This window comes from Ceratotherium simum, chromosome 11, assembly GCF_057802395.1.
Source record: "Ceratotherium simum simum isolate JZ-2026a chromosome 11, ASM5780239v1, whole genome shotgun sequence".
NCBI lineage: Eukaryota > Metazoa > Chordata > Mammalia > Perissodactyla > Rhinocerotidae > Ceratotherium > Ceratotherium simum.
In genome coordinates this window covers 20,775,682-20,910,952 of record NC_141910.1, presented here as the reverse complement: position 1 = coordinate 20,910,952, position 135,271 = coordinate 20,775,682, and the positions used below count along the sequence as shown (strand labels likewise).

The 135,271-nt window shown below is 41.6% G+C and overlaps 1 protein-coding gene across 5 annotated transcripts; it reads right to left on the bottom strand.

Moving 5' to 3' along the window:
• Window positions 1-17,315: 17,315 nt before the first annotated feature.
• SERTAD2 (SERTA domain containing 2) lies at window positions 17,316-132,063 on the bottom strand. Of its 5 annotated transcripts, none has more exons than XM_087436656.1 (3): window positions 131,410-132,063; window positions 120,168-120,275; window positions 17,316-22,574 (listed from the first exon to the last, which is right to left on the bottom strand). In XM_087436656.1, the coding sequence occupies exons 2-3, from the start codon at window positions 120,236-120,238 to the stop codon at window positions 21,626-21,628; spliced, it is 1,020 nt and encodes a 339-aa protein (XP_087292782.1). In that variant the 5' UTR covers window positions 120,239-120,275; window positions 131,410-132,063; the 3' UTR covers window positions 17,316-21,625. The 5 variants fall into 5 exon arrangements, with proteins under 5 accessions (XP_087292782.1, XP_087292784.1, XP_087292785.1 ...); XM_087436658.1 differs by lacking the exon at window positions 120,168-120,275 and adding an exon at window positions 104,028-104,232; XM_087436659.1 differs by lacking the exon at window positions 131,410-132,063 and adding an exon at window positions 104,028-104,232 and having other exon boundaries at window positions 120,168-120,252.
• Window positions 132,064-135,271: the final 3,208 nt, after the last annotated feature.

Here is a 135,271-nt window from a genome sequence, read left to right as displayed (position 1 = left end):
GGTCAGTGCTGGAGGCCGGGAGACCATGTAGGCAGAGGCTGTCTCCTCTGCCCCTGAGCAATGGAATAAATGAGGCACGTGGGGATGAAAAAGAAGATGGAGATTCCGGAGCTGGACCCGGAGCCCCCAGCTCTGACTGGCGAGGGTAAGGAAAGGGCATGAAGGGGCACACACAGAGCACCCCTGGCATTTACTGAGAGGTGTGCTGTATGCACATTTACTGTATGTGCTAAAAAAGCACATACAGCTTTTTTAGTCCTCTCCGCAACCCTGAACATCAGCATTACAATCTCCATCTTACAGATGAAGAAACTGAGGCTCAGGATCACACACTGGCACCAAGTGGATTAAGATTCAAGCCATCGAATACATTCTCTCACCTCTGGGCACAGCAGCACCTGGAAGACCCGCGTCCCTGTCCTCCACAAGGCCTCAGGTGTGCCTGATGTGGAGCGGCACCGAGCCAGCCTGGGAGTTCCCAGGGACCTTCCTGACTGAATCACCAGAAACACCCTTTCATCCCATGACCCGCTCGGCTGCACTAGGCTGGAGCAGAGGTGGTTAGAGTTGGGGGGGGGGGCGGGATCGGGGGGTGGGCTGGTTAGATTTGGGGGGTGCAGAACTTTTGGGTTTTATTGGAGTTCAAATAAGTTTGTTTTGAGAATATCATAAACCCCTTGAGAGGACTAGAGGTGGTGGAGGCAGCCCCTGCACCACCCGGGCTCCCCTGACCCTCCCCAACCCAACCCCATCCCCTGCCTCCTGGGCAGGCCTGTGAGCCAGAGGGGTGGTTCCCTCCCGAAGGACCCATGCTGACATCTGAAAGGAGATGAAATGCCTCAGATAAGACCTTGATTCTAAACCTTGAAGCCCCAGAGATGGCAAGATTGCTGTGCATCTGAAGGGGGGTGCAACAGAGAAACAAACATATTCTGTAGAATCCCAGCTTTATCCCCCTCCACTTAGAGCTCAGGCTGTCTTTAGGGAAAGTCTAATTGCCTGAGCAAGCATTTTTAATTTTTTCCAATCCACCTGGCAGAAAGCCTGACCACAGCGTCTGTCTCACCCTCTTTCCTGAAACTCTGGCCTTCTCAATGGGATTTATAGAATTTGGTAGGGGGTCTGTGTTGCTTCCCAGTTCTGCTGCCCATTTTTTCACAAAAGAAAACTGGGTGTCAAAGAAATGAAATCGATTCTGCAGTGAAAGCATTTGGAGCCAGACAGTGAGAAAAATCTAATTTATAACAAGGGTTCTCAACCATGGCTGCAAATTAGAAACACAAGGACACTTTAAAAAATTCTGATACCCATGTTCCACCAAATATTTACTCTAGGATGGGGCCTTTTTCCCTCCCTCCCTCCCTCCCTCCCTTCTTCCCTTCCTTCCCTCTTCCCTTCCTCCCTCTCTCCTAACACCTCCCTCCCTCCCTCCCTTAGTTCCTTCCTTCCTTCCTTTTTCTCTGTCTCTCTCTTCTTTTCTTTCTCTCTTTCTCTTTTTCTTTCATTCATTTAAAAAGTCTTCCAGGTGATTCTAACATGCCAGGGTTGAGAACTACTCACATAAATAAGAGAACTGTGTTAAAAAGAAGACTATCCAATAGAAAAATGGACAAAGGATATGAATGGTAATTCACAGAGAAGAAATAAAAATGGCTAACAGGTACATGAAAAACTGTTGACCCCAATTAATTATTAAAGAAATGCTAAATAAAACAATAATGAGATAGCATTTCATGTATCAAATTGTCAACCTGTCTTTTTTTTTTTTTTTTTTTAATGAAAGAATATTCCCAGGAATAGCAACAGTGTGTCTGTGTGTGTGTTGGGGTGGGCAGGGAGGGTCTAAACTCTGTTTATGAGAATACATGGCTACAACATTTCCCTAGGGCATCTTCTAAAAGTAAAAGATACTTTTAATGTATCTTTTAAAATGGGCAACAGACACACCTTTTGAACCCTCCATTTCACCTCAAGATTCCAGATAAGGATGTACTGAGATTTTAACTAGAGTTGTTAATCACAGCAGGAACAAAATATCAGAAATTCCTAAATATTTAACATTAGGAGATTAGTTCAATGAATTATGGTGCAGCTGTAGAAGAGAACGCTAGCTACGCAGCCATTTAATATGATACAATAGATGAATAAATATGTCCCCACTTGGGAAGATGTTCAGATAAATTATTGAGTGAAAAAAAGCAGTTTCTAAACAATAATGATAACATGTTTGCTTTGTTAGAAAAATAGAGTATGAAAAAGTGTATGTGTGTGTTTGTGTCTGCACTTAGAAAGGAATGTACACAAATATATGCAAGGTTTTAGCAGTCATCACCTCTGAGTAATACAAAGGTGAGTATTTTACATTTTTATTTTTGCTTCTCTGTATTTTCTAGTTTTGCCCTACAAAAGATGTACTTGTTTTTGTCGATTTTAAAAATTTACTTTCCAGAGCAAAATTTTCTAATCTGTTTTCTTTTGGGAGGGGAGGGGTCAACATCTTGGAGCAATGAAATCTCCAGATAACCCCCTAACCACTCATCCTCCTCTCTGCATCTCACCTTTGACCAAGAAGCCAAAATAGAGGCTCCAACTGGATTTTTCTTCTTCTTCTAGGCCTTTTCCACATTGTTGGGCTGAAGGAGGTGAAGTCTTCAATGAAGACATTGAAATGGCTGAGGGAAGTGGACTTGGGGAAGGAGAAAAGGATCCAGAGGTCTGAGGGATCCCGGTCAGAGTAGAGAAGAGCCCAGGCTTTGAAGTCCTGGCTCCACCTCTGTTTAGCTATGTGATCTTGGGTCAGGCCCTTACCTTCTCTAAGCACAGCTATAAAATGAGAATAATAATAGTGCTGACCTCATGGGTGGTTATGAGGCTTTACTGAGATAATGCAATGTAAAGGGCTTAGCATGCCACCGGGCATGTAGCACTCAATGAACGGCACTTCTGATAGTTTCTGACTTGGGAAGCCAGACTCTTCCCTGCCCAAGGGGTGGGCAGATGCCCACAGGGAGCCTCTGGTGGTCCTGACCCTCACTGAGGCCCTTGTGACCATCTTGGGAGGGAAACTATAGAAAGAAACCAAGCCCCAGAGCCACAGACTCCAAAAGCACCTTCCTAGACTCTGTGCCTGGACCTATTACCTGGGAGGCCACGCTTGGTAAGGGCTCCACACCTAGCCCCTTCCCCCTGTGCCCTGTCACTCCATCCATAAATGCCCTCAGAGACTGGTGCCTGGTCTTGATCCTTCCCCCAACAGTAACTCCATTTATCACAGTCCACTTGGTGATGTGTCAGAGCCCCCAAAAGGCCTGGGAACTCATCTTGTACTGTTCATCCCCCCTCTCCCCCCTCCCTACAATGTAGGACAGAGAGATTAAAAACCACCTCCACTCATCCATCCTCTCAACCCCCATGGCCACCTCTGTGCCTCCAAGCCCCTCACTGTCGACCCAGGGGAAAGTTCCCACTGAGGTGACCCAGCTTTTCAGTGCAGAGCAAGACGTCTACCGGGCACGGAGTTCCCGGTCAGTGCAGTGGCCGGGGCCTGTCACCAGGCTTGGGGAGGCTCCTCAGCAACAGTGCAGATGCCCTCTGACAAAATCGGGAACAGAGTGGCTTTATGGTCTTCTAGAAGGTTCCATCTGGGAGTTGGAGGAGTTGTGCTTGCTCCCTGACCCAGAGGAGGCTGTAGTCCCTGGAGGCAGCAACAGGCCCCACCTGTTCTCCACCTACCTCCAGAGCAGGGCTGCCTGGGACCGGGTGCTCAGAAACAGTGTAGGTAGGAGATAGCCTTTACAGCAGCAGGTGGAGCACCTGTGAAATCTCTTCCCCAAAGACCAGGAAAGAGCTGGGAGGACATTTGGGGTTTTTTGTATAAAGGACCTGGTGGGCCAGCCTGACTTCACCCCTCCTGAATGAGTGAGGGGAGAAATGAATGAATGATTTGAGTTTACTCTGTTATTTCTAGAGTTAATTAAGGTACAATAAAACATCCGTGGATGTGCTAAAAGCCATTAGAAAATAGTTAAATTAGCCTGGAAGCTTAGCTGAGCACTCACGTGTCAGGAGGCAGCCACGTTTTGCATTACTGCCCGGAAGCTAAACCGGAACTTGGCCCGCAGTGTGGCAGTTCAACCATCGAACGGAACGGATGAATGAATGATGTTACCAGACGTCTCAGACGAGGTGGGGAGAGGGAAGGAACCTCTGGGTGTGTCTCCACTTGTCGTTGCTGGTATGACCTGACAACTTGGTGAGCCGTGGAGTCAAGCGCCCACAGGTGGGAAGCTCATTTGTAAAGTGAAATTAACAAAGCAAGAGGGGCACAGGCAGCTCAGGAGGGTTCAGTTCACACCCCAGGCTGCTCTCCTAGCGATCTAGTCAAATAACACTTGCCCGGGCTGCAGGTCTTCTCTCTCTCTCTCTCTCTCTCTCTCACACACACACACACACACACACACAAACACACACACACACACGCATGGACCCTGTCCTGGGCTATCCTGAGTGTTTGATGCTTGAGCCATCGCTAGGGCTTGTGTGGACTAGATTTCCTGGAGGTCGGGCTTCTGGCTGGGACTGGGTGCCCCAGAACTTCTCCGGAGAGCCCAATGAGGCCACCAGGTGGCCTGTAGCCTCAAGCCCTCTGGCCACATTGCTGTGTGTTCACTCCACTGGGGACTCCTGGTGGCTTTGAGCCTCTCCCTGATCTGGATCAGTCCCTGAGCTCCAGCCTTCTGCCTGGTCCCTGTCTCCCACCTTTGGACTCCTCTGGGCAACGGGCTGTCCCAGTCTGAAAGGGGCAGCGCCCAGGCCCTGCCACGTTGGGTCCACGGCCCCAGGAAGCATCTGGAGTGGAAGGTAGGCCTGCAAAGCTTGTGTTTTTCTCCTGGGGAGTGGCCCCTTTTTGTGACTCAGATCCTGGGAATTTGGGAGCCCTGCTGGGCTCTGGACAAAGTTGGGCTCCCAGGAGCCCTCACCAGGCTCAGAGTGAATGCACTTGGGTTTCTCAGCTTCTCTGGCCCCCTCCCATTCCCCTCAGTGGGTTCCTTTTGTTGTCACTAAATCCCTTCCAATCTCCCCTTCCAAAAGCCCGCAGATCCAAGTGGAATTCAACACCCAAACACTTACACAAAAGCTAGGATTAATAGCTGGCTTTGTCTGGGCACAGATGTGCAGCAGCTTGGGGCGGGGGGGGCATTTTTCCTGCCACTTGAGTCAACCCGGCTGGCTCCACACTGGGGGAGGGAGAAGAAGGGGAGAGAGATTGCTGCCTGGATCCCCTCAAGGGCACCATGCCCCACCTCTCAGAGCTGGTGTGCTTTTGCGGGTCTGGCCTCAACAAGGAGGAAACAAATGTCCTTTCCCGCTAGGAGGCCCCTCAGCCTCCCCTCTTCCCCTTCCAATAAGTCACTCTCAGCGGCTGGCTAGTGCTCACAGTCCCTGGACTCAGTCCCTGTTCTTCTGGAGCCTGAGCTGTGAAACAGGCCCCAGCAATCCTCAGAGAACCCCTGTGAGCTGAGCGAATTAATAGGGCACTGACAGGAGGCCCCCAGGAGCCTATATGTGCAGGCAACAGGGAAGGTTCCTGGAGGAGGTGTGGCTGAGCTCCAGAGGGTTGGCAGGGTCTGGTAGGCGGGGACGGGATGAGGCGGTCCTAGGCAGGGAATTCCAGGAAGAGTCTGTGGGCAGGAGAGAGCAGGGCCTCAAAAGCCTGGAAAAGGGTTCATATATTTCCTCACGGCACTAGGGAGCCACTCAAGGTTGTGGATCAGAATAGGAGCTGGATGAACAAGGTGGGGTGTAAGGAAAGCTATTCTGCTGTTGAGTAGGGGACAAGGTGGAGGAAGTGGTAGCTGAGGAAATAAATGGGTGTTGCTGGGGCAGAGCCGGTTCTCACCCAGTCCTCTCTGCCTCCAATAGAATCCCTTTTCTGAACAGTCCCTGCTCCTGTTCAGCCACACAGTCTTGGAACTTACGAATTTGGTCCTCAACACTTAGGGGGAAAATATCATGTTTCCCTATTATTCTATGTCAGGTAAATCAGGCTCCATGCCCAACAGGAGAGCTGGTGGAAATATGATGTCAGTCAAGTTTTGGGGGTGGGGGGTGGTTTCCCCTCCCTAGGGTGGTACAAGTATCTGGAGTCCCCAGCCCGTCTGGTCTCTGAGGAGCTTGTTGACCAAGACAAGGTCCCTACTGTCAGGAGGATATGCTACAGGAAAGAAAACAGGTAAGAAACAAAGAAGCAAACGAATAAATGAGATGACTTCACATGGTGAGAAATTCTATGGAGGGGATAAGACAGCGATGTGCCTGGCTGGGGGGCGGTGGTCAGGGAAGGCTACTCTGAGGAGGTGGCATCTGAGCTGAGATTTAGAGGATGAGGAGGAGTGGGATGTTGGGATGTATTAGGAGAACCCTATGTGATCACTGATATTTAACCTTTTTTTGGTCCATAAAAATAGTAATTTCACAGGGTTCAATGAAATACAAAAATAGAGGGGGAAGGGAACAGCAAATGCAAAGAAGCGAGTATGGAGTGGTGGTCCGAGATCAGAAGGGCTGGTAGAGTGCAGTCCCCAGCAAGAGAGCGCTTAGGAAGATGAGGTTGGAGGGGAGGACTGGCAGGGAAGGAGGTGGGAGTTCAAGTTCACTGGGAAGATGCTGAAGGGCCAGGATGTGGCCTGATTCGTGTCTGGAATGTTGAACATTTTGGAATTTGAAATTAAAAACATAACACCGTTTACATTAGCACTTTATACTTATGTGTAAATATAACAAAATATGTACAAAATCTATAGGGGAAAAACTACAAAATGCTGATGAAAGAAACCAAAGAAGATTGAAATAAATGGAGAGATGTTCCATGTTCATGGAGAGGAAGACTCAATATTGTTCAGATGTTAGTTCTTCCCAACTTGACCTACAGGATCAACACAATTCCAATCAAAATCCCAACAAGTTAGTTTGTGGATATTGACAATCTGATGTTAAAGTTTATAAATACCCAGAACAGCAAACACAATATTGAACGAGAAAAACAAAGTTGGAGGATTGACTACCAGACTTCCAGACTCACTATAAAGCCACAGTGATCAAGACAACATAGTATAGGAAAAAGAATAAACAAAAACATGAATGGAAGAGAATAGAGTGCCCGGAAATAGACCCACAAATAGATTCAACTAATTTTTGACAAAAGAGCAAAGGCAATTCAATGGAGAAAGGATAGTCTTTTCAAAAAATGGTGCTGGAATAACAGAACAGACAGGTACAAAAAAAATGAATCTAAACACAGACCTTACAGTCTTTACAAAAATTAACTCAAGACAGATCATAGACTTAAACGTAAAATGCAAAACTATTTAAAACTTCTACAAGATAACATTGGAGAAAATCTAGGTGACCTTGGGTTTGGTGATGACTTTTTATTTTATTTATTTTTTAAAAATAATTTTATTTATTTATTTTTCCCCCAAAGCCCCAGTAGATAGTGGTATGTCATAGTTGCACATCCTTCTAGTTGCTGTATGTGGGACGCGGCCCCAGCATGGCCAGACAAGCGATGAGTTGGTGCGCGGCCGGGATCTGAACCCGGGCCGCCAGCAGCGGAGCGCGCGCACTTAACCGCTAAGCCACGGGGCTGGCCCGGTGATGACTTTTTAGATAAAACGCCAAAAGCATGATCCATGAAAGAAAAAATTAATAAGTTGGACTTTGTAAAACTTAACATTTCTGCTCTGCAAGAGACCCTATTAAGAGAATGAAAAGAAGACACAGACTGGGCCGGCCCTGTGGCTTGGTGGTTAAGTGCGCGCGCTGCAATGCTGGTGGCCCGGGTTCGGATCCCGGGTGCGCATCGAGGCACCACTTCTCCGTCCATCCTGAGGCCGAGTCCCACATACAGCAACTAGAAGGATGTGCAGCTATGACATACAACTATCTACTGGGGCTTTGGGGGGAAAAAATAAAAAAAAAAAAAAAAAAAAAAAAAAAAAAAAGAAGACACAGACTGGAGGAAAATCTTAGCAAAACACATATCTGATAAAGGTCTGGTATCCAAAATATACAAAGAACTGTTCAACAATAAGAAAACAAACAACCCAAGTAAAAATGGGCAAAAGATATGAACAGACACCTCACCAAAGAAGACATACAGATGACAGATAAGCATATGACAAGATGGTCAATATGATATGTCATCGGGGAAATGTAAATTAAAACAACAATGAGATACTACTACACACCTATTAGAATGGCTAAAATCCAAAACACTGACAATACCAAATGCTGGTGAGGATGTGGAGCAACAGGGACTCTCATTCATTGCTGGTGGGAACGCAAAATGGTACAGCCACTTTGGAAGAGAGTTTGGCAGTTTCTTTCAAAGAAGCCTCTTACCATATGATCCAGCAATTATGCTCATAGGTATTTATCCAAAGAAGTTGAAATCTTATGTCCACACAAAAACCTGCATACAAATGTTTATAGTAGCTTTATCCATAACTGCCAAAAATTTGGAAGCAACCAAGATGTCCTTCAACAGGTGAATGGATAAACAACGATTGTACATCCAGATGGTGGAATATTACAATAAAAAGAAATGAGCTATCAAGCCGTGAAAAGATATGGAGGAACCTTAAATATGTATCGCTAAGTGAAAGAAGCCAGTCTTTCAGGCTACACACTGTATGGTTCCAATTATATGACATTCTGGAAAACACAAAACTATGGATACAGTAAAAAGATTAGGGGGAGGGATGAATAGGTGGAGCACAGGGGATTTTAGGGTGATGAAACTATTCTGTGATACTGTAATGGTGGACACGTGACATTACATCAAAACCCGTAGAACTGTACAACACACAGAGTGAGCCCTAATGCAAACTGTGGACTTTAGGTAACAGTGTATTGATATTGGCTCACCAATTGTAACAAACCTAACATGCTAATGCAAAATATCAATAATACAGGAAACTGTGGGTGGTGGCAGAGAGACGCGATATATGGGAACTCTCTGTACTTTTTTCACAGTTTTTCTATAAAACTAAAAATGATCTAAAAAATAAAGTTTATTAATAAAAAAATCTTTAAAAGTAATTTTAAAAAGATTTCTGCTGCCCACTCCTCTCTCCTTCAGGGCAGGGCCGGGAAGCCTCTCTCCCTCAGCCCTAGCTGCCAACAGGTGCTATCCCTTCCCCACCCAAAGCCCTACAGAGCACATCATGAAGCCCAAAGCACCACCAAGAGGGGGTGGGCAAGCTAAAAGCATGACACTTCCTCCACTGGGAAAAGGAAATATCTCTCACCTGCAGCAAGACCAGCATGCACATCGTTATCTCAATCAATTATCTGGCCTGGGATGATGACTTTGGGCCTCCTCCCTCTAGGCTGGAGCCAACCTCACCCCCCGGCCCTTCTCACACCTCCCACCCCTCACCAGTGTTGGGGGGTGCGTTCAAATGCCAGGAGCGAGGTGTGGGCCCCCAGCCCGAGGGAAGGAGAGAGTGAGGAGGGTGCAGGGCCCCCACTCCCCACCCCTCACCCCCGCAGGGGGAGGATAGGGTAACCCAGGGGAGAGAAAGCAGATCCCTAAAGAGCAGCAAGCAGAAGGCCACCCTCAAATGAGATGTAGGCGGTAATGACAGCACCTACTTTGCTGGGCTGTAGCGGGACTAAATGAGACAGTTCACAGAGACACTTGGCCCAGGGCAGACACTGGAAGAGGTCAGGAAATACGGACCATGACTGTTCGGTTGCTCACCCCATGCCCATCCTCCCGCTGGGAACAGGGCTGTGGACTGCTTGAGGGCAGGCGCCAAGCTGCTTTGCTCAGTGCTGGAGCCCCAGCACCTAGCAGCGTCTAGTCCATCTGCTCCTCCAGCAAGTAGTTACCGGGGGTCGGACCCCATGCCAGGCACTGGGGATACGGCCACAAAAACACATATTCCAGCCCTCATGGACTCTACAGTTCAGTGAGGGAGACATGAGCATCAAATCCATGTAGGAGGTTTATAAACTATTAGGAAGCAACGCCTGGTGGAAGGACAAGAAGGCTGGTGGGACTGGAGCAAAGTGCGTGGGGAGAGGGGAGATGCAGGGCAGAGAAGCAGCAGGGGCCACAGAGGCCAGGACAAGAAGTGTGGATTTTATTCCAAGAAAGCACCAGAGCGCTTGGAGCACAGGAGTGACGTGGTCTCACATTTGGCTGCTCGATGTGCGATGTGCTCCATGGACCAGCGTCTCCTAGAAGCTTGTTAGAGATGCAGGCGCTCAGCCCCAGCCCAGACCTGCGGATTAGAAGCTGCGTTGTCACAAGTCCCCCAGGTGAGTCATGTGCACATTCTGGGAGCACAGGACTAACTTATATTTCTAAAGGATCCCTCTGGCTGTTCTGCTGAGGACGGAAGATCCCGACAAGGGTGGGAGCGGGGAGCAGCGCTGGGAGGCTGTGTGGTAATCCAGTAGAGATGACAGTGCCAGGCGGTGGTGAGATGCCAGGGGACCCTGTGTACATCTGGGAGGCAGAATAAACAGGGTCCGCTGTTGGAGTGGGTGTGGTGGGAGAGAGGAGGGTCAAGATTGACTCCGAGATTTTGGCCACATCAGTTAGGTAAGTGGTGGTGCCATCTACTTTGATGGGGATGCTGGGGATGAGCCAAGAAAGGCTAACAGAATGAAAGAACAAATGGCCCACAGGGCTCCCTAACCTGCAGCTGCCCCGGCCATAGTCTTCCTGCCGCTACGGCCATCAGACAAGCTCACAGGCCCTTTCTAGCTGGGAAGCGTTCCAGCCTCTGTTTGTTATGACCCACAAGAATCAATCTCAATGAGGGGAGTCCTCCTGGCCTCCAAAGGTCCTCTCTTGCCCATCCCACTCTTCCCCGTAGCCAAGCTGAAGGGTCTGGCAGGCCAAGGATGCAGACTGCTAGAATTTGAGGACCAGAACCTATTCCTGGCCCCTCGTTCCCCCGTGAGCCAGCCCCATCTGAGACAGCTAGGGATCACATCCAAGCTTCCTGCATGGCACCGTCTCCACAATGACCCACAGGGTGACCTGGGCCCCCTGGACAGCAGTGTGATATATCCTTGCCATGCAGAACAGAGTCCCACAGGCACATGCAGACCCCCTTCATTCCCCAGCAACCAGCTATGCCACCTTGGACAACCTGCCTCACTTTTCTGGGCTGCAGTTCCCCTGTCTGGATTAGTGAGAGGGTGACCAGAGAGGGCCCAGCCCAGTGTCCAGCAGAGAGAAGGTGCTTTACAGAAAGTGGTCTCCCCCCTCCCACCTCCCTGAGGGCACAGCCCTTAGCCCCAACCTGTCAGCCCTCTTCAAGGTCCCAAGCAGCCCCTACCCCAACTGCATGGTCTTAGGACCACTTAGAACAGAATGACCCAAGACTCACGCTGCCCACTACCTGCCAGCACCACTGGCTCCTGTCCCCATACTTGGCGGATGCCTCTCCTCAGACCCCACCTCCCCCAGAGCCTGGCACCCAACCAGCTCAGCCGGCCCAGGCAGTGCAACCTGGGAGCCCCTCCTCTCTGCCCGGAATCTCCCTCCATGCCCACAGGCCAATTGTACTTAGTCCCTGAGCTGCTCCGGCCAACCTGGAAAACAGCTAGAAATTCTCTTATCCCAGCTGACCCCTAGCCCAGGTGGCCCCAGATGGGGAAGCCAGGTGCTTAGGGGGTAGCACCAAGACTCCCCACCCCCGCCCACCACACCAGCAGTTGAGCGCCCCTCAGGAGGTCTGGGAGCCCTCACCTGGTGACTCAGAGGTCCCCAGACGTCCATGAACCCGAGCCCTGGAACCTCCCAGTCCCACCAGGCCTGTCTCAAAGCCCAGGGAATGTACCCCAGCTCCTTGGACCCAGAAAACTCATACCATGGACAGGGGGGAAGACCCGAGGGCAGAGAGGCCTGGGTCCTCGGCTTCTAAGGTCAGACTCAGTGCCCTGTGGCAGCAAAGCTGGCTCTTGAGTAGTAATGCAGGAGACAGACCAAGACAGAGACTGACAGAGACCAGAGGGAGGATAGGCAAAGAGACTGAGAGTCAGAGACTGAAGGAGGGGGGCGAGACAGAGAGAAGGTGGGAGGGATGGGATTGGGACAGAGAGAGAGAGAGAGGAAGCGAGCGTCAGCCAGCACACTGGCAGGGTGGCCGCAGACGTTCTACACGGGCAAGGCTTAGGGGCAGCAATTTGGCTGCAGGGGGTCTCAGGATTTGTCTCAAAGCCTGGTTGACAGCAAGTGCCTGACTTTCTTTAAGGCTGAACGTTTGGGATGGTGCTGTGGGTCACACGTTGGCCTGGGCCTAACGACCTGGAACCAGGGAAGGGCACTGGCTCCCCCCGAGCTCAGCCCCTCAGGTTTGGGCCAGGGGGAGGGAGGCTTTCAGGGACAGAAAGGGCAGAACGGAAGCTCCGAATGGCTTCCATTCTCCCTAAGTCTGTTACAAAGATCCAAGAGGATATGCAACTTCTGGCTCCAAAGCTCACCGCTCACCCTTATTTTTTCGTAACTAAGTTTCTGGCCAGTTTCTCTAAGCTCAGAAGCAGCACAAGGTAAGACAGGAGGAGTCCAGAGCTCGGACTGCATCCTCGCCCGGCTCCTGCACCTGGCAGCCTTGGGCCTCTCTGTGTACCCCAGTTTCTCCATGCCTGCTCAGCCTCCCCCCGTTGCTCCCCTCCCCCCCAGTCATCAGGAGACTCAGACAAAGAGAAGGTATGTGAAAGGCTTCCTGCACCGTGAAGCTGCACGGAGAGGAGAGTCGAGGATGCTTCTCGCCATCACCGGACCCTCTCCGGGCCCGGGAAGCGGCCTTCCCCACGAGTGTGTGGACCGAGTGGACTCTGAACAACACCATTTCAGAAGCACCAGCCACCTGGCCCTGTTCTCAGGCACTCAGCCAGGAGATAAGTGACCATAAATCCTTTGCTAGAGGTGGCCTGACTCCGCTCACGAACACACGGCAACAGTGACACGCACGTCCGCTGAGACTCTCCTCCCGAGAAGACACGGGAGAAAGAAGTCTGCTGGCATGTGTGCCTGCGGAGCCCGTGTGGGAGACACGGCCCCGCTCGCCCACCCCGCCCCCGCCCGTCTCCAGCCTTTCCCGGGCCTGCACTCCCGCAGCCATTTCTTGTCACTGCTGAACAATAGGCCTCGCTGGCAGCTGGCAGCCTGGCGGCCCTGCCCGGGGAGAGGAGCAGGGAGGGAGGCCGCCGGCGAGGGGCTGCCAGCTCCGGGGACACTGCCAGCGTGTGTGCCTCCCTGGCAGCACAGGGCCGGCCATCCCAGGGCCCTGAAGGCTGGCACCGGAGACCGTAGTGCCCCGGCACTCCTCCCATCCGAGAGCTTCTGTAAAAGCCCTGAGGCCTGGGCCTCCCGCCAGAGACGCCCGGCGGAACCCCCAGGATTCTAACTTGCAGCCAGGAGAGCCAGGGCCTGAAGCCTGTGGCATGTATGTAGTCCTGCCTCTTCCCTTTGCCACTGAGCCAACTGAGTCCTTGAGAGGGGATGTGACAGGCCCAAGGTCACACAGAGCCAGGATGAGAGAACCTGGGGGGCACTCAGCTCTGTAGAGCAGTCCCCACTCCTGGTTCACCGCTGGCCCCACTGGGCCATCTTCCTCCTCTTGTCCCTCAGGGTAATGCCCTGGTGTGCCAGGAGGGCTCCACCCCCCTAGAAGAAGAGGAGAGGTGAAGGGCTGTCCAAGGTCAGGCAAGTGAAAGAGGGATTGGGATTGGGATGCTATCTCCTGACTCCCTCACCCTGTTCAGCCTGCAGGCGTTAGTCTGCCTGTGGACACCAGGACTCCAGGAGCAATGACGGGCAGGCGACGAGAGAGTGTGCTGAAGGGGTTATAAGAGTCAGAGAGGCCCCACCTGCAATCCCAGCTCTGCCTCTTGCCAGCTGTGTGACCTTCGGAAAGTTGCTTAACCTCTCTGAGCCTGGACTCCCTCCTCTGTAAAGTGGGGGTGGTAAAATAAACCTCGAAGGGCCGGGGTGAAGAGTCCGTGAGATCATGCACGCCAGCACTTAGCGGTGTCTGGCACGTGTGAGTGCTCAGTTAAGTGGTAACCCTGGGGACTATTACTCCTGCTTCAGTCAAAGATTCCTTTCCAAGAGGAGCAGAAGGACCTTAAAAGCAGAGATGGAAGAGGCAATAGGCACTCTGGGACCCCAGACTGCCACACAAGCTTGGAACACAGTGTCCTCCATAAACAAAAAGCTGACCACCATGATGACAAGCACGGTGTTAGGAAATGGCGCTGCCCCCACAAAACGCGTCTTTAGCGTGACGATCCCCCAGCTTTGCTTTATGGCCCAACCTAGAACACCACCCTGAGAAGAGACCTGGATTTTAGCCTTGTCTCTCATGTTAGCTATGGCTAACATTTGTGGACTTATTTTTTTAATGTCCTAGAGCTGTTCTAAGTGCTTTACGTGTATGGACTCATTTAATCCCCACCACTGTGTGAGATGAGCTCAGTTATTACTCTCATCTTACGGATGAGGAATCTGAGGACAGAGAGGTTCGGGAACTTGCCCCAAGTCATAGGCTACAAATGAGGAGCCAGGATTCAAACCCAGGTGGGCTGGTTGCAGAGCCAAACTCTGCACCCCGATGCTGTAAACTGTGTCTTGCCTTAGACAGCAATCACTTCCCCTCTCTCTGTCTCAGCTTTGACATCTGTAAGATGGGGCCCTTTGACCAGAAGATCCACGTCTAAGGCTCCTCACAGGTCTTAAGCTCTCTGAAGATGTCCACTTTCGTGTGACTTTCCTGACTGCTCTGCCTTTTCGCCCTCGCACCCCCACCTCCAGCACTCTGTGCCCTTGGGACCCCTGCCCCTGCCCCTGTACTGATCCGCTTTCCTGGGGTGTACGTCCCGGTCTGTGCAAACCCCTGAGCCCAGGGAGCGTGGCCTGGCCCAGCTATGGACGGACGCTGTCCTAAGCATTGTGTGGTTTGCAAAGACTAGGGTTTGGCCACGTTTTTCTATTAAGTGCCAAAGAGCAAATATTTTAGACTTTGAGGGCCATATGGTCTCTGTGCCATTGTAGCAGGACAGTAGCCATAGACACACAAGTAAACGAACATGGCCGTGTTCCAATAAAACTTTACTGACAAAAACAGGCAGTGGGCAGGATTTGGCCTAAGGGCCGTCGTTTGCTGACCTCTGGCAAAGGTGAGCATCGCAGGATTGCTGCTCCTCAGAACAGCAGAGGGAAGCGGAGGAAACAACGGTGCCTGGCTAACCTGAGATGTAGTGGGACTTGCTAAGAGCGTTTGCAGAGGCACAGAGCCCACCAGAAGGAGAGGCTGTTTCTGACTGCGGGGAAGGCTTCATGGACAAGCACTTGAGCTCGGCCTTGGAGTGAGGGGTAGAACTTCTACAGGCAAAGGTGGGGGCACACGCAAGGGTGTGCAGTGTGCTGGGGATGCGGGCGTCCAGAGGGCCAGGATGGGAGTGGGCCTGGGACCCGACAAGGAGTCCTGGCTTCCCTCATTCCAAGAGAAGGGTGAACTCCAGGGAGTTTTCCTCTTTTAATTCAGCAAATGTTTTGCTGCCTACTACGTGCTGGGCACAGTGGTAGGCATGAGAGGACAGATGTCCGTAACTCACATTTTTGTTGCACTGTCAACATTTCCCAAGAGATTTAGGAGCTATGACTTTATCCTGTCCTCACAAACACAGAGAGATTGAACGATTTGCCAAAGTTTTATCTCTAATTAACAGCAGATGCTCATAATTCTAGAGACAAACCACTCTACTGAGCAACACTCTTATTTCTAGCTGCCTTGTGAGTCTCTCCACCGGGACATCTGGAAAGAGCGCGTCCTGTCCTTCTCCCGTTAGCTTGCTAGGGCTGCCGTAACAAAGTACCACAAACTTAACAACAGAGTGGCTTAAACGCAGAAATTTATTGTTTTGGAGAGTAGAAGTCAGAGATCGAGGTGTCAGCAGGGTTGGTTCCTTCTGAGGGCTGTGAGGAAGAATCTTTTCCATGCCTCTCCCTCACCCTCACTTCTAGTGATTTCCTGGCAATCTTAGGTGTTCTTGGCTTGTAGACATATTACCCTGATCTCTGCCTTCATCTTCACATGGTGTTCTCCCTGTGCGCTTGTCTGTGTTGAAATCTCCCCTTTTTATAAGGACACTAGTCATATTGGACTAGGGCCCACCCTAATAATCTCATTTTAACTTATCTCCGTCAAGACCTTATTTCCAAACGAAGGTCACATTCTGAGGAACAGTTGTTTAGGACTTCAACATACCTTTTTTGGTGGACACAGTTTAACCTGTGACACCTCCCCAATACTCCTCCCTCATGTTCCATTGCTGATTGATTGGAACCCTCATTTCCCAGGTCTCTCACACCCAGCCCCATTCCCTCATCAGCTGGTATTGGTGGCCCAGAACTGCCTGGACCAGGCAAGGCTGGATCCCACGACTCCATCAAAGATGGGCCAGCTGCCAAGCAGGTTGCAAAGGATCTCCTCCATTCACCTCTGGAAGATGGTGGAGGGCCAGATTGTATAAATCAGAGGGGGCTGCTGGAAGATGTGCAACAAATGCGTGCACCACTGGTGCTTTGAATGTCAACTCTGACACCAAGGATGTTAGAGACACAACCGTGGCAGTTAGAGGAGTTAGGAAGCAGGTGCAGTAATCGGAGGCAGCAAAGGAAGTGGACCTGAGCTGGGGAAGCTGTGGTAGGGACAGAAAGGAAGTGGTGGGGGAGCAGTGAACATCCGGGAACAGAGTGGCTTGGAGAACTCTCGAGTGGACTGGAGGACAGCCTGGGTGGCAGCAGCAGAACCACACCTGGGAGGAGGGTGATGAGGCCGAAGAGGGACCCAAAGGGGAAGGATCAGCCCCGTGGGGAAACAAGGCTGTTTTAGACGCGCTCAGTGTGAGATGGCAAAGCTTGGTAGATGCTTAAGCCCAGAGCTCAGGAGAGAGGCAGGAGCTGGAAAGAATTTTCAGAGTCCTGGGTAGATTAGATCCCTCGACACAGCGAGCTGTAGGAGCAGAGCCTCGGCAAAGAGCTGGTCGCCGACCAAACCCCCGAAAAAAACGTTTCGAGAGAGTTGGGGGAGAAAAGTGAGAACAAGGAGGAGACGGACCCAAGAGGCGGGGGGAACCAGGAGAGAAAGGTGCTCCTGAGACCAAGAGGCGTGAGGTCAAAGGCACCAACTCCAGCAAAGGCTGCGAGGGGGACTGTTCCTTAACACGAGCAGATGGTGACATCTGAACTGGTCGTGCTCCGGTCAGAAGAAAACTGCACACGCCTCTCTCGTCTTTTAACTGTTTATTGTATAATATAAAACTACAAAAGTAAGACTGCTCATTTCCATGTACATTTAATCTGTCCAATTGTTTAGATTACAGCCCAAACCTACATGTGAATACAGCCATCTGGGTTCCGATGTAATGTCTGTAATATTGCATAGAAAAGGCACAGCTCTCAGGTCTGTGGGGGAAAGGTTACACCTCCTTTTTTGACAGAAGCCCTCCTCAAAAACCATGCACCAAACATGTCACTATGTACATCTTTTCCAAAATCTTGGTTGTTTGCTTGTATGGACTGCACTTCTCTTCCAAACTTGTTATCCCCAAAAGACGTCCACAATTTTTACTGGCTTTGTCTGCAATAGCATTTGATCCTGGCTAATTTTCCAGAACCCTTTAGACTCATTCTTACAAGCGCTGAAAACAACTGTACACAAGCAGGATGCACACACCTCGCTGCTGACGGGAGGTAACGGGAAGTTAACCATTTACAGCCAGCACAGGTTAAATATGCTCTTTTCAAGATTTTCAGAAAATGTATAAAGGTCCAATTTGTAACAGCACGGTATTGAAATTAAGACAATTCATATGGAGAATAACAATAGCTGCACAAAGTAGAGCCTTATTTTTTTTTTTCACGTCTGTCATTTAAGAAGGCTGCCCTGCGGTATTCATAATTCATTGTTTACCACAAAGGTGGCTAATAAATTTAAGCTTTAAAAACGATCCGTAAGTTGATACTTTGGCTCTTTGGAGCTTATTTATTCAAGAAATTTTCCTTGATTGACCTCAGGGCAGTTGGGACACTCCACAGGGCTACGGCAATCAAAAGCTTAATTGATAAAGACACTCGAGGTGGAGCAGAGGCTGTGGCTCGTTCTCAGCCTTTGGTGTGAACGAGGATGTCAGTGTGGTTGCCCCTTCTGTCATAAAGAGAAAGTGCTACTAAAAAAAGTTTAAAAATATCAACCCTTTGATGCTTGATTTTCTTAAAAATTTGGAGGTATTAAAACATTCCTCATCCATACCTTTTGCATATTTCAAATAGACCCATATTAGAGAAGAGAGTAAAAGTGAATGTGGACTATGCATACAATGAGAAGACCCGGGGGTCTGGCTCGGACCCCCTTTTAATACAGATTGACATTCCTACAAGAGAATACATTCCTACCATACATTCTGCACATGTTACGATCCAGATGTTGTTAGAGCTCCATAGTAAAATAAATATATTTACACAGAAAAAAGGAATAAATAACTTATGAAAAAAAATCACTTCAAATTCAAAGCTCTTATTATTCTGCTCTCATCTTGTCACTTCATTGCACATCACTGTCAATAATTGTCCTCTCCCAGCCCCACCCAGCTCCTCTTTCTCATGAAGGCACCTCAAACCGCCTGCCCGACTCTGAATGCTGCGTGGTATCCTCTAGGATGGGGAAGGCACTGCTGCCAGGCAGCATCTGGAAGCATGTCCCACACTCAGACGGGGACTCGGAGATACACACAGGCTTATGGTCTTCCCTGTTGGGACATCACTTTGTAAAAATAAGACACAAAGATAACTTGAACACTTGATGGTTTTGTTCTTTTTAAAATGGGCCACTAATTTCCCCCATCTTCCTCATTAGCCCTTGAATATCAACAATTTATGGCAAGGGTGTCCAGAGTTAAAAAGCATCTGCCTGCTGTCGTTGGGGGTTTTGTTTTGATTCTGAAGCCCAGCCTTACGCATACGGGAGAGTCAGAGAACTACGTCTGGGCAACACTTTGCTTGCTTATTTGAACTGTTGCCCAACATATGGGATTTGTTTAAACACACGATTTGCTAATCCAACCAGAGTACAGTTGTTCTAAGTTACTGTAAATCAGTTTTTAACAATGGCAAATCAACCGCCTTACCCTGTTATTATTTGGAATAATCAGCACTATTGTGTGTGTATAAGTACGTGTATGTGTGCAGCATGGGGTGAGTTTGCTACGTCCTCCAGTTATCAAAAGCATGGTGTCTGGACTGACTTGTTCTCTACAGGAAAAGGAAGCTCTGAAAACGGACAGGCACAGGGATGCCGGAAGCATCTACAACAACCCTCACCTTCACTATCTGGTCCCTGGTCCTATCAAAGGAAACAACACACCTGCAGCAGTGAGAGGCATCCGGATGGAGGTTGCTTGTAGGAGAACAAGCGCAATTTGATCCCTCTCTCACTGTTCTAGAGTTGATAATCAGCCTTTAAAGACACATTCAAGTGGGGGGAAAAAAGTAAATTAGAATGTAGCAACATTTAATCATATCATACATGAATCTTTTGCTTAGATGAGCAGTTCCTTCATCACAAATGTATTTGCTTCGCCATGTGCATTATAAAAATAAAACTATCTATGGCTTGTTTAAAGTGCCATTTTATAAAGCTGTCTTTTTTAATTGGCCAGAAAGACTCAATTTTATCCATGGCAAGAAGTGAGCAGAATTGGTGACTGAATATTGACAAATGACCAACAACAAAGACAACAACAACACAAATCCCATAATTTAAAAATTCTTAAATAAATATAAAAGTTATTCCTAAAGAAGCCATCTGCATTTCAATAATATAGGTTGTAACCAGCTAAAGTACCATTGGAAAAAAGAAAAAAAATGAAACGAAAAGGCCATAAACAATTTCAGCAACAGGCATGATACATTGCAAACGTTTTAAAATTAAATGTACACCACTAGGAATAAAAAGCTACTTCTCAAGTGTCCTGGGGCGGGGCGGGGGGGGGCGGTGGGGGCGCGGCGCAAAGAGGGAGGAGGAGAAACATGCATAGAAAGTCCTGTCTGTGTATTTGGGTAAAACAGCCTTGCAAAGTGTAGTTAAAGCAGTTGATTCAAGAAAGTAACCAGATTGGAAGCCATGACATAACAGGACCGACCCCAGGTTCAAGAGCCACGGATGTTACAAGAGTGCATCCCAGGCTAGGCCGAGGTGAGCGAGCTCACTGTGGTGATCCTGAAGATGCCATTTTCAGCACTTAGCAACAGAGGGAAGGAAAGCTCTAGGGAAGCTGGAAAAGGCAACTGAGCAACATGATGGAAGCCTTCTGGGGGAGATTTTCTTCTTTACCAGCCTTAAGCATTGCAATAAGGTTTACTTCCGTGAAGAGGTTGGTTGCTTTTCATAAAAGTTTGTTCACATGTAAAATTTCAGGTCATCATAAAAATTACGCCAAAAAAGGAAAGATTTGGGTTTTCATTTAAAAAAATAAAAACAATTAAAAGCGCAAACTGGCATAAATAGAGTATTCGGTAGCCTTCCCCTCAAAAGAGGGCGCTAAAGAGAACCATCACTTACACCCGCGAGCTCGACAGCCACCTCCCGCCAACTGCTGAATGCAAGTTTGATGAGCAAACACGGCTCTGGCTTTGGAAGTCACAGTGCTGGCGGGTGTTCATGCCAGGGGGTCAGTGCTCATGAAATTTGGGTGTGATATCGCCCGGCCCTTTCTTAAAGCGCTGTGTGTGTGTGTGTGTGTGTGTGTGTGTGTGTTTGTATGCGTGTTTGCATTTGGGACATCAACTGCGGACTGATTTGATCCAATTTTCTCTTTGCACCAAACACATATAAAACATTACAACTCTATAAAAGTACAAGTGCAACTTGTACATCTGAAGTTTGCAGGAACTAGGTGAGCAAATCCTATCAAAATAGCTATCTCATATGTATAAACAGCATTTGTTTTTAGAAAAACAATATCATAAACTGCAGAATCTGTACAAAAATATAAAATAAATTTGGGCAGCAGTTTCTAAACAGCCATGTAAATGCAACACTTATGAGGAGTAGTTAATGCCTCTAAAAAGGCTGAATTGCCAAGTCAACCTATACAGGGCGAAAATGCCAGAAAAGGTACTGAGATTATCTAAATAATATATATATATTTTTTCTTTTTTTACCTCTTGCAATAAAACTTATAGAAAAAATAGACAAATATGCACATGCAATTTACAGCTTTTCCAACTTATTCCTTGTGCTTCACTTGAACTGTTTATTTTTTGTCATTCAACATAGCAACATTGTCTTCAAATGTATTCTCTCCTATTCCAGGGTAGTAGGTCTCTGAGGAACCACTCAAAAAAGCATGTTAAAAGTGGTTGGACTGGGATGAAGGCACTCCAACTCTGCTCAAAGCAAAAACTAGTGTGATCCTTTTGTAAAACGTTCGTTTTCTCTGAAAAAGGCAAGCAAGGGTGCATGCACAGTGCGGAGAGCTGTCAGGGTGCGGGACACTCGCGGGGTCTGGGTGGGCAGAGTCACAGGGTCCCCAGGTCTTAGGATCCGACGAGCACCTCCATGATGTGGTCCAGCTCTGTGAGGTCCATTTTGAAAGGCTGACTCGGGGCAACGGGCTGACTGCTGTAAGGAGCCAGAGTCTTGAGGAGGTCGTCGGCTGACACTGGGGCCATTTTTGAGGCTGTCCCCGACGTGGACGTGCAGGGGTCAAAATCATACATCGACGTGTCGATGTCGGCAAACAGGATGTCGTCCAGGGTCAAGTCTGTCAGGAACCCCGTGGACGTTGTGATCTCAAAGTTCCCAGGCAGTGAGTCCATCAGTTTCGAGTCCTCGGGCCGGCCCTCCTGGAGCCCCTCGGGTTTCTGGAGGCTGGACTCGCTGGAACCCCCCTTCGGGCTGTCAGTCGCTGCCACGGTGGCGGCCTCTGTGGAGGTAGATGTGGGACAGAGCTCCTCGATCTCATCCAAGGCCGAGGAGAAGCTGTCCTTCTCCGGCAGGAGGGCTGGAGGGGACAGTCTGGTGGGAGCCGCGGGCGGCACGGCCGGGGAAGTGCAAAAAGTGTCATCGTCCTCGAGCAGCGAGGCCGGGGTGAGGCAGGCCTCCAGGGGCGTAGTGCTTCCGAGGTCGCAGGGGTGTGCGGGTGGGGATGCGGGGTGGCCGAGGGCGGGCGGGGCCTCTCGGTAGCTGTCGCTCAGCGAGTCGGCCGGCTGGGAGGAGGCAGTGAACACAGGCCTCAGGCTGCCTTCCTGTTTGAGCTCGTCCTGGATGCGCCTCAACATGTTGTTGATGAGCACGGTCTTTTGCAAGCTGGGCTCTGTGAGGGGCCTGTGGTTGTAGAGTTTCATAAGGGAAATGTTGAAGATAGTCTGGCGCTGTAAGGTGTAAGACACCTTGGATGGACCGTCGGAGGGAGACACGATTTTGCCTTCCAGCCCATCTTCATGCTCGTCAAACTTCCGTTTTCCTCCTTTACCCAACATATATCTGCAAAGGAGAAAGGAAGGAAATGGAATTAATCACCCGAAAACTAACTCCTGCCATAAAAAAGACGCTGATTCAGAGGCCGGGACCTGGACTTCAGTTCCTCATCCGGGGTTAGTTAGAACAGATTGATTAATTGGGGGAAGACTTTTTAGAATAAGAGAAAACTGAGAAATCTACCTTTGTATGCCGGTGGAGCAATTTTTATCACTAGGTGGTCTGGTGAATATATTTCTTGAGAAATGTGTACGACACAGACAAGGTACATGTTACCATGGAAACCGCGATTTTGACTTTCTCAGCTCCTGCACATGCTTTCCTTCGCATGCCTGACATTACTATGCAGGTTCAATTTCCCTCCCCCAAACTGATTTATTTTTAAAGCCCAAGAAAACACTTACAATGCTATGACCTAAACAGATAAAGGTGCCATAGATTACAGCTTGAACACATCTTGAACGATTAAAAGAACCAAGCTGGAGAAGGAGGAACATGGACAATTTTGGTAGAACTGTGTGTGCTTTCAAAATGCCCTTTCCTTTCTCATTATGCAGAGAGCCTTTCCGCCTGTTTGGTGACACGTGGTGAAGCACTTGGCCTGTGTTAAATGACCACAGTGATGGAGCTGCCACCACTTTCAGTCTAGAATCAAGTGGAGGAATGTGGATTTCCCAGCCCAAGTTTTTCCATGGCTCAATTTCATTGCATGCAGTTATGACTGAATGCAACTGGACTAATGTAAAAGTAATTTGCTCTGATTATAGGCATTGCTGTTTGGGTACCTGAGACATTTCATAACAAAAGACCTACTGTGATTCCAGAAATACATATGTATTTCAAAGAAACAACGACCTCAGACCTCAGACCTTGAGCATTTGGGAATGGGTTGCATTTTAACTCCTGCCCGACCTCACCTGAGGCTCACAGCCTAGGCTGCCTCCTTGCTTGCTCTGCCCTTAGTGAAGACACCCTCAGCTGGCTGCACCTTCTGGAAAGTGGTCCTTCCTCTCAGAACTTCTACCAACTAAACGCAACAATCTCAAGTCCATTGCCTTTTGCCTCAAAGACCTCACTTTCTAGCCATTTAATCAGGAAAGCTATCCTTATGTCGTCCAGATCAAGAGATGTGGTTCAAATTAAGCCAAGCTCCTGCTTGCTCCCTCACCTCCTCTCTGTGACTTACCCAGAGACGCGTGTTAATCCTCTCCACAGTGCCCCTCACTCATTCTCGTATCTTCATACAAGTGAGTGCTTTGCAGTCATCCAACTTTTCTTCTAAAAGCGACTTGTCTTTTACTGAATTGTTTCAGCTGATTTTGATGGCGCCTCATTCAATCCTTTACTAACTCATTCCGCATCTACGCTGTCTTGGGCACTCGGCCAGAAAGTGGGGAGTCTGGCAGATGAATAAAGCCTGGTCTTCAAGAGGCTGAATATCTTCTCCCACACCTTGGTATCATTTTGAAGGAATAAGGCTAACTTATAATAAACGTCACAGAACTTCCTTCCAACACTTTGTTAAAGAAGGCCAAGCTGCCCCTCAACGGGCACAGACAGGCAGGTGGTCACAGAGCCTGGCACACAAGTGCCGCTTGGGTGACTGCCTTCCTGTGCCTCAGTCTCCAGGAGAGAAAGAAGACAGCTGCAAGCCATCAACATCAGACTCAGCTTGAGAATTTGTCAATGCTCATAGAGAATGTGGAATTACTTGTGTGAAACACTTTCTCTCATTTTGTAAACATTAAGAAAATGGCTGTCAATCACTAGGACCAAAGACCAGTCCCATAATTAACTGTTCTCTGAGGCAAGGAAGGCTGATAAGAACAACTTGCTTATCGAATACTTCAGATGAAAGAAACATTTCCTAAGGCTCGGTGCTCATACTTTGCACAGAACATTTCCTATCTCAAGTGTCTGTGCCCGTGTAAACTTGTGTGAATCAGAGAGGAGGTGATTTCATTTCACATTACAAAATACTTCCTACTTTATGGATTAGAAGTGTTACTGGACAACTGTGCTTTGAAACAGAGAATTGTATTCACAATTATACTATTTGTATTTGCTTACAATTTAAGCATTTAAATACTTGCTTCCAGAAAAATTTCACTTTTGCCAAAGAGCTCACTAAATACACTTAATTCTCATATAAAGCTGTTATATGATCTGCGTTCTATGTAATAATGTGATCATATCCAATACATTTAAATGTGCGTGTGAGAATACACAAATGCATACACACACACTCTACAACAGTGTTTCTCAAAGTGTGGTCTATAGATGGAGCCAGTCTGTGAACTGTTACTGGTCCGTGATGAGGTAAGTAGAGATACTGTATTAACTAGAAACTTTCATAGCAAATTTATAGAGTAACTGTATGTCTGTAAATCTAATTTTAAAAATGAGGCTCCTATTTTTACATTTGTCCTTTTACTTCATTTTCTAGTAATTATTTTTGTGTTTCACTAAAGTATTAGTCTATGAAGGAGGAAAAAAACAAACAAAATGGTCCTTCATCACAGAAGGTTTGAGAAGCACTGTCCCAAAATGTAAACCAAATAGACAACTAAAAGGAAATTCGTAAGCTCATCACCACTTTGAATTTTTATTGGTTTTCTGGAGGAGAAGTAACATTTGGGTGAGACTTTTTCTTTTAGTCATCGATATAGAACTGTCTTTTAAAGACTTGTTGCCAGAATAAACAACAGGACTTTGTCAATAACTCACATTTCTCTAGAAATAATCACTGAATCTACAGAACTGAAATATTTACTAGGCATTTAGCAGAATTCCCATAGCTGCAAGAGATCTGTGGAGACACTTTTCAGACAGATGTCAATGTGGGGAGAACTTGATTTCCAATTAGAATGATCCAGCTGGTCATAGCTGTGTGATAATCCTAATGATTTGGGAAAAGCCTGATAAGACTTGGTAATGCTGTCTGGAAGGGGAAGGAGGAGGGCCCTTGTAAGCAAAACCTGTGAGCAGGAATAGAAGACGAATTGAATCTTGGATGCTTTTCAAATGTGTAAATAGGACCCCTGATAGAGTATGTCTCAAAGCAAGTTTGCCCTCATTTCTCTGGTTCATTTTATGAGGCAAAACTGGCTCCACACACCCAGCAAGACTGCAAAATGCACACAGTCTTGATTTGTAATCCTAACTCTAACTACATTTTTATAGAAAGGAATAACACGCAACATGAAATCTAGTCCACATTTTTGCCTAAAAATTTAAAAAGTTAAAGTTTTCCCATAGTTTGCTTAAAACACTGTTGAGAGTCAAGTCCTCTCAAGGACCATGTTCCAAAGAGGCCTCCAAATCCTATAAGCGGGAGGGTCGTGAGAAGAGCTCCCACTCTCAGGGCTGTGGTAACACCCGCCTCCTGGAGCAGAGCACAATTCAGAGAAAGGACAAGGCTCTCAAGAACCTGAGGGCAAGAAGCCAAACAGCATCTCTGGGCCTGGCACTCAGGCTGGCCACAGCCAGGGCCTGCTGGCTCCTCAGAAGCCTCGTCCCTCAGGCACTCTAGGGAAATAACAATAGCTCTTTAAGCGTGCTGTTGGAGAGGCACGTGACCTTTTAGAAGGCCTCGCCGGGCTGCAGTCTGAAGATGAAGCAATAGCCGAAGCTCTTTAAGGGCTTCAAGGTAACACCAGGGAAGAGGGTGTCTGCTGTTTCAGCCTGAAAGGCCCCTCGGCTGGGGAACATGGACTCCGGACGGCAGGCCTGAAGTTCACTGAAAGGAGAGGCTTGTGATGTCTGGTTTCTAGGCCACCCCGAGGCTTCACACCCCACTTTGTCTCCTCTCTCGGCTTGTGAAGACCGCAGCCCAAAGCCCATGCCTTCTACCCAATCTTGCAGTCAAAGCCCCAAAAGGGACCCTGAGTTTCAGGGCTGGTTAGAGACCCCCACAGGGAGGAGTGAGGGGGGGTGCTCCCTCTCTTTTCTGCCCACCCAAAGGGGCCGAAAACTAACCACACACACTCTTCACTGGCTCTTAACATAAGGTTCGAGATAAAACACCCTCCTCAATGAACTTGTTAGAAACACACTCCTAGCATTCTGATTTTCTTAACATAAATTTTAGCAACTATGGCTGCAGCAAACTAAGTTTTGAAAATAAAAGAACAAAACTCATGGGTAGCAATATAAATGAAAACTTCTCTTCTGGAGTTTTCCAGCAAGTTTAATACTGCATAAAACTCTCTATATACCAAATCTGGCTTTCAACTGTGCAGCTTTCATTAGGAAGGACCCTGCCCTGAAAAGCTACAATCTGCTTGGGCAAATGATCAAAAGTAACAAATGTCACTAGGAGATTCCTCAGAAGTACCAGAGGAAGAGCTGACGATCGTACCTGTTTGGAGATTTGCAATGTCAGAGTCTGAGTGACTCCCACAGTAAGGAATCTGTGAGATTATTACCAATTAGGGGGATCGGGGAGACTTCTAGAGGTAGGATTTGAGATTGATATTTAAGGTGGGATTGTCTCTTAATGTCTGTTCCCCACCCCAGACAGTAAGGCCATGAGGGCACCGAGTGTTCTGTTCATCTCTGCATCCTCAGGATAGGGCAGTCCCTGACACACAGAAGATGCTCCGTATATAGTCCCTGAATAAATGAATGGTAAATGGAAAGAAGGAGAAAAGACATGGAGGGACAGCCAGAGAAGAACGGTAAAACAAAGACAGAGGTATGTGTGTCTTTGGCCCTGTGCACGGGGAGGAGGGTATGAGACAGGGGAGAGTTGAACGGACCTCAGAGGTGACGGGTGTACAGAGCAGGCCTGGGTAAGGAAATGCGCCAGGACCTGAGGACTGGAAGGTGGCAGGGAACTCAAGCTCAGAGAGCTCTTGTGAATGCCTCTGTCTCACTCTTCAGGTCTTGAACTCGGGCAAGCACCAGACCCACCCGGAGGGCTTGTTAACACAGAATGCTGCCCTCCCAACCCCCTAAGATTCTCAGTCAGCAGGTCTGGCGTGGGGCCTAAGAATCTGCATTTCCAACAAGTTTGCAGGTGATATTGGTCTGGGGACCTCACTTAGAGAACCACGACTTCCTCTTTTCCCCATCTGGCCATTTCATGTTTAAGCCTGAGAATGTCTTTCTTTACTCAATTAATCTCGGGTCCAAAGGTCTTCCCTATTTGTGTCTACGCAAGTAAGGAAAAAAGGAATGAACAGCGTTTTTCTGATGGCAACTGACAACTGACCTTAAAAAAAAGACTACATGCAGAATTAAGATGTCTTCAGCTCAATTTTAACGATAACGTTTAGCTTCTCAGACTGATCATCAGACCCCACTGGCTCAGTGGGGCCCCGACTCCTCTTGCTGTGACCTTAGAGGGAACAGCAGTGAGGTCTTATGCCCCAAGTCCAAAAAGGAACTGAGATAGTACCTACGTCTTAAAACGGTAACATTTCACAGCTTTTATATTTTTAAGGCATTAAGGAAAAAAATGCAAACATTAAAAAAGAAACAAGTGACCAAAAACTTCTTTTTAACTCAATGTTTTTCAACTATCTAAAAGCTATGCCTTTAAATTTTTTTGAAAAACCACTCTCCTGGGGCCGGCCTGGTGACACAAGCAGTTAAGTGCGTGCGCTCCGCTGCGGCGGCCCGGGGTTCACCGGTTCGGATCCCGGGTGCACACCGACGCACTGCTTGGCAAGCCATGCTGTGGCGGCCTCCAATATAAAGTGGAGGAGGATGGGCACAAATGTTAGCCCAGGGCCAGTTTTTCTCAGCAAAAAAAGAGGAGGATTGGCAGATGTTAGCTCAGGGCCGATCTTCCTCACAGAAAAAAAAGACAAAAAAAAACCCCCACTCTCCTTTAATGTTATTTGACTGTCAAAATGGTATGATTTTAAAATTAAGACTACTAAACCTACTTTTGCAAACTACCACTTCTGTAATCCCTACTGACAACGACAATAAAACCTATTGCTTTTTTTTTTTAATTCAAGTGACATTGGTTTATAACATTACATAAGTTTCAGGTGTACAACATTATAATTCAGCATCTGTATACACTACAGCCTGCTCACCACCAAAAGTCTAGTTTCCATCTATCACCATACAATTGACTCCCTTTACCCATTTCGCCCACCCCTCAACTCCCTTTCTCTCTGGTAACCACCAATCTGTTGTCTGTATCTATGAGTTTGTTTTTGCAAAACCCATTGCTTTAAGCTGCAGGGTCACCACAGCCTTCTGTGGCCACTGGTGCTTCCTAGAGGCCCAGAGCCTGCTGGCTGCTGACTGACAGGCCCTCAGAGGGGCTGTGCTGCCCCTCTGGGCAGCATCACTGCTGGCGCTTGTGAGAGGCCTGAACAAGGAGCCCTAGCCCTCCTCGGCCCACCACAAGGGTCAGCTTTCTGGCTTTCTGACTCTGTGCTGGTCAAAAAAAGATGTGAAAGACTGCATTATGCTTTAACTCGATCCATCCCAAACAACAGTCACTACCTCAGACAGAAGGAAAACCCTCCTACTCAGTATCCAGGGAATTAATGCCACAAAAGGTCTTTAAAAAGGGGTCAAAATTGACCCCTTTCTTAGTCCCAATTTCTGAAGGGAGGAAATGACTGGGGAAGGTGTGATTGACCACATGATCCAAAAGGCAGTGAAGAGGGGAGGCAGCTGATCCTGCACACCTGGGAGGCCGTGGGAACGGCTCCCAGCTCAGCACCAGACAGGGGAGGGGTGCTTGTCAGCACAGAGACTGGGGTGGATGGGGGATCCCAGAAGCCATTACTTGGAAACACCTAAAAAAGCCCAAATGGGTTGTGCCTTGTGTACATTTTCAAGAGCTTGTTCCAATTTCCTTTTGGACTAGTAAATAACAACTAGAAGTCTGGTGTTTTCCCTTCTCAGGAGTGCAGCAGGCTTCACGATTAAGGACCATGTTTTAAAAGTCAGTTAACAAGGCAGAACTGAGCAATGGCGTCTGCAGTCGGGGAAGCCAGTTACTCTGGGGACAAATGGCTTCTGGGGAGCTGGTCACATTCTACTTCTTCACCTGGGTGGCAAAGACACTGCTGTTTGCTTGGGGATAAGTCACTGGCCTGTACACTTAGGACCTGTGCACATTTCTGTATGCACGCTGTACTTTAATAGAAACGTTTTTAAAACACTAGTTAACGGCTCTCAAGAAAAAGGCTCTTAATTCAAAGGAGAGCTTTAAGAAGCCACATCCCTAATCTCTTCAACTACACCATCCAGTGTGACCACTGTTTGCTGAAGAGTCCAGAAGTGCTGATGCTGACACCAAAAATCATAAAAATGAGGTATTTACAGTAATGCCAACAGTTCAGAACAATGATTTGTCCTCATGGATCTACCTCATTTGAAGAAAAAAGCTAAGAGAAGATGTGAGAAGAGTGTCTTCAAAGAGGCTGGCAGAGGCTACTTCCTCACTCTGACATCCTGTGCCGCCAAACCCAAAGCCCCTTAAGTGGAAACACACACGTTCTCTCCCTTCCTTTGGGGGCAGTGGGAGAAGAAAGAAGCGCCCCTGGCAAAATCACTGTGTGTGTGACAGACTTCCAAGACCAAAGGAGAGGCCGCCAGAAGTGGTTTTGAGAGGACTTCTGAGACACAGAACGTTCTCCTTCCTCTCCTCACCCCATCCACTGCCGTCAGAACCGCTTTGGATCCTGCTTTTGACGTGGTCCAAGTGGAGAGCCTCTGTTCCTAACAAAGGCTCCCTCCCGCCAGCCTCAGGGCGGAACTCTGAGAAACGGTTCTTCTACTGTCAGACTGTCACACAGCAACGCCCGCAGGAAGGAAAAGCCTGATCCTGCTTCAGTGGGGGGAAGCCACACTTGCTGAGACAACTTTCTACACCAATCAAGTACTACACCTTAAGAGACACACGGGAGTCAGAAATCTGATAACGTCTACACTTTTAACACTCTCCCTCCCCCAAGTAACAACAAAACACACCAGGCGAACAAAAAGGCCACCCTGAAGAGGGCAGGGGTAGGTGGAGGGGTTGGCAGGATCAGAGCTAACAGAAGCAGGCCAGTCCTCCAAGGGCGTGCTGTGCTCTGTGGCCGGTGTAGGAGTGACAGCCCCCAAGCGCCAGGGCCACTATTTGGTGAGCCTCCAGGAGGGTGGGGAGAGGGGGATCAGCACTCGCAAAGGCTGCCTCCAGACCCCAAAGTGCTGCCTCGGGCCCAGGGGAATGGCAGACACGGGTAAAATTCCAATGGGGAGAAAGCCTCTCGCCTTATTTACAGCCAGTGGAAGGGCTCCCAGAAGACAAGGGAGAGTGTTAGTAACAGAACCCCTAAAGCTGCCCGGATCAGAGGAGCTTTTTTTTTTTTTTTTTTAAACCAAAGCTCATCTAGGATGAGGTCCCTGCAGTAACATCCATGCTAATTGGTAAGTAAGACAAAGCCTTCCCTAACAAATCAGCAATGTAATTACGAAGCCAGTCACTCGACCGAGCCAGTTCGGCGCGCTCGGGCGCGATTCTGGAGCTGTAACCCGACACCACTGTTTGCTGCCGGCGCCTCCTCCCGGCTCTCCCCGCCGCGCAGGGCTGGGGCCGCAGGGCACCGCACCGCCTGTTTATTAATGATCAGACACTGCATTTCGACGGAGACCGAGGGGAACAATCGTCTTGGCTTTTCTGACAGCATCTTAAAGCCTGGAGATAAACCGAAATTCGGCCAGGAAGTCAACCTCTAAGTAAATTAAAAAAACAACTTTCACTGTTTGGGAAGTTTTCTCATGTCCACATTTTAAGAAACTAGAGCTTTCCCTCTCGGGATTTTTACATATTTCTATTAAATTGAAGACTTTCTGATACTGTTGGTTTGTCAAATATAATCTCTTCTCCTGGAGAAAGAAAAATTTTAAAATGTCGACAACTAACTGCAATTAATAGGCAAAATAGAGCCAAATTCTGGGAGAGAATGTTTCAAATAAATATTTCTTTGGAATAAATTATGGCCTCGTTAATAAACATCTGGAAAGAAAAACAGGCTTTTAAGAATGTAACTGTTAAGTAGTATAAAATGTTTCTAATATCCTGTCTTATTGGTTCCTCTGCCAGCTGGAAATTTTAGGTTTTAAACCTAACTCTTAAATGAAGCTAGGGACACCAGTCACCTTCTTCCAGACAATGGAAATGCTAACAATTCTTTTATTTTACCTAAGAATTCTGGCTAAAAGCACTGCACACTTAAAGTAAAAGACTGAGTAGAATTATATGGTTTCTAAACTTATGTTTAACAAAAAACATACAATATGATACGATGCCTGGAATTTGCTTTAAAATACTCCAGAAAAAAACTGGCCATGTAGGTGAAACAAGATGGATAAAATGTTGATAACTGTTGAAGCTTCGTGTTAAGTACAAGGGGGTGCATTGTACTCTTCCCTTAACTTTTGAGTATGTTTGGAATTTTCCATAATAAAAAGGTAAAAAAAACACAACACACCAATACATATTTTTAAAATTCTACAAATTAAGAAAAATCGAATAAACACAATAAATTATTTATACCCTTAGCGAGAACTATTATATTAACTTGATAGGTTATTTTACACAGAAGAAAGCTATTAATGCTCTATGTAAACAAGCATGCCCCGGACAAGTGGGAACTCCTTTCAAGCTCTGAACGACAGCACATCATATCCAGCCACAAGGGGGCGCAGCAGAGCAACAAGGCACTCCTGAAGTCTGATTATTCACTGCAATTTCTACCTACAGATCTCTCAAAGCATACACATTTCCAAGATTGTTCCCAAATTCAGGTCTCCACAGGACAGTGCTAAGCAAGCCAAAGGCCTTGCCAAGACCAAACTAAATTATATTATGCTATAGTTCAAACTCTGGAAATACTTTATGTAGAAAAGGTTGTCGCCTGTATATAAGTCACACTGATGTTTCGAAAACCATGGTTAAAATCCCTAAAGGATTCCTGAAGCGAGAACAAACACACAACAACAAACACACAACTTGAGTCATAGATGTGGACTTGAAGAAGCCCATAGTTCAGAATTTCCAGTGGAAGCCCTAAAGCAGACTCCCATACACACAATGGTCTCAAGGTTAGTACTAAGAATTTTACTAGTATAGAAAAGCCTTCAATAATCTTATTGCTTCTCAACGACAGGAAATTACCTCCACACTGAACAGATATGGCTTCAGGCAGTTATTTGGGAAAACTTCATAAAGACTATTGGGGAGGAGCCATTTAATTGTAAAATGTAACATGGTTAACCTTAGATAATAAGCAAGTTACTGTATAACTACTTGCTGGAATTCTTTCTATTCAAATTACAAGTTGAGGTTTTATGATGTTGTATGTTCAATTACAATGTTCATAAGAGATGAACTATTATCACCAACCTTTCCATTTGAAACTTGGTAAATATGAACATATTATAATATTATTTTTATAAATAATATATTATAATCATTTAAATTAAGATGCTACTTGATACTAATTTGGTGTCACGAACATATCTTTAACATGCTGAATCTAAAGCCTCATCATCATTAAGGGAAGGAATTCTTAGATTTGAATTTCTTTCCCGTAAGATTACGTGCCTGTAAAGGCTAGCCAGCCTCGCCCCACCCCCATTCCCGTGCATAATGAAAATATTTTTTTCTCCTGTATTTCTAATTGCTTGGATGGGATTCTGGTTTCAACTCTCTTGTAGCATCTTTTCCCCAAAGATACCTTGTTTTTCCCCTCACACTAGAGACCCTTAATAAACAATGTCAGGGGGAAAAAAGGCTTAGGGTAGAAACCAAATGCTTTGCCAAGACTATGTGACTGTTTTTTTTTTTTTTGAAGAGGGCCATCAGATAGATAAAACAGTCACACTAAAACACACAAATGTAATTTGTTAGACAAATCTGTGAAAAATAAAATTGCATCTTGAATTTGAATTGCATCTTAAAATAAAATGTTGCCTTCTAGATTTTGTTAGCCAACTACTTGCCACTGAATAAAACTAACAAAAACTTAGTATGCTACATCAGGAAGTGTTTTTATGGAAGTGTTTCTTAAGGGTTATAATTAGTTTTTAATCTTCTTTGCTTTCAAATTTGGAATGTTAAATCTGCGAAAAATCACTTAAAAGAAGACATGCTATAAAATATTCCTCACAAACACAGAATGTATTTCATCTTTTAACTTCCACATGCAGTCTAAAGAGGAAAACCAGAGAAACGTTATTTATTTACTTATTTACTTAGTGAGAAAATTAGGAAATGTGCTGTATGGTCTAAATCCGGATTCTTTAAAAGAAAAATTTCAAATTTCCACAATATGACACGAGTATAAAAATTTAAGGTATAGGATAATAGAAACATACTTAAAAGAAATGTAAACGGGAGGAAACAACTATTCTACTACGTAAATATTTGTCCCATGTAAGCAACATATATATTTGGAATGTTTATTTTAGTTGATTCTTAGAATTAGGCAGGCTAGTGATAAGGTTTCATAAAGACAATTTAAACTTTATATCATATACTTGAATAATTCGCAAAGTAGAAAAAGGAAATGAGAAAACAAAGTAAACTTGAGGGCAGTGAATGATACTTTGTAAATACGGTAGACATTTATTTTTTAAAATAATTACTTTGGACTATTTTGAGATAAAATGTATTTATTTCTTCCTGAGGACTTCTGCGAATTGACAATTAATGACCCATAGAACTTTATGCAAAGTCACTTAGTCAAATACAATAAAAGTAATCAGAGTACCACACTGAATGTAATAAATATTTATTTTCTAAGGAAACTACCTCATAATACTCCAACTTCAATGATCTTTAGGGAGAGCCAGCCTCCAACCTACCTCACTTACCACCTCCAACAGTCCATTCTTCCCGCTTCAGGAGCTTTAGAAGCAAGAAGGCAGGTGGGTGCCACTTGAGGAATCTACATTTTGAATATTTGTAAACCAACTACTGTTAGATAGCTAGCAATCATCACCAAGTGAAATCTATTTTATTTCATATTTCTGAATATGGTAAAAATATTTTAAAAATCACTGTTTTAAAAACCGTTCCGAAAAGACCAGCACCAGGTTCATGACAAGCAGAGAGGCAGTACAAAAATTTCTTCTTCAGCTGCAGACCACAGCGCTCAAATCCCTCGGCCACAGCGGTTCTTATGACAGCAGGGAAGACAGAGAGGTACACACGTACATGGAGCTTCCCTCCTCAAAAAAGGAAAGAAATCTGAAAAGCAAATCTGTATCATGTATTATTATAAAATGGGATAACCACTCAGGGAGGATCAGTTTAAAACAGTTGCCACCTCGTTATCTTGTTAGTGTGGCTAGAATTTTATGCAAACCTGTTCTGGTGTCAGAGATGACCTTGGGACTTTCAGATTCCCTGAGTTTAACTCGGGCAACACTTCTAAACACCAGGGTGGGGTACTCCAGCAGGCGGCTCAAAGCCCAGGGGCTGCGGCGTGGCGTGGAATGATAAGCAGCCAGCCAGAGAGGAGAGCAAGGGGCCAAAGGTCGATCTGCAGCCAGTGACACTTCAGTATTTCATTTTTTGACCATGGCATATTCAGATAGCACTTTTTCTTTTGTTCATCAGTCCACCGTAAACGCGTGCGTGCATGCGTGTGTGTGTGTGTGTGTGTGTGTGTGTGTGTGTGTGTATGTCCTTAAGAGCCAGAATCCCCTCCTCTTCACTATTCTACCTGAAACTCCTTAGAAGCAGAAAAATGCTTGGTTTAGCATCTTCTTTTCAGTTAACCACCTATGAAGGTTTTTAAAGGAAAATAGCTTAGAATTAAATAGTAACTCTGCAAACCTACAGGTTTTTTTCAAAGAGTCAAAAAAGATAGTAATGCAGACACGACTTAGTTTTAAGAACTTAGGTTTGCTGCTACCTTGAGTTACCAGAGAAACAAAGCTGCCTTTGGGCACCTAAAACTAGTCAGACCTGCTGTAGCAGCTACACAGTCGGCTCCGATCTGTGCTCCACTCTCCTGCCTCCAGCCCCCACCCCACGCACCTGCACAGCTCACTCCACTCCCCACTCAGGGCGGTGCCAAGCCCGGCACACACACCCCTCGTTCTGCCGTCCCTGCTCACAGGCAGGGCCCGCTCTGGACACACACGGCGTGCAAGTGTAAGAGGAGGCCAGACAAGAGAGCAGATGCCGACTGCGTTCTGAACTGAAAGCTGCAATGGGTGCAGAATACAGCTTATGTGATCTTGGATTTCTAAAATAGATAAATCAAATTGTAGTGTTTGCCTCAGTGAATCCTGGCAGGTATTTCCAATTAAGTTCGGATGCGGGACAGAAGATCCTGAGAGGAGACAAATGGGCCTTTCCAGCGTTAGGAGCCTTCAGACCACAAAGAGAATAGAATTTCCAAAAGGGAGTTTGCACTGTCTGTATGTGGTGCTTGTTTCAATGGTAAGCATCGGTTTTGCGCTATTAGAAATCATATGTTTTCAAAGATATTGTGATGTTTTTATTTTGAAATTTTTATTTGTATTTCAAAGAAAATTTTTAGACGGCCAAGCATGTTTTGTTTGTCTCATGATCTTCAAGAAAAAAACAACAAGGCATCTATTTATTACCCAGAATAGGAATGTCGTCTTATTGGCCTGACATATGCCATTCACAGATTCATACAAAGAATGAACTGCCACACAGTGCTCATGGAGAAAGACACTGCTGCACACAATGAGTGATGGGCGCTCCAGGGGACAGCGCTCTTCACAGGGTTTCCGAGCATCTGCACAGAGCGCAGAAGTTTGCCTTTAATACCAACTGCACTGGCCATTGGAGACAGTACTTAAAAAAAAAATACGCCAACTTTGGTTAGTAGCTGTTTCCTTCAAGAATATTAAAACTGAATTATATAGCCACACACTTCTTAAGCACGAATCCTAGCTTGTGGGTTTCTGTCAATTGTTTAAGGAACAATTATTAAGAGTGGGTAGAAAATATACGATTTGTGCATATGCAGTGGCCACAGCATTTTTAGATTTTCGTGTTCTGCTGATCCGTATCAATTAATAAAAAGACCTATGAAGGCGGGTGTTACCCTTATTGCGAGGCCATTTTCACTTAAAACTGGAGCTTGCCCTCTGGTGCCTTTAGCATACACCTGATCTTTGGACTTAGTAATCAGAGACACCTCTCTCTCTCTCTCTCTGCCAGCTATCTCCTATAGGATACGCCATTAACAGTAAACATGAAATTTCTGTAGCAACAAAGTTTTAAAAAAATCCTACAAGTGAATTAAAGGTCAGACTCCTAAATACCATATTTATCTAAACATATTTTTAACCTATATATAATATTGACAAAGATATCTTGATTTTTCTGATATAAATGAAATATAAAGCTACATGCTTTTACTAGAGTTCTTTAACAAGACACTACAGCAAAAGAAACCTCTACAAGTTTCTGCTGTAGCTTTTATCTTTCTTAGTTACTAAAGTGTAAAGTATTTCGACTACGGGTAAACTTATAACTTGATAGTGATAATTTGTAGTATGCTACTTTATTTATTGACAGGAAAAAATTTTGATGTATTTGTATATATGTATATACGTATGTATCTTCAACCTCCCCTTATACCTTTTTATCTGTTTTGTGTGTGCACGCCTTTCTAAAGTAGTGTTGTGACTTTTATTCTGCCACTGGAGCACTCTTATAGTGGATGCCAAAAGCAATCAGTTGCTACACAAATCTGAGTCTGTTTTAAAATATCAAAATATGTATTATTTTATATACTCATTATTAATTATTCAGTGCATGGCAACTGGGTAAAATTTATATTTCAGCTTCTCAATTAAATAAAAATCTTTCAAGGAAGATAATTCAGCAGATAGGAGTCTAAAGATTTTCTAAATCTGACTTAATATCCTTTTCTTAGTTTTTTTAAGAGAAACAAGCCTGAGCAGCTGTCACCTAAAAGCTGTGACACTCGCCTGGCAATAAAACTGTTCCCTGGGACATCTCTTGTTGTACACTTGGTTGGTATTATAAAATGTGAGTCTTCTCTCCTACCTGTTGTAATCAAGCAAGGAACAGAGCTGAGTGTTACAAAAAAAAAAAAAGGGCTGTCAAATCCATTTCATAAGATTTCTCACCTGAGAGCAACATGCTTATGCACATTTTAATTAGGAGGAGGAGAAAGAAGTAAAAACTATTTTAAAGGGTTCCAAACTTGATGAACATAACTTTACATTAACACGTAATACCTCTAAGTAAACCAAAAAGCTTGAAGCTAAAGGAAAACTTTCTAACATTTGTTCCTCTCTCTTTTTTTCCCTAAGAAGAAACTGATAACAGGAAAGCAGAGAACCATGAACTAGCTATTCTTGCTCAGGCCAGAAGCTGGGATCTTAGGATGGGTATTTTCATCCTCCCAGTACACCCTAGCACACTGAATCAGAATAGACTGCTATAAAAAGGGGGAGGAATGGGAGGAGCTCTTGGGGTGAGACAGGCCTTCTGGTTAGCTAAGCAACTATCCCCCCCATCAGCAAAACAACCCAGAGCCTCTCAGGTGGACCATCCTCCAGGGGTTGAGTGGAGCCAAGAGCCCACTTCACTCTAGTCAGAGACTAGTCCCTAATTATAAAAGGCTACTTTGAACACTTAAGGCCTCAGGGATCCTATTGGCTAGTACAACTTCTAGCCTGTTTACACATATTATGGATATTTCTTAACATATATTGGGAAATCAAAAAGCATATTTCATGAAGACAGCTTGAAAACATTTACCATCTTCCTTAAGACCAACTGGGGCTGCCCAATTCGATTCAAATAAAAACTGCTCTAGTCTGAGGCTGGACGTCTCATCCTGCTGACTGCCCTTCCCCATCGGGTGCCTGTAAAAACTTACTTTCCACCTCCTGAAACATCCTGAAACCACCCAGCTTGAAAGCAAAAAGTTATTCTAAGACAAACTAGATCTAATCTTTTTGTCAAATTTAACGCTAAACCCAAAACTCTACTCCCATCTCAATCGATTACTACTACTTCTACTAAAGGTAAGATAACTCATGGCCAAGGCAAAAAATAAAAACAATTTACGGTTTTCTCCATGTAATGGCCCTCTGACGGCACCCTCTGTCTTAATGGTACAAAGTCCAGGGCTTGGGACAGCTGGCTCCCCTCAGCCCCCTCCCTTTCAGTCATAGGCGGTCACCACCAAGATGACTTGTAGATTTCTAACTTAAACACCAATGAGGCATTACGTTTAATATACAAATATATTCAAAATCAATTCACTTGGGCACGGGCGAAAAGAGGGTGGAGAGGGATGTTTTTAAGCTAAAAACACAGGGAAACTCACAGAAACACACTATAGTAAGTTGGATGCAAACCCAGCCAGGGAACTCAAAAGTGAAGCAGCCTTCGCGCCAGCAATCCGAGCCTTAAAAAAAAAAGTCTCGCACGCTCACAACAACACAACCGCCACAAGACGCACACACATCCCAGCTGTAAAAGCGACAGCTCCAGGCTCCCTCCGCCCCACTGCTGGGCTCTGGTTAGCTCCCGACCCCCTGCTGACCCCGGTCCGTGACTGCCCGTCCCCTGCCCTTCCCCCAACAGATCTGCCCGCAAACGCTCGGGTCCCTGGAGCCCCCCATGGGGGTCCAAGGGCGCGGGGCCGCGTAGCAGCGGGAGGGAGTGCTCCTCCTGGTACCTGCTCCAGCCCAGGTCCCTCTCGACGAGGCGCCCGCGACCCTCGCGGCCGCCCGGGTCCCTCCGCCCTCCGAGCTCTCCCGGCCCTGGCCGTGTCCCAGTGCCGCCCCCCACCCATCGGGAGCACAGCGCATCCGAGGATCCCCTACAGCCCGGCGCCGGGAGAACTTACCACTTGCAGCTCCACCTGGGAACTAACGCATCAGGAGGGGTTTCTGCCCACTCCTCAAGCTATTCCCGCTCCATGCAGAGTCCCCCGCTCCGGGGGCCCGAGGGTGGCGCCGGGGAGCGGGCAGGAGGCGAGACCGAAGCTAAGACTCCGCCGTCCTGTGCCTGCGCGCTCGGAGCATTATACAATGGTGGAGGAGGAGGCGGCGGCGGCGGCTGCAGGCAGCGGAGGAGGAAGCGAGAGGCGGGCGGAGGGGGCGCCCTGACCGAGCGAGCAGCAGCTCGTGCTCCAGCACTCGCCGTGCAGGAGTGACGTGCGGCCAGCGAGCCTCCCGCGAGCTCCGGGCCCCGGGCTCAGCAGGCCCCGCCCCGCCCGGCCCCGCCCCTCGGCCCGGCCCCGCCCCCTCCCCCGGCGGTCCCGGGAGGCGCGATTAAATGTGGAGCGGGCCCCGGCCGCCGGAGGAGCAGGAAGGGGCAGGCGGAGCACGCGAGACGCCGGGTGGCAGCGCCGCCCACGGCTCCCTCTCTGGCCGGCGCGCCCTTTATTTTCTCTTAAGGAGAGGCTTAAAAAGAAGGGGAAGGGGGAAGAGACACTCCGGCCAGGGGGCCACACCTAACCACCAATAATCCCCTCACTCTAGAAAATACTCGTGCAAATGACGGAGCGGCTAGTGACAAAGGCGGCGGCGAGTGCAGCGCGCGCACAGCCCGCTGAGTCGCGCGACCGCAAATATGACAAGCATCTGAGCTATTCGGCAACTTGGGGCCGGTCAGCAGGGCGGACAGGGTCCCGCGAGGGGGGTGGGGGGCAAAAATTCGACCCCGAGGCGCGGCGTCCACGCTGCCTGCGGGGCTTTCGAGACAGGCGTCCCGGGAGGGCGGGGGCGACAGCGCCCGCAGCTGGGACGCTCCCCGACGCCCCCGTCTCTGCACGCACGAGTGGCCCGCAGAAATGTCCGAATGGCAGGACGGGGGCTTCAGCTGGAGCCGGGGACAGAAAATGCCCCTTGCGCGCAGTGGCCTCGGCCCAACCCTCGAAATGGGTCACCAAGTCAACAGTACTTTCGGAGCAGGACGGAACCGAGTTGCATCCTTCGTGGAAGGCTGCGCCGCGGTGTAGACCCGGCAGCCGGCTGCCCACCCTGGCAGAGCCCACGCAGGTAGGGAAGCCAGGCTGGGAGACGCAGGGAAGTCAGAGGCGCCGTCCTCTGCCCAGAAGTTTCACGTTGATAGCCTCCTGCCTTTCAAGAAAGCTTCTGCTTTGAACTACAGACTTAACATTTAGCAGGGAAATTTATACTAGTTGGGAGAGGTTGTGTGTATGCCTAAATGGTGCGAATTTAAAAATACTAGGAAATGAGAGACAACTTCCTTGGAAAATTAATGATTATCTTAAAAATTACATGTGCATTCAGTGCAAAGATGTTACAAAAAGTAATTCAGGCACCTTAAAATTTTGGCTGCCACCCCAGTCAATATCATCTGAGATCACTTTGGTGTTTAATGGTCCACTATACTAGTTACATTTAAGAATAATAAAGCTTTAAGACCTAACATAAAGGTGATTATAAGTCGTTAACATCAAGACAAGTTTAGACCTGTTGGAACTGTTCTCTAATGATTTGTTATCAATCAAATTGATGATTTTATTGAAATTAAACCTGGACTAAAATGTTGGTAGACGAGACAATGTTTCTTGTTTTATCTTTAAGGGAAAGGAAAAGGTTTTTACTGGACCCTCAGTAGAATTAAAATCTTATACAGACTTTTCTTTAAGTATAACCAATGCCAAAAGCTAATTATTTGTGGATGTCTTTGGAAAGTTTCATTATAATGGCGTTCCAAATTACACATCATGGGAGCAGTGTTCAGGGCCCTCTATAGGTCCCGCTCAGTTGGTGACTGGATGGCACAGCATTCAAACATTTTGCCAGGAAGCCAAGATATTTTTCATTTCCAGAGTTCTGCCTTTTAGAGATGACACTAACTGCTAACAGTTTCCTAACCACCCACTCACTTTTACTTTCACCGCTCACTTTAAGGAAAAGCCATTGAAATAGAAGCTGCAATAATCTCTTCCTGTGATATCTTTGTAGGGGAGGCCAGAGGCTCTGCTGAATTTAAAATGAATTTAGACTGTTATTCACGAATTGAAGTTAGCAAGTTAGACTTTCAGAATTTTTGTGACACTTGGATATTTTCTAGCAAATGGATTACCAAATGCAGTGTTCCTGTACAAAAGAACTAAGATCAAAGTTACAATTTTTGTGTCTCCAGAGTGGACATGTGATTCTGCTAAAGCACGTATTCTGTGCATGCTCAGTAAAGGTTTGAGTTCTTAGGAGAGCAATCTCAGTTTTGGGGTGAAATGATTTTCACCTTTCCACGCTTTTGAAGGTTGTAACATCCTATGAGTGCACACATTATATACAAGTCCCATTTCCCCCACTTTTAGATTCTGGCATCTTTCACCAAGAAGTCAAAGCATCAAGTGGCAGCTTTAACAGCTGCTGATGTGGTCCAACACCAGGTGGTTAACCACTCCCCTCCCCCAGGCCAAGTCCCCCACAGTCCAGCACAGCAATCCCTGCCTGGCCCTGAGAAGCCAACTCCATGAGGATAAGGAAAGGCCCTCCCAAGCTTTTGAAGTCAACTCCCTTCAGTGTTCAACAGCATGATTTTTAAAACATTATTGTTTATTCCTAGCAAATGAACAAGAAATGTTTAGCAAACATGTTAAGTGTGGTTTTCACTCTTTCACTCTTTGGGACATTTAAAAGCCCATTTAAAATAATCCTACCCTCAGGATTTAGAGTTTAGAGTTTCTCCTTCGCAGTTTCACGCATAAGAAATTAGGCCAGTCATCCACATTTAACTATCAGGAACATATCTGTCTAGGGAGGAAAAAAAAACATGGCTTTTGTAAGTATAGAACTGTGATAGTAATTTTTAAAAATACTCATGAGTTTAATTTCAGAGAAGTACTTCTCAACATTGCTTTGTAGATCTGGGTACTAGTTTGCACTTCGATGCTTCTCTTGAAAGTTGCTGTGCCCTCACATCTCGCAAAGTGCTCCACTACTCCACTAACTGAAGGCCACTTTTAGCACTTAATTAGCATGCACCAAAGAAATGACACAAGGACAGCTGGCTATACAAACTGAGAAACAAAGACTTTAAAACAGTTTTCAAACTAATTAATTTTTCCTTCTCCTTTGCTGTGTTTTATCTTTCAAGTTCCACCTGAAATGCTGGTAATCATCATCATCTACATGTCTTGGCAGTATTGGTCTTATGGCAAAAAAAGATAAACACTTCAGTTATTAAACACATTGTATATAGCTGGCTGGGCTAAATAAACTTCTCATGGAAAATACAGAGATCCTAACTGAATGTGGATTTCCCATTCACCAATAACTGAAAACTACTAATAAATCTTCAAAGTAAAGTTCTAGAAGTCACATCACCTAGCTGATTATCCAGGAGCTGATACGGATGCAATGATTTGGAAAACTGGATACTCTCACAAAGATGGCACAGACAGGTTCAGTACTTGTCAGCCACTAGCAAGTTCAAACTTCACGTACCAAAGGAGCAAGTCAACTCATCTGCTTCTGCAAACTCTTCTCCATCTCTTCTTCCCCCTATTTTTGTCAGTTTTTTTTTCTGTTTGTCCCTGAAGTCATGCTTCACACAAGTAGAATTCGACTCCAGCGAAGGGCTGCTTTTGCAAAGCTTCCTTTATTGTTACTGGACTGCTTTGCAATGACTGTCCCTTATGTACCCGGAGAGGGTCATTCTTCAGTTAGAGATATGCCATTTTCTCTTTTAAAAATCTGACAATATTTAAATTCTAATTTGGAACAAAATCTTAATAATAATATTTGAAGGAAATGCTTTTACAACCATTTGCTTTTTTCTAGCATTTTTGATTAGCCCCTTCTTACCATCACTAGAGAAGATGGCTTCCATTGGGCATTAGCTTCCTTCCTATTCCATTTGACACTATTTTCCGTTAAAATCCTGAGATAAATTGTGAGGTCCAATTTGCAGCAGCCCTCCATAGAGACTCCAGCTTTTGCTCTCACCCTCTCCTCTGCTGGAAAGCAAAGGCCTTTCCTGATGAAAACTCCAGTGTCCCCTTCCTGCCAGATGATGCTCCACTAAGACTGGTGGTGGCTTCTCAAAAACATCTCTCCTTGTCCCCAGTTCCCCACATAGCACTACCCTCCTGATGGCCTGTGCATGTTGACTCTGTATTTCCTGTCTATAGACCATCCTCCCTTCTTGAGTTCATTCTCTTCTCAAGACACTCAGCACTCCTGGCTTCCACAGAAAACCTCAATGAATGTTAGAAATTGCACAGCCTCCAGACTTTCCTTGTCCCTGGGAACCAGCCTGGTAAGAATGAAGAGTCCTGGAGCAGGAGCTAGAAGATCTTGTACAAATAAATCACTTAACTATGAGGAATCGTTGACTTTTTAGTTTCTTAATCTGCTATGTCACAGATTCAGGATCAGCACCGCTTCCGGTGAAAAGAGCACAGGTTGTTAGTTGGTCAGATTTCGGGTCTAGTTCCTTAGCCACAGCCAACAGTGAGGCTGAATCAGACCCTTGACATCATGGGGCCGCCTCCACACCCCACAAAAGGAGGAGCTCAAGCTCCAAGATTTCTGTAGCCCCTTCCCCGAGCTGGGAGTCTATGAAAAGGTGACTACAATGGGGACTACCTTCAGAGAGGAGGTTTAGGACTCAAATGAGGTAATCTGCTCAAATTGGAAGACTATAAAACCAACTTTACATTCACACATTTCTAAAAGAAAGGAGCAGAAGTACAAATAATAATATGTATGCTCTCTTTAATAGGATATGTTCTTTGAATTATTTTTCATATCCAGAAGACAGATTTGAGCAGTCCTATCCATATTCTCCTGGATTTGTTACCCATTATGGTTAAAGTCACCTACCTGTGATATCTGTAATATCCCCCCACTCCAACATTTGTATGGAGGCAGGACAGTTGACAAGGCATTTTCATATGGATTCACTTGTTTGCTCTTCAGAAGACCTTCCCTGGGCCATAGGCAGTATGGGTGCTACTGCCGAAGTCCCACAGATGAGTAAACAGAGGCTCAGAGAAGGACCCGCCTATTGAACTCTTCCTTTATCAAGCTGACTCCCAGGAACAGAGGTCTGGAGGCTGCGAGATTTCTAACATTCATTGAAATTTTGGGGGGAAGCCAGGAAAGACTCCAGCCGAGTGTCTTGAGAAGAGTATGAACTCCTCAAGAAGGGAAGATGGTTTATACACAGGAAGTGCAGAGTCAACATGCAGAGGCCACCAGGAGGGTAGTGCTGTGCCAGGATCTGGATGCCGTTTGCTTCAGTCCTACACTCGAGTCATGAAATAACAGTTCTATTTCTTACACAAAGAACTCCAACCCTGCCTGTCCTTGGCTTTGTTAGCATCACAGTTTAACCCACAGAATTAATAACCCACCACAAAAAAGAAATAATACTCATCACACCTCCGGCCCCCCACTCATTTCCAATATGGTTCATCAAACTGTCCTTCCTGTTTATCACTCTATCTCTAGCCTCTCACAGTACCCAACACAGTAGGTATCTGGTAAGTATTCACTGAATGAATAAATTAAGGAATGCTGAAGAGTTTATACCAGCTTCACAAACTCAAGGGGTTAATCTTTCCTGCTAAAATTTTCCTCTCACTACCTTTTCACTAAGCTCCATGTGTGTGTACACATATGAATAACTATACACATACATTGTTTAAGCAGTATTTGGGAATCTTCATATTAGAGGGATCACTGTGAGTGATTTAATATCGTAATTATAACTGCTTTGCAGCATTTCTAAAATATGCCATTTGGGTTTAACATAGGTAAAAGGACAAATGGATACTCACAAAGTACTTACTGTTTTTTTTTTTTTAAGATTTTATTTATTTATTTTTTCCCCCCAAAGCCCCAGTAAATAGTTGTATGTCATAGCTGCACATCCTTCTAGTTGCTGTATGTGGGACGTGGCCTCAGCATGGCCGGAGAAGTGGTGCGTCAGTGTGCGCCTGGGATCCGAACCCGGGCCACCAGCAGCGGAGCCCGTGCACTTAACCGCTAAGCCACGGAGCCAGCCTAGTACTTACTCTTAAGAGTTAATCTAGGGCCGGCCCCGTGGCTTACTGGTTAAGTGCGCGCGCTCCGCTGCTGGTGGCCCGGGTTCGGATCCCGGGCGCGCACCTACGCACCGCTTCTCCGGCCATGCTGAGGCCGCATCCCACATACAGCGACTAGAAGGATGTGCAGCTATGACATACAACTATCTACTGGGGCTTTGGGGGGAAAAAAATAAATAAATAAAATCTTTAAAAAAAAAAAAAGAGTTAATCTACACAGCCTCACTACTGGGGGAACAACCTTGCAGATAAACAAATTATTGCCATAATTCCACCATTCTGTACTTCTTTACGAAGATTTTCTCTTCCTATTTTAAGAATTAAAAATCTCAGTTAAATCATTCTTAAAAACACAAAAGAGGGGCTGGCCCAGTGGTGTAGTGGTTAAGTTCACGTGCGTTGCTCTGGCGGCCCAGGGTTCGCCTGTTCGGATCCTGGCGAGGACCTACGCGCCATTCATCAAGTGATGCTGAGGTGGTGTCCCACATAGAGCAACTAGAAAGATGTACAACTGTGACATACAACTGTCTACTGGGGCTTTAGGGAGAAAAAAGGAAAAAGGAAGGAAGATTGGCAACAGATGCTAGCTCAGGGCCAACCTGCCTCAAAAAAAAGAAAGTGCAAGTAAAAACACAAAAGTATTTGATAATTATGAGTAAAAAAAAAAGACCTGCCTATCCAAATTTTCAAGTGATTACCTGAATGGTTCAAATGACCATTTATTACTGCCACTTTCATGCCCTCCTGGTCATGGAATATAAAAATATGCCAATAATCAAACATGTTATGAATATCATCAATCAATATTAATTCCTAGGAAAACCTGGCAAAATGATGACTGAAAAAATAATTTTTTTCAAAAATATTGCTCTAATGCCAGCTTTTATGTTTCAAAATCAAGCAAATTTATATGACTGGCTAGACTAATTTCTATTTTCTGCTCTACATATTCTTATATCTATTGTAGAAACTATCTAGGATCGTGTTCCTTTAAGTCACCTATAAGAAAAGAGATCATTTAAGAGAAGTACGGTAATTTGGGGAATGTAAATAATATATTTAAACCATTTTTTGAAGTCCTGGCCATAAAAATTCCACTTTGAGAAGTTAAAAAAACTGAAAGCTTTAATGTATATATAGATGCCAAGGAAATGCCTTTAAGTTCAGGCTCTGAGGTCTCATTAGAAAATAAACATGTGGACAGGGAACACAGTTTAAATGTAAGCATAGTAAATAAGTAAAATTGAATCAACCCTTTGCCACTTTGACTTTTGATTGGTTTACTGGAGGAGAGGGAACACCTAGGTGAGATGGTGTAGACTTGATCTTGTCTTTCAGTGGCCAGTGTAGAACTATTGTTTAAAGACCTGCTGCCAGAATAAACAAGGCTTTTTCACAATTATCCAACTGTCCAATAACACTAGTCCTTTGCTTTAAATTGAAAAAAATTATATTTTTAAATTTAAAATTTTTTATATTTAAAATTTCAGAAATGCAGAGTGAAGTCAAGTAGAAGAAACTAAAGCAAGCATCTCAGATAAACACCAACACCGCAGTAGATACACTTGTGTACTCACTCAGTCGATTGGTTTTCTAAACACGCTTTAAATACTGAACAAAAGATTCAATCTTGCTAAGTATTATTTGTTTCAAAACTGTTTTCTTAAAGAAGTCTTGTTTGAGTTATATGAAACTCCTTAAATGGGCAATTATCAGAAAAACTGGCTTTTAAAGGAGAAAATAATAGTGTGAATGAGCTATATGTAACTTCCCTTTTTAAAAACAGAAGTTGAATCTGTAACACCAAATTTAGAAAGGAGAGTGGATGGCAGCAAATACCATGAGAATATCATCTATAGCATAGACGCCCACTGCCGTTCTGTTCTGTTACAAATGTATACTCTATGATCTTGAGTTTGCTCAAACAATGCGTGTATTTAATCATCTCTACAGATTATTCTTTTAAAAGAAAACATACATGTGAAAGAGTCACATCAAATTTAAGAAACTCACTTAAAAAGTGCCAGATTCCCTGACTTGGGCTACTGTGATTCATTTGGCCTCATTACACAGAGTGCAGCATAGTCCATACTAGGGCTGTAGATAAATAGCTTTTGTGGGAATAATATTGGTAATTTCAACACCATTTGTATTTCCTTTTAACTTCCTTTAAGAAATTAAAGCCCAAATTACAGAAAGGAACAAAAAATTTTTAATGAATCAGATATTCATTTTCAATCCATCCTGACTTGTTACCATGTTAGAACTTTTAGACATCATGCTTTTAGTTTTAGTGATAAAAATTAACAGCTATAAAGATAAAGACTCCAGAATTATTATTTTCACGTTATAGCCAAAAATGAAAAGTGATAAAATAGAAAGCTTTCCAAAAATTCATCAGATGAAAAGATTAGAATTAATGAGGAGCCATACCAATTATGGACAAAAATACTTAATACTATATAAACACCAATTCTCCCTCAAACTCATCAATAAATTAAATGCAACTCCAATTTAAATCCCAATATATTTTTTTTCATGGAACTTGGTAAGCAAATCCAGAAATTCATCTGGAATAGCAAAGGGCAAAAGATAGCTATAATAAGTTTAAAGAACAAGATGGCGGATGTGTCCTATCAGATATCAAGGCTTATTATAAAAGTCTAGTAATTAAAATAGTGGTGTCGGGGCGGCCCCGTGGCGTAGTGGTTAAGTGCGCGCGCTCCGCTGCTGGCAGCCCAGGTTTGGATCCTGGGCGCACACCAACGCACCGCTTGTCAGGCCATGCTGTAGCGGCATCCCATATAAAGTAGAGGAAGATGGGCACAGATGTTAGCTCAGGGCCAGTCTTTCTCAGCGAAAAGAGAAGGATTGGCATGGATGTTAGCTCAGGGCTGATCTTCCTCACAAAAAACAACAACAAAAACAGAGTGGTGTCGGCATAGAGACAGATAAATAGTTAGTACAACAGAATTGAGAGTGCAGAAATAGACCCACACATATATGAAAGCATAATATATGACAGAGGTGAGATTACAGATTACTGGGAAAGAATAGACTTTTCAATAAATGGCTAAGTGTAAGCTGGTTACCTGTCTAAAAAATAAAGTAAAATTAAGTACCTAATATTTCAAATTTCAATATTTCAATTTTCAATATTAGGTACCAAATATTTTCAAAAAATATATTTCAGGGGGACTGAAATCTAAATCTGTAAAGTAAAACTTTGGGGAGAGAATATAGGAAAATATGTTTACGGCCTCAGGATAAGGAATGTGTGATTATTGTTTGTCTCCTAAAATTCATTCTCTACTTGCCTCTGCTTTACTCTGTGCCTTGAAATGTTGGCCCCTGGGGACTAAGCTCCTTTGCCAACTAACCTCCAACTGGATTCACCAAAAGGCAGGCACCAGAAAGAGATCAGTGGGTCAGGGGAGAGAGAGGCTGGGGTATTTCTTCTGCTCTTTCCTGATTTGGGCCCCTGATATGGCAGTACCCTCCCTCCACAACCACGGCTTCTGCAGGTGGCCCTGTCTCCAGGGCGCCAACTCTCACGAATTCTTGCAACACCATTTCCTCCCTTTTCTCCTTTAGGCCTAAGGATAGTAACAGCTTCCTACTGTTGTCGGTCTTCCATGCCTCAACTTTTGTCACATACCTGTAAAAAGTCCCTTCATTAAAGTCTCTTTAGTTGAATTATTTGAGTGGAATTCTGTTTCCTGTCGAGACTTTGACTATTAAGAAACAAGACATCCAATGCACAAACCATAAAGAAAAAGATCAACAACTTTGGTTACATTAAAAATTAAACATCTATTAAACAAAATATACTATAAACAAGACAAAGGCAAGCTAAAGACTGTCAAATAATATACATGATTCATATAATCAACAAAAGCTTAGTATTCAGAATTAATAACAAATTCCTCCAAATCAATTTTTAAAAAGCCATATAAGCCCAATAGAAAAATGGGTGAAAGAGGAAACTCAAATGTCCAACAAACACGTGAAAAGATATTCAACCTCATCAGTAATAAGAAAAATGCAAATTATAAAGAGAGAGTTCACAGCTATCAGATTGCCCACTTTGGAGATAATTTGGCATTATGTAGTAAAGTTGGAGATGCACACATCCCACATGGATGCAGTCTTTCTCAGCTGGGGTTCCATGAGAAAATAAGCCCTACAGAAAAAGATTCAAGTGCCTATTTCCTCAACTCTCCCAAGGATGGTATAAAGTTACAAACCAGTGGTATGCTAGTAAATGTTTAACAACAGGCTGGGGGGATGGGGAAAGATGACCTTATTTGTAGCATTTGCTGATTTCTGTGGTGTAAATACGCCCACCATGGCTGATTTCAGGCCTCACAACTGAACTCAAGAATTAGAAAGTGATTCGCAAAATTGCTCTTAGGAGCAGGTATTGGTCTCTAGCTCCAGCCCAACACTTGAACCATTCTAGACTTACAGGATGGAAGTTAATTCATTACGAACGTTGGATACCTTAGGGTACTAGGGCTTAATTCTCTGGAGGAATTCTGGATGAGAAGGGCTAAGTCTAGAATTTAGAGAAACTCTTGTTTTTATCTCCCAAGGAGACATATGTTTGTGGCAGCTTTGCTTATAATAGCTAAAAATTGGAAACAACCTTAATATTCATCAAGATGAGAATAAATTGATACGCTTGAAACTATAGTGGTTTAAGTACTAAAGATACCATATATCAACATGGTTAAATCTCAAAAACGTAAGCCTGAGCAAAATTAAGCAAGCTGCGTAATATGTACAGTATAATATCATTTATATAAAATATTTTAAAACATGCAAAACATTGCTGTATATTGTTTACAAATACATATGTATGCAATTATAGAATAAAAACAGAGATAAAAAAACATTCAGGAAAATGGATACCTCTGATAAACGGGAAGGTAATGGAATCAGGGAGAGACACACAGTGGCTTCTATTTTATCTGTAATGTTTAATTTCTTTTTTAAAAACATGAAAAGCAAATAAATATGTTGTAATACACAACTTTATTGTTTTAGATTTCATCAGGTTAAAAAAAATACATTTTCTTTCTTCCTTATGGTTCCCATGCAGTAGAACTTCATAAGGTTTTTTCCTATAATTTCTAATATCTATTAATAAAGATATTATTTGGACAATATTTGTATTTCATGCATTTCTTTATTCCCCATTATTTCGGTAATAACTTACTCCTTTTACTCATTTGATACATTGTCCTACTATCTCTCTTAATAATAGACTGTAAAATTCAATGATAATGCTAGAGTAACCTAAAGTCCTTAACAGGAAGCCCAGCTGATAAGGGCAAGTATAAGAAAATAATTGATTTAAAGCCTGAGTTTGGGGTATATTTCTCACCTGCCAGGCTAACTTCTACCACGCTGGAAAGGATAAAATTTCCTCACAAAATATGTAGGGCTTCTTGTTATTTCCTTAATATGCCAAATTCCACATTTAGCACTAAAAAGTGAAATCTTATTTTGTTTTGTTTTGTTTTTTAAAAAACAACGGAAACACACTTTCCCCATGAAATATCTTTCACTTAGTGTGAGGTGACCACTGACTGACACCAAACGCATTTTGACTCTTTCTTATTTTGTGTCTCTTAATACCGGGAGCAGAGGAATAAAGCCCACTTGGTCTCCTGACCTCTGGGAACATGAGGTCGTCTCAGTGCCTGGGTAGTGTGACTTTTTTTCAGAGATTGTCTTGAAATAAGCCAATGTTTTAAATACACACTTTTCTGTGCGCTAGCAGGCATTCTGAAGCTAGGTGGTTCTAAATAAAGAACTCTAGTCAACAACAGGAAATAACTCCCACAGAAAAAAGGGGCAGAATACAAACTCTTACCAACTCTTGTACACAGTTCACAACGGCCTTTTGTTCCATGCACATTAAGCCTGAAATCTTTACTTTTCAGAGCATGTCTGGGCCTTTGCAGGGCAATTAAAACCTTTCTTTTCCTTCTGCTGGTTGTCCTTGCCTTCTTCTCCCCGAGGAGGTTAACCTTACAACTAACTTCTTACTACGAGGGAGCAGATCAGAAAACCAAACAGTTTCTATTCTGAGATGTAACATTTTTTTTTCTTAATGGAGCTTCTCAAGAAAAAAAAAATCAATCCTCAGTTTAAAACTCACTTTTCCTTCCAATACCTACAATACCATGTTACCACGCACACATATGTTCTAAAGGAATATGTTCATCCGCAGCGTTTGTTTCTAAATCTATCAACAAGGATATCAACCCATAAATCTAAATTCATGGGTTATCAACGCTTTACCAGTGACATTTCAGCAGATCAATGCAACAAAATTTATATTCTCTGCAAAGGCTCCCATCTTGAGTCTTCAGCGAAAAAGAGGGAGAAAAGTCTAGATCCCAAGCTAACCAAACACAAAGACATCTGAAAGATGGTTTTCAAAGTCAAAGTGACTCCTACTGGAACGATTTGGTGGCATTCAACTACAGCACAACATAGGTACTCCTGACAAGAGAACACAGCTGAGCAAAATAGCTTAAATATGACTGCAGACTGGTATTCCTTCCCTCCCCTATACATTCAGCCTTGCCCTCTTTACTGGCTCCTTCCTGTAGTCAATAAATTACAGACTCAACACGCTGTATCATCACTGTTAAAACAAGAACAATCCTCCCCTGCTTCAGAGCTGCAGGAATGCTGGGGGCTACTCCTGTCTTCACCCTTTACAGCTTTAGTCCCTCCTATTTCCTTTGGCTTCTGCGGGACAAATGTATTGACCACCCCCAGAAAAGAGCACCAGTGCCCCCTAAATGCCAAGGCCAACGGCCACTTCTCACGGCCTCATATTACTGAGCCTCTCTGCGGCATCTGACGTTACTGACCACCGCCAACCATTTCTTTCAGTAACTTTGGTTGAACTATATCGTCTCCTGGTTCTTATCTCTCTGGCCATTTGTAGTTTCCTTTGCTGGCTCCTCTTCCTCTGCCCACCCTATAGACCTATAGTTCTTGACTTTTTTTAAATCACCTCCTCTGGCAATTTGAGACCAGAGAGGGTTAGGAGGTGAGCGGGGGATGGGGATGATTGGTTAGGATATCAGTCTTCAGGAAAATTTGGAGATACGATTGTTTGGAAAAAATTTTGCTAGTTGATAATCACTATCTAAATGTTTGTATTCCCTATTGTTTTATTTTTGCTCCCTCTTCTCTTCTCCTCATCTTATAAACTCTCCCTAGGCAGCCTCATCCACTCTCGGGGGCATCTATATGCTAATGATTCACAAATCATTAACCACATTCCAGACCTTTCTCTTTGAGCTTCATATCTGACCTTTATATAGAGAGAGGCCATATATCCAGTTTGTTAGGGTCATTCCTAGTTTATGCTTGTCCTGGCACAATTATTAATAGCACTCTGTTTCAATCTCAAAAAGGTCCTGGTTTGAACCATAAAAGTATATAATTAGCCTATTTCTACCCCATTGTCTATCAGACATCTCCACTGGGATCATAAAGGCATCTCCAACTCACAGCACATCTAAAATTATCTTGATCGTATCTTCCTTAAATCTGCCCGTCCTCCTGAATGCATAAATACGGTTAAGGTACCAACAAGGTACCCCTGGTTTCTAAGGTGGAAATCTAAGATTCAAAGTCTCTTCCCTCTCCCTTTCCCTCACATTTACCCAGATATAAACTCCTGTCAATTTTCTCTCTTAAATATTTTTCAAATTTTTCTCATCACTGGCCTAGTCAAGACCCTAATTATCTTTCACTTTGATTATTACAAGAATCCATCTCCTTACTTCCAGTCTTGGACAGTCTCCTCTAATCTGGCGACACCAGCTACTGTGTGACACACTCTGTACTAAAAATACAAAGTGAACAAGAGATGCTCCCACCCAGTTCACAGGGAAGACTAACTCATCATTGTGATGCAATGGGGTATGTGGTGATAGAGACATGCGCAGGGTGACAGTGGACACACACAAGTGGCCACAGAGCCTGGCCAGTGTGAAAGTAGTCAGAGAAGCGGGGACGGATTTTTGGGTAAATGGGAGTCAAGGTCATTAAAGGGAGATGGGGCAGCAGGGACGGGGAGGTGAGAAATAGCACAGGAGATGGGTGCAGACGTGTAAATCGCAGGCAGGGAACAGAAATACACAAGACAGAGGGTTTGGCTGGGCTTGGATGCCACAGGAAGGGGTCTAGCCTTTATATTCTGAAGGCGGTGAGCAGTCATTAAAATATGTCCCATGGGGGAGTGGCATGATCTGATTTTTATTTTAGTATGATAACTCCACATTTATTCCTGAACTTGACAGAATCATCCTGAAATTTATTTAGAATAACCAAGAAGTGAAAAAACTATAATAATTAACCAAGTTACATCCTGGCAAAAGACAAATATAAATAAATCTGCATTGAAAAACTTGAAATAGACCTTAGTATAAAGATTTAGTATATTTAAAGATGGTGTTTGTGTTAGTTTGAAAGGAAGGCGTGTGCAATAGTCTACTATTTAAGAAGAAAGACGGGGGCGGCCTGGTGGTGTAGTGGTTAAGTTTTGTGCACTCCACTTTGGTGACCTGGGGTTAACACATTTGGATCCCAGGCACGGACCTACACACCACTTCTCAAGCCACCCTGTGGCAGGTGTCCCACATATAAAGTAGAGGAAGATGGGCACAGATGTTAGCCCAGGGCCAATCTTCCTCAGCACAAAGAGGAGGATTGGCAACAAATGTTAGCTCAGGGCTAATCTTCCTCACAAAAAAAAAAAAAAAAAAGAAAAAAAGGAAGAAAGATGGACGTTAGAGTCTTGCCTCACACAATATGACAGAACATAGAGATTAAGTAAAGAAGAAAATATAGTTTTTAAAAATGTAAGAGAACTAAAAGAACTTACAGATGCATAATTGATCCCACAGGTAGACAAGACCTTTCCAAACATAAAGCAAAAGAAGAAACAGAAAGTTAAAACAGATCACATTTAAAAACTATATATCAAGAAATACCATAAGCAAAACTAAAAGAAAAATGACAAATTAGGAAAAATATTTGCAACACAGATAACAAAGACTTAGTAACCGTACAACCTAAAGAGGTCTTATGAATCAATTAGAAAAACACCAATACTAAATTAGAAAACACTGCAACTGAATTAGAAAAATGGTTGAAGGACTCAAGCTGATAACCAAAGGAAGAAATGCATGAAAAAATAGATACAAATTCATCTAATCAAAGCAATACAAATTAAAAAGAAATATAATTGTCACACACCAAGCTGGCTACAGATCTGTTAAAACTGGTGACAATGTGAGGGCACAGAGGACTGGGCTGTGTCATAGTCACTGATGGGATTATAAATGGATTCAACCTTGGGAAGGTATCAAGAACCTTTAAAAATGTCTATATCCTGCAATGTGGTCATTTTGTTTCTCAGAATTTACTCCATCGAACTAATCAGAGCTGTACATACAGAGTATATTCATTTAACAAACACTTATTGAATGCCCACTGTGTCCTAGGTTCTAGGAGCTGGGAATATGGCAGTGAACATATTCCCAGAGAAAACACAAAAATCGCTGTTCTTATGGCTCTTACATTCCAGTGAGGGGAAAGAGAGAAAACAAAATAAATTAATAAATTATATGGAATATTAGAAATTAAGTGCTATGGGGAAAAATAAAACAGGGAAGGAGGACAGGTAACGTGTGTGTACATGTGGGGCGGGGGTGCACTTTCCACGAGATGGTTAAGAAAAGCCTCATTGAGAAGATGATCTTTAAGTAAAGATGTGAAGGAGGTGAGACTCAAGCCAAGCAGAACAGTTTTCACAGCAGAGGGAACAGACAATGCAAGCAGGCTGTGAGTGGGGAGCATGCCTGAGGGCTCAAGGATGTCCACATGGAGGGGAGGAGTGGGTGAGGGGGAGAGTGGAAGAAGAAGAGGTGTGGGGAGGGGCGGGACTGGGGGTGGAGGGCCTTACAAGCTGATTCAATGACTTCAGCTTTTACCTGGAGTCAGATGGGAAGCGATTATTGCAATATTCTTGACCCCTAACCATGTATTCTCAATACATGGCTGGCGATGAAACAAAACTAATCCTATTAAAATTAAACAAAATTAAAAATAAATAAAATTATTAATTAAAATAAAAATTTAAAAATATAAATTAATAGAAAATAATAATAATAATTAAACAAAATTAATCCTATTAAACCTATTAAAACAAAAGTCAGGTCATGTCAGTCCTCTCTCAAAACCCTCCAATGATGATGATTGGGTTGTAATGATTGATTTGTTTAGTGTCTCTTTGAGTTTTTAATCTCTTCAAGTGTGCCAAAAATTCTAATATTTGGAAATGTGCAACCAACACTACACAAGAGAACTGCTGGGCTGGTGTAAGGGGCAGGGCTTGAACCCGACCGTGAGGGCAGACCTGCCGCTTCTCAGCTTTTCCCTGACACATCTTGGGCATGTTTCTCAATCTCTCCTTCTTCACTGTAGAAAGAGGGAAATATTACCCATCCCGTGGTGTTATAAAGACGGAATAAGACAATGTATTGTTTTTCAAAGTGAAGGGCAGCACTGGTGGTACACAAGGTGACTTTAAAAGGTACCAGGCCCTGGCACTAAAGGATCATCTTGGAGGAGGGAGGCAACAGCTAGATGAAAGGGAAGTGCTGTTTGAGGGGACGCAAAGGTTTCCCAGGAGAAGGAGGAGGAGGAGAACAGGATAATGTTTGAGACTTGACTCAACATTCCTTGCTGTCTAGACTCCTACGCTGCTGGAGGTGACCAGGTGATGCAGTTCTGCCCAATTAGGTGTCAGGGGAAGTCTGCCCGGTGCCCAAGGAAGGAATTTTTCCTCCCTGATTAAAAAGTGAGGGACACACAGGCATGCAGCGAGAGCTCTCTCTCTCCTTCCTGGCTGTGTGAGGATGTGGTGCCTGGAGCTGTAGCAGCCATCTTGTGTGTATGAGGTAAGAAGGCTAAGGACAAAAGTCCAACACACTGAGGGTGGAGGTCGAGGTCGAGCTGGAGCCTGTGGTCCTTGACAACGTCACTGAGCTGATGAGCTGATTAGAGCAACTGATGCTAGGACTATCCACCCGTAGACCTCCGAGGAAAACAACAAATGGCCTTATGGGTATGTTTGTAACTCTGTAGGTGAGGTCCAAGGACCAGAGGCTACTGAATCACCTGGTGACTAATTTAACCCCACATCCCGGACTCCACCCAGCTTTGCTAAAACATTATCTCTGTGGGAGGAGCTTAAGAATCTGCATTTTATACTTCCTAGTATACTGGTTTCCTATTGCTGCTGTAACAAATTGCCATAAACTTAGTGGCTTAAAATGACACAAATTTATTCTCTTACAGTTCTGGAGGGCAGACATCTAAAATTGCAGTGTTGACTTTCTTCTGGAGGCTTCAAGGGAGAATCTGTTTCCTTGTCTTTTCCAGCTTCTAGAGGCCACCTGCATTCTCTGTCTCATGGCCCCTTCTTCCATTTTAAAAACACATCATTCCAACCTCTGCTTCTGTCATCCCATTTCCTTCTTCTGCCTTGACCTTCTTGCCTCCCTCTTATAAGGACCCTTGTGATTGATTACCTGGAGCCCAGCCAAATAATCCAGGATAACCTGCCCATCTCAAGATCCTTAATTTAATCACATTTGCATAGTTTCCTTTACCATGTAAAGTAACACGGGGGGAGGGAGGGCACACTGTTCTGACCACTACATAAATTGATTACAGAATCATTAAAAATCATAGGTTAGGGCCGGCCCCGTGGCTTAGCGGTTAAGTGCGTGCGCTCCACTACTGGCCGCCCGGGGTTCGGATCCCGGGCACGCACCGAGGCACTGCTTCTCTGGCCATGCTGAGGCCGCGTCCCACATACAGCAACTAGAAGGATGTGCAACTATGACATACAACTATCTACTGGGGCTTTGGGGGAAATAAATAAATAAATAAATAAACATTAATAATAAAAAAAAAATCATAGGTTTAAGCCACTGTTTATTGGCTTTTCTGTAACCTGCATGTGAAAGCATCTTAATAAATCACTTAATGGTCATAGAAACTTAACCCAGTGGTTCTCTATAGGAGCGGGGTAGGGGGATCAGGGGGTGGGGGGGTGGGGGGGGGGTGGAGGATGGAAAAAAAAGTCTGGAAAAGCTATGCACATTAGAATTGTTTGGGATCTTTTTCCAAAATAATTCTGAAATACGTGGGTCCTGCGGAATGTGGAATTGGGATATCCAGGTAGAGGCACCAGGCATGTATGGGTGAACAAACCTCCCTGGGAGATTCAGCTGCGACCCCTAGCTAAAATCTACTGAACAACCTCCAACTATGCCTTTGTACTTTTATCTATAAAATATAAAAATAATATATGTCCCGCCTATCTCTCATGATCAAGGATCAAGGGAGGCAATGTATGTGGAAGCATTTTAAAACGGGTAACAAGCTACATGAGTATCACTGGTGATTATTAGAGGAAACTGATGCAGGCTATAAATGGTGGCATTGGGCAAAAAATTCATCCAGAGAGACTCCAATCACTCAGAACTAACAAAGCAAGCAAAAATAAATCCTTGGGAAAAAAGAAGAAATCACTAAGCCCATACCAAACTTCATACATTATCATGTACTCCCTCAGTGTCTATTTAATCTTCAAGATTATTTTAATTTATTTGTGTTTTTCCCCCCAAATCATAGATTGTAAATGGAAATTAGAGGGGAGAATGGATTAAAAGAAGCAAGCACATGATACTAGCAAGAAAAAAAGACAGCTAACAACTGGAAAGGGGAGGATTTAAAAAATGTTGATACAAGAATTCAAAAAATTTAGTGATGTGGGATCATTTAAAGTATGGGCAAACAGCACCATGCCCCTCACTAGCCCTGCCCTAAAAGACTCTATATTCTAACAGAATATGTTAGCGATCGAAATGATCCTGAGTCATGACAAAAAGGTAGTATTATGTTCAATGCTCTCTATGGAAAAAATGTACTAACAACAACACAATAACGATATAGGGACAGATTTTTATTGAACAAGCTTACATTAAGCAAATTTGGGTGCTTAAAGAGAAACTTCAAATATCTATGAAATGCACGTGTACAGAATACCTGTATGCTACATAAATATGTCATTGAATAAACTATAGCTATTGTAAATCCATACGTAAGTTCTGCTGATGTGAAGGAAGTCCTCACACATCACAAGAGCTCAATAATTCTGTATGAGAGACTAAAACTGACATTGTCACCTTCATGGATGAAGGATGGTGTTAGATCGGTCCATCTGCTGGCTGCGGAGTATACGATAAGAATACCACATCTTTAATTCTGTATAATTACTTACTTACACATTATAAAGCACGCTGACACCGTCATCTTATTTGCTCCCCACCCTCTAAAGCCCCAGGAGCCAGCTACTACTATTCTATTTTACATTTGAGGAACTGAGGTTCAGAGAAAACTTTCTCAAGATGCCACAATGACCAAGCAGCAAAGCCCAGCCTGGAACCCAGATCTGATTCAAGATCTAGTTTTCATTTTCAAATTTATGTTATTGTAAATATCACTTCACTTAACCATCTAATGATGACTCTCTGCTGAAACACATTTCTGAAAACAAATTCAGATGGGAACTTAACGTATGGTCAAGTTATTTACCCATCTAACTCTCTATCTACCTATTTATAAAGCAGCATGAATCAGAAAAATTTTAATATATCGTACCTTTTTTTTAATGTGTCCACACACTGGCTAAGTTTCTATAAACAGCTTTAGCTCTTTATAGAGCTAAATTTTATAGAGTGAAATTTTATAACTGAATCTTAAACAAATAAATAGAAAATGCTAAAGTGATCTAAGTTAGTAAACAAAATCATTAGCTCTAAAAACAAAAAGCTCAAAATGCACAGATTTCACAAGTATTGAATGGTTGCCATATGTTAGTTATTCCAATGATGTATTTTATTTTTATTTATATTTCTAGTGGACTACTATGTTTCATGCAATTTCAACCCACATACATTGATGACACACGCAGAGCTTAAAATGCCATGATTCATCAAGGCTGCCACAGTCATGCAGCTCAGTGATAGACCCATCGGATGTGAAGCTGCACTCTGCCTAATGTACACTCACGCTCCCCTGCTCCCACCACACACTGCGTGTGACTCCAGCAAAGCATATTCCTCCACCTCCGACCCACCCTCCCACCTGAGGGAGAGCGCATGCCGTGAAACTGAAGTAAATAAAAAAGGATTACATAAAGGCACCCTTAGTCAGAAATCATCTTTTCCACATTAACAGTAAAAAAGTCTTCACTATGAGTTTGGGTCACTTTTATACCATAACCTTTTGGTTCTTTGCAGAGAAATCAAAGTACAAAACACTGAGTATTTTGAGATTATTTAACATGTAATTAAGCAAACTATAGTCAATATTTTCCAACATGCCTAAGAACACTCTCTCTGGAGTCAAATAGTTCTGGGACAGACAGGATTTCAAGTTCCAACTTGACCATGTCTTGGCTATCTGACCTTAGGAAACTTGCTTAAGCCTCAATTTTCTCAACTGTAAAATGGGGATAAAACCAGGACCTGAGGAATGGTGATATTGTGAGGGTTAAGTGAGATTATGTATGTAAAGAAGTTAGCATAGCCTCTGAAAATGATAAACAAAGGTAGCTATTTTTGTTATTAATAACTACTTAATTACAAAATGCTCATTAAGTTCAATACTGCACCGGTGCTCACTGGCATTGGAAGGAGAGCTCCCTTGCTCACCCCCAGCAGGCTTAGTCATCGCTGCCAACTGCGATGAATCTTATGTCCCGGTGTGGGATACACAGTACAGCACACTAGAGATCAGATGGAGCTCCACTCACTTAAGGCATTAGGTCAGACTGGAGTATAGGAAAAAGACATTTTTATTGAATAAATCTCATCATCTGACTAGCATTCAATATGTACCTCTGTCCCTGCAATTCAATATAAAACCGACCCCACTTTCTTTCTTCTTCTAACAAACATTTACTGACTGTCCACTGTGCCAGGCCCTAGCTGTTAAGCTTAAGAAGAGATTCTCTCACAAATAACTGAGAGAGTGCCAGACCTCTGGACTGTTAATTAGTTGTCATTCCCTCCTCCTTGTCCCTTTGCTTTAATTATATTCTGATGGGCAAATGTGTACATTAAACATAATAAAGACTAGCAAAGATCAGCTACTTTCTTCAATGGCTTTAAAATATAACTAATAGGAGTAACCAGCATGCCTCTTCCCACTTTCATTGCTTTAACTGGCCTACAATACTTTCTTCTTCCACGTAAAAAAATGCCAGTAATGTTTGGCAAGTGAATCCAAAGAAATGGCAAATGTACGCAAAAAATGTAGAAAGCTATAAGCCTCATTAGGAGTAGATATATCCGTCTTTCTTTACTATCCATTATAAGTCTGTGCGGTTGAACCTCAGATCTCAAATCTCAATCTCTTGAGTTTCTCTGAAAAATACTGGTGCTCATCACAGAAACAAATCTCTCCATTGGCCCATGTTTCTACCCCCAGGTTGATAGATTATGGGCTTGAATGATATATCAGGATTTACATTTGCCTGTGAGTTAAGAAATACTAACAGTGGCTTAAATGACTAAAAGTCCTCCCCACACACGCACACAAAATTAGAAGTGTGGGGTTAGGTAGTCCAAGACTGGAAAGATGGCTCAAAGGTACCTGTTCCACCATACTCATGGTCCTTAGGGTCATAAGGCGGCTGCTATCCACCAGCTATTTCATCCACATTCCAGGTAAGAATAAAATCAAAATCTTGTCTTCATGAGGCTTTGGCTTTTTATTCAAAATGGGGTATCATCCCAGGGACCTCTCATCTCACATGCCAGAACAGAGCCAGAATGGAGCTACCTCATCTACAAAGGCGTCAGAACATCAAGTATTTTAACTTAGCACATAGCTACCCCAAATAAAATCAGGGTTCCCTTAAAACAGAATGAGGGAGAGAGGATTCTGGCAAGATGATAGAGTAGGAAGCACCAGGAATCTGTCTCTCCACCTAGACAACAATTGCAACAGCAGAATCTGTCTGGATTCTGGATTTGGAACTCTGGAATCTGTTGAAGGCTTGTAACTTCCAGGGGAAGACTTGTATGGCAAATTGCAGTAAATTTTGGTTAACTTCTGTCCATTTCAGCTCTTAGCAGAGTACACACCCTCCCCTCACCCCTAGATGCACAAGTGTTCCTGGAGCAGCCTGCAAGCAGCTAACAGGAGCCAGGAGGGCAAACAGGACCCTGTCCTCCAACTATAAGGGATCTGTGCTCTAATTATTAATTGTTGCTTCTGATCACAGAGGTGCAGACAAAGAGGTGGGCAGCCATTGTTGTTGCACCTCCCCCCACTCCACCTGAAGTGACTTCCAGGGATTTAAAGGGCCAGTGCCCTTCCCTTCCCCTTCATTTTTTGCTTTTTCCCCCTTTTGAGAGCTGGACATTAAAGACTAGGACATTAAAAAACAACTGCAGGGCCGGCCCCGTGGCTTGGTGGTTAAGTGCGCGCGCTCCGATGCTGGTGGCCCGGGTGCGGATCCTGGGCGCGCACCGAGGCACCACTTCTCCGTCCATCCTGAGGCTGAGTCCCACATACAGCAACTAGAAGGATGTGCAGCTATGACATACGACTGTCTACTGGGGCTTTGGGGGAAAAATAAATAAATAAAATCTTAAAAAAAAAAAAAAAAAAAACAACTGCAATATATAGGAAAAATAAGAATGTGACTATGTATGCCCAGAGAAAGGCTCAGAAAAGACCTGAGAAGACCTTCAGTTTATACCTCCGGCTGATCCTTGGCACAGAGCAGCCTACAACAATCAAAAAACAAAAACAAGGGGCTGGCCCAGTGGCGTAGCTGTTAGTGCGTGCGCTCTACTTCAGCGGCCTGAGGTTCGCAGGTTTGGATCCTGGGTGTGCACCGATGCACCGCTTGTCAAGCCACGCTGTGGCGGCGTCCCATATAAAGTAGAGGAAGATGGGCATGGATGTTAGCCCAAGGTCAATCTTCCTCAGCAAAATGAGGAGGATTGCCATCGGATGTTAGCTTAGGGCTAATCTTCTGCACACACACACAAAAAAAAATTAAAAAAAACAATACAAAAAACAGTAAACCTTGAGGAAGGGGGAGAATCTGATTTCCAGAGTTACCACATTATTAGATTCAAATGTCCAGTGGTCAACAAAAAAATCACAAGGAATACAAAGAAACAGGAAAGTACGGCCCATTCAAAGGAAAAAAATAAATCAATACAAATTGTCCTTGAAAAAGACCTAATGGAGATATACTAGACAAAGACTTCAAAACAACTGTTTTAAAGATGCTCAAAGAACTAAAGGAAGATGTGGGAAAAGTCAAGCAAACAATGTGTGAACAAAATGGATATCTCAATAAAGAGATAGAAAACCTAAAAAGAAACCAAAAAGAAGTTCTGGAGCTGAAAAATACAATAATTGAAATGAAAAATTCACTAGAAAGATTCAAAGGCAGATCTGAGCAGAAGAAAGAACAAGCAAACTTGAAGATAGAACAATGGAAATTATCGAGTCTACGGAACAGGAAGAAAAAAAATTGAAGAAAAGCAAACAGAGCCTAAGGGACCTGTGGGACAAGGGAACCAACATACTCATTGTGGGAGTCCCAGAAGAAGAGAGAGAGAAAGGGGCAGAGAGAATATTTCAAGGAAAATGGCTGAAAACTTCCCAAATTTGATGAAAGACGTAGATATAAACATACAAGAAGCTCAACAAAATCCAAGTAAGATGAACTCAAAGAGACCTACACACCAAAACACATTACAATTAAACTTTCAAAAGACAGAAAATCTTGAAGGCAGCAAGAGATAAGTGAATCTCACATACAAGGGGTCCTCAATAAGATTATCAGCAGATTTCTCATCAGGAACTTTGGAGGCCAGAAGACAAATGGGCTGATATATTCCAAGTGCTAAAAGAAAAAAAAACTCAACCAAGAATCCTATATCTGGCAAAACTGTCCTTCCAAAGTGAGGCAAAATTAAGACATTCCCAGATAAACAAAAGCTGAGGGAGTTCATGACAACTAAGGTTGTCCTGCAAGAAAGGCTCAAGGGAGCCCTGCAGGGTGAAATGAAAGGACACTAGACGGTAACTCAAAGCCATATGGAGAAATAAGGATCGCAATAAAGGTAAATACATGGACAATTATAAAAACTACTATTATTATAAAAATTATTTTTAACTGCACTTTTTGTTTTCTACAAATTGTTTTTAACTGTACTTTTTGTTTTCTACATGATTTAAGAGACTAATAGATTTAAAGAGGAAAGAATCCAACTATTAGTATAAAAGCTAGTATTACTGTAACTTTGGTTTGTAACTCTAAACCTTGTTTTCTCTACAATTTAAGGGACTAATGCATTTAAAAGAATTATGAGTTAATATTTCTTGGTACACATATATAAAAGTGTAATTTTGTGACATCCACAACTGAAAGGGGCTAGGATGGAGCCTTTATAAAAGAGCAGAGTTTTTGTATGTCATTGAAGTTAAGCTGGTATAAATTTGAATTAGAGTGTTATAACTTTAGGAGGTTAAATGTAATCCCTATGGTAACCACAAAGAAAACAGCTATAGAACATAAACACAAAAAAATGAGAAGGAAATTTAAACATTTCACTACAAAAATATCAACTCAACACAAAAGAAGACAGTAATACAGGACATGAGGGATAAAAGAGCTATAAGTCACATAGAAAACAAATACCACAAGGACAGAAGTAAGTCCCTCCTTTATCAGTAACTACTTTAAATCAGTTGCATTTCTATACATGAACAATGAACGAGCTGAAAAAGAAATTACAAAAACAAATCCATTTACAATAGCATCAAAAAGAATAAAATACTTAGGAATTAACTTAATCAAGGAGGTGAAAGACTTGCACAAGGAAAACTACAAAACATTGCTGAAAGAAATTACAAAGGACATAAATAAATGGAAATACACCCCATGTTCATGAAATGGAAGACTTAATATTGTTAAAATGTCAATACTACTCAAAGTGATCTACAGATTCAATGCAATCCCTATCAAAATCCCAATGACGTTTTTTGCAGAAATAGAAAAACCAACCTAAAATTCATACAGAATCCTAAAGGACTCTGAATAGCCAAAGCAATCTTGAAAAAGAAGAACAAAACTGGAGAACGTATACTTCCTGATTTCAAAATTCACTACAAAGCTACAATATCAAAACAGTGTAGCACTGGCATAAAGACAGACATACAGACCAGTGGAATAGAATAGGGAGCTCAGAAATAAATCCTCGCATATATAGTCAAATGATTTTTGACAAGGGTGCCAAGACCATTCAATGGGGGAAAGGACAGTATTCAACAAATGGTGCTGGGAAAACTGGATACTTACATGCAAAAGAACGAAGTGGGACCCTTATCTAACTCTATACACAAAAACTAACTCAAAATGGATCAAGGACCCAAAGGTAAGACATAAAACAATAAAACTCTTAGATGAAAACATAGGAAAAAAGCTTCACAACATTGGCTTTGGCATTGATTTCTTGCATATAATATCAAAGGCATAAGTAACAAAAGAAATAACAAATTGGACTTTATTTATGAAAAATTAATTTTGTGCCTCAAAAGACATTATCAACAGAGTAAAAAGACAACCCAGAAAATATCTGCAAATCACATATCTGATAAGGAATTAATATCCAGAACATACAGAGAACTGCTAAAATTCAACAACAAAAACAAACAACTTGATTCAAAAATGGGCAACTGACTTGAATTAGACATTTCTCCAAAGATACATGAATGGCTAACAAGTACACGAAAAGATGCTCAACATCACTAATCATTAGGGTAATCCAAATCAAAACTACAATGAGATACCATCTCACACCCATTAGGATGGCTACTATCAAAAAACCAGAAAACAACAAGTGCTGACAAGGATGTAGAGAAATGGGAATCCTTGTGCACTATTGGTGGGAATGTAAAACGGTACAGCCACTGTGGAAAACAGTATGGTGTTTCCTCAAAAAATTAAAAATAGAATATGATCCAACAATTCCACTTCTTGGTATATACCCAAAAGAACTGAAAGTAGGGTCTCAAAGAGACATTTGTACACCCATGTTAATAGTAGCATTATTCACAATAGCTAAAACCTAAAAGCAACCCAAGTGTGCACAGAAAAATGGATAAGAAAAATGTGGTACATACATACAATGGAATATTATTCAGCTTTAAAAAGGGAGGAGGGGGCCCGCCCCGTGACTTAGCGGTTAAGTGCGCGTGCTCCGCTACTGGCGGCCCGGGTTTGGATCCTGGGCGTGCACCAACGCACCGCTTCTCCGGCCATGCTGAGGCCGCGTACCACATACAGCAACTAGAAGGATGTGCAACTATGACGTACAACTATCTACTGGGGGGCTTTGGGGGGAAAAAAAAAAAAGGAGGAGGATTGGCAATGGATGTTAGCTCAGAGCCAGTCTTCCTCGGCAGAAAGAGCAGGATTAGCATGGATGTTAGCTCAGGGCTGATCTCCCTCAAAATAAAGAAAGAAAGAAAGAAAGAAAGAAAGAAAGAAAGAAAGAAAGAAAGAAAGAAAGAAAAAGGGAGGAAATTCTGCAATATGCTACAACATGGATGAACCTCATCCATGGATGAGGACATTATGCTTAGTGAAATAAGCCAATCACAAAAAGACAAAGAGTATATGATTCCACTTATATGAAGTACTTCAAGTAGTCAAAATCATAAAGATAAAGTATAATGGTGGCTGCCAGGGGCTGGAGGTAGCGGAAAACAAAACGGGGAGTTATTGTTTAATGGGTATAGAGTTTCAGTGCTACAAGATGAAAAGAGTTATGGCAATGGATGGTGGTGATGGTTGCACAACAATATGAATGTATTTAATACCACTGAATTGTTCACTTAAAAATGGTTGAGCTATTAAATGCTAGGTTAAGTGTATGTTACCACCAAAAAAAAACACAAAACCCAGAATGAGGGAATGAGGGAATAGACTTAGCATAGATAATTAACAGAATTTGCCATAAGTGGTAAGAGACTGCAGCTTAAATTTATGATTTCATTGTGGGAAAAAATGAATTAAAATGTCAAATGATTATTAACAACTAATATGGCTTTGTATTGGTTGGTAATTAATAGTAATAACCACAAAAGCATCTTGGACTTATTCACATAGCACTTTTCTCTGAGGATCTCCACATGTTTTCTACACATATTTTCTACACATATTAACTTTTCTCAGAAGATTAAATGAGAAATTTTCCAGAGAATATTTGCATAAGGTAAAGGAAAGAAATACAGAATATAGAACTATAGAATGAGCCTTTGTGCCAAGTACTACGCTAAATGTGTTACATGTGCTGCCTCATTCTCTTCTCCCAGAGACCCTGTGAGGGATTCAGAAAGGTTAGGGAGGCTTTTAAAGTCTGTTCATGAGAAATACAATCTGAGTCTAGTTAGGCTCACCAAAACTGTGTGTGCTGAACTGAATAGACTCTTCGTTAACCCAATACTCACCCCTTATGAAAGAGGTCTGCAAGTGTAGCCCTGTGAGTGTATGTACAGTGAAACAAACACAAGGTCTCAATATTTAGGTCACGGTAGTCAAGTTGTCAGTGCTAGATCAAAAAGAGGAAGGGAGGGAAAAAGGGGGGAAGGGAGTGAGAGGCGGAGCTTTGATCACTATGAAACAACTCCTGAAGATTGAGACGAACTAAAACCACATCACCTAAGACATTATTCCTTTTAATTCAAATATGAGTTCACAGATGGGTGGCTTTGTCCCAAGGAAATTAAAGTTTCAGAGAATTTGTATACAACATATTCAAGCCCAGAATATATTCAGACTCAGTAGGGTATCGTATAGCCATTAAGTAACATTATAATTTGCTCCCGAACATACAGTTTCTAACTCAATCAGAGCTTATTTCTAAATCTTTAACCATTCTGTAGACTTAAAAAAAAGTAGTATTACAACATTATTACTAAGCAAAATACTAAAAATACTAAAACACAATGGAAGCTCTTCTCTGAGCACATATAGAACTCCTATTGTTATTAAGAGAGCTGAACACACACTCATTTGGAGAAAAAAAAAAATAAATACTCTGTAATTCTCAGAGCTATTACAAGTGATGCATTAGCTTCCTCAGACGAAATAAGAAAAGCAGAGACTGGTTAGATTTACAGGTTTCAAATACGTACATGTCCAATTAATTATTTGTGTTAATTTTAATTAAAAAATCACCCCACATGAAATGGTTGCACCACTGATAGATTAGATCACAACACTCTTTTCAGAAAAGCAAAGACAAGTTGAGTAAGTTTAAATACTATACTAAATAAAGGTTCCCTTTCTCAGCCGAGAAAACACGTGAGTTGAAATCAAGTATGGGGAGTTCTGGAGTCAGTTTCATAATTACTTATGACCCCACAAGTAGTTAGAGAAAAAATTCTTTATAGCAAAAAAAATTTTTTTAATTCACAATTATGTGGTTGGGTACATATTCACCACTAGCTATGCAGATCATAAGGTCTCTAAATACTAAAGCAAATAAATACACTCTCCGTTTTGAGACCTCTGTCTTTCTTTGAAGAAGAATGGGAGTGTGCGTGTGAGGGGGTGCTTAAAGCTGGAAGGGGCCTGGGAAGCTCATCCAAGACTTTAAATTTTAAGAAAGATAGATAAACAAACCAACACTGGGTCCATTTATTGAGGAATAGCTGCCTGGTTGCAATAATGAATACATTTCTTTTCCCGTGGTGTGTGTGTTGAGGAGGTTGACATGATTTTTAACTGTATATTACCAAAATGGATTTACAACACTTTTTGTTTGTTTTAAAACTAATAAAAAATTTTTAAGTAAAACTTTTATCTCCCAATGGACAAAGACTTGGGCCCTCTAATGGCTTCATACGAGTTGGTTTTTAAAACCTGGAAACTGATTGGGTGACATTTAATCTCCAAGATTAAAATCACTTAGTGAATATTGTATTGTTCCACTGTTCTCACTGTCATTTTGGCATTCAGGGACTCGCTCTGCTGCTTCTGCTGGCGCACTTAGCAGCTAATGAAACCTAGCCCAGGAGCAGCTGCCTGAATCTATGTCAAACTGCATCTGGCACCCATCTATCTTCCAGCCATCTAAATGCACCTCTGAAATCATACAAAAGCAGCGCAGAGCTCCCTGCAGCCACACCAACACACCAGTCTTTTGTTTCATCAGGGCTGTAAAGCAATTTTAAACCTTTTTTTTTTTTTTTTTAATTTGCCACATATTTTAGAGTGGCAGCTTTTGAAAAGAATGCAGGAAAGTTTTTTTTTTTTTTAATCATGAGAACATCAAGTCTTAAAAATATCCTGTTAAAATCTGGTAGACCATCATTAGCACAGTTTTGGCTGAAACAGTACATTTAGGGGCTTGCCAGTAGAGACACACTGGTGCCGACAGATCCCAGACAAGGAGGCGAGTCTGCTTAAAATTCTTGAGTTGTCACGGTTATTAAATATGCTGTGCCACAAAACCTTCCAGTACTCGAGGTTTTCTCCATATCAGCTCTGCTAAATTATCAAAAATGCTGGTTTTAGCAGGAAAATTACTTACATGTGCATTCAAGGAACATTGTTTTCAAGGACCATTATATGAGAGAGAAAGGCTTTCCTGAATGAGCAGATAGGTAGGTAGGTAGGTAGATAGATAGATAGACAGATAATTTATAATTATATATAATTTCAAAGATGAACTTTTTCCAAAAATTGTAATTAATTGGATCACTCTGTAACAATTGACTCTTCTCCTGCCCTTCTGATGTTGATGACCTTTATAAGGGGAAACCATTTTCTTGAACTGCGATGGCTAAGGCTTGAGCCATTAAGAAGAATGTGTAAGAAACATGTACTAAGGGATCTACAAGGAAAGCCAAGTCATAGATGATGCCTAAAGCAAACTTAGTTTTTAGATCAGAAGTCAGTGAAAAAATAGCTATTTTTTGCTCATTCATTGATTTTATTCATATGTATTATCAATCTCATTTTAGACAATGTTTTACCTGCATACTATACTTTCTTTTCACTGTGGTATTTACATTTATCATTCCAACCTTCTTAAACTGTACAATACAGTGGCATTAAGTATACTCATACTGTTGTACAACCATCACCACTACCCATTTCCAGAACTTTTTCATCATCTCAAACAGAAAGTCTGTACCCATTAAACAACAATCCTCCATTCTCTCCTGCCCCAGCCTCTGATAACCTCTATTCTGCATCTGACTTTATAAATTTGACTATTTTAGGTACTTCATATAAGTAAAGGCATACAATATTTGTTTTTTTGTGTCTAGCTTATTTCACTTGGTATGTTTTCCAGGTTCACCTATATTCTAGCATGTATTAGAATTTCTTTCTTTTCTTTCTTTCTTTTTTTTTTTTGCTGAGGAAGATTAGCCCCGAGCTAACATCTGTGCCAATCTTCCTCTACTTTTTCTTACATGTGGGTCACCGCCACAGCGTGGCTGATGAGTGGTGTAGGTCCATGCCCGGGATCTGAACCCACAAACCTGGGCCGTGGAAGCGGAACACGCTGAATTTAACCACTACGCCATGGGGGCCAGCCCCTAGAATTTTATTTCTTTTTAAGGATGAATAATACCCAATTGTATGTATATGCCACATTTTGTTTATCCATTCATCTATTGTTGGACATTTGGGTTGCTTCTACCTTTCGTCTACTGTGAATAATGCTGCTATGAACATTGGCATATAAGTTTATCTGTTTGAGTTCCTGCTTTCAATTCTTTAGGAAATACCTAGAAGTGGAATTGCTGGATCATATGGTAATTCTACAACTTTTTGAGGAAACAGAAAGTAGCTTTCTAAAACAAATCTTCTAAAATTTAATTTTGTCCTTGTAATGAGCCATAGATTAGTTTAATGACCAAAATCTTCCTCTCTGATGTATGGAGGTCATCAGCTCCCTCCACATTGCTAAATTCAATGGTCAATTCTCACTTGACCTACACAGTTGATCAGCTGATCACTCCCTCCTCCTCTAGGAAACATTTTGTTTGCTTGGCTTCCAGGATCCTGTTGGTTTTCTTGGTTTTCTTCCTCTCACAGGCCACACCTTCTCAGCTTCTCAGCTGGTTCCTCTCCCTCTCCCTGACCTCTACAGGGTCTCTGGGGCTCAGTCGTTGGACTTCTTCACTATACTACTCCCTTGGAGATCTCATCTAGTTTCAAGGCTTTAAATATCATATAAACGCTGACACTTGCAAATTTATATCCCCAGTCTGTATACCTCTCCTCTGAACTCCAGACTGGAATATCCAACTGTCTATCCAACATTTCCACTTAGAGGTCTCAAATTCAACATGCACTCCTCAACTTCCCCCCAAAGCTGCCCCCACTTCAGTGTTTTCCATCTCAGTTAATGAAAACACCATTTATCCAAGTCCTCAGCTCCAAAACCTCAGAGTCATCATTGGTTCCTCTTTCTTTCATACCCCACATTCCAATCTGGAAGCAAATCCTGTTGGCCCTGTCTTCAAAATCTAAATACAAATGGATCATTTCTCATGACTCGACTGCTACCACTCCAGTCCAAATCACCATCACTTCTTGCCTGGAGTATTGAAACAGCTTCTGAAGTACTCTTCCTTCTCCTTAACCTGTTCTTCTACTGTTTGTCCACAACACAGCAGCCAGAGTGCCCCTTTTTAAAATGTTAAGTCAGGTCATGTCACTCCTCCATTCAACATCCTTCAGCGTCTTCCCATTTCACTCAAAGTAGGATCTAAAGACTTTACAACACCCTAAAAGGTTCTACATGTTCTGCACTTTCATTGTCTAACTTCATCACCAAACTACTCTCCCTCACTCATTCTTGTTTCTCCAACATTGGCTTCACTTTCTTGCCTGTCCTTGAACATGCTAGACATCTTTCCACCTCAAAGCCTTTACACTGGCTGTTCCTTCAGCCTGGAACTCTCTGTCTCCTGAATGGTTCTTCCCTTACTTCCGTCAAGACTTTGCTCAAATGACACTGTCTCTTCGTCTTTAAATCCTGTTTAAAATAGCACATTGCAACCCACTCTCTCTTGCAGTCTTTTTCACATCCTCAACTCCCAAACACTGCTTTAAAATTTTTTTCCATAGCATTTACCACCTCCTAACATACTGTATAGTTTATGTATTAAATTTCTTGTCTTCTGCCCCAGTTAAAGGGTAAGTTCATGAAAGCACGACTACCCTCCCACCCCAATTTTGTTCCCTGTCGTATTTCCAGCAGTTAGAAGAATGTCTACTGTAAGGCAGATGCTCAACAGATAGTTTTTGAATGAATGGGTCAGAGAGAGATACCCTTCATTTTGGGATGTACTGTCAGTTGTGGGTGCTTAATATGGTTACATTCAAATGTTCAGCCTCTCTCACTTAAGGCAACCCACAAACATTTTTGAAGCAGGGACGGTACTAGCTGCCAGTAAAACACAGATATCCCTTCCCTCATGCAGTTCACAGTCCACTGGAGTTCTAAGGAGTTCATAATTTTTTAATTAAACTTTTTATTTTGAGATAATTGTATTTTCACATGCAGTTGTAAAAACAACACTGAGGGAAACCATGTACCCTTTACTCAGTTCCCCCCAAGGGTAACATCTTACAAAACTATAGCACAGGGTATTGCCACCGATATAGTCAGGATACAGCACTCTTCCATCACTGCACAGATCCCTTGTGCTGCCTTTTTACAGCCAAACCCACTTCCCTCCCACTGACCCCACTTTCCTTAACCCCTGGAAACCACTAATCTGCTCTCCATTTCTATAATTTTGTCACTTCAAGAACGTTATATACATGGAATCATACAGTATGCAACCTTGTGGGACTGGCTTTTCTCACTCAGCACCATTCATCCAGGTTGTGGCATGTGTCATTAGTTGGTTCCTTTTCGTTGCTGAGCCTAGCACCATTCAGCAACTATGGTATAGTGCTGAACATACACTTAGCTTACCTACTCACTCACTGAAGGATATGAGTTGTTTCCAGTTTGGGGCTATTATGAATAAAGCTGCTATAAACATTCATGTACAGGATTTTGTATGAACTTAAGTTTTCATTTTTATGGCATAAATGCCCAGGTGTGCAATTACAGGGTCACGGTAGTGGCATGTTTAGCTTTTAAAGAATCTGCCAAGCTGTTTTCCAAAGTGCCTACAACATCTTACATTCCTGTCAGCAACATATCTGTGACCCAATGTCAGCATCCTCACCAGCATTTGGTATTGTCACTATTTTTTATTTTAGCCATTCTGATAGATGTATATGTACCTCATTGTGGTTTTAATTTGCATTTTCCTAATCTAATGATGTTGAACATCTTTTTGCCATCTGTACATCCTCTTGGTGAAATGTCTCTTCATGTCTTTTGTCCATATTTTAATTGGATTTTTTTTTTTTTATTGTTGAGTTTTGAGAGTTCTTTATATGTTCCAGATACTAGTCCTTTGACAGACAGGTGATTTGCAAATATTTTCTCCAAGTCTGTAGTTTGTCTTTTCATCCTTTCAACAGTCTTTCATAGAGCAAACTTTTTAACTTTGATGGTCTAATTTGTCAATTCTTCCTTTTATGGACTGTGCTTTTCTTGTGTAATACAATTTATTTTGTAATGGACCTGGGTCTTAAATGAGTAAGAGTTTGCCAGATTGAGAAATGGGAAAGGACATTCAAGGCTAATGTATCAAAATGGCAATACCAGCTATGATGCCAGTTGGCTTAAAAAATACGAGAGCTGGAGAACTCTTTGACAATCCTATACTTACAACAACACTCTATGTGTAACCAGAAAGTTCCGTACTCTTTACAGTGTAGTGGGGATGGGGAGTAATTGCTCTATGTTTATAATTTGAAATATTCAGGGATTGGCTAATATAGACCCTGTCTTTAAAATCAAAGAAATTACTAATGTCAAGCACTGTGAGACAACATATAATTCTAGATACCAGAAATGAAACTCAGAAAGAATGTTCCTACACAAATAATGTGGTGGTAATTAGATAAACGTGAAGAGTATTGTGAGTAGAGGGGCCTCTCCTTTATTTGAGAGGATCATTTTTATACAATGTTCTACATAAATTAATTTTCCAGATAATTAACGAAGCTTACCTCTTCAGAGTGCCAAAATGTTTTTTCTTTTAACCATAATGGAAGATTCTAGATCATTGTTACTAAATCTAAGTATTTTACTATGTGATAATGTTGTTAAATGAGCAATGCCTCGGGCTACTAAAGTTCACAGGACTGGTTGCCCCTATATCAAATTTCTCTGAACCGCCAGCTTAGCTTTTGTCTCTGCCTTTTGTATGTCCAGATTTGTTACTGGACTTTCTGCTCTCAATTTTTGCAGCTGTCAAGAAGCCTCCTTCTCACTATACTTCCTCCTAATCTGTAGTGGTTTGGGAAGCCCTATAACTAAGCTAATAACAATTCTATCTAAATTAAGAGTAATAAGCTCTGAATGAGGACATGATTTTACTCATCTCTGAGTAAAATACATTACTGAACAGCCCTGTGATATCCATTTTAACGCTGTTGAAAGCTTTGAGCAGAGGCTTCTAGCTACCCCCCAATATATATTCTCCCTTTCTTCAGTAATAACATAATTTTTAGATGAGCCCATGACTGCCTAACCAAAGACTAAAGTTCCTAGCCATTTTTGTACCCAGGTGTGGCCACGTGACTATGTTCTGGCAAATGGGATATGAGCTGAAATGACAGCTACAACTTCTGGGTTGTGCCCATCTTTGCCCCACCCCACTCTGTTTTCTCCTTTCCAATGGCTGTTTTCGTGGGTCTTGAGCCATCCTGGACAAAGGTAATGCTCCAGGGATAGTGGAGCAATGAGAGAGAAAGTGATATGATAACAGTTCTAGTGCATTGTCTCCCAGTCCTTTATATTACATCTTTGAGTATCACTAATATTTTTAAGAGATGCCATAATACTCTTAGTAAAAAATGAATTTTAAGTTAGAATACATATTATGCAGAACTTTCTGAGAGGAACTTTCTGAGAGGTAGGGAGCCTCTAACATGGTCCCCATTGGTTCCTGCTTCCTGGTATTCACGTTCTTGTGAAATTCCCTTCCCTTGAGTATAGGCTGACCTAGTAACTCACTTCTAACAAACAGATGCAGCAAACCTGATGGGATGTCACCTTCAAGATTAGGTTTACAAAAAGACTGGCTTCCATCTTGCTCACCCTCTCTTGCTCGATTGCTATGATGGAAGCTACTCTAGACAGAGGCCCACAAATCAAGGAACTTCTTCCAACAGCCCATGAGGGAGTGAGGCCTTCATTCCAACATCCTGTGAGGAACTGAATCCTGCCCACGACCATGTGAATGAGCTTAGAAGTAGATCCTCAATCAAGCCTTCATATGAGACCACAGCCCTGCCTGACACTGCGAGACCGTGAGGCAGAGGCACTCAACTGGGCTGCACCCAGATTCTTTACTCACAGAAACTGAGATGATAAATGTTTCTTCTTTAATTAATTAATTAATTAATTAATTCTGTTTTTGCAGGGAAAGATTCACCCTGAGCTAACATCTTTTGCCAATCTTCCTCTTTTTATTTCCTCCCCAAAGCCCCAGCACATGGTTGTATATCCTAATTGTAAGTTGTTCTAGTTCTTCTATGTGAGCTGTCGCCACAGCATGGCAACTGACAGATGAGTGGTGTGGTTCTGTGACTGGGAAGCAAACCTGAGCTGCCAAAGCAATGAGCACTGAACTTTCAACCACTAGGCCATCAGGGCTGGCTCAAATGTTTGTTATTTTAAGCTGTTATGTTTTGGAATAACTTGTCATGCAGGCAATAGATAACTAACATAGTTGTTTCAAAATATAAATATCAATGATGAGAACGTAATTTCAAAAAGTCATAAATCAATTTCATTTCATGATTTTGCTGCTTTTATAGATACTACAAGTTTATAGGTAGTGTTTATGTGAAAATAAAAGGACTAAATTATCCAAAGTATGAAAATAACTTTGTTTATAGCTATACAATTTGGATATTAGCAAATTAGTCCTTGAAAGTGACTGAATAATTAATTTTATTAAATCTTTTAGGACTAATGATTTGATATCAAAGCAATGATCTATACTACATAGCCATAAAGATTTCTCACTCTTTTCCACCAAAATAAAATAGCATCTTGATTATAATATAATTTAGGATTGAATTCTAATTGTGACATTCACAAAATGTTATAAAATTCATGAGAGATAGCAATAATAACAAGCAAATTTCTAAATATCCAGATTTGGAAATATTTAAGTATTGGTAATTTCAATATTCGTATCTTGGTAATTCCAACCCCCCTGAGTAGACTCTTGCACAGAAGGCAATCCAACGTTTTTTTTCTCCAGATTCATTTTCTTAAAACTCAACGGCAGAAGAGAAAATTTTTTTTAACAGCTTTATTGCGGTAGAATTCACATACCATACAACCCATCCATACAAAGTGTCTAATTCAATGGCTTTTAGTATATTCACTGAGTTGTACAACCAACTGCTTTTTGCACTTGGTGTTTTGAGAGGTCAGGATGAAAACTAAGTAGAAAGAAGGAACTTTTACAGAAGAAACTACCACCCTTATCAAAGGCTAAAGTCCTATCTTCCAAAGCTCACCTGCAGGAATTTTTTCAAAGCTTATTCTCCTTCAGACAACCGGCTAAAATTCCTCGATTCCTTTTCAGTCTTTACTCATAAATGGCTCTGCCCTCCATCCACACAGTCTTATACTTGCTCTTGGCCACTGCTCTCTCCCCCTTCCCTCGAGCTGAAACCTCCAGATGCAAGGACCTCCCAAGACTCTCTAACGCAGAGCTTCTGTAGATGAGCAAAGTGCCACGAATGGGTGGCAGGTATGCTGAGATGCTGATCCCTCAGCCTGCAGGGCAGCCACAGAGGGCCCAAGCCAACAGAAACTCTTCAGCCAGTGCCTCTACAGGGCTCACCCTCTTCACTTATCTTCTCTGTGTCACAGAATGAAAAAGGTTGTGAAGCACTGTTCTAGTTTGACTTATTCAGTGAACAAACATAGCTCAACGCCAACCATGTTCCATCATTCTGCTAGGTGCTGGGGCAACAAATAAAAAGACAGTCCTTCACAGTCTGGAAAAAAGGACATATGAGTAATTACAACATACTGTGATATGAGCTCCAAGGTAACAGTGTAACAGAAAGTAACAAAGAAAGCTCCCAGAACTGGTTTGAGAAACAAGAGAAGAAAGAAGGGAAAGCAGATCAGAAATGGCTGCCTCTAGCTAAGCAACCACCTTCTCAGGGAACCTGGATGGTAAGTGCCACCTTCTTTACCTTGTTTATCACCACATCCCAACACCAGCACAGTGCCTGGCTTATTCCAGGTAGTAAATAACTTGGCTAAATGAATAGAGTTCACATTCCTCTTCTTATGCAATGTGACCCAATAAGTAAGGGTTCACTTTTGTCAGACTGCAGAATTACAAAACTATTGGAACACATGATCTTTGTCTTTAGTCTCCTGGTATTAACTGATCCTTTTCTGGGGACTTCTATGATCTGGTATTTCTCAATTCTGCATTAAATGTAAGCATAAGAATTCATTTAATTTAATTCAACAAATAATTAATGAGTGCCCATGATGATAGAAAGCCATTTTACTAAAAACTGACAGATTTCACAATACTACTCATTTTTTAAAAACACTATCTGCCAAACAAACCTTGGTAGAAAAAACTACGTTCTAGGAAGGTCATGCCTTCATTTTTTTTTTTAATGTAGGGAAGAAGTTCTGAGAAGAAATAATCAAGAACTGCCTTGCCCAGGGGAAGACACTTAGGAATATTAAGAAGAAAGAAGGAAGGCATAAGTAGAGAACTTGAACTCAGAACAGGGAAACACTCATTACAACAAATCAAAAAGAAAAGCAAACTGAGTGCGGATGGTCACATTCATTTTATACCTCTCTGGTAATTTTTGATGGCTTTAGGCTTCATCCTCTGCAGCAATAAATCAGAATTCAAATTTGCTTGATGTTTATTTCCCACTATTTTATAACTACTGCCCCAAACAAACAAAAACAAATCCTCCTACTAGAGAGTAAAAAAGAGAGAAAATTACAGAAAATACAAAGTTACAGCTATAGCACATTCTATTTATTTTGAACGATAAAAATACCGCTGATGCACAGCTGTCAAATACAGCAAACTCAAAAAATGTAGGAGAACATGCATATAGAGTCCAAGAGTGCAAACAATTCCCAACAATAATAGGTATAACTATTACTCTGTCACACACAATCCCTGGGATTCACAGTGCTTAAAGAATTTCTAGTAGGTGAAACTACAACAGGCAGGAGAATGATACTCCTGTTCTTAAAGCTGGCTCTTCTCTGGGCCAGTCAAAAGTCTTCTTCTAATTCTGAGCATTGTACTCTATCTAATCAAACCATCAAAATTCCCTCAGAAAAGGAATCCCTATAAAGTTTTCCTTGAGTCTGCCCTATCAGTCTGTTAACTCCAAATCTTTTGCCTGGGGTGAAAATTCATACTTCAGAAGGAAGATTTCAAAAACAGAAAGAAACTATTCTTGAGAACCAAGTGGACAAGCATATTACAAACTATGAGATGACTAAATGAAGCTAAAAATTAGAATTTGAAATTGAATTCCATGTATAATCCTGAAATCCTAATTTTAGTTGTTTTATCATTGTATATCCTTCCTCCACCCTACTCCCTATATGAAGAAACCTTTTAAAAACACTATTAGAATGTAGAACTGACTAGTTTGGTTTTAAGTATTTCTTCCTGTATCTGGGAGGCTCAGAATCAGTGAGGTGTTTCAAAAGATGAAGAGTAAAAGGAAACTGAATGAGGGGCCTAGATTATGTCACTTGATTCTAAGATTTTTATAAGCAAGACAGAAAACCTGTTTAATCCATGAACGAAATAATGAGATAATGAATAAATGAGAAAGAATATACATTTCTCAAATATCCTAGTGATTAAGAGAATTTTACTTGATTTAATTTTTTTCCATGGGCTTGTACTCAGTAATTGCTGAACAGTACAATTAAGCAGTATATTATTTTATAATTGGGACAAAATTAAATATTTAAGATCCCTTTCACTGAGGACAAAATTATTCCTTATACATTTTTACCTTGCTTCATCAAAATTCTGTCACTGAGTAACACTACAGATAGTGACACAGATTATTTATCAGTAAGTTTGATAACTGAGAGATCAACTATTAAAATTGTACATCATCATTTGGCATGTTGGTGGTTTGGTCTCTGTACAGTTTTATTTCTTTTGGCAAGTATTTGTTTATAACCTACGGTACTGAATAACACCTCGTAGTAAATGTGTACTATGAAAACATGTTTCTTGCAAATGAAATCTACAGACGCCCAATATGTGTTTTTCAACATCTTTAACTAGGTTTTCCTGGAACTTATATTATTGCTCTTGATTTCAAACTTTTCATCGTCTGCTTTATATACCTTTTTTGTTCAAAACTAAAGAATAAAATACAGAACTTAACATAGGAATTGTGGAGGTTTTTTCCAAACACTGTTTCTCCATAGGTATAACTAATTATCTTCCAAAAGAATCTTTCTGAAATAAATACAATTGATCATAACTAAACTTGTAATTTTTTTTTAAATTTTTATTTATTTATTTTTTCCCCCACAGCCCCAGTAGATAGTTGTATGTCATAGCTGCACATCCTTCTTAGTTGCTGTATGTGGGACACGGCCTCAGCATGGCCGGAGAAGCGGTGCGCAGGTTTGCGCCTGGGATCCGAACCCGGGCCGCCAGCAGCGGAGCGCGCGCACTCAACCGCTAAGCCACAGGGCCTGCCCTAAACTTGTAATTGACACTTGTTTAAATAAGTTTTATTGTAGCTCAATACCTAGATCTCAAAACAAGGCCATGTATCTCAAATAAAAGACAATCAAGGAGTCAGCTTTTTAGTTTTTGAAAATTCATTTTAACAGCATACTATATCTTATTTTAAAGATGCAAAAATAATCCAATTTTTGTTTCATAGATTTTTTTTTAATATTCTTTGTCCTTTTTCTATTTTATTGATTGAGTTCTCTTTATTATTTCCTTCTTTCTACCCACTTTGGGTTTAATTTGCTCTTCTTTTTCTAGTTTATCCAGGTAGAAACTTAAGTCATTGATTTTGGACCTTTTTCTTTTCTAGTATAAGCATTTAAAACTAAAAATTTCCCTTAAGCACTGCTTTCACTGCATCTCACAAATTTTGATGTGTTGTGATTTCATTCTCATTCAGTTAAGAATATTTTCTATTTTCCTTTGTGATTTCTTCCTTAAACCATGTGTTTATAATAAGTGTGAAGTTTAATTTCTAAATATTTAGGAAATTTCCCAGATATATTTGTGTTATTGATTTTTAGTTTGATTCCATTTTGGTCAAAGAACATATTCTCCATGATTTGAATCTTTTAAAATTTACTGAGACTTTTTCTACAGCCAGGAATATGGTCTATATCTTGGTGAATGTTCTATGCGCACTTGAAAAGAACGTGCATTCTGCTACTACTAGGTGGAGTATTCTATAAAAATCAATTAAGCTGGGTTGGTTGATGGTGTTTTGCAAGTCTTCTAATTCCTTTCTGATATTTTTCAATTTATTCTACCAATGACTGAGTGGGGAGTGTTGAAATCTCCAACTTAATTATGGATTTATCTATTTCTGCTTTTAGTTTTGTCAGGTTTTACGTTATATATTTTGACGCTGTATTATTAAGCGCATACAGATTTAAGATTTGAATGTCTTCTTGATAAATCCACCATTTTTGTCATTCTATTAGATCTATTACCGTGTAACGAATTACCCTAAAACTTAGCAGCTTCAAACAACAACCATTTATTATCTCACACAGGTTCTGAGGGTCAGGAATCTGGGGCAGCTTAGCCGGGCGGTTCTGGCTCAGGGTCTCGCATGAGGTGGCAGTTAAGATGTCGGCTGGGGCTGCGGTCATCTGAAGGCTTGACTGGGGCTGTAGGATCTGCTCCCAAGATGGTTTCTCACATAGCTCTTGGTGGAGGCCTCAGTTCCTCATCATACGGACCTCTCCTCACCATGTGGCAGCTGACTTTCCCCACAGCAAACAATCAAATAGAGAGCAACCAAGTTGGAAGCTGCATTATCTTTTATCTCTTCCACCATATTCTATTCATGAGTCACAAAGTCCAACCCCATTCAAAAGGAGAAGAATTAGGCTCCACCTCTTAAATAAAAGAGTATCAAAGAATTCGAGGACACATTTTAAAACTACCACAATCATTATGAAATGTCTTTCTTTATCCCTGGGAATATTTCTTACTCTGAAGTCTACTTTGTCTGATAATGATATAGCTGCTACAGTTTTCTTTTGATTAGTGTTTGTATAGTTTATTTTTCTCTAGTCTTTTACTTCTAACCTATCTGCATCTTTATGTCTTAAGTGCATAGATAATATATAATTATAGACAGCATATAGCTGGGCCCTGCTTGTAGAGAGCATATACAGTTGAGTCTTATTTTTTTATCCAGTCTGACTCCTTTTAATTGGATTGTTTAAACCATTTACACTTAATGTAATTATTGAACTACGTTGGCTGTAAGTTTAGCATCTCATTATTTGTTTTCTATTTATCTCATCTGTTCTTTGTTATATTTTTCCTCTTTTCTTCCCTTCTTTGGGGCTGCGTAATTTTAATTTTTACTATTTCATTTTATCTCTTCCATTTATGTATTAGCTACTCCTCTCATTTAATTTATTAGTATTTGCAATATGCATTTTAAACTTAAATATACCCTCGAATAATATTATGTAACTTCACATATACCATTAAGAACCATTCTTGGTATTATTCATGTCATTCGTTTTACTTCTACATAAATTATAAGCCCCACAATACAATCAATTTGATTGCTTTAAACAACTGATTGTCACTTAAAGAGTTTCTTTTTAAATGTTATATGGAAAAGTCTTTCCTATTTACCCACATATTTACCACTTGAAGTGCTCTTTATTCTTTTGTGTACATCTAAGTTTCCACCTGGGTTCTTTTACCTTCAGCCTGAAAATTTTCCCATTACATTTCTTGGTGGGCAGGTCTGCTATGAATTCTCTCGCTTTCTGTTGGTTTGAAAGATCTTTATTTTGTCTTCATTTTTGAAAGATATTTTCACTTGGTATATTATTTTATATTGGCCACTTCTTCCTTCAGCATCTTAAAGATATTATTCCACTGTCTTCTGCTTGTATAGTTTCTGACGAGGAGTTGGTGATACCTTTTTTTTTTCTTTAATTCCCTGTATGTACATGTCTCTTTAAATTTCTTTTTTTCCTCTGGCTTTTAAGATTTTTATCATTATCATTGGTGTTCAGCAATTTGGTTATGATGTACCTTGGTATGGTTTTCTTTGTGTTTGTTCTGCTTCAGGTTCATTTACCTTCTAGAGTCTGTAGGTCTTATTTTCATTAAATTTTGGTATTTTTGTCCTTTATTTTGTCTAATTTTTTCTCCCTCCACCCTGAGAACTTCAATTACATGTATATCACACCACTTATACTGTCCCACAGGTCACTGGGGCTCTGTTCATTTTTTTGTTGTTGTTTTTGGCAGTCATTTTTCTCCACGCTTCATATTGGATATTTTCTATTGCTATGTCTTCCAGTTCACTTATCTTTTTATTCTGCAATTTCTAATATGCTGTGAATCCCATCCAGTGAATTTTTCATTTCAGACATTTTATTTTTCAGCTCTATAAGTTCCAGTTTTTAAATATCTTCCATTTCTGTCTTTATTTATGTTTATGTTTTATTTTAAATCCTTGGTCATTTGATAATAACTATCTGCTAATTCATCATCTTAGTCACTTCTAGTCCTCCTTACATTAACTAATTTTTTCCTCCTGGTGACAAATCATATTCTCTACTTCTTCACATATCTAGTAATTTTTATTGCATGCTGGACATTACAAATGTTGCATTGTTAAGTTATTGAACTGGATTTTATCAACTCCCTTTAAAAAGTGCTGATTTTGTTTTGACTAGCATTTAAGTTATTTGCAGATTAACTTGATCCTTTCCAGTTTTACTTTTAAGTTCTTTTAGGATGGGTCTAGAGCAGGGTTTTTCAACCTTGGCACTACTGACATTTTGGGCCATATAATTCCTGGTTGCAGTGGGACTGTTCTGTGGATTGCAGAGTATTTAGCAGCATTCCTGGTCTCTACCCATTAGATGCCAATCATACTTCCCAGTTGTGACAACACAGAATGTCTCCAGATATTGCCAAATGTCCTGTGGGGGGAAAATCATCCTTGGTTGAGAACCATTGGTGTAGGGTAGCTTTTACTTTAGGGCTGGTTTAGCCCTATTTCTATGGTGTGACCTTTCTGGTACCTCTACTGAATGACCCACTGGCTACTCAGAACCCAAATGTTATAATGCCCTATGTGAGGTCTGGGAATCATTAGCTTACAGGTTCTCCCAGTTCTTTGTCCAGTGTACAGAAAAGAGTTAACATAGCAGGCCTGGTTGCTACCATTTGAAAGGCCTACTTAAAGGTTAGTCCTTGGCTGGCATCTGGAAACTTGAATTTCAGGAGTTTTCCCAACACCCTAACTGATAAGAGTGGCTCACTGTGCCTAAACTGTTTGTACAAACAATATGGTTTATGCTGAACATGTACTTTCTTTGTGAAAGTCTGAAATTTTGGTATGTGTCAGGCAGAATGTGCCTACGTGAATAGCCCCTAAAAGAAACCCTGGTACTAAGTCTCTAATGAGAGTCCCTGGTAGACAACATTCCACATGTGTTGCCACAGCTTGTTGCTGGGGAAATTGTGTCCTGTGTGACTCCACCGGGAGAGGACTCTTGGAAGCTCACACCTGGTTTCTTCCAGACTTACCCTATGCACCCTTTCCCTTTGCTGACCTTTGCTTTGTATCCTTTCACTGTAATAAATCTTAGTCAGCAGTATGACTATATGCCAAGTCCTGTGAGTCCTCCTAGAGAATCATCAAATTGATGGTGATCTGGGGACCACCAACACACAGCCTTGTGGAGTTTAACCATAGGTATGCACAACTTAGTATTCAGTAACAGACTCAAGGGACCCCTATGCAGATGTCTGCGTAGCTCCCCCCTCTCTGGTACTTGGACTCACAAATTCTGGTCTCTTCAGCCTCACTGAACTCTAATCTCTCTCTCTCTCTCTCCAGCTCAGCCACAACGTAGACAAAAAAGTGCCTCCAGACAGAAACCTGTGATGATCTCAGGGCTTACTCCATTTCCCTCTCTCAGAGATCACAGTCCTGCACTGCCTGTTGAACTGTTACACATCTTCAAAGGACCAGCCACCCGTGGTCACTAATACTGATTATTCCCCCCCGTTACCATTATTTATCAACGCTTTCCTTTATTCACTTAGTCTATCTCTTGATGATTTTTTTGCTTCTTACCCACATCTCATTGAATAAGACCATCTCCTAGCACTCTGTCCCATATGCCTGCTTATCTGAATCTCATTCATTTATTCGTTCCAAGAGATATTTATTAAGCACCTACTATGAGGAAGCCTAGTAAGGTGGAAAGAGCCTAGAATATGTAACTAGGCTGCCTGGGTTCAGATTCTTGTTCCTTTTCTTACCAGCTTTGTAGCCTTGGACAAGATACTTAATCTCTCTGTGCCTCAGTTTCCTCATCAGTTAAATAAATACAACAGTATCTCCCTCATAGGGTTGTTATGAGGGCATCTGACTCTCTCAACAACCCTGTGAGGGAGATACTTTTAATAAAGTTCTTAAAACAGTACCTGGCACATAGGAAGATCTATAGAACACTTACTACTACTACTACTAATAGTGCCAAGCATTATCATAGATGTTGGACAAAAGTGAATAAGACATAGCCCCTTTCCTCCAAGGAGTTTACAACCTAGCAAGGGCCACCCAACAAGAAGCAACGAAATAAAATTTCAGGAGTTCAAATAACCATTGTAAGACAAAATTTACTGAGCACTAAATAGCTTTATCTGTCACTTAATCCTCATAATAATCCCCACAAGTTAGAGGCCATTATGATGTCCATTTTACAGAGAAGGAAACTGAGTACTTGAAGGTTGACGCGCTCAGCCATGGTGGTACAGCTGCTATACGGCTGGGATCTGGACCCAGCTCTTCTAACTCCAGAGCAGAAGAGACTCTGGCTCCCCACAGCACAGCGGATAAAGCGCAAGCTCTGGGGGCACCAGAGGGAACGCCGCTCACTCTGCCGAGGGGGCCCAGGCAGAGGTAACATTTGGGTTGTGCTTCAAAGATGAATACAATTTCACCAGGCAGAAACAGGGAAAGTCAACCACAAAATAGGCCAATTAGACAGCAGAATGAAACGGCAAAGCGTGTTTAGGGTACTGAGACTTGTTTGACGAGATTATAACATAAAATGCACTGAGGGGTGGTGGGAGAAGCTGAAGGCAGAAGTCAGTTGGGGTCATTTTTGGCAGTCTTTATGGGAGTGCACATTTTATCCTGTAGAGCGATACTTCCCAAACTTTTGTCATAGCATGGCACACACAGAAAATAATATTTGTACAGCACGCTGCAGTGAATGGAGGCACCTGCTGGTTGCTGAATGAGCCCACTAGGCACGGGGCTGCCCAGGGCCACCACTCCGCGCCCCTCAAGAGCCAAGGGGACTGGATATGGAGCGTGAGGAAGAGAGCTAGAGTTCCAGCTGAGACGATAAAAAGACGGAGAGAGATGCCCTAACAGGAGACAGAGCATTTAGGAGGGTAAGCTAGAGGTTGGGGAAAGATAAGTTTAACTCAGGACATGCTGAGTCAGGGGCCTGCAAGACATTTAGAACACTTTGTAATACCTTACTGGAGATCGGGAGGAAGGTCCTAGCCATTATCTCGTTTTCTTACCTAATTAATTATTACCCTTAGTGTTGTTTTCAAACCACATGTCCAGTATCTTTTGGATGTATGAAAAAGAACAGTATTGAATATGTTTGGAGAAAGGTGTCTACGAGTTTGGGGAGAAAGGAGAACAGTTAGAAGGAGGAGTTGGAGTGAAAATTATCAAGTTTTTAGAAAAGGTGACAAGTACAGCTTCCAGTGTACCCTTAGAATGAGAGCACAGCCTACAAACAGTTTTTTAAAGTTAAGGGAATAGGTGGTAGCCAAACAACTGGATTTACTGGGTATTAGGGAGGGTAGAATGCAATTGTGCAACACTGGAATTTGACCAGGCCATTAGGGTCAAGTAGTTAAAAGCAAAAGGTGCTTCTGATTGCCTAGAACGTAAAAACGTCTGTTTTCCTATTAAAACAAAACTTTTAATCACACTGACTTTCAGTTCTCTTTTTCCTTAATTCTGAAAGTAATTGATCACACTTAGATAAGTGGTACAACTGGAGGAAAGAAAAGATAATACCCAACAAAGTATATATGAGAAAAATCTTAGTGATTTTGAAATAGTTTAATGTGTCTATTAACAACTGTAGTTCTGTAAAAAGAAACCATGTGAAGAATATACCAACATTTAGTTTATGTTTTCACAAACACATGCTGACTGTCTCATAATTAAGTACACAGAGCTCAAAACAGCCAACACTACAGAGAGCTTACACTGACTGTTAGCCAGTATAGAAGGGGTTGAGAGATATTTGCTAATGACTGCCATAAAAGGAACAGATGACTAAGAACGGAGAGGATGTGTGACTAAAAAGTCCCACTACAGTTCTTTGAAAATTCCCTGAATAACTAGGCATGCCAAATGTGGTCTGTCATAAAAATATTTGCTGCTAAACTCTGTAGTTAGACAACAAATACACGCTCTGCCCAAAAGATAAAGTTTTTGTATAAATCATTCAACTGCAAAGTGCCAAAATAACAAGATCATCCATTAGGGAAAGTGTTAATCAAATTAAAGTGTGGCCCTGAGTTCAAATGCTGCTGGACCAGACTGCTCTGGGCTAACTCCACAGAAAATTCATCCAATCCCTAGGGTGCTGAAACAGAGAGCAGTGACCAGGCACTTCGGGCCACTGCTGCTCCTTCCTACATCTGAAGATGTTACCGAAAGTGTCTCACAGATCCTCGAACACTAGAATAACCCAAGTCAGCACTTCCCAGCCTAGCTTTGGTAAATCAACTTCTTCACCCCAAAGGCTTACCACAGCTCTATTGAAACTGCAGATACCAAAAGAAAATCCCAGTACACATTTGGAAATGCATCATACTTTTTTCATATACCCAACTCTCTCTGCATATGCTGACACAATTGATTTTCCAAAAGAATGTTACTTTTCCCCCAAATAAAAATTACAAATTATAATGACAATAGTTACTATTGTTATGTAAACAATGTCATTTAATCCTTAACCTCCTGAGATACGTATTACATCACTTTTCTGGGGATCCACGCTCAAGGTCACATCATTTAAAATCAGACTGAAACCCAAGTTTGACTGACTCTAAAACCCATGTTTGTTTCATTACACTTCACTGTTTCTTGATATTTTTCTGCTTGTTACTGGCATTCACAGGAGAAAATACATTGAGCAAGCACTGACTCAAATGGGGAAACAGTTCTGAACGACTGCAGGAATGTCTCGTAACACACAGCAGTGACTTCATGCCATGTGATTGAGGGTGTTATTTATTTTTTTCTTTTCAGTTTTATATTTCTGGCTTTGCTAATAAATGCTACTATTTGGACCGCTAAACATGTTTATACAGCTTTCTTTCATTCAGTATAATTGATTCAAAAATGAAGGATGAAACTTATTAGGATTTTAACACTTCCTCTACCTAGTGAGGTACAATGAAAAAGAACTGATTTAATAAAAAGATATTTTTATTTTCTGAAACAATAAATTGCAAACGGCATTTTGCTATACTGAAAAAATGCAGAATCCAGTATTATTAAAAATGTCATATACCATGATTACAGAGGACATCTGTTGCTTTTGTTGCATCTATTCCTCTTCTTCTATAACAGCACCCCACTTTTCTTTGAGAACCACCCCTCCCTCTTTACTCTGCCCAGCTGATTCTACTCTTAGCACCAGGGATAGACAAATGACCTGGGCCTGGCCAATCAAAGCATTCTATCCCCCTTGCCACAGTGACTGGTTCACAGGTACATACATGTCCCAAGACAGGCCAATGAGTTTCAATGGCAAGACTTTCGCACAAACTATTGGAAAACAAGTGCCCTCTTTCCGCTAAAGATGCTACAAAGGTAAGACGGTCGCTTCTGGCTGTCTTTACTATCACATGGGGACAAAATACCTGTGATAGTAAAGAACGAAGACACCACAGGGGAAAACAATGAAGGAAAGTAAGAAAAGATTACCAACTCCTGATGCTATCATCTGAGCAGCAGCAGGCTCAGGATGAGAAGGATGGTCTTACCCAGCCGATCCCTGGCACGTGGCCTTACTCTGCCGCAGCCCACACAGCTTCTCTTGATTTGTTGTTTCCAGGCTTCCTGGCAATTCTGTGAGCACCTGATACCATTTTTGGCTTAAGCACAACAGAGTCAGTTTTAATTTCCCAACCAAGAACCCTAGCTAGTCTGATGGGCAAACAATTTTATGATCTTAGGGTGAAGAAAGCCTGCCTAGAATGATAGATCTGACTACATTAACAAACTAAAAATAGTAATAAAATAAGAAAAAATAAATTACAAAAAAATAAGTATGTGAACATGCAATCACAAAAGAAGAATAGTAGTCAATATAGACATTAAAAGATATTCAAATTAATGAGAAGTAAAAAAACAAAGATAAAAAACCAAAATGGAAAGATACTAGTCTCCCAAAACAACAAATCCCAGGAAGGCAAAAATCATTTCTGTATTACCTATTCTTGAAACCCTAGCACACCATGGCACTTCATAAGCACTCACATATTTATTAAATAAATGAATGAATCAGTTTAGGAAAGAAGAAACTGGGTATAATAAAACAGACCTTCTCATGTACTGTTAGTAGAGCAGACCCTATACTGACATTGGAGAGCAAATCAGCAACACTATGAAATGTTTTAATGTGCATTCTGCTAGACTCAGCAAGCCCATACCTACAAATTTATCCTACTGAAAAAAATGGAAAAGTGTGCAAAGATGTAAGTATAGGTGATGTTCCCAGCAGCACATTGCTTCCAAGAGGACAAATGAAAAACAATACAAATGTCTGGCAATAACGGTTTGTTGAATAAATTATTATACATCCATTCATATTAGAATATTATGCTAGTTAAAAAAAGATAATCTATATTGACATGGAAAGAGTTCTATGACTGAAAATAGCAGAAAGCAAAACAGCATCTACCTATGACTTTATTTAATAAAGTTATTTATTTCTATATATCCCCTGAGGCATGGTGGGGTCTAGAAGCTTGTTCATTAAAATGATGCCAGTGGATTCTAAGTGGAGGGCTTAGGGGGGTTTATACTTTTATGGTTTGGATCTCTTGCACAAACATATAGTACCATTATAAACAGACAAAATAATAAAATGACACATACATGCACATACACAGAATTAGTGCAGTTTCCAAACGAATTAAATTTAATATGTAATCAGATAAAACATGAGAGAATCTTAATTTTCATTATGGCAATGTAAGCCTAAAAATTTACCCAATTGGCCTAATAGGGAGTAAAGTCCCCCTTTTTCATTCTAGAGGTATAAGACCCAAGGGAGGGGCCGGCCCCGTGGTGTAGCGGTTAAGTGCGCACGCTCCACTGCTGGTGGCCTGGGTTCAGATCCCGGGCGCACACTCACGCACCGCTTGTTAAGCCATGCTGTGGCAGCGTCCCATATAAAGTGGAGGAAGATGGGCACGGATGTTAGCCCAGGGCCAGTCTTCCTCAGCAAAAAGAGGAGGATTGGCAGATGTTCGCTCAGGGCTGATCTTCCTCACACACACACAAAAAAAAGACCCAAGGGAAAGACCTAGGTTAGAGCAGCTACCAGGTGAAGCATGCCAAGAAAAAAACTTGTTTTATCTTAGAAATGATGCTCTTCTGAATTAACAGAAAAAGCAAGGAAACTGAGGAACTATGAGGGAAAGAACCAAGACTATCAGTTGTTCAGATGCTCACTGCATCAATTCTGACCAGTCAGAAAAACTACAGCAAAATGCAATGGAAAACTTTTGTCCAACACCATCAGGATGCCTCTTATTTGCTGCAAATTCAAACATATTCACCTACGACTGATCCCCAAATCCTCAGACACATAATCAATTTAAAAAGTAGTAAGTAAAATGCTTGGCATGTAATATGGAAGGCAAGATTGACACCAGGAAGAGATAATGGAATACAAGCTGTCAGTCTCGTACAGTAAATAGTACAACCAGCGCATCCGAAAGTCTTGTTTCAATGGCCTCTATTACTCTGAAGTACTTCAATTCTCAAGAATTCTAACCTTTGAAACAGAAACCTCTCTACAGGGTACCATAACTTGTACAATAAATCCAAGTTAATATTGTGAACTCTCCCCACTTCTTTAAAAATTAAGACATATGGGAAATTCAAGCATGTTACACACCATCTCAGAATTTATGTATTCAAGTACATATAGGCGGTCAAGAATAGTGGTTAAGGCCCTGGAGGCAGATGGTGTGGGTACAGGTCTTGGCTCTGCCACATACTAGCTATGAAATCTTGGGCAAAATAAGACCTATTTCATAGAGCTGTAATGATTAAATGAGTTACTACATATAAAGCACTTTGTTTCTGACACAGAAAATGCTCAATAAATATTAGTTATTACGTGATTATGGGGCATAATGATTCTAGTACTCTAATTCTGTGGAATAGCCATGGAATTAACCAAGTTAAATTTAAGTTTTAAGGCATTTATAATTCAACTCATTATGGTTCTGACTTTTTAAAAAAGTGGTGAATAATGTATTTTAACTCATTGTGGCACTTTAAAACCCTGTGTTAACTAAATGTTATTCATAAGGTTATATAGTAGAATTGTTTCCAAGAGCTCAGAGGCTTAATCTACTTATTTTCTGAGCCAAAATGTGATAGTGTTTTTTTCAAATAGACAATTTCTAAAAGTTGATTTGCTTATAGATTACAGGTTTCATTTGGAAAAAAAAAAATATTTGCAAACATGACATATAGACTTCAAAGAAGTGGTAATGAGGAGTTTATGCCAGTAGTTATTACAAATTTGAAAGGGACCATTGCAAAATCCACCTATATGAAAAGCCTAGTACTAAAAAATGCTCTAATCTTAGATGTACTTCTTCTGCCCAATCTATCAAAATGAAGCTTCTTTTTTTAATTTACTTCTCTATCACTCCATTTTTTTATTGAGGTAACATTGGTTTATATTATATAAATTTATATTATACATATTATATGAATTTCAGGTGTACATCTTATATTTTTCCTTCTGTATAGACTACATCACGTTCACTACCAAAAGTCTAGCTTCCATCCATCACCATACAAATGTGCCCCTTTACCCATTTTGCCGTTCCCTCACCTCCCCTTCCCCTCTGGTAACCACCAATCTGTTCTCTTTATCTATGTGTTTGTTTGTTGTTGTTTTTATCTTCTACATATGAATGAAATCATACAGTATTTGTCTTTCTCTGTCTTATTTCACTTAGCATAATACCCTCGAGGTCCATCCATGTTGTTGCAAATAGTAAGATTTCATATATTTTATGGCTGAGTAGTATTCCATTGTATATATACATATACCACATCTTCTTTAGCCATTCATCCACTGATGGGCACTAAGGTTGTTTCCAAGACTTGGCTATTGTGAAAAATGCTGCCATGAACAAAGGGGTACATATATCTTTTTGAATTAGTGTTTTCATATTCTTTAGATAAATAACCCGAAGTGGGATTGCAGGATCATATCATATTTCTATTTTTAATTTTTTGAGGAATCTCCATACTGTTTTCCATAGTGGCGGCACCAATTTACATTCCCACCAGCAGTGTATGAAGGTTCCCTTTTCTCCTATCACTCCATTTTTAGCCATCCCTTAATTTTATTAACACATTATCAGACTTCATTTCATTGTCCCTTTTCAATAGGGATGCTTTTTTTAAAAAAAACATCTTGGGGCCAGCCTGGTGGTGTAGTGGTTGAGTTTGCGTGCTCCACTTTGGCAGCCGTGGGTTCGTGGGTTTGGATCCCAGGCACGGACCTACACCACTCATCAAGCCATGCTGTGGTGGCATCCCACATACAAAATAGAGGAAGATGGGCACAGATGTTAGCTCAGGGACAACCTTCCTCAAGCAAAAAGAAGAAGATTGGCAACAAATGTTAGCTCAGGGCCAATCTCCCTCACAAAAAATAAATTAATTAAAATTAAAATAAAAAAAAAATAAATGTCTCTCTATTTTTGCAAAAAATCATGAGAACTAAAATATGGCCAACTCATCATATCATTTCACCTCAAAGAGTCTGCCTTTAACACACAGCACTGTTGGTTTTGGTAGAGACAATCTGAAACTTACTAGAAATCTACTACATCCCCATGTATTTACCATTTATCTTAGTGCAAAGACCATGATTTTGTGTCTTGATAAGTGTATTTGTTTTGTTCTGAGATTTGAGAGAGACCCCTTTGGGGCAGGTTCAATTATTTAAAAGTCATAAATAAGCCCTCTTCTTTCGGTAGTAAAACGTCTGAACTTTGCCAGCCGCTCATTCACCTAGTCCTTGATTTGAAAGGCAAAGTTCATCAACTGGGCCACAGCCTAAGCTCTAGTAAAAGTCTGACCTCATGATGTAAGTTGTCGTCTGACATCAAATCACACTTATGAATCAGCACACACCATTTACTACAACTAACGATTTCTAACAGTATTGAGTGCTTTCCATGTATCAACTTACTTAGTCTCACAACAAACCTATCAGGTAGCTATTCTTTTCATGCTGACTTTATAGATGGGAAATCTGAGGAAAAGAGAGATTAAGTAACATGACCAAAGTCACACATATTGTGAGTGACAGTGACATTATACTCTCTCTCGAAGATAATTTGGGGCAAGCAAGCAATAAAAATACAGTGGTGTGAGCTGCATCATCATGCATTTAAATTCAACTATATGTGCTCAATTAAAAAAAAGGAAACTGGAAAATAGCAATTTAAGTAGTACAGGCAATTCCTCCTGCTTTATTCATTGTATGCCCAGAAGGACAGAGATTGGAAACTAATTCTTTTGTACCCTCAGTCAATTTCAGTACTTAAGTACCCCTTCTTAATGACCCAAGTACTTCTCCTTAATGAGAGTATTTAATTAAGCTGAGTGTGGTTTTGGTATAAAGAGACATTTTTCATATAATATTAGTTGTATGCAAGTCAACTATTTCATCTGGTGCTCAACTGAAGAAACAGTGATTATTCCACTGCTGCTGGGGAAAACCGGCTCTCTGAGGAGACGGAATGTCAGTCCCCACTGTGCACCTTCCTAAGGAATTTACAAGAGCAATTTTGACCAAATGCAATTTTTGCCTTACATGCTAACTTCCAAACCTATCTTCTGCCTTAGATGCAACTCCTCTATACACATCAGCACTGCATGCGTTACTTCAATAACAATGCGTGATAGAGGCCAGATAATTACGGAATGCATCTCATACTCATCTAGGCTATTATTGTGGCTTTGTAGTCTCTTATATTCCTCATAGCATCTGTTCAATTTTTTCTCCACTCTCCACAAAATCTCAAATAGATCCACACCCTACTCACAGTTAGTAGCTAACAAAAACTCTTACTTTATAAAAAGATGGGGGCCATGCAGCATCAATTCTCTCCATTTACTTTACTTTCACTACAAAACCCTATATCCTCATCCAGCCCCTCCTGCTACAAATTGGAATATAGTCTCACCACTTTATTGAAACTGCTCTCTCAAAAGCCACTGATGACCTGGTTGCCAAGTTCAATCACTTCTCAGTCTTCATCATACTCTCTCTGTAGCAGTGATTGTCAACCCCGGCTACAAATTAGAAGCACAAAGAGAATACAGATGCCAGGGCCCCACCCACAGATTCCAATTTAATTGGTCTGGGTTGGCAGAGGCCTGGGTACGTGCTTAAAGCTCCCCAGGTGATTCTAATGTGTAGCTGGGGTCAAGAACCACAGCTCTACAACCTTCACTCGATTCATTAACTCACCCCTTCTACTTAAAACTCTTGGTCACCGCGATATCATACTCACACTAGGTATTTCTATTTCTCCTCTTGTTCCTCTTCGATATCGTTGTCTGGAGTCTCTTTCTTTGATTCCATTTGCTCTGCCAATTGTTCATTTTCCTCTCAACTCTTAATTTAAGGTTTCTAACAACCCCAAATCTCTTTATCTAATCTTGAACTCAAGCCTCAGCTACAAACTCTCAACTCACATAGATGTTGTCCCTCTGAATTCAAACTCCACATGTCCAAAATTGTCATACTGTGCTAGCTGCCTCTCTCCCCATTCTACACAGTAGCTATTTCAAACTTTCTGCATTTTTCTCAAACCCCTCATTGTGCCACATCTCTCCTTGGTTACAGCAGAAAACCTTGCTCCTACTTCACAGAGAAAATAGAAGCCATCAGATTCTTTTAACTTGATCCCAACCCTACAAAGTCATCTACGCATGTACTCTTTCTCTGCACTCCAACCCCTCTGGGGCTCTTGTTTTCAGCCACCCTGGACCAGGACTTATCAATTATTTCCTTTCCCTCTTCTGGATCTTTCCCATCAGCATCTAAGTACGTTGAGGCCTTTCCCATTTTCAAAAAAGAAACTCAGGAAACTGTTCATCTCCACATAGTCTCTTAGGTACCACCATCTCTCTTCTCTTTGCAGTCAAAATTCTTTTTTTTTTTTTTTGTAAGGAAGATCAGCCCTGAGCTAACATCCGTGCTAATCCTCCTCTTTTTGCTGAGGAAGACCGGCTCTGAGCTAACATATATTGCCAATCCTCCTCCTTTTTTTTCCCCCCAAAGCCCCAGTAGATAGTTGTATGTCATAGTTGCACATCCTTCTAGTTGCTGTATGTGGGACGTGGCCTCAGCATGGCTGGAGAAGCAGTGTGTTGGTGCGCGCCCAGGATCTGAACCCGGGCCGCCAGCAGCGGAGCACGCACACTTAACCGCTAAGCCACAGGGCCAGCCCTGCAGTCAAAATTCTTAACAAGTTGTCTACATTCACTTTTTCCCTTCCCATTTGCTGTTCAACTCACTACACAAGTTTCCATTAACACCACTCCACCCAACCAGTTCTTGTGATAGTCAGCAAGGGCTTCCTTCTTACTAAGTCCATAGAAAACTTTCAGAACTTAGCTTTCCTGATCTCTTCGCAGTACTGTACACTACTAACCATTCTATCCTTTTGAAATGTTCTCTTCCCCTGGCTTCCAAAACACTTCACCATCTCAACTTCCCCTTACTTCTCTAGCCACTCCGTCTTAGTCTCTTTTGGAGGCTCCTCTCCCTCAAGGTATTCCTGAAGATGCTGTCCTCATCTGCGCACTTACATGCTCTTATCTACTCCCACAACATCAACTGTGGGCTCTCTGTTGCTGTCTTGTAAGTATTTCTCCACGCTGATCTTTAATGAGATTCAGATTTACAAATTCAAATGCCTAACTCTACTTCTCCTCTGAGAAGTCTTACGGGTATTTTAAATTCAACATGTCCCAAACTGCACTCATCCTCTTCTCACACCGCTCCTCAAACCTGCTGCTCTCCTTCTTTCTCGGTAAAAGGCATCATCGTCGTCTATCCAGTTTCCCAAGCCAGAAACCTGGGCATTATCTTCATCTCCTCCTCTTTCTAAACCCACCACATTCCAGCAAGCATTCCACCACCATTGCTTCAGTTCAGTTTAGGCTGAGACCATTTCTTGCTTGAATTTTACTGGAACAGAATCCTAAGCAGCCAGTGTGAGCTCTCTACAAGTGCAAATCTGATCATGTTACTCTGCTGCTTAAGACTACTCAAGGTGGTGCATTTTATATAGGCAAAGGAATAGACAAACAGATTTATGGGATGGGACAGAGTTCAGAAACAAACCTAGAAAAGTAGTTTTATATATGATGACATTTAAAGCAGCATTTAAAATCAGTGGGAGAAAATTCAATTAATGGAGTTGGGATAATTGGCTATTTAGTTATGAAAAGTGAAAGTTGTATCTTTACCTCATTTAACGAATGGGTATAAATTCCAGATAAATTAAAGACCTAAATGTAATAAAAGAAACCGTAAAAGAACATAGAAGAAAATATATGTGAATATTTTTACTAATCTGGGGGTGAATAAGGCACTTGACTGAAAGGTCCAGACTCTTCAGGAGGACATATAAGGACCCTTGCTTACCTCCTTAACATCACCTCTCTACTGTCCCTACTCCTCCTCTCTAGTCACAGGACTTCTTGCTCTAAGAGATACACCATGCATGTTCTCTCACCTGAGGGCCTTTGCAATGTTCTCTTTGTCCTCTCTCTCTAACTTACTGAACAGTCCATCCTCTACCCTCTGATTGTAAATGCTGTATCTATCATATATTAAATTTGGTTCTATGTCTTTTTTTTCTGGATTCTTTTCATTCCATTGATCTGTTTGTCTCTTCCTGTGCCAATGCCATAATGTTTTAATTACTCTAGATTAAAGGTAGATGTTTACACCTGGTAGGATTATTCTTTTCATTCTTCTTTATTCAAATTTTGAGAAAAACTGGAATCAGCTTATCAAATTCTATTAAAAATTCCATTAGAACTTTTGGTTGTAATTGCATTGAATCTATAGATCACTTTGAGAAGAATTATCACCTTCTCAACTGGGAATATGTTTCTCTACATATTTAGTCCATCAACAAAAATTTTTTAATAATATATGTCTTACAGAATTATTATTAAAATTTTTTCCTGGGTATTTTATAGTTTTAATTGCTATGATGATTGGGGCTTTATTTCATTATATTTTCAAAGTGATTGCTGATGATATATAGGAAAGCTATTGAATTCTGAATACTTTGCATCTGGCCACCTTACTGTTTTCTCTTACTAGTTCTACTAGTTAGTACTTAGGGAGAGTGAAAGAGTATTAGGTTCCACAGGAAAGAAAAAAGACAGGTAGTTGAAGCAGGTTTGTATGCAAGATAATGAGGTCCATGCAAGACAGACTGAATTTAAAGTGACAAATTATACTTAACTGGAGATGTCCTAAAAGTCTACAGAAATATAGAACTAGAGCAGAGGGGAGGGGTGAGGGCTGAACAAGACGTAGGAGTCACGTGCAGACAGGTAAGAGTTGAAAACGCTCCTTAAGAGCAATGTTGATGCCAGGATTAATGAAGAAAAAATGTTTGTCTATTCCAAAATTTGCTATTAAAAACAGAATGAAAAAGACATTCTTTTAAAATTGTGTGTGGTTTCATATTATAATTATTGAGCATAGACCTGTATTTTTCCAAAAAGAATTTCAGGAGACTAAGGGTGGAGTCTCCTAACTGTAGGTCTGACTACTACATTACTACCAGGAGATTCATGTGAAAAAAAAATCCTAATGATCAAAAGCAAAGGCAGGAAACGGGTGGAGGGAAGGGGAAATGCTGAACTACAAGGTCATGGTCAGGAAACCAATTTGGCAAGGCACGTGGAAAACCAAGACATATAGAATCAAGTACCACATACAGCAGTGCACAGTACCAAGCCAGGTTTGTTTTCAGTAACAGGCCTCAGATGGCAGAGTGAAGGCCAGTGCCTGCGATCCACAGCGGGAACCACCTCAAAATTCCCTGTTGAGTTCATTTCTTTTACTCACTCTTACTACTGAGACAGGCTCCCAAATGGAGCTCGGACAAGAGGCTGCCTAGGTCCTAAGAGGAGCGTTAGCAATAAATGCCTAATGTTGATTGTCAGCAACGTACACAAAGTCCCCTTGTCATTCATTTCCACTATTTTTTTAAACAAGTCAAAAAATGATACTTGTAAATCATACAATAAAAGAAAATTAAGATATGGTATGTACAGCCAAATCCTAATTTTATGAAAGAAAGGTATTTGTGCGTTTGTATACAATATATAGGTATGTTCATATTATGTGTGTATTTATTGAAAACACAGTGGAGGAGCATTTGTCAAACTGTTAAAAATAAATATCACTAAATACTAGAATGCTGCATAGTTTTTATTTTTTAATTTATTCTTTTCTGTGTTTTTATGTAGTTTTCTACAATGAATATATATTGATTTTGTAATAAGAAAAAATACAACAGTAGGTGTTATAAAAAAACAGAAATTAAAGATCCTGATAAAATTTTAATATCAAAGGAAAACAATCACAACTGTAATACAGAATTTCAGATCACTCAGGAAGATAGGAATTCTGATTAAATCTCAAAATTTTCAGAATATAAGTAATAAAATAAAGGAAGCTATACACCTAAATTTCTCCTTTGAAAAACTAAAATAAAAGCATCTTGTAAGGAATAAGTGAAATCCATAGAAGTCAGTGCAGCAGCATGAACAGGGATCGTAATTGATACTCTCACTATGCCAGTAGAGTGGGAAAGAGGTCAGAGAAGACAGTCACGCAGCAAGTCAAAACAGGATCAGACTTTTGGGAAATGAACACAACATCTCTCTGAAGCCGATGAGGTGTACGTGCAGGGTTAACTACAGGAGGCAGCTTCTTCTCAGCACCGTCACTGGGGAGGGGCAACATGAGTGGCAGCTAACCCTGCCTTCCCCTGAGACAGCTGTTTCCTAACCTGGTCTCTTACCTTCCAGCAGCCCGACTAGGCTGCCTTCCAGGTGCCTGGGCCTTCTGGAGAGTCCCTACTGACTCCTACGACCCATCCTCCCATCCTCCCCTCCTCAGGACACGGACTTGTAAAGCTCAGAGGGAAGAGGCTGGGAAAGGAGCTAAATGCGCAAATTAAGAGTCCTCTGATTTGAGGCTGGAAGACAGTCTGCCAGAAGACAGCTGCCTAAAGAAAGAGTAGTTTACTTGACCAGATGTGAGAAATGGGTATGTTTGTTAGGCTCAATTGAACACCTACTTGTTAAGCGTCTTCTACAGAGGAGGTGCTTGCTAGGTGCTATAGGGGATACAAAGAAAAATTACTCACCGTCCTAAGGGAACTAGTGTTGACAGAGGTGCTAGTGGGGAAATAAAGTAAGTCAATAATAATGCAATACAATAATGAGAAGGAACACTGCATGTGGGTAAGAATAGGCTCTAGTCAGAGGACTGAGTCCAAATCCACGGCTTCCTAGCTGTGTGACCTTGAGCAAGTCACTTAACTTCTCTGTGTCTTAGTTTCTTCATCTGTAAAATAATGATAATAGTGGTATCACCTCAGAGGGTTCATGGGAAGAGTAGTGAAAACAGAGAACTTAGAACAGTTTTTGTTGTTAGTGCCGATGAGTAGATTCCTACTCCTAGCAACCCCGTGTACAGTAGAACGGAGCCCTGCCCAGTCTTTTTGTGCCATCCTCTCACCTTCCGGCGCTACATCAGACAATGCTCCACGGCTATTCATAGGGTTTTAGAACAGTACTTGGCACATAATAAAACACTTGCTATAATTTTGTGCCTACTACGTAGCAATGTGCTAATATTTTATATTTTATATCATATATTAAATAAGGGAGGCATTATTAGCCCTGTTTGTAGATGAGGAAATGGAGGGTCAGAGAATTAGGTAATTTGGATAAGATCTAGAGAGAGGAGGAAGAGAGTTGTGATTTGAGCCCATGTCTGCCTGAATGCAAAGCTTATGACTTCTATTACTACTACTATTACTATAAAACAGTAGCAGCCAATATTTGTGTAGTACTTACTCTGTACCAACTACTGTGTGCGTAATTGCAATTATTCTCGCAGAAAAAAGAAAGCCTCAGTGTGGAGAGGCCTGCATGCAGGCTGGAAATCACTGAGCTGGTAAGTGGCAGAGCCAGGATGCACGCCTGTGTCCACTCTTTTCCAGTGCCAGAGCTCGTCACCCCTGCTGAGTGTGCTTCCACTGGGCATCTTTAAAAAGAGAGAGAGAGTTCCCAGGGTCCGACCCCAGAGGTTTCTGACTAGGTTAATCTGGGACGGCCCACCACCACGGCCCGCTCATCTCCCGGCTGGTGGTTCTCCCAAGCCTGCAGAGGCATGTTTTGTCGTAGATCTTAAATGCCGAGGTGAAAAGTTTATACTCAGTTCATCTAGAAATGGGGAGTCAATTAAGGTTTTCAGTGAGGTTTTTCAGTAAGCAGCGTTTTAGGAAAATTAATCTGGGAGTAATGAATAGGATGGACGGGAGGGGAAAGAAAAGCGTAGCAGAGACTAACTGGCAAGAAGACTATTCTAAACCACAAAGCTTATTTTAGTCTGTACATAGCTATATATCACACACACAGAAAATCAGTCCTTGGAAGAAGACCCACCTGAACACAAAAGGACTTGCAGCTTGCAGAAAAATGTATTTTAATATTCCAGATCTATATATAATAGCTCAAATAAAAACTGAGTTTTTCCTTTTTAAAATTAACAAAAGAAATTATACAAGTGTATACAGAAACATCAAAATTTTTAAAGTAAACTCTGAGACATACTAGGTATGTAAATATGACTGAACTGTCCTAGCATATTATAAGAAAAGAAAAACTAGGATTTTATAGGAATTTATAGTTTTAAAAAACTAATGATATAAACTTTCTGGAAACACTGAAGAAAAGAGAAGACAATGTGTGAGGTTTATTTTATATATAAAGGATATAGTTTATTTAGATAATTATAAATTCATGAACTGAACTTATTTTTGATTTGTATTGCAGATATAAATGTATTTTTGAGATGCTAAATTTAAGGGAATAATAGCTTTTGTCAATTTGAGATTAAAAAAACTAAAATCAAAACTGTGGTCAAATAACAAAGTTTTATAGTTTCCAGGTTTATTATTGTTAGAGTGTTGAGCAGATACAGAAAGTACTCATTTTCAGAAAGGAACTGAGACAAGCACCATAAAGCTATTATTCCCTTTCACTAAATAAATCTACTCCTAGGAATCTATTCTAGGGAAATGATTGAATAAAAGCAAAAAGGCATATGTTGGAGATACACAATGCAGTGTTTCTCTAGTACCTAAAAACAAGAAACAATCTAATAAGTCAGCATTAGAGAACTGCTTAATAAATTATGATTTATAAACATAATAGAATATTTATAATACTAAATAAATTTCAATTATAATAATGATATAGAAATACAAGAAAATGATTGTTATATTTTAAGTGCATATTCCAGAATACATTCTCGCATGGATATTATTTATACCTATATAAAAACATACATCCATGGAATAGGGCAAATACCAAAAAGTAAGAACAGTAGTTGGATGGTTGTGATTAGGTGTCTTTCTTAAAATAAAAACTTTTAATACTGTTCTATTGTTATTCTCTTTATATCTATATCAATTTTTCTATTTCTTTAAAGTGGAGGAAATTTCCTAAGGGAAAGCCACCTCCCACCCCTAATTTCATGGATTTTAACTTCTCCCATGCATGGTTTTGCCTAATTAGTCTCATTTCTAAGGCAGCACTAACAACAGCCTTTCTTCTCATTCTTAATATTTGTATTTACTGGAAATAACATAAATCGCTATCCCTTCTCAAGATTCTGAGTCCAGGGCTAACCCAGGCAAATCCAGGAGAGCTGGTCCCACCTCCCCGCTCCTTCCTTAAACTTGGATAGGAGAATTCTGCAGCCACATGGATTGGCTCACGACAAAACCCTTCCTATTTCTAAATAAAGTATTTCTGTGTGGTCATAAGCAACAATGCACTCAGACTCTCCCAGAGTTCATTTTATCTGGGCCATTGGATAAAGAACGCCTGACAAAGGGAGAAGGGGATTCAGGGAAGTGAGAGCTGCAGACGGTTTTCCAGAGAAGTCTTTCTACTGCCAGGTTTTGAGAAATAATTTGGGAAGAATCAGCAGTTATGAGCAGGTTGCAACAGAAACACGTCATCTTAAACAATTTTTCCAATATTCTACACTCAATTTCATAAAAAAAGAATCTCCGAGAAAAAAGGTAGTTTTCAAAAAACTTTTCCAGCTTTTTTCTGCACCTTTGCATCTCTGGAAATAACCCAAACGGTGGTTTGAAACGGGCCAACATAGGTCTTGCAGAATAATAGGTAGACACTGGGCAACAGTGAGTCGAGTAAAAGAATGAGTTCCTCTCCCCTGATCTAGCCACCTCCCCTCTGGTTTCCCATTCTCTCCATGTCACCCACCACCATTGTTTATTGTTCAACACATACTATTTCCTCACTCCTTCACATAGCCTCTTTTCTTCAGACAAGACATATGTCTATGAAAACACATCCGCTTCCAGTTCTCTCTCCTTGGTGTACCATCGGATTCAGCTTCCTAAAAGACAGCTCCATCCACATCACCCTCCTCTTCAAAACCTGCATTAACTTGCCAAATTCCTTAGCGTGAATTTCAGCTTTCCCCAGCTGGTCCATCTATTGTTTCTATATGTGCCTGGGGCTTTTCCATCTCCAAGTCTGCTCACAATATTCCCTCTCTCTGAAATGATTTTCCCCTCTTCGTCCTCACTCATGTCTAAAACCCTACCCATCCGTTAAGATTCGGTTCAAACTGCACTTCCTCCAAAAAGCTTCCCTGCTGGCACTAATGAGACACTCTGTCCTTCCTCTGAACTGTCATCCTAGTTTATGCGTATTTATTCCAGGCTAGCCTTCACAAGTATACTTAACCCACACGGAGCTCAAGAGCTCCCCAACCCTGGCTGCACATCAGTTACCTGAGGTGCTGCTGGGTCTCACTCCCTAAGAGATTCACATTTGAGGGACTGGCACAAGGCCCAAGCAGGGATACTTTTCTTTTAGTTCTGCAGGTGACTGTGCAGCCAGAGGGCAGATACAGTATTAACAGTCCAGTCCCGGCCTCAGTTTGGGGTCCTAGCAACAATGCATATGTGGTTCAATAGGGAGGAGGAAGAGGAAGACGATCTCCCCCCTCCCCTTTTCTGGGGGAAGAATGCACCTAGTCCGACTTTTTAGTCTTCCTCTCCCCATTTCCCAGGACCTTATGATGCTCTAAATCTCCGAGTTTCTCACCTTGACCTGCCCTTTTCCCCAGCATCTCCATGCTAAAAGTTCCCTACTGTCCTACCCCTCTGAAAATGTCAGTTCCTCCAAGGGAGTAGGGTTCAATTAGATATTTGGAATAAAGCATTGTCTTAAAAATAACTTACAGTGTAGGGATCATTTGTGGACCTTTTAGTTGTTTGCATATATGATAAGAGCCACCGTCTACTGAGAGCTTACTACACCCTAGGCACGGGGTCATGTACACTGTACGTGTACAGGTCTTGATTTAATCCTAGAGTAACCCTGGGAGATAGGTACAATTATCCCCATTCACAGAAGACGAAACAGACTTGACAGGAGAGGTAAAGCAACCTGCCCAAAGGTCACACAGCTGGGAGGTGGTAACGCCCAATTTCAAGTCTGAAGTATCAGACTCCAAATCCATGCTCTTATCCTCCTTGCTATATGTGAAAGAAGACTCTTGCTACCACACACTTGCTACTCTGTTCAGCGGCACTTGACAACATAAATAAGAAAAAGAACTCTGGTAGTGGGCAAGAGGACAGGAGAGCGCCACAGTATGAGCAGACAGGCTCTGTTCCTGGGGTCCGCTCCCCTGGTCACTGTTTCCATAACTTCCCCTCCTTCCTCCACTCTGACCCTCAGATTCTCTATGAGCACTGACAACGCCTTCCGTGGCAGCAGCATCTGGGCCTGGTGAGAAGGGGAAAACTGGGGCAAGAGCAGCAGCCATTTGTGTGTGTGGGCTGCTTATAATTAGACCGCCCTATTTGAAATGCACCAGGAAAAATGCAATTAGTAGATTCATTTCTTAGATATCTGTTATATTTCACTTGTGAAACACTTCGATTAAGACCTATATCTTACAAATAATATCCTGGTAGGAGGTAAGGAGAAAAATATTTATTGAATGTGGATCCTGGTTGCAAAATACAGGGCCTATAATATCAAAAAATGCTTTTATTTATTCAGGGACACTAACATTTAACAAAGGTAAATATTACTTTAAAAAAAGAAAAAAGATTAGCCTGGACAACCTATAAAAAGAGCCTTAATTTATTTTCTAATTACCTTTCTCTGTTGCCAGAGATTCTTAGCCACTTTCACGAAGACTTCACACGTCCACTTAAATCAGAGCTAGGTCTGTGGGCACGCTGTTCCACATCTCCTTCAGAGTCCAGGAAATCTTGGCCTAATCTGTTGCAGCCAAGCTGGGATAATTCTTTTCTCTTAGTGCATACACGCTTGCACACACAAATCCTGAGTGCGTGAACCTCTGCCAAAGAACAAGAGAACAGTCCTGTTGGGAGATCAGGTACATCTGCGAGTTCACTGATTTTATCTGCGGTCCACCTCCACCACTTTCCAGTCACCCTGACGGCTCACAAACGGAGAATGAACACTCCTCCCGCTTACGGCACGTGGGTTCAGGTGAAGGCTATGATTAGCAGCATAGAATGCATACCTCAGTTTCTAACCGACAAAACTGAAATTTAATTTAGTCTATGTGGTTTTCTAAGCGTTCTCGCTCCAAGTCTCAGAACATAGGGAAGCACGATAGACGGTGCTGACATACATACAGAACACTGACTGATATTCCTCACCAGAAGTGAGAACGCTTGGCGTGCAGCAAGAGCACCAACGAGGCAAAGGCAAAACTGTCCAGATTTTGATGACTATCTTGAATTCCTTACAATTAAACTAGCTTTGTGGGAAAAGCAAATTCTAGGAGTTATGAACTCTTAGACCAGTCCTGGCTTTGCTACTGAATTAATCACTGATCTTTTCTGTGCCTCAGTTTTCTTATCCACGAAATGGAGGTATTAGTACCTGTTGTGCTCAATTCAGTGTTACAGAGATAAAATTAGACAAATAAAGTGAAAGTGTTCTGAAAGCATGACCACAAATAAGATATCCAGTAATGCCAAAATCTTATTACTATTTCTTATTTTATTTACAGTCACTATAGTTTTATGATTTAATAATAGCAAAAGAAGTTAGAAATGGTTTGAATTTTCACTTGTATCGTTGCTCAAGTCACTTTTCATTTTGTGCTCCTTCCAGAAAATAAGGATATGGGAATAGCTTCTATGGTAAGGTTTAAGTCTCAAATAACTAAGTGCTATATAAAGTTTTAAATTAAAGAAAAAGTTTCCTCCTCATAATTTTTACTGCCTTAGCCATGTCTGTACTATGAGGGGGAAAACGCACTAGAAGTACTTGAATTCCTACCTCAACTGTAATACAACCAAAGGAACCAGAGCCCAAAAAGCAGAAAACGTTGGACAAATACATCCTGCATATGATACAAAGAAGGAAGAACGGGGGGGTGGTTCCTCCCTTCTCAGCACCCTTTATACAGCTAAACCAAAGACTAACAATGCTAGTAAAAATCAGAGTAACAGACGTATAGAAAAGTGCATAAATATAAATGGACAGATTCACATATTATAGGACAAACATCACCACTCAGGTCAAGAAACAGAACACTGTCAGCATCCCAGAAGCTGCCTCCCCACCGTGTACCCCTCCTTGATCATATGCCGCCCTCCCATACTCACATATATGTATCCTAGTGTATCCTGGTGCACAAGAGCTGTGCTGTCTCTAGGGCAGCAGTTCTCAAGTGTGGTCCAACTCTAGGACCCCTGGGGATCTCCAGACTCCTTCAGAGGGTCCACAAAGTCAAAACTATTTTCATAATAATTCCAAGATGTTATTTGCCTTTTACATTGTTGAAAAACAGTGAAAAATCTGGATGGGTTCAAGATCACATGAACAAAGGCAGTAGCACCAGACTGTACTAGCAGTTATTGTACTCCTCACCTCCACACACTAACGAAAACACGCAGGGTTCACGTTACGATGCCCTTGGTGAAGCAGTGAAAATACTAATTTTATTAAATCTCTACCCTCGAGTACATGTCTTTTTAACACTCTGTGTGACGACATGGGAGAGTACACAGAGAGCGCTGCACCGCACACCAAAGTACGAAGGTTGCCTGGAGAAAGGCACGAGGCAGTTGTTTGCCTTTGAGCTGACGGTCGCTGCTCTTTTCATGGGACACCATTCTCCTGAAGGAATGACGGTCAGACAAACTATGGTTATTCAGACTTGAGCATCTGGCAGACAAGTGAGCCTACCACTTTGAGAAAAACAACTGACAGTTGTGGTGCCAGTGATAAAATTCAGGCTTTCAAGTGAAAATAAGAATTTTTGAAAACTTGTACCTGCCACTACGTGCTTGACAGCTTGCCAATACTTAAACACTTTTCTGACAAGATTAGTCGTGAAGTTAAAGAATGTGACATTTTAATATTGTGTAATGAAATGTGTCAACAATGAAAAGATCTGCATAACTCAGTAAACCAATATTTTCCAAATAATCAACGTATGATGTTACAAAGTCATGCATGAGTAAAAATCTATTCAACATGCAAGGTAATAAACTAAAAGATTTTATTTTTTATTTATTTATTTTAATTTTTATTTATTTTTTTCCCCCAAAGCCCCAGTAGATAGTTGTATGTCATAGTTGCACATCCTTCTAGTTGCTGTATGTGGGACGCGGCCTCAGCACGGCCGGAGAAGCGGTGCGTCGGTGCACACCCGGGATCCGAACCCGGGCCACCAGCAGCGGAGTGTGCGCACTTAACCGCTAAGTCACGGGGCCGGCCCTAAAAGATTTTAATGTAACAAATAATTAAAAGTTTATTGATATGGTTTCAGATTTCACATTGCCACTAACCTTTAAGAAACTACCATTTGTAGTTTTAGTTGAGTAACAAAGAACATCTACAATTGTTTGAAAAGGTTATTAAAATACTCTTCCTTTTTCCAACTACATAACTGTGTGAGGCCACATTTTCTTTGTATACTCCAACCAAAACAACATACCACAACAGGTGAATACAAAAGCAGATATGAGAATCCAGCTGCCTTCTATTAAGCTAGACATTAAAAAGATCTGTGAAACTGTAAAACAATGCCACTCTTTTGAGTGATTTTTTTGTTTTGGTAAAATTTAGTTATTTTTCATAAAAAATAAGTCATTTATGTTAACACATAATGAATTTTTTAATGAACAAACATTGTAAAATTTTCTCTATTTTCTAATATAGTAGATACCAATAGACATAATCCACATAGACAAAAGTTCTTTGAGGTCCTCAATAATTTTTAAAAGTATAAAGTGAGATCAGAAAGTTTGCGGAACCGCTGCTCCAAGGTGTAAATCTAGGAGTGAAACTGCTGGTTCACAGGGTTTCTGATCTCCAGCTTCACTAGACACTGCCCAACTTTCTCCTGACACGGTTGTACCAGTTTACACTCCCACCAACAGATCTTTAGATATCTGAATATGAGTCCTTTGTTATATGTGTTCTAAATACTTATCCCAATCTACTTTTTCCAATCTTTTTAGTGAACAGAATTTCATCAATAGTAGTCAAATTTACCAATCTTTTCCTTTATGGTCAGTACTTTTTGTGTCTTATTTATGAAATCTTTTGCTATTCCTAACTCTATATTCTCCAACACATTGTTCTAAACATTTTATTGCTTTGATTTCACAGTGAGACCCACGGCACTATATGCTTATCAGTTATTAAGGATCTCTATGGGCTTCTAACTGTTTGCAGTGAGGAACTCAACCACTCTTCTCTGCATTTTCATATGTCACATTCAGAAGTCATTCTGTACTACTGCTGCTAAGTTTCCATCTGAATCTCTCAACTCAACTTAAGAGATAGAAGGCTGGGGATTCAATTGTTTCAACAGAAGATAAAAAGTAAGAGACCTTCAACTGACTCTTGGAGAGGTAAAGATATCATCCACCCCCTTACAGTATTACAATGATCAGGAAAGCTGCCCTTCGCGTTGCCACAATCAAGTTTTCAAGAAAGCCGTGTTGATGTTTTGTTTTAAGAGAGAACTGAAAGCACTTTGGGAAATTTTCTAGGTCCACAGGATTTCAGTATTTCTCAGCAAAAGGTAAGTTCAAAACAGAGTGGAGTGCAGCTGATTGCATATGGCACTTGTTTTACTTTGTTTTACAAAGGGCTGAGGAGTGGGTCCAGAATATTCCTCAGTAGGAAAAGCACCATCATATCCACCATAGGAACTGGAAAGGACATTCATGTCTCATATTTGTCACCCTATGAGACCCCAGCATCTTTCTAGAATGTAAGCTATTATTTATTCTAGACTGAAAAAATATGCATGCCCAAATATCTGTTTGCACGTGAACTTACTCATCTGCTACTTTCAATGTCTAGCATAGTATTTTTCAAACTATAGATCATTATCCATTAACGAGTCATAATCAATTAGGTGGATTATAATCAGTATTTTTTAAAAATGAACTACAATATGAAATACAAACTAACACATGGACAGAGAAAACAGTTTGGTGGTTACCAGGGGGAAGGGAGTTGGGGGGGTACAAGGGGTGAAGGGGCGTATTTATATGGTGACTGATAAATAATAATGTACAACTGGAATCTCACAATGTTATAAACTATTATGATATCAATAAAAAATTTTTAAAAAATGAACTACAATAGAATGTAACAGAATATATCAGAATGCCTTGTACACGGTGAGGGTGAGTATTGTTTCATAAATTTTTTTTCCAGTTAAACGTGTGTATACATGTGTCTCAACGCAAAATGTATTTTTTACTATGGATTTCTGTCAAAACATTTGAAAGGCACTAGTCTGACATGTAGTGAGCATACATGCTGGGGAATTTTCTTCCCAACAACCATCTCCTATCCTGGGAAATACCCAGCCATCCACTTCCAGTCATATGAGTAAACACACGTGTCGCCACGTTTCTACATGACCCCCCCCAACTCCTTGACCCCTGCTGAGTGACCCAGGGACGGACACATACTGATCTGATGAGTTCCTTGCCTATGATTTTTTTTAACTTGGCATCCACAGAACTTTCTCCGTGACAGAAGCTACAAGATAAACTGTTGGTGGCCATATTTCTAGCCATATGGAAAAATGGTCTTCCATGAGAAGAAATGAAACATACATGCAGAAAGAGGCAGAAATGAAAGATAGAGAGAATTTTGGCCATGTTCAGGACAACTGTGATACTGCCCTTCCCACATTTTGGTGGCCCAAGCCTTTCTTAGATTCTGTAAGTCCATAAGCCTCTGTTTTCTAAGTTAGTTTGATGGGTTTCTGACACTTTCAGTCAAACAAATAGACATGCAATGCCTGTTTTTCTCCTAAAGTCTTGGAGGCTGCAGTGATGAATTGAAAATTTAAATTCCAACGAATAATGAATCGGATTATTGCCCTAAAATCTATGGAACGCCCCACCCCCCGCCATTTATCATCTAAGAGGGAGAATTGGCACAACTCATAAAAAGTTACAAATATAAAGAGACTGTTATTGAAACTCAACTTTGGTCTTCACTACCAAAATGAAATGAAGGACACTTTTGGGTAAACATAATAAGTGGAGGTAGGACCCTTAAAGCCTCTTCAGCAAAGTTCACATATGCACCATTTATAACATTAGGCCTCTGTCTGGGGCCTGATTTGAAGCCAGTGAGACACATTATGGTGGAAAGGTACTGCACAGACCTCAGTCAATGGTGTATGTTTATTTTTTTAAAGCTAACCCAAAATCATTCCATCAAGTTCTTAGGCCCTGGAGAACGAAGTGAGGGTTCTAATCACTTGATTAGAACCAAGTACTGTGGGGTGTGATTCAAGGACTTAGGGGCAGAAACATGAGAGAATGAAGAGAGGTTGGCTGAAGAGCGAAACCTGGAGCTGTCAGAGGTGAGTACGATCCAAGACTTTTTGAAACCCCTGATAATTTGGGTAGTCTCCAAGTCAAGCTGAATTGATAGGGAATGCAGAATTGATCAAAATAATTACAAGTTCTATTGTATAAAAGAGATCATTTTGCCAACAAAAACACTCGCAGAATGCCCTTATAGACCTAACTTGCATCAGAATTAAACTCGTCTTTCTCCGTGGTTACTTCCAAAGCTAAAAGAACTATGTTGTGTAAATGGGTCAGTTTGTGCAGTATTCTGCATGAAATGTTCAGGTATACACAAAGGCAGTTGATTTTCTCAGTCAAAATTTCTAGAGACAATGCCTAAAGAAAAATCTGGTGCTAACCATCACAATTTGATTTGCTTTTAATTTGCTTTTCATCTTTATACTTCAGCTTCTCAGGGATGGCCAGCATTATTCTGAAACGTTCCAAAGTAGCCACAGTTGTCATTTTTCATACAAATAGAAGGTCACATAAGAAAGAGCTTCTTCATAAATGTTTCCAGAAGACTGAGACCAGATCTGGGTTATCCATGAATCTATCTGTGACATTTTTAGTCTTTTAAAGGGCTGAACTCTTAGCACAGGGTGCATGTTACCCTGGATTGAGTCTCCCCCACTAGATCCTCAACTCCTGCAGGACTGGTTCCAGCACACGGCTTTGCACAGGGCAGATGCTCAGGAATGTCTGCCGGAAACTCAGGTCAAATTAGCTGTTGCAGCCTCTGCTTAAGGAGGTGAGGTGTCCTTTTTAAAAGAAAGAGCACACTAGTCTGAGGCTGGGGAAGTGGGCCCTAGTCCCTGCAATGAACTGGAGTTTCACTTTCCTTATGAAGGGCTTTACTCTAGACAAAAAAACTGTATAGTAAAACTGCATAGTCCCTAAGGTTCATTCTGCACTACCATTCCCTAAGGTTCATTCTGCACTACCATTCTGATTAGAAGTAAGAAATAACAAGGCTCCTTTTTTTTAATTGGATTATTAACTTCAAAGTCGATCAAGAAGCTGCCCTTGATGATATACATGTTTTCACTGTGAGCAACATGAATTGGGCCCTAAGCTGGATTTGCTGACTGTGGTTTTCCGTGCAGATATGAGAGTGAGACGTAGGGACAACCACGAAGCTGGATGTTATCAGAGTGCACATTCCCAGCTCAGTGAAGGGAGTACCAGAGCAGGAGTCAAAAGTCAGGGATTCCGGTCGAGGCTCTGCTCCTTACTAGCTGTGTGCCCTTACCAGAATTCGGTTTCCTCATTTACAAAGGGGAAGGGCAATACCTCACGCGGTGGCTGCAGCTGAGGGTGTTCAATAGGACACTGCTCCTGAGAGTGCTTATAAACTGCAACGCACCATGCAAATTCAGGTGGTATTACTATTTGTAACAAATCTGCCAAAAGAGCATTTTTCAACAAACTCTGAAGTGTTGAAACAAGAAGCGAATGCTTTTATGAAGGGTTAAAACTAAAATTCGACTTTGTTTTCTGCTCTTGTGATATCCACTGCGGAACAGACAGCAAGACAACTGCTTATGAGTTAAAATCTAAGCCCCACTTGGCTCTCCCACTGCTCTCCCACTGCCTCCAGTTATCTCACATCTGTCCTCTGCCCTTACTACTATTTGTTTACAATTACAAACAGCCTCTTGCAGTGATGAGAAACTCCACTGCTGTTAAATGATAAACTGGGACACTTGCAGCATCAGTTTTTTTCACTTAAAGCTGGGCTGGGCAGACCCCCTGCGGCCATTCCTGTAAGAAGTGGGTGTGGGCTTCCCCCAAGGGCAGTGCTGGGGAAGCCCCCCCCCACAACCCCCCCCTGCTGTTGTGCGCACTGCGCGGGCCACTCACTGCAAAGGCGGCTCCACTCCCACAGCAGACCCAGACCTGGAGACTTCGCTGCACAGCACAAGTGAGTGGCTTTGGCCAGCAGCTGTTACTTGCTCCTTATTCTTTGTCACTCACAGAAAGAAGCGCAAGATGGTGAGAAGGCAGTGACTTGTTTTCTTTGTTAAAGCAGATTTTATGTACTTCACCTCTATTCCTTCAACCTGCTGTAATTTTAATAACTGGCAGTATCATCTTTTAAGGGCAAAACTAGTTTTTTCCATTTAATGAAATAAAATGCAAAATAAAGTCTTTTGGTTCATTTTAAGTTATGCAATAAAATACATTTCTTTCATCCAAAGTGCACTTTTTTTCTGGAATATATTTTAGTCAACTACTGTATAGATGCTAGTTTATTGAGGTTGCTAATATACTTCTGATTAGCTTCATTTAGAATTCATTTTTGAGTACCTACTGTGTGCCAAAGTGCAGTTTTGGAAAGTAGTTTATTTTTTTGGGGAAGCAGTTTATTTTTTTTAATTATATGTGCCTTTTAATACATAGGGTTTTAACACATTTTCTATCAGGGGTAAGCTAAAATCAACATTAATTTGCATTCCCTAAACATACACTTTAAAATCAGGGGCGCTGGCTCAAATTGGGGCATTCAGCAGAGAAAGTAAGGTCCGAGTAATTTACTGTGGATAGTCCACACATCTAAACATCATTCCTGCCTATTACTAATGTCACATTGAAAAACGGGCTCAGAGTCACAAACAGAAAATGAAGAGTTAATTACAACCTGAAATACTCCCAAACCATTCAAGCAACTATAAATCACGGAAGGTAGTTGTTCTTTTTCACTTTTTATAACTGCCTGAAAATAAACTAGAAGTGGGCACATGAGAAAGACAACTATTTTATATAACAAATAAGTTTTATTTTAACCAGGAGTTCAACTCTCCCCTCCTTCCCAATAAAATTCTGATTTCTAACTAATAGAACAGTCCTTTCATGTTGTTTTTGTCTCTTCCAGTTAACAACACAAAAGAATTACGATTATTCATCCTCTCAATTTTATGTAGCTTTCAGAGGCCAAATGACGAACAGGATCATCTTATTAATAAATCTTTCCAATTAAGCTGGTGAGTGTAGACTTAACACTAGATTTTTCAAAAGGCTCCCTTTGAGGCCCGGGAGTGGGTTATCTTATTGTCTAGGAGTTCCCAAATGTAACAACACTGTATCTGATTTTAATGCACAGATGTCCTGACTGGAAAAAAAACTCATAAATCATCATCCCACACATTTTAGATGGGAGAGGAAGTAACAGAATAGAACAATTAACAACGTCTAAAGAAGTTTTTAGTATAGTGAAAAGAGAGACAAAACAGTATTTCAAAGGCCTGAATTTCAGTCATTCCACCACTTGCTAACTTTTTAATTCTCTGAACTTGAGTTAGCTCACTTCCAAAATAGGAGTAACTACAGTTCTGCTCATCACACAGGTTTCTTGTTAGGATTCTATGTGAAAATTCAAGGATAAATACTTTACAAGCAGTTTTAAAGGGCTACCTCAGTATTCCTGACATTAATGAATTTCTCTGCATTGCATTTATTCGAGTGTGACTGAAGATGATCAAAGCCAGTGACAGGCCTTCAACAGTTCTGCCAATTGAAAATCTCTAAAGTGGGTCCGCTATCACTGCTGCATGGGGTGACGTCAGGCTGTTGTTTACAGGAGAAGAAAGGCTGCCAATTTCCACCGACCAGAAGACCACAGTAGTCAGCCTCCTTCGGCTGCGTGTGAGCAAGAATGGACTCTTTATGTGTGGCGTGTGTGTACATGCAGTGGTTCACATGCGGGGCACCAAAACAAGAAAACTGCTTTGTGTGTGCCCGCTAGCACACATTCTGGGTCTTAAGTTTTCACTAAGAAGACCAATCACAATTGATCAAAATGCAACTTTCACTTTTGTTACTCTGAAGGAAAAAAAAAACCTCTCAGAAACATCCTCAGTTTGATTTTTTTAAAAGCATTTCTAAACCAGAACTAATTTTAAACCAATTCTGCTAGTTTTTACAGACTCCTCCTCACGTTCTACAAACATTCACTAACAAAAAGAATTATGGAAGATACATTGCAAAGCACAAAGTTTTATAGGAACGACTTCACTTTCAGAGTGGTTGGAGTCGCTTTCTCCTATAAGTTCAGGAAGTACTCACTCAAGTAGTAACATACTCTAACTGAATCCACTTTGAGGAGATATTTTGTTAAGCTTATTACTATAAAGGAAAAAAAATCTGGCTTATTAACATATGCCCATTCATGAAATTTCCTGGCAGAAAGCAACCTTACATTAAATCAAATTCAGAAGGGCAAAAAGAAAATAGGGGCTGCATTCATTATACTCTTTCTTCAACTATCCATGACCTTTTGGGACAGCAGTCAAATCAGGAATACTCTGAGAACAGATCACGTTTACAACTGGCACTGACTTTACTTCAGACAATAAATCTAGTGTAAATCCTAACACTGGAACACGGAAGAAGAGACGTCGGAAATATTTTCGGTACCCGGAAATGTATTTTTTGGGGTCTCGTTGTAAGTATATCTGAAAAGGAGAGAAACTACAGCTGTTAGAAAATGAAGTTGAGGAAGAATCCTGAGTTCTGTTTTTGGTTCTGCAGCTGATTATAGTATAATCCTAGGTCAAATACCTAGCCACGATGTGCCTTGTTCTTATTCTTACCTGAGAAATGGGGATGATAATAGCAAATACTATTTTCCAATTTCTAGGAGAACATAAAAAAAGATAACGAGTGGAAGTCTTATGCAACATTACATCACAGGAATTAGAAAATAATAGAAACACGGGCTGGGAATCCAGCCTGATATTGGCCAACTCCTTTGAGAGCTGGAGAGGAAAATGTGCTAAACAAGTAGGAAGTGTTATTAGCACTTCCTTCATTTTACAGTTAGACATAACAGTAGCATAAAAAATATGGCACCAGTTCAACTTTTCCACGGCTGGTTCCAGCAAGTAACACTGGCCACACATTCTTAAACACATCAGGAAACCTGAAGGGCCATCCCTGGGCTCCTCCTTAACATGAACGCTAAAAAAGTATACCAGAAAACCTTCAGAAAAGTACGGAAAAAGTTTAGATTATACTTGAAAATGGCTGTTACCAGCTTCACTCCTTCGTGTGGTGAAGGACACCTGAACACACAATTCAATGATGATGCAAAACAATGACAACAAAATGGCGGCATGTAGAAACATTAATAGTCTGACAGTCAGGGATGTTTTACAAGCGCAGGAATTTTATTGACTAAACAGAGCGCTGATTAGAGCAGAGCTGCACACATCCTGAGCCAGTACAAAGTTCATGAACTATATTTTTAATTTAAAACAAATAAAACTTTACATAAAGTAAAGGAGTCAACTTGCCAGTCAAGACAATCAGCAAAAGGAATAGTAAGAGAAACCAAATTGATGGTAATCCTCCATATTTAATATGTTTCCCCATCCAACTTACTTAAAATTCTAAAATAAACTGTGTGGACTTCATTTATGTTGCTCTTTCTGGTTGTCAAACTGACAGGGTCACTATAAAGCAATTATAAATGCACACCGAGAAAATGAGGGCATATGAAGAGCAGAAATTTATAATTGGATTGACCAAGTCCCTGAGTTTCCACCTATGACACATCATAGCTTAACTGCTGCACTCCAGGATACCAGAGCATCATCTGCTCTATGGTAGGCTCTTCAGAAAAGTCATAATATACTTGCTCGCTATGCATTTGCTTCACGAACTGCCTCCTTGCGAGCACAAAGGGTTCCAAGAACTCACTACACTAATGCTCATAAGTGACTACTGAATCATTTCAACTTCAAAGACATACCTAATAAAAGAAAATTCAATTCCATTTCTGTAACTGACTGAACAGGACAGAACTTCTCTTTGTGAAGAACTTTTTCCTAGTCCTATAAACATGTCTTTTTTTTTTTCTCATCACATAATGGTGTACTGAGTTTGCACTAATACCTGTATCCAGTATTCAAAAGGTAAAGGATAAATATTCCAAAGTGCATCTCATTTCATATTCCTAAGGTAAGAAGCAGGCATACTGCTAGCTGGAGTGTCAACAACATAGACCAAACACAACTTTGCAAGCTTTCAAAAGAGTAATTCTCACACCAACAATGCCTATAAGGATACAAATGGCTAATATAAGATGAAGCAGAAGAACCAAAGAAAAGGGGTCCACTTTAAATTTAGGGGAAATCCATTAAAAAAAAAACTTTCTTATTCATATAATTATTCAAAAATAAAAGTCATAGTTTCTCCAAAAGAAGTGAAACCCAGGTCACCAGAACAGTCACCAGAGATGATATGAAATGATTAGTAGGTCACACAGATGAACAAAAAGTGGTGGCAACAAGCCCTCTTCTTCATCACCCCCCAACACAGATTCTTTGCCCATCTCCCTGTCCAGTCATCATGGGGGAGCAAAACAAAACAAACAAGTCTAGTCCAATGCCTTTATGTCTCTATTAGTGATCCCAAATCAGCCCAAATAGAAAATGCTTCAGTTTTCATCATACTGCTATTACGATGCATAAGTACTGCAAAAAACAAAACCAAGTGGGCCAGCCCCGTGGCGTAGCAGTTAAGTGCGTGTGCCCTGCTGCTGGCTGCCCGGGTTCACATCCCGGGTGTGCACCGATGCACCGCTTGTCAGGCCATGCTGTGCCAGTGTCCCATACAAAGTGGAGGAAGATGGGCACGGATGTTAGCCCAGGGCTAGTCTTCCTCAGCAAAAAAAGAGGAGGATTGGCATGGATGTTAGCTCAGGGCTGATCTTCCTCACAAAAAAAAAAAAAAAAAATTCATGACCCATGTCAATCTAGTGCACGGGTCACTTACCACTCAGTACTCACTATGTTAATGATAACATGTGAAACAAGTCGCAGTAAAACTCCACAAAAGAGGGCCGGCCGGGTGGCACAGCAGTTAAGTTCACGCACTCTGCTTCAGCGGCCAGGGGTTTGCGGGTTTGGATCCCAGGCGTGGACCGACGCACCACTTGTCAAGCCATGCTGTGGCGGCGTCCCATATAAAGTAGAGGAAGATGGGCATGGATATTAGCCCAGGGCCAATCTTCCTCAGCAAAAAGAGGAGGATTGGCAAGGGATGTTAGCTCAGGGCTAATCTTCCTCTCACACACACACACACACACACACACACACACACAACACTCCACAACAGTGCTGAGAAGACAGGAGTGTCCCTGGATCACAAGGTTTTCATGCCAAGTTAGGAAAAGATGGACTGCATCACTAGCAGAGTCCATGACTTGGTCAACAATAAAACTAAATTTATGGCTAATAACAGACAAATTTTCTGATAATCAAATTTTTCAACCATGATACAATTCTAATAGTACCCTTAAACTGCCCTTTATTTTTGTCCAGCTGCAATTAAAAAAAAAATTACTTCTGAAAACTCAAGGTGACCAATAAGTGTCCCCAAAGTGCTTCATGACTAGTCACATAGCATATAGTTAAAGATGCACAAATTGAATGGTGCAATGCTTAATAGAGCAAAATGAACTCATGGCCCTAAAATTTCCCCGTGGTATTTAGGTCTTTCAGAAATAATAACAAAAATCATTCTCTAAGAATAACCTCTTTTCCAAATAATTTTTTAAAAGCTACTGTATATATATTTCTCTTAGCTGGTCAACAAGTGTTCGTTGGTTATGCTGCAATTTTCAGTCAAAATAAGAATTCCTTATGAAAAATGAAAACAATAAATGACCTGAGACAAAAACAGTTTGCCCTTAGACCCCATTCCACACAACTTTAGGCTCTGCCCGTTAGAGGCTCCAGGACAGAACACAGAAATGACAGAATGCAGAAAGAAGCAAAGACAAAGCCCTGGCAATTACTCTATCACTAGAGTATGAGTCCTGGATAATAAGAGGCAGATAGCGCACTGCTCTCCAACTCACTGTCACTTGGATCTTTGTTCCATTCTCTCAAGGAGACTAAAAAGTAGGGGCAAGAAGCACAGTTGAAACATTTCTGGCAGGAAGGTAAAAAAGAAGGTGAGTCAATCCCAACTGCTTAGCCTTGATTGGTTTTACCTGCCTCATTGAGAGTCTGAGGCCAGGAATACATCCCGACCCAACTACTACCCCACGAGCACTGTTGCCATGGTATAGCTATGAACAGATGTTCCCTACGTATGACTTTTCACATCACGGCAAAGACAGCCTTATTCTATTTAGGAAATTAAATGTTAGTTTGAGCTTTTGGATCTTGATTTTTGCTTTCTTTTCATTTCTTTTTTTAACACTGGGTATTGGAAATAAAAATAAAATCTGGTATTAGATGGGAAACAACAGCCATTTCACTTTTCATTTCATCCTCTGGGCCACTGGTAGCAAACCTTAGCTAAACAGTAAAAGCATTTGTTACACAACAAAGGGAATCTTGTCCACAAAACTCTTCTGCAAGATACTAAAATTAAAAATTTGCCCCCCAAAAAACCAAGCTTCACAAGCTACAACCATATGTCACCCTTTATAAAAGTAACAAATCGCACTTCGAGGAAACGCAATACAAATTTCAAACTTTTTCTTTTTTCAAAACCTTAGCACTTTTAACAAAAACTATAGCCACAATGTCCCTTCTCTGGCTTCTTTAATAAAATTACAATTGATTTCAGAGTTGTGCTTTCATCGTGCTGCTTCATAATTTAGCGTTCACAGAACCTTCAGTTGAGATGTACAAGAAACATCAGCACACACTTAAACAGTTCCTTTAAAAAGTATCCCCCTGACTGAAACAATTCATCCAGCAGAACCTTTGAATTATGGATGAAACCATTCAAAATCTGAGTATTTTCAGTATTCACAGAGCTTAACAGATCAATAGACACCTTGTCAACACTAAATCTAAAGATAAAGTAAAAAAACTGTAACTGAAAAGGGACAAGCCAAAGTTCAGCATCTTCCAAGCAACAGAGACACCAGACTTTTCACCTTCTATTCCCTTGCCATGGAGGCTAGCAGGAATTAAATATTCTACTTGAGGGGTCAAGAAGGATCGACAGTTCTCCTTCAAGAGTGAGCCCATTGTTTAGGAAGAAAATTCAAAAAGAAAGGGGAAGATCTTCCCATGTGATTGGGTTGTGACAATTTTACAGGACTTTGCAGGTGTCTCAGGAGTGCTTTAGAAATCCCACAGGGAAAAAATATGACAACCCCTCTCCAGATACTTCGAAAAGGGCATGCCTGAGCAAAGACCCTCCAGCACTCACACATACTGGAAAACATGGCTTTGGAAGATGACTTTCTCATGGTGGGTGAGAGAGGGTTCAAGACCAAACAATCCAAAAGAGATCTGCTGGTAAATTAGACACAATTCTTTTTAGAAAGTAAGTTTTAGAGAAACCAGATAGTGTAGAGAGAGACTACACTATCAAGGTAAGCCTAGATTTTCCCGAAGTATCAAAGACCTGGTCTATCCTGGACAAATAAGATACCGTATTTCAAATATAGCATTTTACCTTGCTGACTTTTTCACAGGTCATAGTACACTTCTTTTTCCATCCCCAAAGCCCCAGTACATAATTGTATATTCTAATCGTTAAGTCCTGCTAGTTCTATGTGAGCCGGCACCACAGCACGGCTACTGACAGACGAGCGCGTTGAACTTGAACCACTAGGCCATCAGGACTGGCTGGGTACATTTCTTTTAATAAAAGGGGAAAAATCTATTTCAACTCTGTTGTTTTTACGAATAGCGACATTAAAGAGATTTTTATTCACATATGATCTAGATCTTGATAAATATGTACACACTGTTGACGTTTCCCTTCCCTGGCTTTGGAATAATATAAAGTGAAAGTGAAGTATATAAGAAGAAATAAGATGGGCCAAGACAGGTTAATGGAAGGTATTTGACCAATGTGCAACATTCACATAAAATTCCATGCCCTAGATACTGAAGTGAGAGGACAGGTAAGAGACTAGTTAAGGGAGAGTCACTGACACGTGTTTACTAGTATGGAGTGTGGCAGTGTCAAAGGAAGACAGAACTTCCTATAAGATGGAAAGGGGAGAAGAAAAAAATAGGAATTAGCGTTTATTAAACATCAGCTTTGTGTTTGTCGCTTTACCTATTTTATATCAGTTAATAATCACAGAGGTAGATACCACTGTTCCCATTTTACAGCAAAGAAAACAGAGGCTTAGAGAAGAGTAATGAACACTGTTAGTGGTATAGCCAAAATCCATTCCTTCCATCCTCTCCCTAAGAGAACCCCATCCCCAGGTTACTGGTCCAGACATGAGCAGAAATGCCAAATCAGACAGCAAGACTGACAGCCCAGGCCTGTGGAGAGGTTTCTGACTTCCTCTGGATACCATAACGTTTGGATATGAACCAGCTTGAGCAAGGACCCAAAACAGAAGCTGGAGTCAACAAGGAGTCTGGCTCAGCAGAAAGATGCTAAGAACCCGAGCTACAGAACTGCCCGACCCTGGAGCCTGCCCTACCTCTGGATTTGTTGTGAAATAATAAATTTCCTGATGATTCCAGCGAGCTCGAGGGCGGTTTCTGAAAGCATCCCAACTGACACAGGAATTGAACTTCTCCAAGGTCACCTGCAGTAAATGGCAGAGCAAGTACATGAACCAATACCATTCTGGCTTGAAACTGGGCTTTTTCCACTAAACCACACTGTGGCATGAACTTTGATAAATGTTTTTTCTCATGATATGATCATGAGATGTTAGAGCTAGAAAGGATCTTACCTCACCATACATAAGAAAATGCATTTACTTCACAAAAATGTTTGAAGTAGTGGCCTTACTTGCAAACACAGAGAAGAAACATATCTTTAGCCAAAATTCTCAGAATTTCATATTCTGCAGAACTTCTCACTTCATATGCACTTGATTTTTGGTGGAATATGAACTCATATACCTTTAATAAATGGAAATGAGCTCTAGAACAGCATTCCCAAGTTATTATTAATTTTCTTAGGTGTGATAATGGTATTGTGGTTACGTAGGAGAATGTCCTCATTCTCAGGAGGTGCATACTGAAGTATTTAACGGTAAAGAGTCATGATGTCTGAAACTTACTTTCACATGGAACAAAAAAGTATACATATAAAGAAAGGGAGAGAGAGTCATAAAGCAATTACAGCAAAAGGTTAATAATTACTGAATCTAGGTAGAGGGAATATGGGTGTTCACTGAATTATTCTTTCAAGTTTTCTACATGTTTGAAAAGCTTTACAATAGAAAGTTTGGGTGTCGGGGAATACGGTATGGGAGAGAGCACTGAAGAGCAGTTTCAGTTACCCACGGTCAACTGCAGTACCAAAAATATTAAATGGAAAATTCCAGAAATAAACAATTATAAATTTTAAATTTAAAAGTTTTAAATTACTCACTATTCTGAGTAGTGTGACGAAATCTCGAGCCTTCCCTCTCTGTCCTGCCTGGGATGTGAATCATCCCTTTGTCCAGCGTATCCACGCTATATATGCTACCTGCCTGTTAGTCACTTACTAGCCCTCTGATTAACAGATCGACTGTCACAGTATGGCAGTGCTTGCGTTCAAGTAACCCTTTTTTACTTAATAATGGCCCCAAAGCACAAGATGGTGATGTTGGCAATTCGGATATGACAAAGAGAAGTTATTGTTGTTAATCTCTTCATGTGCCTAATTTATAAATTGAACTTTATCATAGGTATGTATGTATGGGAAAAACCATAGTATATACAGGGTTCAGTATTATCCTCGGTTTCACGCATCCACTGGGGGTCTTGCAACGTATCCCCCGCAGATAAGCAAGGGACTACTGCACAGTGCGGCTATACATTAGAATAACCTGGGGACTTTTTTTTTTTTTTGTGAGGAAGATCAGCCCTGAGCTAACATCCCGCTGAATCCTCCTCTTTTTTGCTGAGGAAGGCCGGCTCTGAGCTAACATCTATTGCCAATCCTCCTCCTTTTTTTTTTCCCCAAAGCCCCAGTAGATAGTTGTATGTCATAGCTGCACATCCTTCTAGTTGCTGTATGTGGGACGCGGCCTCAGCATGGCCTGAGAAGTGGTGCCTCGGTGCGTGCCGGGGATCTGAACCCGGGCCGCCAGTAGCGGAGCACACGCACTTAACCGCTAAGCCACGGGGGCCGGCCCAACCTGGGGACTTTTAAAAATACTGAAGCCAGGGCCTCACCCTGAGTTGTGGCCTGGGCATGGGTAATTCCAGTGGGTCCTGCTGGTATGAGAGAAAGAGCCTGAGCTTTAAAGTCACAACTCATGAATACTCTGATAGTCCCAATTCCACAAAGACAACTCTGAATATTTTTCTAGACTATTTTTTTATTCATGAAAAATTGCCAGTGTTTTAAACTTAACGTAGGCATTAATTCCACCAATAAAGAAATTTCCCTGAAACATACATTAGGTGACATAAGGAATATTCAATTAATATTAAACCATCACTTTAACAAACGTATATTAAGCCCTCCGTGCTGTGCTCAAGACACGGGAGCAAGAAGAATGGAGCAGGCTTAGTTCTTTCCTACACAAATCTATTCATGGAGTCTATGGTCTAACATGCCAAAATTTAATTTATAAAAATAAAAAAAAAGAACAATATTTAAAGAGAAGCATTAAGCCATTTAACCTCTTTTTTAAAAAAAAAAAGTCTTACTAAAGCATGCTCTTTATTCCACGCCAAAGATGAGTCATAATCTGTTAAACTATAAGGAAAAGAGGATTCCTTGAAAAATACACAACTCCAGTTCTCCAAATTCAAATTTGTGCAAATTACTTAAAGATACTCCAGCGAGCCTTACATATGGAAAAAAGCTCTCTAAGGTCCAATATCAAAATTTCAGCTGGCGTATAGGTCTCCTCTGTTCTATTTGTCTTTCTGAAAATATGTGTGTCTGGGGTATGGGATAGAGGTGAATAAATGGTAGATAAAATAAAATAGAGAAATAAAAAATAAATAACAAACTTTAAAAATATAATTTTTATAACAGAGATTTTATTTTGAAAATATACCTTACAACCTACATGGCTTTTTTAAAAAAAGCTTTATTGATATACATAAATGCATATATTTAAAATGTATAATTTGGTAAGTTTTGACATATGTATATACCCTTGAAACCATCAGAGCAATCAAGATAATGAACATAACTATCCTAGGTGGCCTTTTGAATCAAACAGATGTGTGATGATTCTAGCACAGATACAGTTTTCAGGAAAAGAAACTCTTCACAGAAATTGTTATTTAAAAAAAACAAAGAAGGCTCCACACAAATGTCCAACTACTTTCATTAACAGATAAACATTGAGGCTTTAGATTTATTTCCCCTAATTTGAATCTAAGAGAGAAGCATATATTGTATTATTCTATCTTAGATTTAAGTCCAAATAAACAAATAAATGCACTCTAAAAATAAAAAGATTCTTAATATTTTAAAACACCCAGGAAAATGAAAACAAAAGCCATAGTCACAGTGCATTATGCCTGAGAATTTAAACACACACATCAGGAATTTTGGCTAATTCCAAAGCAAAACAATTTAGAAAGATTATACCTACCTATCATAGCAATATATACAGACTTCCTAAATTTGGCATATTAGGCCCAGAGCACGCCCATCTCACAGGCAAGGCTCGTCCAGGCAAAACCAGGGAAGAAAGAGCATATCTTCAGTAACTGTCAAAAGCCTCCGTCTCTACTTCTTTCCTCCCCTTTCAGTGTTTCTTCCATTTTTCAGTGAACTCCCCTTGTCCACAGGGCCCTCACTGATGTATCAGGCTTCCCAAAGCTATGGAATAATTTTTGTCCTCAAGAACCTAAACCATATCCATGGTGTGCCCATACATTCTATTCTCAGGCGCAGAGTTTCTGCTTTCTATGGGGATAGGTACCAAATGTAATAATTGGCTAAGATGTGTGCTGCATTCCCTTTCCGAAACTTCCCTCCCCTGCTGAGCAGTTGCAGTAGCTACCCTTAGGCGTCTAAGGCACAAAGAAGGCCTGCTAACCATCTTTGCCCAAACTTAAAAGGAAAGATTTCCCACCCAGGGTTTCCAAAAGGCAAGTTCATCTGACCTAGGACTAAGTTTACTGTAATGGCCTACACCAGACTTCTCATCAAGCTAAATGCCATATTGCCTAATACAAGAGATTTAATTTTCATGTGGGGATCTTTTGTCTCCCCAACCGGACTCACACTATGGACATGGGCCATGTCTTGTTAGTCTCTGATTCCCCAAAGCACTTGGGACATGTATTAAATATTTATGAATAAAAATAAAATAATTAATGAAAATCTTTATATTGTATTATATCATATTAATGCTATTTTACTGCAAAAACACTTCGATAAATCTACTTTAATATTTGAGGTGGAAATGTAAACTAAGGGTTTTATTTGTTTGTTTAGGAACTTACATAGTTTTTACAATCATAGAAACAAAAAATTCGTTCTTTATGTACACTAGACAAAGCAAACTTAAGATGTTGTTGTTAATTGTGCAATATAGCTGAGACGATTATGCTTCCATTGTGCAATTTTCAGCATTACACATTTTTTTTCAGGCTCTATCACGAGGAAAGCAAAGCAAAGGGAGAAAACAACTTAAAAAGTATAAAGAAAACCTAGAAATTTCAGACCATGTCCCCTGTAAGGCTTCCCTGGTTCACAAATGAGGATGATTTCATGATTTCTGGTGGAAACACCAAGCAACATTATATATTTCAACTCAAACTCAACTGAAAAATATCCATTCAAATGGAGTTTTGTTTTGGGATTTAGGACTCCTTTTACACCAAGTCAAAGGACATAAAATCCATATGAAGAAATCTTACTTTTTTTCTATCATTATTACACAATGTTTAGTTATGATAGTAGATAACAAGCTCTATACACCAAAATAGTTTGGAATGTAATCTCCACAAGGATAGGAATGTTCGTCTCTTTCCTTCACTGCTGTAATCTATGAGCCGAGTGAGAGCAGCTGGCACACAGTGAGTGCTCAAGAAGTATCTGCTGAATCAACTGAGCCAATGAATCAATGAATGGAAGTCAGGAATGGGATAGAGGTGAGCAAAATAAAAAAAAAAGACCAAGCTTCTTCCATGAGGCATAGATTTTATAAAGTGCAATTTCTGAAAAATTTCTCATTTAATCAACTCCAAAATGCAGTTTATCTAATTTATATTTCAATTGTTAAATAAAAAGTCACAATGGACTGTTTTCTAAATCAAAAGGAGGATTCATTTTGTTTAATCAAATTGAAAGTTTTCTACTACTGATGTCTGAATAATGTTAGGTACTTTGAGAAACTATGAAGCATTCTCTCCAAACCAATGGATTTTGGTCCTTAGGAAAACTTTTTACTCAAAGGATTTTTATGTACATCTTTTTAGTTTATAAATACATATTCATTTTCATACACTTTGATGTTCTGGGTGAAAAGAATCCTTAAAATCAAAACAAAAGTTAACTCAAAGGGATACATTTCATTTGAGAGGAAGCCATGGAAAACAATAAAGCTGATGGCTACCTCACCAGGAACCATTAATCATTCAACAATGGTGAACCCTGGAAAACCTCATGGTGGACACGGTCTGATGCTTGGTCTGGTTTTAAGGAGTTAAAAACAAAACAAAACAAAGGAGCTGCTCTTCATGTCTAATGTGATGTTCTCAAGCCAGCCACCCCCAATGTGGTCAGGTGGCTATGGTCATTGCCGTCACAGCCCTCAGAACTTGCCATGGCACTGGGCACCCAGCAAAACAAAGTTGGGATGTTAGATGTTTCAAGGTAGTGTGGACAGAAAAAATTTTGTGGGTATCCTCCCATAAAAGAGATGAATAGAAAGGCAGTAAATAATAAACATATCACAGTTTTCCCTTTTAACCACCTCACATAAGCTAAAACTTGGTTTTAGGTTTACAAAAGGGCCCCTTACGTTTTGTGTAGATAACATATCAGAGAGCTCATCTTTTGAGATAAGGCAAGGCAAATTTTCTATACAGTAGCCCTTTGCCTCAGTCCCATAAGAGCAGACTGAAATAAATGATAGCCTCTACTCCCTACTTTATACAGAGGCAAAGGCAAAAGAATGCTAAAGAAAAAAACCTGCTGTGATCAAGGAAAAAGGATATCAATGTGAAAAGAAGATAGAGCAAAATAAGAAAGATGCTGCACTAAAAGAAAGACAATTCATGTGGAAATATTAACAAAACTGAAAAACAATGGTAGAACAAAGGGAAAAGGATTGTGAAAAACAAAATTTACATTAAAAGTGAACTGTTTTGGTCATTTTATTTAATATGTTACAAGTAAAGATTCAATATATGAAAGAGTTATACATACCACCACACAAGACATTATAAACATCAATGTGGACTTTAAATTCAAAAGTAGAGAAGAAATCTGATCATTTTAAGTTTCCATCAGTTGGCTGTCAAACAATGACAAAAGGACAATATATTTTTAAAAGTTGCTTTCTGCTTAGTAACCTTGCATTTGAGGATCACTGTTTACTATCCTTAATGTTAGTTGAAATAAATAATATTGCTTTGTATGTCCCACTCGTTTTAATAGGTCTTACTCTGAGTACACCAGATTTCATTTCCACCTAAAGAAGTGAGTAACATCATGAGATTGTGACAACTCTTCTGATAATAACCAGAGAGGTAAAGCTGAATTCAAAAAAACTTACATAATGTGTTAACTCTGAGCTTTTGACTTTTAAAGACTCCTAACTGATTTTTAGGGACAAGAGGAAAAAAACTGTTTCTTAAAATACAGCCTTTCCACATGTGTCTTCACTCACCTCCCTAAATAAAAGATTAGCTGAAATAAATGAAATCCTCCAAGCCTCTATATTCTGAAATGTGCACATTTCACTGCATTCAAGATACAAAACAAATCAGTATAAGGAAGAGTCCTATAGCCAAGTAATCCTTTTGAAATTTAAAAGTAAATAATATGATTAATTTTTCTCTTTGAATATACTTCTAATGGAATCTGATATATCTGAACATTTTTTCCTGCAACGCAAGTGCAAGTTTTACAAGCTTTAACTTAATAAAATGTATTATCCTCTAGATACATAGTTTGTTCTTACAACATCAACATCTGCTATAACCCAGGATGTACCAAAACTCATTTAAAATCCCATTCAATTAAACCAAAGTTCTTTGCTTCTTTTAAAGATACTTCATACATTTTTGTGAACATACCAATAATAGGTCTCTTCAAATATAAAGTCAAAAGGAAAAATGCCCTTCAGACAAAAGATCTAAAAAGTCATCATTTTTAAATAATGATAAACATCCATTTCTAAATGCTAATGTTTACTTTGTATTTGCTTGCATTTTGTCCTTCCCCAATGCTTTTAAAAAGCACTGACAACATACCCCTACGATGTCCTCTGTGAGTGAGGGCACGGTAACTGCCTTCTCTCTTCCCACTGAAAAGATAAGAACATGGAGAGTCCTGGAGGTTAAGTGTAATGCTCAAGGTGACGTGCCAGTCTGTAGCATCACTCAGTCTAGAACTCCACAAATCTTAATTCTAAGTTCATGTCAACAGACAATACATATATTATTTCCCTCTCCTTTTGATCACTGGCAGAGTATAGATAGTAATCCATTTTCTTAATGTTAGAAGACAAGGATAGAAATCACAAGCCCCAAAGGTTGTTTCTATCCTCTTTCCTCTTCTTTCCAAACAATTCTTCATCAGAAACATTGCTTTTTTTAAAAGTTGGAGATATTACATACATCTATAAAATATTAATAAATACTCAACTGTCTTCACAAAAATGTTAAATGAAAGAATGAGATGTGAGGGACAGAAACAATGTCATGATAAAATGTGTCAAGTGAAAAATAAGTCACCTTCCACCTTGCAGACCACTTAAGTGTAGTTTCTAAATGCCTATAAATTAATTTTTTTAAGTTTCATTTTAGATTGGCTGCTTTAAAAGTATAGGAACAGAAAAGGGCAAGTTTTCTAAATTAATTGTTTTAGCCAATGAAAATGAATATATTCAACCAAACTGGGTAACTGATGATTAGGTTGAACAAAGGATTATGTATACAAAATTATCCACATTGTATTAGATAGTTCACATATTTGAAAAGTTTTAACAATGTTATGAACCACTGTAACACTTCTGAGTAGATTAGTATTCAGATTTTGTTACTGAGAATATCTCTTTCATGAACGATATTTCTTGCATTTTATAATTTCAGAGGGCACAGTAATTCAACTGGATTTTATTGACAAGTAAAACAGGCTGATTCTATAAATGAAGCAGGTGGTAGGCCCCATCAATTCTGCTTATCTAAAAAAATATATTCCTAGGGGCCAGCCCCGTGGCGCAGCGGTTAAGAGTGCGCGTGCCACTGCTGGCGGCCCGGGTTCGGACCCCAGGCGCGCACTGACGCACCGCTTGTCAAGTCATGCTGTAGCGGCGTCCCATATAAAGTGGAGGAAGATGGGCACAGATGTTAGCCCAGGGCCAGTCTTCCTCAGCAAAAAAGAGGAGGATTGGCACGGATGTTAGCTCAGGGCTGATCTTCCTCACACACACACACACACACACACACACACACAAATATATATATATATATTCCTCAACTGTGTAATGCCTATTAAGTGTACAGTGAAGTTTAAGTGTTTTACTTACTAATTACATATACTTCCTTTATGATTCTTATTACACAATTTACTACAGCTATTTCAAAAGCTAATTATTTATTAAGACTGCCCAAGAGAAAGAGATTCACTCTTTTTTTTTTTTTTTTAAGATTTTATTTATTTATTTTTCCCCAAAGCCCCAGTAGATAGTTGTGTGTCACAGCTGCACATCCCTCTAGTTGCTGTACGTGGGACGCGGCCTCAGCATGGCCGGAGAAGCAGCGCGTCGGTGCGAGCCCGGGATCCGAACCCGGGTCGCCAGCAGTGGAGCGCGCTCACTTAACCACCAAGCCACGGGGCCGGCCCGTGAGATTCACTCTTGAATGGAAAGAGAAATAAAGCTTTGGTCCTTAAGGAAATGATGCCTTTTTATTTTCACAGTGTTAGTTTGATAAATTCTCTTTATTATTTTTAATTCCAAAGCCGTTAATAACATCACATCATCATTTGGGACATTCAAAATCTAATTTGTATTATTCATATTAACTATAACAACACCCAACTTAGTGACAGAAAGTTTTGGAGTCAGAAAGTCTTACTATAAAAAATGGACATGTCGGTTATCAAAGAAAGATATTCGATATGCACTGTTCAGACTATTTTAAGTTTAATCTTCAAAATGAAAAATATTTTCCTAATGAAACATAAGTTATACTGTAATTCCCCTCATTTACTCTCTATTTACAAAAATAATAATTGAGAACGTACAAGTTCAACTCAACAATGCAAGTAATAGTATTCTGCACAATATCACTTATAATGTCATTCAACTACTCATAAACAACTTAAGAATAACATTATTTAATTCATTCCACAACATTAATTAAGCTTCTTTATGTACCAGGCACTCTGCTAGGCACTGGAGATTAAAATATGAATGAAACACTATTCTTACTGTCAAAGAGCTTTCTGTTCAGTAGAGAAGATTGCAGATAACAGCAAATGTGTGATAGGTATCACTATAATAGAGCTATGTATAGTCTATTATGCATGTTTAAATGAAAGAGCGACCAAGTCAACTCATCCAACAACTAAATTTCATAAAGACTCATATATATTCTAGTCTAAAAGTATAAATCCCACAAAACATCATGAATATTGATAAGAATTCTGCTTATTTTGATAGCAATAATTCTTTACCTTTACAAAAAATTTACTTCTAAAAAAGTCACCCATGTTTCAAGACATACAAGGAGCATAACAGAGAATAACACTTGGAAAGACGCACCAAACACTAGTCAAGATCTTTGCATATATTAACTCATTTCGATTTCACAATAACCCCACGAAGTAAGTGTTTTTATGATTCCCATTTTACAGATGAGGAATCTGAGGTTAACTTGCCCAAAGTCAGAGAGAGCAAGAGGCAATGCTGGGACTTGAACCTACAGACTCTGGTTCTGGAGGCCCCACTCATGCATTACACTAGACATCCTCTCTAAGGATGGCAGTGATGATGGGGCAGCTAAGACTAAGTCCTCTGTGGCATGCATTCTCATTTATTCTTACAGCAACCCTTTGAGGAAAAGTCATCCTTCCCATTTACAGGAGAAAACCAGCACAGGCCAGGTCTGAAACTTGCCCAAGGTCAGCTAGCCATGGAAGGATGGCGGCGGCAAGATTCAAACTCAGGCAATATGGCTCCCCTATGCTGTGAGGCCTGTCAAGGATTCAGTCTTACACTCATGAAAAAGGCCACACGATGAAATTTATTAAACAATTCAAAAAGGGCTTGTACAAGTCTTCCTGAAACACTCTGCAAGGTTGGGGGGCTTATGACAGCATTTCCTTACGACAGCACTTACATTTGAGTCAACTTTACTACTTTGGGCTGATCATAAACACATTTCTGCTCTTTAAAAAGAAATCCTTCTGGAGAAACTTGGCAGATTTCAGCAAAGGAACAATCTATTCTTTAAAATTAAATTTAGTAACAACTTATTCTGGTTAGTCTGAAAGAAAAGGAGAGAATGAGCTACTAAGCGGCCTTTCCTGTACTTTAATATTTCAAAACATGTTTGGTTTGGCCTAATTTGAATCTTGTGGACAACTAGACCAGAACTTGATTCAAAAAGAGTAAGACCATTTTAAATAGGCTGAATTCTCAAAAGTGACCTCAGAAGCTGATTCAGAGTAACTATTTCTTATAATTTTTACTTTTATCTCAAAATAAATATTAAAGATGCATAAGGCAAGATTCTCATAAAGCATACATGGGCAAGTGTGTGTACTTTTGAGCTACCAACAACCAAGACACCAAACTAAAATTTTACAAAATTCTGTAGCATGACATTGCTTAAGAGCAATCAAGTATACAAAAGAGGGATATCAGAAGAATAAAAAATCCCTACTTACTCTTAACACACCCCACTGTGCCCAGTGACTGAGAAATAAAAAATTCAGTGTTGTAATTTCTCACTAGAATAGAGGTGAACTAAAGACGAAGTGTCAAGCTGGATTTCCATCTTATCTTGCTTCCCTCCAACAGGTTCAAAGACTTCATAACCTTTACTTTACTACTGAATTCTATTTTTCCAAAAGGAAACCTATAAAACTATTTTAAAATAAAAATAGTAAGCCATGCCACTAGGTAACCTCTCTTCTCTTGTTCTATCACCACACATTCAAATCAGAAATACCTTTTCCTTTGCCTTAACTGAATAAAAGTTTAACTCGGGTTTGGAGGAAAATGTACCCATTAGCCTTTTTAGACTTTTTGCAGGTCACAGTCTATCAGATCACATCGCTATTACCGCTCACTAAGCATCCTAAAGACAGAAAGCATGCCATTACCGTTCATTTTACAAGCGTTATAATGCCCCGATGGTGGAAGTCTGGCAGTACCTAGAAATACAGCAAGGCTGGTGAATAAGGAGTCGAGGGGCGGGAGAAGAGGGAGCGAGGGAGGGAGGGAGGCAGTCGCCACCTCAAATCCACGCCGGACCAGGAACCACCAGCACACAACGTGATCTCTAACCTCCCCAGAGTGGACCGGCCACATCTTTCCAGATGCCCCCCAAACCCAAGACGGTACTCACCCTTCTGCGAAGAAGTGGGCACCGGGTCCAGCTCCGAGACGGGTCGGGGTGGCAGCGAGGGAGGGGACGTCTGGGCTGTGGGCGGGGGGTGTCGGTGCGTCACTCGAGTGCAGGACGGTGAGTTCCAGGGGTGGCAGCGGAGAGGAGCGGGGAAATCAAGTCACGGCCCAAAAGGGAAGGGGTGGAGAGCCCCCTTCCTAAAATAAACCCACCGGCCCCTGCGACCCCCTGCCCCAGGGAGGGAAAAAAAAATCAGGGGAAATAATAGACTGACAAATCTCCAAAACGCCGAGGAGCGAGGAACAGACTTTAATTTTAAAGGGGGGAAACTGAGCGAGGGCTGGGGGGGAGACAGAAAGAAGTGGCTCTGGGTCTATCCCATGCCTTTGCAGTCCCCGAGCAGAGGAGGAGGCTGGCTGAGGGGAAGTTGCAGCGGCTCCTGAGGAGGAGGCGGCGGAGGAGGAGGTTACACCGTAACAAGTACAGACAGACAGCCATGGATCAGAGGGGAGCTGCGAGCAGGGGCGGCCGCGGCGGGGCGAGCGGCGCGGCGGCAGCACCGCCTGCTCGGCTCGCTCAAGACATTTAATTGGATTGATGGGTTGTGCAGTGACTCACAGACTTTACAGAGTCGTACAGCAGTCCCCGCCCAGCTGGACAGGGGAGATGCGGCGAGGACGGGCGGGGTAAGGGGCCGTGGAAGAGCCGGCAGGGGAGGAGGCGACTGAGAGGGCGAGGCGTTGGGGGGGCGGGGAGCGGGGCGGAGCCACCCAATGGCGAGGCCCGCCGCTCCGACGGGCGTGGGCGTCGGCCAATGACGGCGCGGCTCGATAGGCGGCTGGCTTCGCCCCTGGCCCAATGAGTCTTCTAAGGACACTGCCGCGAACCGGGCGGGGGAAGTGGAGTGGGGGGTGGGGAGAGGTGGGTGGACGTTGAAGTGGGGGGTGGAGGGAAGGATGAGGCGCCGGAGACCGGCGGAGTCACTCTGCCCTCCTCGCTCCAGAAGTGCGCCTTCCGCCAATCCGAGGGCCGCATGGGGGTGATGGACGCAAGCGTGTGACCAATGAGGAGGAGAAGGTGCCGCAGCGAGCCGGAGGGGAAGGAGTGGGCGGGCCACCGCCCTCCTCTCCCTCCGGCGGCCGGGTCCTCCCTCCCGCCCGGTTCGGGTCAGTCACGCAAATAACAGTGTGAGGGCTGGGGCCGCGCGGTGGGGGTGGCGGAGGGGCCGCGCTGCTGGCGGCGTGACAGCGATAGGGACTGGCTGTGCTGCCGACTCCGCGCCGGCAGGAGGAGGTGGCGGCGGAGGCTGGCTCCTTAGTCAGTTTGCAGACTGCTGCTCAGCGCTGCCTTGCGCTGCGGGGGAGCCCCTGCGGCCAAACCCCGCTCCCGAGGGGCAACCAGATTCGAAGTGAATCAGATCAAAACTTTGCCCCACGTCTGTGCAGCGCCCACTCTCGGAGACAGCTCCATGTGACGTCCTGCGGGGCTGTGCTGGGGCTGGGGCTGGGACCTGAGGAGGCTGGAAGCCAGAGACCGAAGGCTTGGCAATGGCATTTGCCTGCTTGCTTGCTTGTGTTTGGGGAAGTCAGGGTAGGGTGTGGACAGGTTGAAACAGCTCCTGAATACATACCATTTCTTTACTGAGTTTCTGGAAAAGGCACTTCTTAACCTGGCATGAGCGAATCTGTATGGGCTTTGCTCTTTTAATACATGTGTATACCTCCAACCCTCCCTGCCGCACCACTCTTTCTCCCGCTTCTCTGCCCACCCTCCTCGCCTTCTACCCTGACGGCAGTGCTTCGGAGCGCTCACTATTAGATCTTCTCACTGCTCATTCCCAGGAGCTATGGCTTTTCTCAATTTCTTGCCTACTGTCCAGTAATCCTTTTACAGACCTTAACACTTTCCATGCACTTGTACTTGGAAGTAACTGCAATCACCAATAAACCTGAATAGAGATGCCCATAAAACAAATACACTGTCCAAAAATCCACCCTCTTTCCCACAAGAAGCATTTCTGCACATTATTTGAAATTTACAATTGCTTCCTATCAAGAAACCAAAGAGAGGCAAATCATATATCGCATTCCTACAAAGAGATTTTCAAATCCACTTAGAATACTGAATATCCATTTTCCATGGACAAGTCAACTTGAGAGACCTAGGGTTGATTAGGGTCTTGAAGCGAGCAAGATCATTTTTTTTTTCATAAGTAAAAGATTAAAAGCTACAGTGGTCTGGAATTCAGAGGAGAAATACTAGGTGAACACGAAGGCTTACTCTAGTCGTATTGAGGCTTTCTTTGACTATTGTCTTTTTGGTGTATAGATCCTTCCCCTAAGCTGTAATTGTGACACTTCACCTCACTTATCTTACCTCTTCCCTTTGTAATTTTTAGCCCTACTCCGCGGGTTCATGCTGTGACCCTGAGCTTGTAGTACCCAGCTTGTGTATGTGTTGCCCCTCAGTGTGTTGAAACTCCTTTGGAATTTGGCAGTGTGAGGAGGCTGGTGTCCACACGCCAGAGCACACTGATCCTCAGGAGGTGGACAGTGTTCCCTTAGCCAGGTCACCCCGTGATAATCTAAACAAACTAGACCCCTTATGTGAAAAATCAGCTCTGTTTCTAATGTGGGCTATTGTACTACATTTAGATGTACTAATGATACATTTTAGAAAGCGCTTTTCTTATTTATTCCACCGTGAGGACGTTTATGGCTCAGGTGAATATAATTGGTCAGAGTGTTACCTTCCATACTGTGGGGTACTAATAACACAGAAGATTTTGAGTCTAGACATATACTAGTATCTTTCAGAGGATCTCCAAATACCCAGAGTTAGCACCCTGTGGCAGAAGTTGCCCGTTGTCAGTTGTTATTGGCACACCTCCAAACCCCACCATGTGTCATCTTCTAATTCTGTGCTTACCCTACTCCAGTATTTCTTAAATGGTTGTCCAAGGCCCACCCAGATTCCTGGGTCTGCTCTCAGATCTATTGAATCATCATCTCTCTGGGCTGGACCTGGACATCTGCTTTTTTAAACAAATACCCCAGATGACTTGAATAAATCTTAAAATATCAAAATAAACATTTCATTTGAGAACCCGTTTATTCCTCCCTTTTGAAAATTTGAGAACACCTATTTAGTTCTTTGTCTTCTTTTTTTCCTTTCTCAAACATATCTGTTTCCTTTCTCCCACATATCTTTCCTTTCTCCTGTATATTTTCTATTTCTCATTTTTTTGTGTGTGTGTGAGGAAGATCAGCCCTGAGCTAACATCTGTGCTAATCCTCCTCTTTTTGCTGAGGAAGACCGGCTCTGAGCTAACATCTATTGCCAATCTTCCTCCTTTTTTTCCCCCAAAGCCCCAGTAGATAGTTGTATGTCCTAGTTGCACATCCTTCTAGTTGCTGTATGTGGGACGCGGCCTCAGCATGGCCGGAGAAGTGGTGCGTCGGTGCGCGCCCAGGATCCGAACCCAGGCTGCCAGTAGTGGAGTGCACGCACTTAACCGCTAAGCCACGGGGCCAGCCCATCTATTTCTCATTTTTGTGATCACTCCCTTTTCTACATTTCTTGTACACAGACCTGTGTTATATATAGGTAGGGTGACCCCTGAAAAAGAGGATGAAGCTGGCAAGTTGTCTTCCATAAGTACAATAGGCATACCTTATAACTACAACACTTAAAAGTATGGGGAAGTCAAATAATTTTATAAGCTTAAAAATATTACTGTAGGGCCTGCCCGGTGGCGCAAGCAGTTAAGTGTGCACCCTCCGCTGCGGCGGCCCGGGGTTCGCAGGTTTGGATCCCGGGTGTGCACTGACGCACCACTTGTCAAGCCATGCTGTGGCAGCGT

What these genes read in the sequence shown, in the direction of transcription:
- SERTAD2 (XM_087436656.1), bottom strand. Translation starts at nt 120,238, where the DNA reads ATGCTTTCAGAAACCGCCCTCGAGCTCGCTGGAATCATCAGGAAATTT. An exon ending in ATTTCACAACAAATCCAGAG is followed by an intron (nt 22,575 to 120,167) that starts GTAGGGCAGGCT and finishes TCTCCTTTGCAG; the next exon opens with ATATATGTTGGGTAAAGGAG.